The sequence below is a fragment of the Gymnodraco acuticeps genome, unplaced genomic scaffold, assembly GCF_902827175.1.
Source record: "Gymnodraco acuticeps unplaced genomic scaffold, fGymAcu1.1, whole genome shotgun sequence".
Taxonomy (NCBI): Eukaryota; Metazoa; Chordata; class Actinopteri; order Perciformes; family Bathydraconidae; genus Gymnodraco; species Gymnodraco acuticeps.
Genome location: NW_022989890.1, coordinates 748,311 through 892,489, shown reverse-complemented (window position 1 = coordinate 892,489; position 144,179 = coordinate 748,311). Strand labels below are relative to the sequence as shown.

At 40.3% G+C, this 144,179-nt stretch overlaps 8 protein-coding genes across 11 annotated transcripts; 5 read left to right on the top strand and 3 right to left on the bottom strand.

Annotated features, from left to right (window-relative positions):
- The first annotated feature begins 34,759 nt into the window (after window positions 1-34,759).
- Window positions 34,760-40,676, top strand: cdc23 (CDC23 (cell division cycle 23, yeast, homolog)). Its single transcript, XM_034201762.1, has 16 exons — window positions 34,760-34,873; window positions 35,323-35,395; window positions 35,926-36,063; window positions 36,185-36,227; window positions 36,312-36,417; window positions 36,516-36,648; window positions 37,754-37,931; window positions 38,028-38,125; window positions 38,329-38,410; window positions 38,614-38,767; window positions 38,868-38,987; window positions 39,084-39,159; window positions 39,254-39,315; window positions 39,468-39,546; window positions 39,811-39,930; window positions 40,020-40,676. Exons 1-16 carry the CDS (start codon window positions 34,761-34,763, stop codon window positions 40,170-40,172), a joined length of 1,728 nt encoding a protein of 575 aa, XP_034057653.1. The 5' UTR covers window position 34,760; the 3' UTR covers window positions 40,173-40,676.
- On the bottom strand, window positions 40,438-49,483 carry kif20a (kinesin family member 20A). The gene is given in 20 exon segments (XM_034201748.1): window positions 40,438-41,338; window positions 41,964-42,101; window positions 42,197-42,282; window positions 42,371-42,515; window positions 42,517-42,579; window positions 42,752-42,854; window positions 43,068-43,207; window positions 43,383-43,535; window positions 43,648-43,816; window positions 44,032-44,175; window positions 44,279-44,353; window positions 45,343-45,454; window positions 45,617-45,829; window positions 46,199-46,298; window positions 46,420-46,595; window positions 46,739-46,877; window positions 47,077-47,196; window positions 47,274-47,384; window positions 47,577-47,751; window positions 49,268-49,483. Coding segments are annotated over 19 exon segments (2,718 nt in total). The 5' UTR covers window positions 47,745-47,751; window positions 49,268-49,483; the 3' UTR covers window positions 40,438-40,975.
- A 1,607-nt stretch (window positions 49,484-51,090) lies between these two features.
- On the top strand, window positions 51,091-74,944 carry LOC117536831. The gene is made up of 5 exons (XM_034201892.1): window positions 51,091-51,126; window positions 72,631-72,949; window positions 73,072-73,279; window positions 73,397-73,462; window positions 73,618-74,944. Exons 1-5 carry the CDS (start codon window positions 51,095-51,097, stop codon window positions 73,752-73,754), a joined length of 762 nt encoding a protein of 253 aa, XP_034057783.1. The 5' UTR covers window positions 51,091-51,094; the 3' UTR covers window positions 73,755-74,944.
- Window positions 74,945-80,982: 6,038 nt separating this feature from the next.
- LOC117536673 lies at window positions 80,983-86,877 on the bottom strand. 3 transcript variants are annotated; one of them, XM_034201649.1, is made up of 4 exons: window positions 86,814-86,877; window positions 82,105-83,385; window positions 81,603-81,771; window positions 80,983-81,506 (listed from the first exon to the last, which is right to left on the bottom strand). In XM_034201649.1, the coding sequence occupies exons 2-4, from the start codon at window positions 83,381-83,383 to the stop codon at window positions 81,380-81,382; spliced, it is 1,575 nt and encodes a 524-aa protein (XP_034057540.1). In that variant the 5' UTR covers window positions 83,384-83,385; window positions 86,814-86,877; the 3' UTR covers window positions 80,983-81,379. The 3 variants fall into 3 exon arrangements, with proteins under 3 accessions (XP_034057540.1, XP_034057525.1, XP_034057534.1); XM_034201634.1 differs by lacking the exon at window positions 86,814-86,877 and adding an exon at window positions 86,403-86,492; XM_034201643.1 differs by lacking the exon at window positions 86,814-86,877 and adding an exon at window positions 84,548-84,870.
- A 4,904-nt stretch (window positions 86,878-91,781) lies between these two features.
- zgc:175280 (cationic amino acid transporter 2 family protein) lies at window positions 91,782-97,741 on the bottom strand. Its single transcript, XM_034201223.1, has 11 exons — window positions 97,372-97,741; window positions 96,982-97,137; window positions 96,623-96,785; window positions 95,895-96,028; window positions 95,214-95,436; window positions 94,491-94,627; window positions 94,277-94,379; window positions 93,434-93,558; window positions 93,179-93,345; window positions 92,271-92,379; window positions 91,782-92,169 (listed from the first exon to the last, which is right to left on the bottom strand). The coding sequence occupies exons 1-11, from the start codon at window positions 97,739-97,741 to the stop codon at window positions 92,027-92,029; spliced, it is 1,830 nt and encodes a 609-aa protein (XP_034057114.1). The 3' UTR covers window positions 91,782-92,026.
- Window positions 97,742-104,872: 7,131 nt separating this feature from the next.
- Window positions 104,873-110,702, top strand: casr (calcium-sensing receptor). The gene is made up of 7 exons (XM_034201828.1): window positions 104,873-104,961; window positions 106,415-106,733; window positions 106,819-107,125; window positions 107,280-108,119; window positions 108,213-108,443; window positions 109,290-109,413; window positions 109,503-110,702. The coding sequence occupies exons 2-7, from the start codon at window positions 106,549-106,551 to the stop codon at window positions 110,630-110,632; spliced, it is 2,817 nt and encodes a 938-aa protein (XP_034057719.1). The 5' UTR covers window positions 104,873-104,961; window positions 106,415-106,548; the 3' UTR covers window positions 110,633-110,702.
- Window positions 110,703-113,277: 2,575 nt separating this feature from the next.
- b4galt4 (UDP-Gal:betaGlcNAc beta 1,4- galactosyltransferase, polypeptide 4) lies at window positions 113,278-124,053 on the top strand. The gene is made up of 7 exons (XM_034202099.1): window positions 113,278-113,361; window positions 114,464-114,986; window positions 115,608-115,840; window positions 120,990-121,177; window positions 121,279-121,401; window positions 121,482-121,586; window positions 121,676-124,053. Exons 2-7 carry the CDS (start codon window positions 114,725-114,727, stop codon window positions 121,809-121,811), a joined length of 1,047 nt encoding a protein of 348 aa, XP_034057990.1. The 5' UTR covers window positions 113,278-113,361; window positions 114,464-114,724; the 3' UTR covers window positions 121,812-124,053.
- A 673-nt stretch (window positions 124,054-124,726) lies between these two features.
- Window positions 124,727-139,736, top strand: arhgap31 (Rho GTPase activating protein 31). Of its 2 annotated transcripts, XM_034201604.1 has the most exons (14): window positions 124,727-124,836; window positions 125,752-125,801; window positions 127,858-128,270; window positions 131,035-131,137; window positions 131,655-131,799; window positions 132,943-133,025; window positions 133,124-133,231; window positions 133,350-133,489; window positions 133,820-134,027; window positions 134,131-134,246; window positions 134,339-134,395; window positions 134,481-135,125; window positions 135,228-135,373; window positions 135,836-139,736. In XM_034201604.1, the coding sequence occupies exons 3-14, from the start codon at window positions 128,171-128,173 to the stop codon at window positions 137,795-137,797; spliced, it is 3,813 nt and encodes a 1,270-aa protein (XP_034057495.1). In that variant the 5' UTR covers window positions 124,727-124,836; window positions 125,752-125,801; window positions 127,858-128,170; the 3' UTR covers window positions 137,798-139,736. The 2 variants fall into 2 exon arrangements, with proteins under 2 accessions (XP_034057495.1, XP_034057504.1); XM_034201613.1 differs by lacking the exon at window positions 125,752-125,801 and having other exon boundaries at window positions 124,728-124,836.
- Window positions 139,737-144,179: the final 4,443 nt, after the last annotated feature.

The window sequence follows — 144,179 nt, the reverse complement described above, 5'->3', positions numbered from 1 at the left end:
GGAGTGAAAATTATATATTTTGGGCTTTTTTGCTTCTGCCATAATTGCGGTCTTGTGTGTGTGCGGACTGTCACTCCTGTTGACCATCCATGCTGTTGACACGGACAACGTCAGCGAACTAGTGCACTGCTCACCAGCCACGCCCCGACACATGGGGTGAGGCCGGCCAATCACAAAGCTTTGATGCGTTCAAGTGCATTATTCTGGCACGGGAACATTATGTTACAGGACATTAACGATAAAACAGAATATTGTTGTTCTATTTTTAGACACATCTCGCGATCGACTGGGAATCTCTCCGCGACCCTTCTTTTTAACTAGTTGCTGCTCTTGTTCTGACATCTTCGCTTGCGCTGAACACTCACAACACATGTCACTCCCACGTGGCCGAGTGGGCTTTTAGGGAGGGGCGAAAGCGCACCCAGCAAAATAATCGTATTTTGTCAATTATGCTGTTTTCCTAATCGTAGCAAGCCATAATCGTAATCGCGATTAAAATACGATTAATTGCACAGCCCTAATTTATACATCAATCTGTTTACAAGTCCTAGAGAGAACTACTGCATGTGTAAAAAGTAGTATAAAGTATCTTATTGCTCCACAGGGAGCTACCTGGAGTTTGATAAATTGCCTCAATCTAAATAATTTGACTCATCATAATTGGAGACTACAAGTTTAAGAGGAAAGATATCCACCTGTTTAAAATGTCATTAGCCCATTAAGTGGCTGTTATCGGTTGTTTCACTACCACTTTAATGCTTCACACAGGGAACCTATACCTGTATGCCAGAAAGTGCTTGAACAACTTCTGAAAGTGTTTGCATTTCCTTAGGTCTCACTCTCAGTTATGAAAGGTGTATGTACCACTAACTTCCAAAAAATACATTATTTAGCTTATAAAGGCTATGTCATATAAAAAGCCTGTGTGGAGTTAGACAGTTGCAGACCTTTTCCAGACTTCACCTCAGGTGCATTGTGGGTGGGAGTTGCTCAATCTGCAGGGACATGGACTTGGAACCTTGGTTGACTTGGTTATATTATACAGTCTATGCTTGGAACCAGAGGGTTCAAGTACTAAAGTCCAGAGCCCAAGTATGGAGAGTGACTGGTATCAGAATCAGAATATCTTTATTGTCATCGTACTTAGGTTTAACAAAATTCCGTAGGCTTCTCTCAATGCAGTAAAGAAAAAGGCAGATATAAATAAAAGCAGTGATAAAAGCAGTAGTAGCAGCAATGAGAAGGCAGAAGTTAGATACATTTAAATGAAAATGTACATATTTACTAGCACCATGAGAGGTGTCAGTTTACCTCCTGGGTGTAAAGCATACACCGAGCTTTCATTGAACAACGCATCAGACACCCACTGCTCCCCGGGCGGTTTACTCTGTACTCCAGCGACGTGCAGTCAGGGGAGGCAGGGGAGGCAGAGCCTCACCTGTCATACTCATAGACTGGCCATACTACAATGTAACGGAAAAACAACTAAAGAAAAACTAAATAGTAATAATAATAAAATGTCTCCACTGATCTGTGTTGTAAATGTGGTTTCTGTATGATTCCAATCGCTTTTTATAGTCAAAATCAGCAAATTTGCCGAGCTCTGCTACAACTACGGGTAGCGATGAGAAGTGAGGCAGGGACGAGCTCTGCCTCACGTAAGCCCACAGTAACTTGCTGGAGCGCGGGCACTAATTTAGCGCGGGCACTTATTTTGTGAGCGCGCTCAAGACAGTTTTTTGACGCCTGTAGTGTAGACGGGCCGGTGTAGACTGTGTGGTAAGGTGAGGCACAGATGAGCTCTGCCTCACCTCAAAATGCGTCACCTCACAGAAACTGGCTGGAAAGCGGGCCCTAAGCGCATGCCTGCACCATCTCACTGTATGTCACCAATGTAATGTTTGTAGATCCCTTTATTACATTTATCCTCGCCATCCATAGTCTCTAAATAACTTATTTCACGTATATATGATATTTAGGCTCGCCGTACAACGGCAATGAAAAAAGCACCAGGGGAGGCAGCCATAACCTCTGCCGCACTGAAGGGGGCGCACGTGAGCCCACATGTCCTTGTTGCTACTGTTACACAGACGCAAACAACAAACTAGACTTTTGAAACTAGAGGAAGATAAGGAGGACTTTTACAAAAAAGTAATAGAGATTGTTGTCCAGAAGGATAGCATGGACTTCATCTTCAAGTCAAGGTAAGACCACATTGGTAATGAAAATGGGATCTTACTAAGAAAGAACAATCCAATATTTAGACGTTGGGTATCCTTTTGTTGAACGGTCTGTTTAAAATGAATCGAAACATCAGACCAAAGCTTTTGAAAATAACAGAATATTTCGATTAAGGTCAGAATATAATATTTGTAAATCTGACTCTGAAAGAGTCAGTGCCTCATCAGCCATGAACCTCACCGCACGTCACTGCTGTACTCTGTAAACTGTTCACTGTACACAGCTCATATGATGGGTTGAATGCAAAGACTACATTTCACAGTGTGTGCAGTGCTGTGTACATTCACATGTGTGTGACGAATGACAATTAAAGAAGAATGCATTTAAATCCTCCATTTACATAATCCATGTGTAATGCAGGCTTTAACAAGGAACGGTACGTCCACACAGCAGCTTTTCAAAAATCTTGAAAATCTTGGAGGATTTCGCGACCAACAACCAATCACATGAATCTCCCGCCCCCGACATACAAAGCAAAAAACCCCGGTTCTTCTCCACTATTTCTTTTAACATTTTGAACATTTATGAGATTAATGTCTATGGTGCTATTTTATGCTACATGCCATGTTGGCTAATGATACTGTCTATGCTTGCTAGCAACGAAGTAAACTAGCAACGAAGTAAACTGGATATAAAATCCCCAAACAAGCGAAAACCTACCAGTTTCACCCACTGTCTCTGCCACCTCCCTCCATGCCTGGTTCCTCCGGTTTGTATCCCGGTAAGTAAATAGGGACTGGTCATAAATAACCGGGTGATTTGCTACCGCAATAACTAACTTCTCCTCCATTTTTGTTAGGAATATAGAATGAACTGCGGGTCTGGTTCTCCCAGCTTGCACGCGGTTTGATTGGCTAGCGCTTGAACTGTCAGATTGACATAAACGGATCTGATTGGCTGTCGCTTCCAGCTCAGCCTCAAAAGTTGAACATTGTTCAACTTTGGAATCCTGAACATCCTGGAAGTCCTGGGCTGCTTCTCAGGTCGATTAAATGGAATCCTTGCGTCCCTCACTTGCGTCGTTTCCCTGCGTTTAGTCCCTCCCACCAGGGAAGCATGGAGGGACGCAAGGAAACCACGAGAAGCAGGGAAATTAGTTTTAAGAGCAATTGGACGTCCTTTCCTCCGGAGCGTCACGTGAAGCGACGTCCGTTTGTGATGACGCTGCACAGCTGATCGTCTGACAGCAGCTCTGTCTCCGTTATTTCCACACACCCCCGCCTCTGTTAGTACACATTTACTGACACAAACATTTGTATCATCTGTTGTAGACCCAAATAAATAAAATAAAATAAGAACTCATTGTCAAAAAAGATAAACGCCATTCTTAAAATTTATAAACGAACAATAGTTTGATTAATATTGATTAGAGTGCACAATAGAAATAAAATAATTGAGAGAAGAAAAAGAGATATGTTATCTATCAAAACTCAGTTAGATTAACATTCATTGGATTGCACACTTTGTTTGTTTGTTTGGATATGTAGCACATTAACATTTTAATAGCACTTAATGACTGACTGAATGGAAATGACAATAAATGAAAATGTAAAACGAAAAAAGCGATCATGAAAATGTTTCCAAAAAATGAATTAAATGATTTTTGACCACTTTGTTGTTCAGATATATCACATATTTGTAACTAAATGATACATGAATTGAAACAAAACACGGTATAAACTGAGGAGTGACTCCCGTGAGGTTCATGTATTTTCTTCACTCTGCTCTCATGTCAAGAAGCATCAGATCAGTGCATGCACTGCCTCGTCCAATCAGTGAGCGATACACAGTAAGGGGGCGGGGTGAGTATCTGAGGATTTCATCGGAGGATGGTCTGGTGGTTCCTCGGTTATCGCTCCTCCATGATCGCTCCTCGCTCCTCGATCCTCGGTCCTCGGTCCTCCGGCAGAAATAAGAGCCATGGGACGGTACTCAAGATGGCGCAGGCAAATCAACTTCCGGTGAGACCGAGGAGCGAGGAAATTAAAATAGTCGACCTGAGAAGCAGCCCTGGAAATCTTCGCCTCGCCCCCCCACAATGCAGTTCGGCGACAAGCGAGGGAAAGTGACGTCATCCCCATTCAAAGTCAATGGGCGGAGACGCGCTGGAAGCGGTGGACAAATCGCCAAAAGCTGCTGTGTGGACGTACCGGAAGAAGAATGGATGGTATACAAAAAGACAATGGCTGCTTCTCAGGTCGACTATTTTCATTTCCTCGCTCCTCGGTCTCACCGGAAGTTGATTTGCCTGCGCCATCTTGAGTACCGTCCCATGGCTCTTATTTCTGCCGGAGGACCGAGGATCGAGGAGCGAGGAGCGATCATGGAGGAGCGATAACCGAGGAACCACCAGACCATCCTCCGATGAAATCCTCAGATACTCACCCCGCCCCCTTACTGTGTATCGCTCACTGATTGGACGAGGCAGTGCATGCACTGATCTGATGCTTCTTGACATGAGAGCAATACCCCAGCGGAGTGAAGAAAATACATGAACCTCACGGGACTCACTCCTCAGTTTATACCGTGTTTTGTTTCAATTAATGTATCATTTAGTTACAAATATGTGATATATCTGAACAACAAAGTGGTCAAAAATCATTTAATTCATTTTTTGGAAACATTTTCATGATCGCTTTTTTCGTTTTACATTTTCATTTATTGTCATTTCCATTCAGTCAGTCATTAAGTGCTATTGAAATGTTAATTTACTACATATCCAAACAAACAAACAAAGTGTGCAATCCAATGAATGTTAATCTAACTGGGTTTTGATAGATAACATATCTCTTTTTCTTCTCTCAATTATTTTATTTCTATTGTGCACTCTAATCAATATTAATCAAACTATTGTTCGTTTATACATTTTAAGAATGGCGTTTATCTTTTTTGACAATGAGTTCTTATTTTATTTTATTTATTTGGGTCTACAACAGATGATACAAATGTTTGTGTCAGTAAATGTGTACTAACAGAGGCGGGGGTGTGTGGAAATAACGGGGACAGAGCTGCTGTCAGACGATCAGCTGTGCAGCGTCATCACAAACGGACGTCGCTTCACGTGACGCTCCGGAGGAAAGGACGTCCCATTGCTCTTAAAACTCATTTCCCTGCTTCTCGTGGTTTCCTTGCGTCCCTCCATGCTTCCCTGGTGGGAGGGACTAAACGCAGGGAAACGACGCAAGTGAGGGAAACAAGGATTTCATTTAATCGACCTGAGAAGCAGCCAATACCTCTGGTTTCCTGCTTTTATTCTTGGTACCTTTTTTAAATCTGTCCGTAATGAGTGTAACAATATTAAAGAAATATAATTCTATATGCAATTGTTGGTGTGTAGGAAAGTCGGAATTGCCGTCTAGGTTAGCATAATCATTCAGGAAATGAATAAAAGAAAGTGTTATTTCCTGGCTGATATAAAATATTTAGTTGTCTACGATTAACAGTTTTCATTGATATTCTAAACTACTCCAATTTTCCAATTCCTTTCAGTAGCACAGTCCAATCATCATGTGCAATTCTGAATATTGCTTGGAGCCGTAATTTCATAAAACTGACGATGAAAAGGAGCTTCAGCCAGTTATGATGTAGGCCAACAGGATCGAAAACTAAAAGGAGTTTTATTCTGCGCCATGTCGACTTTTCTGCAAGTTATTCAAAACGTTCTCCTTTCACCTGATCTGAATACATAACCAAGCATTGTGAAGTTGGTATTTTAAAACTCTTATTTGTTTGAAGGTTTCACTGCCTTGTAAGCACCTGTTGTCTAAGGAACTCAACAAATTATTAAGTCATGTTTCTTCCAATATGTCTCATGTGTGATCACAGCGCTTTCAAATACATTTATAAAATACATCTCTGTCCAATGAGCATATTAAAGCGAACCAATTACATTCAAGATCAAGAATCCTTCTCACTTTGTCTCCTTTAAATGTTTTCCTTTTTTTTTAGCCAGAAAGATTCTGTCTTCCAAGAGGCAGTGGTAGCTGATGGGGTTAGTGCTCTGATCTGCAAATCCAAGGGTCAGCAGTTACATCCTACCTACTGACAACTGTGTCACTGGGCAAGACATGACGCATTAGATAAAAGCGTTGGTTTAATAATATGTGAAGTAATCTAAAAATCAGATTGTGCTCATTTTCAGGTTCATATTAGTATTGTGTGCCTCTGCTGTGACATGTCTCCATGCTTTAATGTTCAAAAAGGTATTTATTTTTCTCATACTGCCTGTGCTGCAGCACCTCTTTTCACCCTCTGTCTGAAACCAGAGCCCAGTCTGCTCTGATTGGTTAGCTGGCCGGCTCTGTTGTGATTTTTCAATCGCTTAGAGATGTCCCGCCCCTTAGCCCATCATGTACAATGTGTTGGAGCGCTAGCCAATAGAAGCGTGAGTGTTACATAGTGATGTTATTATGTTACATAAGTAAACAAAGGAGTCCAATGGAGGTGTTTCAGGCAGGAGGGGAGTGTGTGAGAGAGACTCCCTCTGGAGGGAACACAGTAAATGGTCTGCAAAGGCTAAAATGCTTTAGCCTTTGCAGACCATTTACATGCACACAAATCTATATAACACACTACAACACAGGAAAGGGAAAACAACCAAAAGAATAGTAGGGCCCTTTGGTTTGTCTGCCTCTTCAAAATGTCTCAACAACGATCATAGCATGAGTTCAGTCTAAAGCCTGTAGCAGCATCTTTATAAACAGACGTCTCTGTCTTTGTTGTATTTCACCTTGAGGTTAAAAATCACCTTGAATTTAAAGTGCTCATATTTAAACACCCCAAACACCCAGACACATAAATGGAAATACAAACAAGCTGCTACCTTGAGCCACCTATACACGCAAAGTAAGACTGTTATGAGTTATAAATGCCACGCAGAGTGTGTCTGTGATGATGTCATTGCACTTACTTAGAGCTGACATGACAACCCTGTGTTCTTCCAAATATATTGTCACACTTACATACAACAAATACACAATATCATAGACTGCTGCTGTAACCAAGAAACGTACGCTGCGATGAAGTTAGTTTTATGTTGGAAATTTAACCGACATTCCCTCAGTTCTTCTTAGTGTCAGACAGAAAACAAAAACACTCAAATCCAATAGAAAGAGGTGTGTCCTACTTGTCCGGTGTAGCAATACAATGCTGCATTGATTTTGAGTCACTGGGTCATGTATGCAATCAGTCATGAAGCTGCAAAAACTGCAAATGTATTCATAAAGAGACACATTTAAATACAATAACAACGAGGTGTGACTTTTTAGTCCAGTGTAGTAATAAAATCTGGCATTGATGGAGAGTAAAACATTTAATTGAATACAATCTAATAAAAAGTGGTGTCCCCTAAAGTTAAATGCAATATTTTATTTATTTGAGTCACTGGCTCGTATGACAAGGAAGCTGTTGCAAGAAATCCACTAAAAAGAGGTGTGTCATATTAATCCAGTATAGTTATACCATGTTATAAATGTAGGGTCACTGGTTCCTATGGCATTAAAGCTATTTTCTTAATCAATTCATTTCACGTTGGTAAAAAAAGGTGTGCCATAGGACATATTCATTATGATTTGTTTCAATAATATTGGCATGATAGCACAGAGGTATTGACATTTCATTGGTTTTGTGTCATTCAAACTGTAATGTTTTAATGGTCCCTGGGTTAAGAGCTAAATGGAGTGAATAATGTCTGTCAAATATCCAACCTGAAAATAACTTCACTGCGGTGACGCTTACCAACAAATCCTTAAGAAAATCTTACAAACCATTTGAAGCCAAACATACTATGTGTAGTTGTTTGTGATGTTGTCTCTGGAGTAAAAGTCGTCTCAGGGAAGATGTCAGCTGATTCCCAACCGGCATTTCAGCCCTTTGAGGTCCAGTGGTCAGACCTAAAAAGCCTACAGTCACAAAGCACTTCCTCTCCATTGAAACACGCACAATGGCAGAGGTTTTGCTTTGCGGGTAAATTATGCAACTTAATGGATGCATCTCTGCTGAAATAGATAGGCTGGAGTGAACACAGTGAAAGGTGTGGGAATGTGGAGAATTACTGAGGGATGAAGGGATATAAGAATGGGAGTGGAGGAGAAGGGAAGATGGGATATCTCAGAGGTAAAGATACTGCCAAGGGCTTTAAAGCTGTAAACCCTCCTTTCTTCAAGAAATGTGGGTTTTTCCTCCCTCTTACTCTAATTCCCTTCCACCCAGCCGGTCATAAATACAGACCTGATACAGACACATACTAACATAAATGCACAAATGTACTCTAACAGGACTTTCCATGAAGTCCAGCTATGGTGTAGCCTGAAGTATTAGAAGATACTTTGAAGAACACAGTGGGGAATTCACACTTTAAAGGCAGGTAAATATATTTTGAATTACCTGTGGACTAAAACCCATCACCACTTTATAGAGCTCCTACTGTATACATTTATAAGACAAAGCTAATTTTGATATGCTCACACTTTGACTGCTGAAACACCCCAGGCTGTCTCAGTGTGAGGCATTGGTATTTTCTAATATTCAATTTGAATATTCTCATTTACTTTTCTGTTGCCTGCGTATCAGCTTTCTCTGCCATATGCAAATATGTCAGTACTGAGTGTAGGAGCAAGTAGCCTGCACACACCTTTGGTGTTTTATACTTAAAAATAAGCAATAAGGAAGATGCTGTTGCTAAATCAGGAAACATACTTTATGAAAAGTGTGCCTTGTATTTGCATCTTGCATTAAGTTCAGTGATTTCCTGTTTCTTAAATTCTCACTTTTTCTGCACATATGGGATGATGTGTTTATATGGAAATCAGGACCAAACTGTGAACAAGTTGTCTCGTCAATCAAGATGACCAAACCAATCTTGGCAGAAATCTTATATAAAAATAGTTAGATTTTTGTTCATGCAAATGGTCGGCCAAGGCTAAAACCCCAGGGACCCTTTCAGAGGGACTTTCTCTCCCAAACATCCCCCCCTGCCTGAAACCCCTCCATTTGACTCCTTTGTTTACTTGAGTAACATAATGACATCACTATATTACCCTGGTGCTCCTATTGGCTAGTGCTCCAACACATTATTTGTGAAAGGGGGCTAAGGGGAGGGACATCTCTAAGTTGTTGACCAATCACAACAGAGCCTGCCAGCTAACCAATCAGAGCAGACTGGGCTATGGTTTCAGACAGAGGGTGAAAAGAGGTGCTGCAGCACGAGGCAAGGCAAGTTTATTTATATAGCACTTTTCAACACAAGGCAATTCAAAGTGCTTTACAAAAAATGAAAGAGATTCAGAAAATGGCATTTAAAATCAGTCATTAAAAAGAAAAGCTAATAAAATAAGCATTAAAAGAAAAAATACATGGATAAAAGTTACAGTGCAGTCTAAGATATGAATAGTTCAATTAAAAGCAGCGACAAAAAGAAAAGTCTTCAGCCTGGATTTAAAAGTAGTCAGAGTTGTAGCGGACCTGCAGGTTTCTGGGAGTTTGTTCCAGATATTTGGAGCATAATAACTGAACGCTGCTTTACCATGTTTAGTTCTGACTCTGGGGACAGAAAGCTGACCAGTCCCTGAAGACCTGAGAGATCTGGATGGTTCATAATTTAGCAGGAGGTCAGAAATGTATTTTGGGCCTAAACCATTCAGTGCTTTATAAACCAGCAGCAGTATTTTGAAATCTATTCTTTGACACACAGGAAGCCAGTGTAAAGACTTCAGAACAGGAGTGATGTGATCCACTTTCTTAGTGTTAGTGAGGACTCGAGCAGCGGCGTTCTGAATCAGCTGCAGCTTCCTAATAGATTTTTAGTGAGACCTGTGAAGACACCATTGCAGTAGTCGAGTCTACTGAAGATAAAAGCATGGACAAGTTTTTCCAAATCCTGCTGTGACATTAGTCTTTTAATCCTAGATATGTTCTTTAGGTGATAGTAGGCTGATTAGTAACTGTTTTAATGTGACTGTTGAAACTCAGGTCAGAGTCCATGACTACACCTAGATTTCTATTTTTTTTTTTTGAACATTGCAGACTGAAGCTCAGCACTAACTTTTAAACGTTCTGCCTTGGCTCCAAAAACCATTACCTCAGTTTTATCTTTGTTTAATTGGAGAAAGTTCTGACACATCCAGTCATTGATTTGTTCAATGCACTTACTCAGTGTTTGAATTGGAGCATAGTCTCCTGGTGAAATTGTTACGTAAATTTGTGTGTCATCTGCATAGCTATGGTAACTTATTTTGTTGTTCTTCATTATCTGAGCCAGTGGTAGCATGTAGATGTTAAAGAGAAGAGGCCCCAAGATGGAGCCTTGAGGTACCCCACATGTCATATTTGTCAACTCAGATGTGTATTTACTAGGGCTGTCAAGTTAACGCGTTAATAACAACAACAAAAATTAACGCCACTAATTATTTTAACGCGATTAACGCATGTGTATTTTTTTCATCGGCCGCCCCGTAGTTTCAGAGCGCATCGAGTTTAAAATACCATCTACAAGCTGATGCTGACAGCCCCGCTCCTGCTGCCCGCTTGCTGCAGACCACACTTTCACGCTCACCGGCAGGCACCGACTGGCCATCGGGAGGACCGGGAGGGTGTGTGTATGTGTGGCTCGAGCGAGAGACCTTACGTGTATTGTTGTTGTTAGCATCTGGTGCTAGCTAGCTGCGCTAACGGATATAAGGAGCTGTTTAAATGAAAACAGAGGACGCCGACAACTGCGCCGAGCACTTGACTTTATGCAGGTAGCCAGACAGTGGGACATTGTACGAAAAGTCAGCACACTCAGCACGGATAGTGCGCGCAACATGATTGCAGCGTCCAGGCAGCTCCCGTTCGAGCATATGCCTTGAGTTGCACATAGCTCCAACGAACACACACACACACACACACACACACACACACACACACACACACACACACACACACACACACACACACACACACACACACTTTGTATTGTATTATTGAATGAGAGAGGTTCATGGTTGAATTGAGGCGAATATTTTTAATGTTCAGAGGTTGTTGTGTTTAATATTCATGAGAATATTTGTCATTGTTCAAATGATAATAAACATTTGCATAAAGCATATTTATCGACTAATATCTTGATAAGAGTATTAAAAACTTGAAAAATATTCCTCTAAGGTACATTTAGAACAGATAAAAAATGTGCAATTAATTTGCGATAAATCGCAATTAACTATTTTAATCGACTGACAGCCCTAGTATTTACCTATAGAAATAAAGTTGTTTCTGTCCTTTAAGTAGGATTCAAACCAATTTCGAACTGTTTCCGAAAGTCCCACCCTGTTTTCCAGTAGGTCTAGTAATATGCTGTGGTCAACAGTGTCAAACGCAGCACTGAGATCTAATAATACTAACACTGAAGTTCTGCCACTGTCTGTGTTTAAGTGGATGTCATTGAAGACCTTTACAAGAGCAGTCTCAGTGCTGTGGTTTGGACGAAAGCCTGACTGGAACACATCAAAACAGTAAATACAAGAAATTACTCAACTGTTGAAAAACAACTTTTTCAATGATTTTACCTAGAAATGGGAGGTTTGATATGGGCCTGTAATTGTTCATTACTGAAGCATCTAGATTATTCTTTTTTAAGAGCGGTTTAATGACTGCAGTTTTCAGGGCCTGTGGAAAAATACCTGAGTGAAAATATTTGTTTACTATATGAAGTAGATCTGAGGCCATGCAAGGCAAAACATTTTTGAAAAATCCTGTTGGAATAATATCAAGGCAGCAGGAGGAGGATTTCAGAAGTTGTATAATGTCCTCTAGGTTTTTATCATTAATCTGATGGAATTGTGTCATGGTGTTTGAATTGATGTTAGGTGGACACAGAGACAAAACATTTGCTGTACCTCATGCAGAGGCACTGACTGCTTGTCTGATTTTCTGAATTTTGTCAGTGAAAAAGGAGGCAAAATCATTGCACGCCCTGGTTAGTTAGTCTGTCGACGGTAGCAAACAAGGCACGTGCGTTGTTTTTGTTTTTGGTAATGATGTCAGAGAAGAACGATTGTCGTGCATTTTTCAATTCCAAATTATTAAAGCCAAGTCTCTCTTTATAGATTTAAAAGTGAACCTGGAGATTTGTTTTTCGCCACCTGCGTTCAGCTTTTCGACATTCTCTTTTTTCTGTTTTCACGGTCATGGCCTTTCTCCATGGAGATCTTTTCTTGCCAGACACTTCCTTTACCTTAGTTGGAGCAATGGCATCTATAACATTTTTAATTTTTGAATTAAAATGATCTACTAGCTCATTTACTGAGATGTTGGCAGGGGCAAGTGTGGAAGAAAAATTCTGAGTAAACATTTCCCTAGTATTTTCAGTTAAATATCGCTTTGTGGTTACCTCTTTTTGAAAAAATGTGTGAACAGAAATAGAGCTCTCAAAGAACACAAAGGAATTATCAGAGAGTGCAACATCAGTCACAACAACCTTCACAACCTTCAGCACAGGCAGTATGATACAAATAAAGAGCTTTTTGAACATTAAAGCATGTAAACAAGTCACAGTAGAGGAAAAACATACAATTACGAACCTGAAAATTGGCATGATATGCCCAGATTCACTAATGCTATTAGACTGCTTAATGTGCAAGTAGTAAATGAAGTGACATAGTGACAGTGCAGTTTGGTTTATGTGAATATAAGAACATTTATTATGAAAAGGTTTAGACTAACAATAGTTTGAAAATGTATTGGCAGTGTTTGGGGCTATGATATTTAATATTGTTGTAGCGAAGGAACAACCTCCATCTTTCTTTGAAGGATCAACATAGCTAGCAAATTACAGCAAAAGTGTGATTTAAATAAAATAACTAAAAGGGACAGGGTCATGATTTCATTTGTGGTCAGATAACAACGTCTTCAGAATATGCTTGAGAAACTGAAGGACATATTCTGTAAACGTTATGGGAAATGTTGAAAACTAAAATTAAATTCAGGACAGCCAAACATCAGGGGTTAGCTGTGAAAATGAAACGCCAGCAGAGCAAAGGTGAAGGAAGTTGATGTCTGTGCACGTGTGATGAAAGAGATAAGATACAGAAAATAAGAGAAGTGACAGAAGAGTGAGTGCTCCATCTATTTTCTGTTTATTAAATTATACTGGCGTTAAATCAGGACACATAAAACGGTAGGTGAGAGCATACAGAGAGAGTTGGAGAGGAGTGTGTACAGATTAAGAGTCGTATTAATTCTGACCCGTAATCTCCCTGACTCTGTAATTGAGGTCGCTCACCAGGGGAGGCTGAGTTTGGAGAGAGACTGGCTTTCTGCTTTTTTAAGCCCTGAGGGGGGAGCAAACAGACACAGAAAGGAAGTGAGGCGATGCAATCCTCCCCAGACCTTCTGACTGTAGAGTTTGTGTTTAGAGACAGAGTGAAGGACAACCTGACTTAATTACCGCAGATGTAAATGTAAAACAAGACTAAGGAGAAATCGGGCGAGATAAAAGCCAGCAGTGTTTCCCAAATAATCTACAGAAAGATCAACAGAGAATGTGCTCTGCAGTGTTATAGGAGCTGAACACAACACTGTGTTGGAGCAGACAACAAATCAACAGATGTATATAACATTAAAATATGTTTAGCGGGAATCAGTTCACACGCTAGCTAGCTAGCTGAGCTGACACTTTCACTTCCCGGGTGAAATATATATTAAAAAACATCAAATGTTGTAAAGCATCTGATGTCTTGAATTAATTCAACTTTTTTAGAAAGTTGTGAAAGATATGCTTCAACGTTTGCAGGGCTCTACAGGTCTGACATGCATCACAAAAGTTAATGGCAAGCCTCCAAACAATTTACATGTCAGTTAAGCACTGCAATGAAAAAAACCAGACTGCTGGAGATTGAATGGTTTCAGTGTCATTACAGTGTTAAAGCCTAAAACGAAATGTTTGTAGAATTCCCCTAAGGCTGGCGTCACACTGTCCCGAAATTGACACCCGATGGACACACGAATATGGATTTGTGAATTTCGCACGAAGATGGCCCCGAACCACACACGAAGGCAACATTTACATTACATTTAAGCAGGGCCGCCCCTGGCCAACTTGGGGCCCCAAGCGACATTGTGAGATGAGGCCCCCCCCCCAACCGACAGGAGTGAACTTTTTTTTTTTGGAAACAAAGTAGGCTACTTTGCAAATATAATTCCTGTTTATTATTATTATCAACGGTTACTTTTTTATACAGTGAGGTAAATGGTAAATGTGCATGTATGTCGTTCAGTATGGGTTTACAGGTGAATTTTGCATTTCCTGCCAAATACTAGCCTCAAAAAGATAAAAACATAATTAATGCAAATAAACTACTTCTACTAATAATGATAATCATAATCAATTCAATAATAAAAATACTATATTGTTTTATTATAATATAGTTGTAATATAGTCAAGACAAAACATGCTTATATGCTCAAAAACTGATATTTCTTAAATCTGTATTCTAGTTCCCTCTGTCAGCAATGTATCAACAACTACACACATTTCTATCAGTATTTCTCTGTGTTGTGGTTGACATGATGATGACTGTTAGGAGTTAAGGGGAGAGGCTGAGCATCACCATGAAATGTGCAAATTGACATAAAAATGAATAAAAGGGGGAAAAATGCTCCATGTTTTTTAAGCTGTAAACTTGAACTGTTATGTAAGCCAAGTAGACAGACAGTGTATCACTCTTCCTCCTGTACATTAGCAGATAAAAGGCATAACATAATGAATGAATGGTAAATAAAGAATGCTGGAAATAACTGCATCTCCATTAGCCTATATGCTCTGCAGAGACTGCCTTCTTCATGTCGTGAATTGCAGCTGATGTTTTAAGATGGCAATTGGCAATTTGACTTATACAACATTCGTAAGTTGTACATTTGACTCATACAATAACCCACCTTCGAGTGATGCGCTAGTTTCTTCATGTTTTGTTTTTTGCGCCGGACTGAAACTGTCTTTTCACCGACATCTCTTCACCTGCACTAGTGGCCGTATCAAAGCCGTGATTGGTCAGATGTCGATTCATTGCAACGGTGTCGGGTTACAGACGTGCTCCTCTTGTCACCTCTCACTCTCACTCTCGCGGGGGGTGCGCGGAGAACTGAGCGGAGAACTGCGCACAGCAGCTGAGGCCCTCTGGGTGGGGCCCCCTGCGCAAGGCGGGGCCCCATGCAGCCTGCGTGATTGGCCTGTAGGGAGAGGCGGCCCTGCATTTAAGACATACAACTGCAACGAAAGTAACAAAAACAATTATGTTAAAGTACTATGATACTGTAATGATATTTTCAGACTTTGTTCTTTACTTTATGCGTTTTTATATGTAGAAGATATTAAGTTTTCTCCGTAATGTTGTTTCCATAGCAACAACAATTTCATGTCAAGTCGCCTTCAAAATAATATATTATATCCTTTTCAGTTTCACAGAACACAAATTGGGTTATTTACATAATATGTTTACATGATTTTGTTGTGCAATAAAACAACCCGATGGACACACGATAAAGGAAATGTTCAAATTTGGCTGTGATCGTAACAACATCGGGCCATTCGTGAGGGCATCTTAAGCCTTCGTATGACCGCCGGTGGAGTTTCTCAGGCTCCGGCAGCAACTTCGTGAGCGGTGGCAAAATCTTTGGCATGCCAAAAAATTGCAGAAGGACGTTGCGAAGGTTCATTTTCATGTTCAATTTGTGTGTCAATGTTGCCCTTCGTAAGGCCATCGTGAGGGCATCTTGTTATCATCGGTGCCATCGGGCATTCGCCCCGATCAGAGTGAGGGCGAATGCCCGATGGCACCGATGATAACACGAAGATGACACGATTTGACAAGATGCCCTCACGAGTGCCTTACGCTCACGAAGTTGCTGCCGGAGCCTGAGGAACTCTACCGGCGGTCATACGAAGGCTTAAGATGCCCTCACGAATGGCCCGATGTTGTTACGATCAGAGCAGAATTTCAACATTTCCTTTATCGTTTGTCCATCGGGTGTCAATTTCGGGACAGTGTGACAGGGGCTTAAACAATTTCTGGACTGGAAACGAGTTGGTGTGAGATCATGCAACAAACTTCTTTCTATTTACCTATTCATTTACCTAAGTCCTCAAAATCTCCAGACACATGAACTGTCTACCTTCTCCTACAGCAACACCAAACCCAGCTTAATGTGCTCATCTGTCCCAAAGCATCGATCCTTCTCACTGCGTCCGCTCTTAGTTTCTCAGCCTGAAACGTCACTCCTCTATTCGCTCCGTTCTTCTGCGCGTGTCTGAGATCAATATTGTAATAACTGGAGAGGAGAAAGCCTCATCATAATCAATAACAGCAACGCATAGCCAGGCAGAGGTAGACAGAGAGAAATCATTCTGCCCAACAGCGGAGCTGAATGAAGCCTCATTCATTACACTATTGAATAATCCATCGGCTCCGTCACAGAAGAGCAGAATAAGCTCCAGAGCGAGCTCATCTTCAGGCGATCGCAGCGGGAGAAGACCTACAGAGAGCTTCATATTTCCTTTGATTGTACAGAAGATTCTCAGACGTTTAAGAACAGCCATTAATGTATCCACAGGAGTCTGGAGCAAGTCAAGTCCCTGGACTGTCACTGCAAGTCCTTAAGGGGCCCTGTGATGCTTTTCAAGGTCTTCCCTTTCCTGTAGTCGGTTATATAGCTTTTGTTTTCATGGTCTGCAAAGACTAAAATCCCAAAGTTCCCTCCATTGGACCCCTTTAATTATTTCTATAACATGGTGACATCACTATCAATCAATCAACAATCTATGTAACAACTTGCGCTTCTATTGGCAACACATTGTATTTGATAGCTAAGGATCAGGACATCTCTAAGTGGTTGACCAATCAGAACAGAGCCGGCCAGCTAACCAATCAGAGCAGAGTGGGCTCTGGTTTCAGACAGAGGGTGAAAGAGGTGCTGGCAGCACATGCAATATGAGAAAAAGGAAGAGCTTTTTGAACATAAAAGCATGTAGACATGTCACAACAACAAGACATTTATATGAACCTGAAAAGGAGGCCATGCAACATTGGAAATTAAAAGCAGTCACATTTGGTAATGAACAATATCAAAAACATGTTACAATACATAACGAGTTCGGGTTTTAGCTTTCAAAAGAGCTTTACCAGTTTACCCATTGACATCAGTTTGCTAAACACTGCAGAAAATTCATGCACCTTAGTTTATTTTCACTCCAAAAACTGAAATCTTGTTCTAGTTTCTGGGGACAAGTAGGACAGTACTGATTATGGGATGTTATTAAAGTTACTCTGGGAACAATCTGTACTTAATCTTCTTCTCCCATCAAGTTTTATCTCTACTTGGGTCCAAATTATTCCAGCAGCTACTCACGCTGATAACTCCCTTAAATCACTGAAATCATTTCACTCTGAACACAAACGCCGAGGTGGGAGGAGAAGGCTTCCGACTTAAGATGCAAAGTCATCAGCCCAGATCCACATGTGTCTGACAGACAGAAAGAAACACTTCTTAAGAATTGCTCTTGCAGGGTCTGAAGGACTTGTCAGTTGACTTTGGTGCGCTTTAGACTCGGGGCTAATAAGGATGTGCTGCTGGGAATTTGTGTGCATGACAGCTAAGCAGAAGGAGGCTTTGATTAGCTATGGGGCCCCTGCCAAAGGAGTCGTAGCACAGAGAGGGAGACGTAAACCTGAACTGAAAAAGGTTCAAATGCTGCAACGACTTAAGGAAATCAAAGTATGCATACAGCGCCATCTTCTCTGACGTGACGCAGCATGTCTAATGGTCAAATAGGCAAACATTCTCAAGGTCATATAAAAACAACCAAACATTTTTAGGTTACTATAACATATTCTGAGATCATGCAGACATTACTCACGGCTAAAATGTCCATGACATCTGCAGCAAACGCAATCATGTCAAACAATGCATTAGACATTTGTGGACAATCACAACATGTGAAATTGATCATTACAAAAAACGAATTATTTTTGTGAGGCTAACAAAGGGTTAGCTTGTTCTTCTGTAAACAAGCTTTGACAGTACAAAGAACATCATTGCTTATAAACGGCATTAATATTACAAAGATTGTAACAGAAAATGATTAGAAAACATCAGGAGACTACGTACCATGAGGGCTCGAGTTTAGTCCCGGGGATATTGTTTTCAGTCTATTTAACACTAAGAGGAACTCATTAAGATGTTCAAACTCATTTTGATGGAGGGTTTGGAAAAATTATACCGTGACCACTTTAGGAAACAACAAACTACCAGCAATCCATTCAGACCTGCACACTACCAGACAGTACACTTATATGAACACAATATTCACTCATATGTTTATTGCACCCTTAAGCTTATTGGTTAATAATATTAATAATACAAGTACTGCATAACAACTGAAGAGGAAATACGTGTTAGTCATAATTTAATTCCATAGAAAATTGTGTTATTGTTTGTTGTAAGAGCAGTTTTTTTTATTAGCAGGGATTGATTATAAAGTTGGAAGTCAGTGAATATCTGTAGACACAATAAATAAAGTGATGTGAGCAGAACTAAATAGATGTTTAAAAACGAGGTTAAAACTCTTACAAGGACTTACTTATGTGTGTTTAATGTTGGAGAAACGCAGCAATCAAAGAGAGGTCATTCTGTCTCTTTGTCATCCAGCTGAACTTCTTCTTTAGCAGGATCAACAGGATTGACCTCTGAGGGGAACTGGAGCTCCAATCACAGCAGAGAAGGTGAGGCTGGTCTTCATCGTGTCACACTCACTAGCTGGAGTTTAGGGAACGAGGGGTTTGGGGGGGGGGCGTTGACACAGCCACTCCAGCTGTTTTTAGACCACACTAAAGGCAGCAGGACAACATGGTGATTTTAAACATCTTGAAAACACTCTTTTGAAAACGTTTCTGCTTAATATTTTTAACACACTTGTTGTACATCAGTCATTCATGTTATGGTGTATTTGACGTTTCAGAGACTTTAAACCTTATTAATTAATTATTCATTCATTCATTTAATTAATTAATAATGGGAGGGATGAAACCCTCTTTAACGGTCACACATGCAGAGCACACACAGTGCAATTTGTTCTCAGCTTTTAACCCATCCTAGTACCAGGAGTCTAGCACTAGGAGCAGTGGGCAGCTATTGCACAGCGGGGAGCAATGGGAGTGATGGGGGAAGGGCGAGGTCCGGTGCCTTGCTCAAGGGCACCACAGCAGGGCAGGAGGTGAACTGGGACCTCTCCAAGTAGCAGTCCACACTCCATATTTAGGTCTGGTCGGGGACATGAACAGGCGACCCTACGGCTCACAGTCCAATCCCCTACTGACTGAGCCACTGCCGGACCTTAAACCCCAAAGGAGGTTTACTGTTAACGTGACAACATTCAGCTTATAATGAAGCATAAAGAAAAGAAGAACATTAGATGTATGTATATTTATTTTTATATACACAGGTCTCTATTGTAAAGGAGTTCTGAATCTCAATGAGATTTATATTATACCTGTTTAATATATGATGAAATAAAAATATTAACGAAGGGCTGTAATTCATACAACAACAACTTTCCCTCTCACCCATTCATGTTTCTATTTACATATGATTACGTCAATGCTAACATAGCTGTCTGAAGCTCTACACAACTCAAAGAACCCTTCAATGTTTCTCCCACAATGATTTCCTTTAAATACTGCAGCAAAATAAGGTGAGGCTCCATTATGAAGATGCAGCTTTTAGATAGTGTTAGGGAGGGAATTGTGGGAGATAATTGGGGAGGATGTGTTAAAAAGGTCATGGTTTCAATAGTTTACACCTGGCTGATTTCTACCTTTTTTTTAAGCTTCTTCTTCCGCATATCTGTGTTGATTTAATGTTACTAAGGAAAAGGTAATTTATTTGTGTTTTTCATGCTTCCATGCTAGCGTGACTTAAGAGCTCCTGACAGAGTAAGTGACAAAATGACAGGCTGTGAAAGGAGTGGGAAGGCAGCGAGAGACTCTTGTGGACAGCTTCATATTACTTATTCCTCTAATGCATAATTATTCTGAAGCTGTTTACTCCCTGAACTTTAATTGGCACAGCTCATGTAGATGTGCAATGATTTACAATAAGCATCAAGAATGCAAATAAAGTAAAATGGGGACATGTTTGAAAAGCCGGTCTGTTCCCCTGGCTCCCCTTCAGAGCGCAGTGCTGAAATGTCATTACTTCAAAAAGCACAGCATGCCATTTTTGAGTTTTATAACTGCTTTTCTCACACAACTGTAATGCATAACTGCGTCTATATTGACATCGAAATTAAATATTTTCAAGCAGCAGTCAATCAAAAAAAATTTCAGGTATCAAGAGACACCCTGCTATTCCCCTTAAACATTTTTGAAAACCTCAGTGTGCCACAGAGACCAACAAAATCAGAGGAAAGAGAAAATTACAGAGAGAGCAGCTGTGATTTGGCCCAGCAATATTGTGAAAAAGATGTACAAATAATACAAGAGCAAGTGCAAGTGCAGACAGATGGCAACATCAAGGAAAAGCCAAATGAGGAGGAAATATGAGTTTACCAAGAAAAGATGATGCAATTAAGCTCTGGCAGTACAGAGAACGATGGGAGTAGAAGGTGGAGACAGATGAAATAAAATAGAAACCACTGGGAAAATGTTTTTAAAAATATGGCGAGCGGCCGTTTCACATTTACCAAAGATAGACAGCAATAGAAGGTTGGATCTGAGAAGTAGGCGGGTGGCCATCAGTGCACAGGCCTGAAGCGATGAAACATTACGGCGGGATAATGAAGGTTCTGCTCGGTCACACTGCACATTAGCCCAGAGTCAGGCCGACCCCAAAGTGTCAACAAGTTAATAGACTGGGTATCAGTGACTCTCTCACACTGCTGCTCTCCACCGCAAACAACAATTATTTACTGGGATTCTGTGGATAAATAAACACAGATACCTCTACATGGATATTAATAACTGGGCCACAGCCTGAGGTAGAGTCAAGGAGCATTAACGAGCAGCGTACTGAATTGTTTATTGCCATGAGGAGTGTGTGGCCACTGGTGTGATGACCATCTTGGTGGTTAAAGGGTTTTCTGTGTGGGCGAAAGATAGAGGAGATGTGAGAGCTGTGAATCTTTAAGGTCTTTGTCAGAGCTTTATTCTTTTCTATGGAGAGCAAATTTGTTCAGTAATTATGTTTTGAAAGTCACAGTATGAAGCACGAAATGAAAAAGCAACATGGTGATATCTCGTTCCCTATTTCTATGTATTTTCCTTTTAGTGATTGTTTAAGAATCAATATCAGTTTTGCAATATGCAATTTTATTTGTAGGAGATTCAGAAGCACTAAAATGGTCAGAAATGTGTCTGTAATTTTCTCAGGCGACTGCAGCGGGTGGTCCAATCTGAAAGACATTTTTTACACTGAAAACAATTAACTTTTTATATAAAAGATAAACTGAAAAACATCTGAATTCCTTTATTTTATGCTATAGTCCTTTACTTCACTGCATTTCCAGAGCCAATATTGTACTTTTTAATGTACTGCAATTATATGACGATTTTAGTTGAGATTATTAGCTAACACAGCACATAAATAAACTGATAAATGAACATGGACATTTTATTATTGGTCAACGAATCCAGTAGCAGTTATTACATGTATTTAAAGATTGTCTCTAGTTTTGTGAACAGACACATGTATTTATCACTAATCAGGATCCAGTCATTTAGTTAATTTGATTGTGGGCTACGGGCTTTTTCATGAAAATGTGTCTCAGGGCTTCTTAACATTTATAAACTATGAATGTGTCATACTCACATAACGGGAAGAAACTCAGCTAACTGACGATACAAACCATTTTTACCGAAACAAAACACAAGTCTCACCAGAAGCGTCTAAATGAGCCCTGAGTGAAAAAATGCTAACGCACTTAGCACAGAACTCTAGGTATAAATACTTTATTACTTATCGTATCTGCACAAACAAGATATTAGCTAGCAAACTGAGATTCCACAGATTCCAGACATATAAGTATCATCACTGGGCGATCAGAACTCGCGACATGGGAAGCAAACCCAGACAACACACAACGTAGCTTTAGGTAGCAAAAACTGAGATATTCTTACCTTTTGCTGTTGTTCTGATCAAAAGTTGTGTTCAATGGCATTAAAACGATAAAAACGCGGCTGAAGGTTAATCCATAGGTTAATCCAATGTGTCTGTGTCACTTTGAAAAAATGACTGATAATCCATCATTCAATTGTTATGTCAAAAACAGAGTTTTCATATTAGCTGCTATGATAGCTACCAGAGTGTTTCTTCCTGTTTTGGGTATTCTGGCTATGCATCACTCTCACTCCTTATTTGGTCATGTGTGTCTGTATGTGGAACTTCCCCTCGATTCCATTGGCTCTAACGGTTAAAAAGAGATGTCAATCATCAAAATCGACCAAGGGGGGCCAGAGATACGTCAAATCCACCCAAATGACCCCAGAAGTGTGTTTTTTTTCAAAGTCTCTCTAAAAAGGTGAAATGTCACTTGTTTTGCATCAATCTTGATACAGGGTACTTATTATATGTTATAGTTTGGATTCCTAAAGCTTTTAGTCTACTATCCCATCATTCAAGGGTGGTTTTCACCATAAGTAATTTTGTTTTTTGGACAGACACAATAATTTACATATTTTTACTGTGTTCAATCTGAATTTACTTTAAAATAAAAAAAAATCTATGTTGATTCTGACTTTTCTACATCCAACTCACAGGTTTATCATTGCTTTGAGAAAAAAGATTATTAATTTACCCCTTTTAGAAGGGAAGATATAGTCATTTGTTCTGGGAATGTCATTTTCAAACCTGAGAAACTGGAAAAGAGGCTCGGGGCTTAACAGGTTAAGTACTAAGTTTTGTACTTTTACCTAAGTAAGATTTTGAGTGCAGGACTTTTACTTGTAACAACATATGTCCACAATTTAGTATTTCTACTTTAACTAAAGCAAAATATCTGAGAACATCTTCCTCTCAGGTCTAATAGTTGCTGAGATATTTGAGTCTGGTGGACCGAAAAACAGACGAACATTGCCTTTTCAAGAGTCGTGCTACGTGTCTAAAAATATCTAAAAGGCCTCTGCATTTTGGGAAATATGTGACTTACTGTAAGAAAGGTTTTTTGTGATATTTTGGTAACCTGTTGAAGTTGTCACGTCATAGTATTCAAATCATGTTTCTCAAACTAGAACTGCCAGATTTATAAGGGACGTTTAATCTCTCCATTTGTTTTGATTATATTGCGGTAAACATTCAAAGGAGGCAGGAATAAACAAACCAAGCATATCGTACTTTTTTGTTTGAGCAATATCAAGCAGAAGAGGGAGCTCTTTTAGACAATTTGCAACCATCTATCTGAAGCAATTAGGTGAAGATGGGATTGACGGCAGCAGGGAGCAGATGCAAAGAAGTGACAGGCAGCCAGACGCTCTCCTGCGAGATACACCCGCTGCTCTCAGTGCTCCGGCTTGTAGAAAACCTTACAGATCAGCTATGATTATGTTGCTTATTAATTCAATCTGTCAGCTCCGGTTGGCTGCTTTATTATTAGAGCAGTCTTTTACTAATTCACTCCACAAAGGCAGATGTGACTGATGCAAGCAGGGAAAGCAGAAGGAGCACTATCGAGCATGGAAAGAGAAAGAGAGATGAGACCTTTGGCAAACTCTGCAGTAATTGCCTCGAGTCATTTAAAAAAACATTTTTTGTGGATGAAAGATTGATCCATAGATCTATTTAATCAAGAGCTGACTCGAGAGGTGTCCTTTAGAGTGTCCTTTAGAAGAGAAGATGGTCATAAAATATGGGATACTTTGTTTTAGATGTTACTTTTTGATATCCAGATTGGTGCCACATTAATTGACCATAGAGGGCTCTGACTTTCTCGACAGGTTTCTGAGGATTCAGTGTCGCTGTGTTATGAAAAGACAAACACATCCTCTGACAACCATGAGAGACGTCGATCAGTATTCCTTTTCTTTGGTATCAGGAGCAAGAATCTGCTTGAGTCATAAGCAACAGCAACGTCATCCTAAAGCTTAAAAACATAATTAAATAATAATTACATCACATGCAGTTTTATGAGGCTGTTGGTGAGTTTGGTTCAAGGCTTTTAAGAAGATTAAACTAAGGGGGGTTGTATATATTTTTTACACATCAGAAAGAGGCTGTAATCACATTCCAGTTTCATCATGCTTCAGTTGCAATATTTTTTAATTTAATTGTTTTTGACATTATAAAAAGTATACTTACTTTCCAGCGTTGACACATACAAATGTATAGTGTCCCTTTCTCTCAGCCTGGTTCTGTAATATCATATTTTTCACAAACATTTTATGGACATATTTAAGTTTTAGACATTTTAAACAGTGTTGGTGCTATGGATAAATTGATTGTGTTCTCGTTAGTGATGAGAGAATTTATCTGATCATATTTATTTTGAAGTAGAAATTGAGTTTGTTCACACATTATCTCTTTATTTGAAGTGTTTGGAGAAAAACAACTCCCTCTATCTCTCTTTGTGTGTGTGTGTGTGTGTGTGTGTGTGTGTGTGTGTGTGTGTGTGTGTGTGTGTGTGTGTGTGTGTGTGTGTGTGTGTGTGTGTGTGTGTGTGTGTGTGTGTGTGTGTGTGTGTGTGTGTGTGTGTGTGTTTGAAGCCTCAGATGTTATTCAAGAAAACATCACTTTAACTAAAGCTTAATGGCTCACGATGTTCTGATGCGAGAGTCAAGACACACAATGCACTCGCCGTTTAATAATAAATGTGTCTAAATGACTCATCCCTGCATTCACACATTTTCTCACACATTGAAGTTTGAATCATGACTTCAATCAAATGCTGAGGACGAAGTTGGGGAGAAACTCTTCTTATTTTTCTAGTAAATCAATTGTTAATGTCTTCTGGACATGTGATGGTGTGACAGCAGGACATTCTGACATGCTGCTTCATCCTTCTGGAATAATGTACAACGGAGGCAGAAGCTCTGCTGTCTGCAAATACTCACATACCTCATTCAGGGCATTATTTGTCTTAGTTGCATATATACCAATATATATGCTTGTTTTTGTATGAATTAATGGTAAAATGTTCCCAGTGTTGGGAGGATACCTTTAAACATTTAATGTGTAACTGTTAATAATTGTAACCTAATCAGAGTATCACAATATAACCAGATTACTTTCTGTTACTTTTGGATTACCTCGATATCGAATGCAATGCAAATACTGTAAATACAAAATAAATAAGACAACAGAACAGAAAGTGTCGTCTCAAGGAATTCAGAGTAGTATAGTTTATAAATGCGCTTTTAGTTAAACACATGAATTAAAAACAGGTGTCCATCTACTACATTTAAAAAAAGATATAATATATTCATCTTTATCTAAAAATGTATTATAACACTGTAATCCTGCTATCCCCATTTAAAGACTAATAACAGTAATCTGAATACATATTTTGTATGTAACTGTAATGGATCACAGTTAACTTTTTTTCTAATCCTAATTACGTAATCCTGTTACCTGTAATCCATTTCTTCCGAAGCCGGGATGTAGCACTGCATAAGACAATAACTGCGTTTTGTTGCGTTGCTTTTCTTGTTTCTTTTGTTGTCTCATCTTCTTTGGGGCACTCATTGGAATGACAGCTGCTATATAAATAATGTTCTAATTGAATGCGGCACTCCTCTGCACACCACCAGTAAGTCATTAATGTACAATAATTAAATCAGAGTTCAAAACAAAAGCTCAGTCCCGCTGTCGATTGTGCTTGATTAACAACCTCAGAAAAAGAGAAGAGAAGAGATGCGTTGTCAAAGGACAGTATCTAGGCTTATAACCTTTAAAATATGTCAAACCCCATAGTTATGAGGAATGTAGCTAGAGTCTAATATATGTAAAAAATGTCAATCAAAACTTAATTTTACCTGATATGCAGATCAAACTCTTTCTGAAAAAAACACAAATTAGCAAGTGTTTAGCAGCTGTCAATTCATCTGAATGATTCTTTTTCCTTTCTCACATCAATCTTTAATTATTCTGCACAGTTTTTAATTAATTTAGTTTGAAGTCCAATGCATGTATTTAAGAGCGAGAAACAAAGGGTTAGGACGAAAGACAGGGGGAGAGGAAGGATAGTCTTTTTTTGGTTTCCAAATTGATATAGCTTCCTTAACATTCAAAAGCTCAAAGTGTTTCGCCATGTACGAGCATGAATAACGCAGAAAGCAGTCTGAATCGGAGGGATAAAATAGTGGCATGATGGGAACTCAGTGAAGTTTCAACTCTCTTGGAGCCTTGATGAGATCTTCAACATGCAGCTTTCTTCTGGGCCTTGATCTCAAAAAGAGCAGTTCCCTGTCAGCTGATGCGGCGCCTCACTATCTTCACACAGAGTGATGTACTTGTGTGATGTCCTCATGTCATCAAACGTGTCCAAGCTGCAGTGAACATAACCCAGTTTGTAGACTTAAATCAGTCCCTGAGAGGAATAACATGACATGGTCAGTGAGTCCCAGCAGGCGGGAAGCATCAAACTCTGCTCCAGTGCTGGGTTTTGTCAGGTTTTTTCCACAGGGGCTTGTCTTCTGTTTGTCATCATCATGGTGCTCAAAAGGCAGATTGGTGTGGTTAATGTTACCAAACAGTGCTCAGCGTGGGAATCGTGCACTGAGGAGAGGAACTCACAAAAGAAGGCAGTGGTTTCAAGCAGGATGTAAACATCAGCACCAACAATGGAAACTCACAGAGGGAGAATGGACTGTGTGAGTTTCCATTGAGGTGAACACAACTGTTAATGTTCGCTGGAGTACTGGTTGTGGAAATGTGGCACCAGCAGTGCATAACCACGGTTCAAATAACCTCACCTTTCAAATTGTAAAGGGTATTTCTGTTTGTCTGTCATCATGAAAAATAGTGTGGCCCAGAAGGGTCATTTCAAGCTCTGGTACAGATTGGTGTTTTGGATTTAAATAGTTTGAAAGGGTTCATTTTATACTTGAATAGGTGACATTTAAAACCCCTTGATATTAACCCCCCCCTACCCCCACCCATTTGTAATTGTCTTAAGCATTAAAGCAAGTATAATTCATATTTTACCATATTTTTTATCAAATGACAACCTGAAAATCTATCTATCTATCTCTCTCTCTCTCTCTCGTCTCTCTCTCTCCTCTCTCTTCTCTCTCTCTCTCTCTCTCTCTCTCTCTCTCTCTCTCTCTCTCTCTCTCTCTCTATCTATCTATCTATCTATCTATCTATCTATCTATCTATCTATCTATCTATCTATCTATCTATCTAAATATCTATCTATCTATCTATCTATCTATCTATCTATCTATCCATCCATCTATCTATCTATCTATCTATCACCATCTAGCATGTTCCAGCTCTTCATTGATTCTCTTTGATTTGATGCTGAATAAGAAATGCAAACCCAAGACTCTACATTCTTTGTGACTCAGTTACATCAATGGAAATATTCAACATGTCTGCTGCATCATTTAGTATACACCTTTGGGATCTCCACCTGAATGTTAAGCAGAGTTGTGTAAGTCTGAAAAATGACTTGAAAAGAGTGAGTTTGTAATGACCGTCCTACTGGGAGGTCAGCGAGGTTTCGGAGGTCAGAGTGGCTGTGGGCGCCAGTTGTTGGAGCAATAAAAGGTCAAATCTTTAACCTCAGTGTTGATTTCTAGAGATCTCTGCATCCACTTAGGAGGAAAACAGTCTAAATATTGCATATGCACTTTGTTACAGTTGTTTAGGAGTTCCAAATAACCAGTTTTGACATGTTGGTTGGTAAATTATATTTACATTGATCTTGGATACCATCATCATTAGTCTCTGTTCCAGCAATGGCTACGAAACATTTTGTTTTCTAATATTAATAAAACATTTCTGTCCATTATTTTTTGGGAACATCCAATGAAGAATGACTTCACTTACAGAAGTAGACAAGCTGGAAAAGGTGTCATTGCAATATACATTTCTTAATTACCTGCGAGCATTGCACCATTTAGTGGAGAGAACATTAAGTCCTCGTATACATTTGTGATATCTCTTCGAGGTTTTATGGAGGAAAGAGAATAGATATCAGACTTCATGTATTAAGTCATGAATCATAAAATATTAAACACATAGACTTGGGTGCAGCAGCGCATCATGCCCATCCTCCCTCTACATGTGCTGCATTTCCTGAGCTAAATTACAGCTGCTGATAATTAAGTTTGACTGTCTTATCACATGTTAAAACCTATTTGTGGACTATAACTCGTGTACTGGACCAGCGACCCTGCGATATTAATTATTATTAGTTTCACGTTTTTCAGCTTCCAACATGATAATGTCTGATTTAAATCAAGGGCGTTTCAGACTGACTTGTTATCACCAGCTGGCTGCATGAGTGCGACCAGCCAAGAGTAAGAGTAAAAACAGCATCACATTACAGGAAATAATAATGGTGTAAAAGCATGCCGCTGACAGAGGTTTTCCATATGAATCAGGCAGTTACACTTTCCCAGTGTCCTGTGAAGTAGGATGGGGGGGGGGGGGGGATGTAACATTAGATTCATTGTGTCTGCTCCCGCTCCTCTCAGCACCTGTCCCAAAAGACAAATTAATCCTTCACCCAAAAGATATCCCTCCCCCCCATACCACATCTGTCTCAGCCATTGTCCACAGCCTGGCATGTTTCTGGGACACATCACATGCCACTTTGACATGAAGGATGTGGTTACTGCAGAGCTCAGTCTAACTAGAGAGCGCAACTGCCATGTGAAGTGTATTTTGTTTACACCTTTTGAAGAATCTGCCTCCCCTTCAATCAAAATATATTTGCCTGGGCTCTGGTTTCAGACAGAGGTTGAAAAGAGCTACTTCAGCACAGGCAGTATGAGAGAAAAAAAGTATGTAAACATGTCATAGTAGAGGCACAACATACGAATATTAACCTGAAAATGAGCAAAAATATTAGCATTTTTTAGGATCTAAATACTTCTTCCACCACTGATACTTTTACTATTGCAAGATGATACAAGAAATCCAACTAAAGCTCTGTATTAGATCCGGTGCAGACCAGTGAGTGTGTCCCTGTGAAGGCAGTGCAGGCAGAGTGCTCAGGTGGTGGCTGTCCTGATGACACATGACCGTTGGCTGTTCTCAATCCAACTCAACAACATCATCAGCCAATCACAGGGTCATGCGTTGGGCCCTGAAGATCAAAACCACAGGGACAGGGCTAGCCTGCGAGCCACTTTTTCACGCTTACTTACACAAATATGACAGATGTACAGAAATGTTTTGCTTAGATGGGGAGTTATTGCTGTTATTTTTTTTTCTCCAAAATATGTTTTCGTTTTCCTCAGACTTTTGCCTCATATTATTTGCAAGTATTTCCCTCTCCTAGCCATACCAGTGAAGACAGATATATTCTTCCAACTAAAGCTTTGGCATAAAGCAGAGAAACATGTGATAGGAAAAAAAACAACGTAAAAGTATCCAGGCTTCATTTTCTGAGGATGAGCTTGTATTTTTCTGCTAATAAAAACTCATCCATTTGAACTCATTTGAACCATCTCTGCTTTATGTTTAAAGTTAATTTGTAATTCAAATCTACTTATACTAAGTTAGATGAAAATGCATCGTATGGACTTTTACAAAGAGGTTTGAATCCCAAGGGGAAAGTGAATTAACACGCTAACACACACACAGATACTCACAAAATACCCCACAATCAAGCACTTTGTTGGTATATTTTCCCTTTCAATTACACTGCTGTCTCAAAATTCAGTCTCAGCAACTCCATCATGCACTCCACTGCCCCATACCTGCAGGATATGTGTGCGCGTGTGTGTGTGTGTGTGTGTGTGTGTGTGTGTGTGTGTGTGTGTGTGTGTGTGTGTGTGTGTGTGTGTGTGTGTGTGTGTGTGTGTGTGTGTGTGTGTGTGTGTGGTGTGTGTGTGTGTGTGTGTGTGTGTGTGTGTGTGTGTGTGTGTGTGTGTGCGTGTGCGTTGGTGTGTGTGTGTGTGTGTGTGTGGGGAAATACATTAGGAATTTGTGCATGGTGTGTGCGTGACTGTGTATATGTGTGGAGAATAAGAGAGAGAGAGATGAAAACAAGGAAGTGAGGAAGAGCTGAGTGAAGGAGATGGACTTTATATCTGCTCCTCTTTCAACCTGCTCACTGAGCCGCATGTGCTCCGCCGTGTAAACTGCAGAGCTACTTGATTACTTTGTCAGTCTTCTAAAGTGGCTTTTTGCTCAGTGGAGAAACTTGGGAGACAAGTCCGACAGAGGATGTCCAACAGTGGGAAAAGATTCAGGGTGCATGGTCAGAGGAGGAGCTGAATCCAAATGAAAGGAAATTATAATTTCCTGTTTTGTGAGTGAACCAGGACCTCAGTGTCATTTCTGTGGAGGTCATTCTCCCTCTTCTGTGTACAACAAAAACTACTCTGTAGGAGACACATTTCATTTCTCATTCCTAATTCCCATTTCACTTATTTGGATACAATTCAAGTAATTAAGAAGACATTTAAAACTCCTGAGGCACATTTCAAGGAGAGGGAAATCAGGGAATGAAGGATGCGGGTGGTCAGGTTTGAATGATTTATGAGGATACTGGCAGATCATTTTAACCAAGGAAAACACATTACCAAAATGAAGAACATTTTGCTCGGATGACTTGATCAAGCAATGTTTAAAAAATCTGTTATCCAGCAAGTCATTAGGGTTTTCATCCTATTTAGTTAGACAGTGCCACCCTTTGGCAAATGTAGGTACTCACGTCTGCTTGCTGCACATATTCTGCTCACTGAAATGGTAAAGTATATATTTAATGCACAAATAAGATTGAAAGTACAAAATAAATAATTTACTGGCAGCTGTTAAGGAGAAATGTATTGAATTGGCAACCTGTGTTACATTTGTAAAGAATAACAACAGCATTAGATAGAGCTGCACCAGATGGCTTTATAAAACACTTACAGTAAATTGCGAGGTCACGCTCAACATTCACTGAAGGAGTACGTTTTACAGTTATATACCCATTTTTTTCAATTCTGTATTCAAAGCTTTTTCCGTTTCGTTGGAGGACGTCTCGTTCTATAACATTCAGATCTTATACAGACATCTAGATAACTTTTTTAAATAACATTGTATATTCAGACAGTTTCCTCTCAAGCACGCCAAATGCTTTTTCTTCTCAACTTGTACCAAGCTCATGTCTCAAGGATTTCTGCTGTACATTGCTTTCACTGAATAGCCACTTGTACATATAAAGATCAAACTCAAAGTTTTCCTTTTCAGGCTTAATAAAACAGATGAACGATTATTGATCCTGCATTGCACACTTGAATTCCTCTTGCTTGTCTCTATTGATGAATAAAGACATCAACCTCTATAAAGCCTGTGATAAATAACCCTTTGTGCTTAGAAGAAATGGTGTGCTTTTCATTCAGCTTTGACAAGAGGAACATCTTGTTCAAAAATACCTAAAGTACAAGCTAACGATCTAAAGCAGCTGGCAGTTGTCATGTGGCCGTGGCAGCTCAGTGTCGGACACCTGTTGGTCGACTGTTTCAAGGGCGCATGCTAGGACCATGAGCCTTTGCATGGGTAGGATATACAATTTCTCTCACTTACAACTTTTAAGCTCTGTGCATCAGCTGAATATGTTAATGGTCTGTCAAAGACAAAGACAAAGACATTCTGACCAACCATGGTTGGTCAGAATGTCTTTGTTATTAAGTAAGTCATGGTTGAAAGCTTTGAAGTTAACCTAACTCCATTTTCACTTGATGAAGGTCAATGTTACTAAACCTAAAATTTGATTTAAGTAAAAAAGGGAGGATTTTAATATCATACATAAAAAAAATGTCTTCTGTGCAGTGTGGTGGAAATACCAGAGCCAGCTAGGCTGCAGATTTTGACGGACAAGAACATGATGAGCCATGTCAGCTCGGCACCAGCGAAGTGTGGCAAACCACAGAGGCTAGCGGGGGGGGGGGGGGGGTATAGATATTGATTTAATAAGTAACTGATGTTTCCATGAAAGCAAATGCAGATAATACTGAAATAATACAAGTTGGGGTAAGCAGAGCATAAAATAGCCTTTCTAAAGACTTAAATAAAGATTGACCTGGTTGATGTATCGTGCATTGCAAGCTAACATTATCAGCATGGGTTTTGGTCATTAATACACATTGACGTTACAACGTTATTGTATGATTGAACCAGGATGGTGCTTTCTGTTATACTATCTAACACATGTACTATTGTGAAAGGCACTGATGAAAAATTACGGCAATACTTTTGTGTTCTTTGTAACATTTAATGCCTCAAATATGGTAATTTGAAATGTCAGTAGTTCAAAGTCAGATCAGACCAACCCTGTCCTTTAAAGAGCCATGCAGGCAGGTCTGTGGTCTAACTATATAACAGCACAAGATCACAAAGAGGTCTGAAAATAGACTACAGGTTAGGATTTGTGTGCTGTAAATAGTAACAGAGACAGTATAGCGTTCATCTGCTTGCATTGGAAAGGGGCCAGTTGCCATGTTTGTTGTATGAGTTTTAAATAAATAAATAAAGCCTAGAGATAAGTAAGCCCCATGTGATCGAAAATCAGGGTCCAGGGTCCAAATCTCCAGAATACTTAACGCTCTCAAGTTGGTTCCACAGTATAATCATTTAATTGGATATGAACAACATCCTATTGCTTTGCTTTAACCTCAGTTCACATGAGTTATTTTAAGCCTGATCTTTTGGGTATAACCACAGAAAGTCAGGGATAAACCTGCTCTGAAGGAGGGTTAAGCCCTGGGCTCAGGGTGAGGTTATCCTACACAATTGAAGTTTTGAGTGTGAAATTACTTGAAACTCAAGGCTAACAGAACCTTCAGTCCTGAGCTAACAGAGGTCGAGGCCTAAGCTAAATATAGTGTGAAAAGTCCACGATGTCTTTATGTAGTATATGATTACTGATGAAGAAAACAAAGCAGTAATGGGAGACACCACAATTTCCCCCTCAGACAAAACTTGTAAACATAGTTGGTTATGGGATTAAGATTGGGTTATTTTATACCACAAAAAAACACATAGCATGCCATAAAAGCACAACAAAATGAATAGTAGTAATAATGAAAATGCATACTATGATATGCCATGAAAATAAATAAATAAAGAGAGGTCGTAATATAGTATGTCGTTAAAAAACCCATACAAAATTCAAACTATAGTTGGTCATAAAAGAGTCATGCAAAAAGTAATATTATAAATCAATATTATAATTTGCTATGACATAATTAAGAAGTAAAAGTATAATATGCCATAAAAATGTCATTAATAAAAGTCTTGGTGTTTTAAAAGTGTCATAAAAAGGTCATACTCCAGTCTGCCATACAATAATCAAGAAACAAGTCATAGTATAGTTTATCATAAACAATGTAATAAATAGATAATGGTGGTTATCAAAGCATACTGTGGGCCTGTCCTCAGACAAAGCGTGGAAAAATCCTCCCACCAGATGCATAAAAAAGGACCCACTTCCCACTTTGGCTCTTGAGCTAATGTTGGCAAGGTGACATTCGAGAACCTTGGCATTCATTTTATTGTTGAGGTGACTCCAAAGAGAGAAGACTGTACAGTGGTGCATGCCATTAATTAGCATTACATAATAAATACGATGTAAAACATATCTTTTGTTGTTTTTATATATCATTGCTTATGGATTTTTCAGTTGTATTATGTTAGGAATATGTCCTTTTCCTAGGCCTAAGTCAAATGAATAATGCCACAGTCTAAAAATACTTTATCACAAGAACATTTCCTGAAATCAAAATGTCACTTTATTGAAAAATACATTTTATCAGAAAAATGTAGTTACTGTGTTTAATTTAATTAAATATTTTTCATACTATCTTATTATTCTGCTTTAACGCTTATGAATACATGTTGGTTTGACAGTAGTTCTTTAATTTGCCATCAAATTGAGACTATACTCATTTATCTGTATTATAGGACTAGATCATGAGAACATGTGAAATAATTTCATTGTAAAAAAATAAATAATACATACATTTAGTGTAGCCTACTAAAAAGGGAAATATTGAGGTGTAGAAGACAAGAAGTATAACGTTGCATAAAATAAAAGAATGAATGGAAATAATTAAGTTAAATTGTACAGACTAGTTATTTTGTGGATGTACAGTACATACAGAACTACATTGCGATCCACTGAGGCTTTAAATGTGATTTAAAAAAATACATTGCAATATGTGTATGTTTGCATCTTGAGTCAAGCAGACACCGATGATTTTTAGGATAGGTGAATAACATGGTTTTAGTCACAAGTTATTATTTTATTCTGGAAACACGGAGGAAGCAGAACTGATGTCACGCTGTGTGGGCGGAACTGCCGCTTTGTAACTTCCACCAATAGCATAGTTGCTTTGTAAAATATGAAAATGGCGGCTCTCTGTAGTGAGTTTGGGGACCTGGTACAGATCAAGAAACAGCTAATATCGGTGATATCGCTTTCTAAAGAAAGAGGACTCTTACACAGCTCCAAGTGGTGAGACTGACTGCGACCAATGTCCCGTTAACTGCCTGTTTTTCTGCTGTGTTACCTTGGTAACAGAGCGTTAACGTCCGTTAGTCTGCTAGCACGTTAGCTCTCCTGTTGACATGTCTCAAGAAAAAATCAAGATAAAGTGTACAAATGCATTAAATATACCACTATATCATTGTTGCATTTCAGTGAAAAGAGTCGTAATAAATTCAAAACAGATGTTATTAAAGTTGTAACGATACATGGTGTTATTCCTTTACCATTACTGGGCTCCATTTGTATTTGTTGTTGATTGCTATCGATTAGCAAATAAAAAGTAACTGAACAAATATGTATTAAAACATGAATAACCTTTGTGGTATGTTTGCCTGCTGTACAAATAAATGTGGTGTTAAAAAGGACTGTATTGCATGGCACAGTTTTGTCACATGCTTCCTGTGTTTACATTTCAGGGCTTCTGAATTGGCCTTTGCTTTGGACCGTCTTCCCAAAGATGAATTACCTCCGTCCCATCCTTTCACTGAGGTTTGTACCCTGCCAGGACAGAGGAGTGCCTGGGTTTATTTATTGTTCACAATATAACATTTAACTACCTACAATCGAGGTTTCAGTTTATTCAAAAGTCCAATTGACTCCTTTTTTGGATAACAATTATGTTTTTGGCACAAAGGTAGAAGCTAGATCAGGATATTGCCAAAAATACAATTGTTAGTAGGATCCTCCATTGTTAGCTTTGGTATTTTGTTGTGATAAGTTGACAACAAAAACAATAAAGACATGTTTTTGAAGTTAAAGTAAAGTCACACATTGAAGAATTACACAATATGAGGTATAAAGCTGCAGCTCTTTTTTAGTTGTAATTAATTGTGTCCTGTTCTCTTGAATGGAAAAGTTATACTGCCACCTGGTGACAGTAGGCTATTCTTCTAAAAGGAAAACAATGAACACAATTACTTTATGAAGTGCTTTTGTGTTCTTCTTCATTTATCTTTTTTATTCAAAGAGTTAACTTGATAAAGATATTTTCGGATACATTTTCTTGTGATCGTCTACAGGAAGATGCACAGGACCTGGATGCACTTACGCTGGCCAAATCCTACTTTGACCTGAAAGAGTATGACCGAGCTGCTTACTTCCTGAAAGGCTGCTGCAGCCAGAAGGCTTATTTCCTCTATATGTATTCTCGCTATCTGGTAAGATTATCTAGATGTCTGGTACATCCTTCGAGCCTTGATTTTATTTCATGACGTGACTGCTTTCAAGTTGCTTGTAATGTTTGTTGACCATTTTAAAAGTTCCCCTTCATTTTTTCAGTCAGGCGAGAAAAAAAAGGACGATGAGACTGTGGACAGCCTGGGTAAGGATCTGTCTGTTTGGACATTCAAAGAGAACTTAAAGTACTTTAGTTACTCTTTAACACTAACTTTTTTGTGTGTTTTAGGTCCACTGGAGAAAGGTCAGGTGCGCAATGAAGCCCTGCGAGAGCTGAGGGTTGAGCTCAGTAAGAAACACAACGCAGGAGAGTTGGATGGGTTCACCCTGTACCTGTAAGAACCTTTCATGCATACTTTCCTCACAACATGCAGAAAAACACAGTGGATAGCTCATAAACTGCATATGTGTGATTGTGTTTGTGGGAACACAGGTACGGGGTGGTGCTGCGAAAGCTGGACCTGCTGAAGGAGGCGGTGGAGGTGTTTGTTGCGGCTATTCACGTGCTTCCTCTTCACTGGGGAGCCTGGCTGGAGCTCAGTAACCTTGTCACCAACATTGAAATGGTAACTACAACACGTATCGTAATTAGCATTGTGTCATTAACCTGATGGGCCCAGGTCCAGTTACCATATGAAACCAAAGTCAATGCTCACAACACAGCCTCATCACTATTAATTAGGGATGCACGATATTGGTTTTTTGAAACCGATACCGATAACTTCCTGCTTCTCAAGACCGATAATAAAAAAAAATGTACGCCACTAATTATTTTAACGCGATTAACGCATGTGTATTTTTTTTTCCTCGGCCGCCCCGTAGTTTCAGAGCGCATCGAGTTTAAAATACCATCTACAAGCTGATGCTGACAGCCCCGCTCCTGTCGCCCGCTTGTGGCAGACCACACTTCCACGCTCACCGGCAGGCACCGACTGTTATTAGTTATAATGTGTGGCCCGAGCGAGCGAGAGAGAGACCTTACGTGCATTGTTGTTGTTAGCATCTGGTGCTAGCTAGCTGCGCTAACGGATATACGGAGCTGTTTAAATGAAAACAGAGGAGCGACATTTCGCCACAACTGCGCCGAGCACTTGACTTTATGCAGGAAGCCAGACAGTGGGACATTGTACGAAATGTCAGCACGGATAGTGCGCAACATGATTGCAGCGTCCAGGCAGCTCCGGTTCGAGCATATGCCTTGAGTTGCAGTAGCTCCAACGCCCATACCACCGACGACATGTTTGTTTACTGTCCTGGCTTCACGAATTAGGGAGCGCTGGATTTGTGAAAAACTCCCCTCTTCCTAAACCACTAATACCACAGTACTGGCAAAACGGGAGGAGCCGAGTGAAAAACAAGCGTCCCTCATCCCAATCCACCCACACCGCAGTATCTTTTTTCTTTTTTTTTACCCAAAAAATATATTGTATATTATCGGGGCTATTAATACTGGTATCGGGTTTATCGGGATGACGTCATAATTCCTAATATCGGACCGATAATTATCGTGCATCCCTACTATTAATCTATAATTTCTGCCTTAAAAGAAATAGAAAATAACTTTTTGTCATATTGAATCAATGCTAATAAACTTATTAAAGGTTCAATCTGAAGTAAATATTTGGGCTGAATTGATTAAATCTGCATTTGTCTCTTATATCTTCTCCACAGCTGAAGTCTCTGTCCCTGCCAGACTGCTGGATTAAAGACTTCTTCATGGCACACATGTACACAGAGCTGCAGATGATCAAAGAGGCGCTGCAGAAATACCAGAATCTCATCGAGGCCGGCTTTTCTAAGAGCACCTACATCATCTCACAGATTGCCGTCGCCTACCACAACATCAGAGGTTTATTTCTGCTTCTTCATAGAAGAGTTTTGCCTGTCAGAAGAATGTGATGGGGACAGGTTTAGTCTGACAGCACTCTGTCTCTGTTTGTTTCAGATATTGACCAAGCTTTGGCTCTCTTCAACGAGCTAAGGGAGCAGGATCCTTATCGCATCGATAACATGGACACATTCTCCAACCTGCTCTATGTCAAAGTGAGTTGTGATGTCTTATTGATTAGCATAGAACATATGTTCACAGTTAGGTTAGAGGTCTAATATCAGCTAGTAGGGCATTGTACAAGAACAGTTAATGGCCATTCATTATATTCCCTTGATGTTTTTATATGACCTCTGCAAGTCATGTTTACAGAGTAGGATCAAAGAACCATTAAAACATCTAATTGTCGCTTCCACAGAGCATGAAGCCAGAGTTGAGCTACTTGGCTCACAACCTGGTGGAGATCGACAAGTACAGGGTGGAGACATGCTGCGTTATCGGTAAGTGCAGAGCCAATCTGATCACCATTAATACCCAATTTACAAATTGTTCACAATTAGTAATAAAACTATTAGTTGTTGAATATGTGAAAAGCATCTTGCATTGTCATTAATTAATGGCTTGTTACAGCTTCACAGGTGTATTAGCTTGTTTTTTTCTATGCTAACTCCTTGTTAATATATATTTTTAATCTGATCCACAGGAAACTATTATAGCTTACGCTCTCAGCATGAGAAGGCGGCTCTGTACTTCCAGCGGGCCCTCAAACTGAACCCTCGATGCCTCGGGGCCTGGACCCTCATGGGCCATGAGTACATGGAAATGAAAAACACTTCGGCGGCCATCCAGGCCTACAGGTCAGACTGAAGCTGTAGTAGAGCATGAAGACACTTATTTGTGAAGAGATTTCAGTATCTTTATGGATATTTTGTGTTTTAACTGTATTTTTTCTGTCAGGCATGCCATTGAAGTGAACAAGCGGGACTACCGTGCCTGGTACGGTCTGGGTCAGACGTACGAGATCCTCAAGATGCCTTTTTACTGTTTGTACTATTATCGAAAAGCTCACCAGCTCAGGTAAGGATTTGACATAATGCTTTATGTAGATTTAACAAAAAAGGCTAAAAGTGTAAGTAAATGCAATGCTCTTACACCAGTTGCTTGTCTTAATAGGCCAAATGACTCGCGTATGTTGGTCGCACTGGGGGAAAGCTACGAAAAACTGACACAGCAATTGGAAGCAAAGAAGGTACGCACGTTACAACTCTCACCAAATCCCGGTTTGTGTAATAACATCACTAAGCTTTCTGGCTTGTCTTTGACATTTTCTATTTGTTGTCTAGTGTTACTGGAGGGCATACTCTGTTGGCGATGTAGAGAAAATGGCTCTACTCAAGTTGGCAAAGTAAGTGTATCACTGTAGCCTGAGGATATAAAACTGAAGGATCATCTTGTAGACCCAAAACAGTAGTTTATCACATTAACATATGCACAAAAGAATGATTTGATCTACATGGCCTATAAACATGGGATCAATTCAGATTATTCTTTTCCCAGGCTCCATGAACAGCTGAATGAGTCTGATGACGCTGCCCAGTGTTACATGCTTTACATCCAAGACATTTTCTCCTGTGGGGTAAGCATTTTGAAGTATCTGACTACTCAAGTAGTTGTAGATGTTCAGAAACCTATGGGTATTATTGATTTGGGCTTGGCCCCTTTGCTTCAATAAAGGAAACTGTTAGAACAGCAGCATATCATTTTAGTAGTTTGCATAATGCCCTTTCTGTGTCAACAAGACAACTTTCCTCTCTGTGCACAAAGCAATGGTTTGAACTTTAACCTCATCCAAGCCCTTCAGGGATTTGTAACCATTTCTAATAAAATCCTGTCATCACAGGAACAACTGGAGCATGCTGAGGTGAGCACAGCCCTGCGGTACCTGGGTCAGTACTATTTCAAGAACAAGCTCTACGACGAGGCGTCCCTCTGCGCTCAGCGCTGCTGCGACTACAACGATGTGAGTGTGCCTGCACAAAGTGAGCACTGTGTTCCTGTGGTGGACTGTATGTAGTATAAACACACTAACTGTGGTCCCTCTGCTCGCAGGCTCGTGAAGAGGGAAAGGCTCTGCTGAGGCAGATTTCACAGGTCAGAGATCAGATCGAGACGCCATCAGCAGATCTGTTTGCTCCGCTCTCAAACAACAACACTCCCGTCAGGAGGGTGTCTCCGCTGAACCTTATCTCCTTCACACCTTGACACCCCCCATCCATTCACTGGCTTCAAAACGGACAATTTGTATTTCCAACAGCTTTGGGGTTTTACTTGATCAAAAGACATTGTTCGAAGGATTACTTGTCAACACGGACTTGTTAATGACATTAAAATATTGTTTGTACAATTTGCAATCCTGATCATTTTTGTTCAGGGTAAGACAAGTTCTATGCGACAAATGTAAACACAAAGCTCTTTAAAAGAAATGCAGTGTACTTTCAACTTGATGTACATACCTCAGACACAAGGGTTTTCTTTAAATAGATTTTTTTATTACACGATGCCTTTATATAACTCAAGGCTAGTTGAACTGTAAAAACACAAAAAAATTGTAGAGAAGGGTCACCTTGAACTATTTACATATATACACACACACACGTAGCGCAAATGCAGCACACAAACATGTCTTGTTTTGACTTGCAGTCATGCCCATCAACAATGCTGTATATATGTAAATAGTATAAATAAAGCATACCTGCTTGGACTGTTTTTTTGGTAATTTTGATTTCACGTTGTACAGTACATGAAAATAAAATGCCCTTTTCTCAAAAGTATAGAAAGAGCAGAGAAGCCATAGAGTAACCATTAGCCACTGAGCGGTTATACTGCTCACAATCACCTCAATAGTGTACGGCTACCCTATTTCTCATAGCGTAACTGTTAAACATCAGAACTATTTGGACTGCTGCAAAAAGTGAATATATACAAAGAAATATAAAAATACTATAAAGTTACAAGCAGATAAAACTTTGTTTGCATAATATCAAAGAAGACAGGCTGTAAGAAGCTCAGTACTTCCCCCTGAGGCTGCGAGGGGTGGGGGCCGGGCTGCGAGGGGGGGACTGCTGGCGGGACCGCAAGATTCTTGAGTAGGGGGTGGCGTTCGCTTCTTCTGCAAGACGAGCGTTGCATCTACGTGTTAGGGTTTGTGTGGGGAAAATAGACTGGAAAAAGGGACGTTTCTGTGGGGGCCGGTTCTCAGTGTCAATAGGTGCCGTGGTCCCGCAGCCCCTCTTGTTGCAGGAACCTGGTGTGGGGTGGGCAGCAGAGAGGGGGGTGGCCAGCTGCTTCTGGGCCAGGGTCTCTGCTTTCCGCCTCAGATCAGCCTTTACAAGCATCAGGCCGTTCTGGAGCTCCAAAAGGATCTGGTCCTAAGAAGAAGTGAGTGAACAGGGTTAGACAAGACCACAGAGGGGAAAGTGAGGGTGAGGGGAGGGGGAGGTGGAGGGAGAGAAAAGTGAGCCAAAACCAAACTCTGGAACATGCTTTTGCACAGTAATCACCTGGTGCAGAGGTTAGAAACCTAGATTTAGTTTAAAAGCCAGCTGTGCAGCAGGATTGTTAATGAAGAGAGCAGAGGGAGAGAAAAATAACGTTTTTGAAATTCAGAAATACAAATCCAGCTTTCAGATTCAAATCAAAGAGATATCATCAACATCAGACTCTGCGCTAACTAAAAATGTACGTACAGGGAAAACATTATGTTGGTTTACGGTTTGTCAGATAGGAGTAAAGCTCTTCTTTCACAAAAAAAAGAAAAAAGAACACAAGTGAAATAATTTGATTAATTCTTTACGGTTACTTAAAACTACTAAAAAACTAAAACTACTAAAATTACTAAAACTATCAACCAAATATTGTGAACTTTTTCTACATAATGACATTTATTGTTTTGTGCATAATTTACAGAAGGCCACTCAACACTTTTCAAATGATAAACATTAGAGTGAATACAATAAAATGTTTTAAATCACATCATACGATCCATGTCTGTACCTGTTTGGCCAGCGTCTCGTCTGCAGCGGCCAGCGCCTGCCGCAGCTTCTCCCCCCCCGTGTTTCGGCAGCAGGCTCGTTCTCCAGACTGCAGGTCGGCCCCGAGTCGCTGCAGATCCAGGCGCAGCTGCCGCAGGTTCTGTGAGAATAAAAGTCAGAATTTGAGTCTTTGAGGATAAATAGTCTCACATGCAGCAAAATCATAATGCATTTCATGTTAAAGAGTTAACTGACCCGCTGCCCGTCCTCCAGCTTGCGGTCAGCGGCGAGGGTCCCAGTTGAGCCAGGGGCTTCCAGCTGCGTCTTCAGCTTTGTGAGCTCTGCACAGGACAGCAGAACAAGAGTTACACACCATTATGAACAAGACCCTGACATCAGCACGTCGTCAGAGGGCAGTGTTTCAGTCACCTTGTGTCTTTGCGAGCAGCTCAGCGCGACACTGGTCCAGCTCCACTTGCAGCCGACCACTTTCTGTTTTATTGATGCGCTCAGAACGCCGAAGTAGGCCACCGCTGCATGCTATGGAGTCCTCACCAGGCAGCGACGGGGGGGGGCGCTTCGCCTGCCTGGGTTTTATCAAGAGCAGCAGACAAACATTCGATCACCTGATCACGCTCCTAAATGAAAAGAAAAAAATGAGGAATATTTTTGCAGAGGAACAGCAACATGACTTCCAATCTATTCACCCTAAGACAATTTCTTTACAGCTCATGTGTGTATTGAAACAATGCTACAGGGACAGACACTGTTGAAGTGATGCAAACTTGAGAAGGATGATTTAGCTCTCACATTCAGCTCCTTGCTGTAGAATATCTTCAAATGTTTTTGCAAGGTGGATATCTTGTCTTCGTATCTCTCTTCAGTTAGAGCTCTCTCTGCTTCCAAGTTCTCGCTGTAGGGCAAGAAATCCAAACTTATTGTCTACCGTGGTTAAACATGCATGCATTTCCTCAGCATTTTAATATTTCAGCCTTCTTTTGGAGGCAATGTCTTTGATAATATCTTGGAATGGAATTCATTTTTGATGTTCTTAAATTATCCCACAAAACAATTTCTAGCAATTTCAGTTACAATGTGTATTTCACACTTAAAGGCAGACACATACCTGTAGCCAGCTTCCATCTCAGAGATGACCTCCATCACCTCAGAGACCACCTGCTCTCTCACATTCGCCTCAAGAACCTCTTTCTCTTCCCGCTGGCGCTGCACCTCTCTCTTCAGGACATCGATGGCCTGCAGCATGGACTAAATAAAGCACAGTCAGCTGTTAGAAACACTGTTATTGAGACATTTTAAATGCTGGTTTGAAGGTTTTAGTTGATCTCAAAAGACCTCATCTTGGTGTTCATCTCAATATGCAAAACATGTTGGTTGTATAGTTTAATAATTAGATGTTGAAAATGAGGGCTAAGGATGTTACCTCAGTATTTAACATGGAGATATCTCCATCTTCGACATCACTCTCCTCCTCCTCGTCCTCCATCACCGAACTCTCGTTTCCACCTGCAGCCGGCTCACGCAGTAAGGACAGGATGTAGGCCACCCTGGTCTTTGTGGACGGCCCGTGCACCAGCTGAAATGATATGATGACGTACTGTTTATTTTTCTTTCGTGCTATTGTGACATGCAAAACTAAATCCGTCTCGAAAATTCACAGACGTTAAGATGTTAAGTAAAGTTTTTACTTGAGAGGCTAGAGCTGAGAATTTGAGGGCCTGGAGGGTCTCGTCATAGATGGAGGCACACGGGTTGATGTTGACCACCATGCTGGAGGTTCCTCGGCCACAGAAGAAACCCTGCAGTACCCGGGTCAGTTTACTGTCCCTGAAGGGCACCACTTGAGCGGGTCGCGATCTGTGGAAACGCAGGAACGTTTTTAAATTATGGCTCTTACTCAAAAAGCTCATTTCAATATCTCATGATTAGAAAACAACATCAATGCATGTGAAGCACGTCTATTTCAAGGGTCCACTTACTGGATGAGGATTTGTATGTATATTTTTTTTTATTTGCTACAGCACATCAACTGAGTGATTAACTTTCTTTCCAAGTTATGGTTAAACACGTACTTGTTGTTCTGGTTGTGCCTCAGAGCAGCGATGCAGCGTCCCAGTGTTAGAAGGGAGGCGTTGATGTTGTTGGCCTCCTTCATCCTCTCGCCGTTCCGCTGCTCTTTACAGCGCTCAGACCCAGCTAGATCACACACACTCAGTCTAAAAAAAAAAATGCAAGAAACAGCAGAGTGTTATTGCATTTCCAAAAACAATATAACAAAATCAACCAAAGCTGAAACTAAGAGGGAGTATCTCAACTTACTCGCTGATGTGCATGGACTTGGCTGAATCTGCTTCTGGGTTGACGTGCAGGACTCGGATGGAGAAAATGCTGTGGCTGCATGATGAATGGTGATCAATGTATTATTATCATCATCATCATCATCAAGAGAGTAAAAGTGTGTCAAACACATATGTGACCTGCTCTATCGAAATCAGTCGCATTGACCCGAAGACACATTTTGAGTTGTATACACTGTTGGAAAGAGGAGATTCCTAGCGTTCTAATGATATCAGGATTGTTGTTGTTCTCCAAATATTAAGCGAAACATGTCACATTATATAATGACTATCACCGAGTCATCACTTTGAGAAAAAGGCCTTCAAAGTTTCCTCCTCTCTGGAATCCATCGATCTGATTGATTATTAGCAAATCATCAAAATACTACGGAGGGAAGATAATTTCGTTTGGATTACTGGTTGGGGGAAGCTCGCGAGTGTGTGTGTGTGTGTGTGTGTATACGTGTTTGTGTATTTTTACGTTTGTGTGTATTGTGTTTGTTTCCCGGGGAAAACCCTCACGAGAAACACCGGCTGTTGTTATGCCTGCTGTGACGTCAAGTTACTCCGTTCTCCGCTTGTAATTATACCGAAGCTTCAAAGTTGTATTTATCATCTGAATTCGCCGAAACAAGTTTAATATTCTGAAAGCCAAGACTTTGTTTAATTTAAATCAGATGAAAACAAACTGTAACGGACCCTGTCGTGTTATCTATGATTACTATACGCCTTACATTCATAATGTCAGCCGGAGGGGCGGCGTGTGGAACAGCAGAGTGGCGAGTGAGAGCTGTCATCTTCCCTTTACAAGCTTCAAACATGTATTTATCGTGTGATTTTGGAAATAAAAGTTTCATATTATGAAAGCCAAGACTTTGTTTATTTAAAATCAAACAAAACACCCGAACCCCGAAAAACTATTTTTTTTACACAAATCCACGTTTATTTTTAAATGAGCCGTTGCGACTTCCGACTGATTTCGATATAGAGCGGGTCACAAATGTCAAATTAAATCAAAAATAATGCAAAAGTTTGATCTGCTCCTACCTACGGCTGGAGTTTGTGTTGAGGTGAGTGCTGGCGAAGCTCTGGTTGCGACGCCCAGCCTTCAGAATCCTCCAAGCTTCGTCAGCGCTGCGGATCTGGATCCAGACGAGGTCTGATACAACAAAAAGAGGCAAAAAACATGAGGCGACACCAGAAGCAGCAGCACCGTCAGCAACAAAACATGTTTTATGTGCTTGTGTAGACATTTTAGAGTATCCATGAAAAAGCACACATACAAAGTAGCAAAGACTTTCATGTTCTATTAACATTTTACCTTTCACATAGGGGTTGCCCTGCTTGTCGTCACCAAGCCGCAGAGTGACCCTTTTCCTGGGCTGCAGGGAGGGAGAGGCATCGAGCAAATCATACAGGAACTCATTGTAGATCTCGAAGAAGGACACCCAGATAGAAAACTGCACCCCTTCCTCCAGATCATCCCCTCCGCTGTGTGAAAGGCTGCCGGGCTCCAGACACACACCGTCTGTGTCTGCAGAGAGAGACATGGTTATCAATGGATGTGTTTTGAAAGGCTTTTTACAATTGCAGTTATGATTTAAATGAATCAGAGTCAGGATTTAAATGAGTAATCATAAAGTGAACTGGATGCATGCTACAATATCATCTGGTATGCAATTGCAAACTAGAAAGCTTGTGGGCTTTTCTTATAAACTCTGTAATTAGTCAACAATGTCATATGCAGACTTCTTTCACTATACTGTATAACATCAGCCAACATTTAAAAAATGTTTTCAGTAAAAGAAAATGGACTAGAATTAGCTCAGAAGCATATTTAAATGTGTGTGCCAATCTTTGAAAATGTGCCAAATATGTCTACAGTTGGCATTGCTGTCCTCACCTTCAAGCTGAGTGGCGATGTTACTTGTAGAGGAGAGTCCTCCAATGCCGCTGTCCCAGACTGTCGTGTTTCCACCTCGACGAAAAGGCAGATTGTCATCCTGTCGCAAACAAGAGGAGGACATCAGCTCAAATCTATGTGCAACAATGCAGAAATTGAAACTGGGGCACATAAGCCTTAAGGCACAGAATAACATTTTGAATTCCATATACTCCTTTTACCTCTTTGAGCAGAGAGTTTCTGCGGAGTTCCTCCATCCTGATCTCTCCGGAGCTCAGATGCCTCACATCCTGATACATGATAGGCTTCATGTCCATGGCGCCGTACAGGCGGCCCTGCAGCTTGCTGAACAGAGACGACAGGGCCCGTGGCAGGAGGCCCGCCTCTGGACCGCTGCCTGCGAGACAGAGGTAGAGACTTAAATGACCAGAGTTGAATTCTATACCAGCATCAACAATAATTGTACAGAGCTGCAAACATTAACACCACATCAAACCTTGGCTTTATAAAGATGTGTTTAAGAAAATAAAAAAATCTTACCTTGAATTGTGTATGTTTTTCCAGAATTGGTGACACCATAAGTGTAGAGGAGTCGGTTTTCTCCTTGAAGGACGTCTTTCACCATCTTCTTCATCGAGCACTCGTAAAACTGTTGCTGTGTGGTCTCCGGCCCCATAATCTATAAAAGATGGGTGATAGGAAAACGTCAGTATGTGTCCTTTTCTAAATATTTGTTTTTGTTCCAGATCCTTCTTTTGCTGGCATTGCTTGCTAATGATGTACACTCATTAGCCCAATGCGAATCACCAATAATGTATAAACAGGTGATAAGCAACATGTTTATTTGACACTGTGCACATGTATAACCCCCCTCCTACCTTTGAGAAGCTGAACTTGTGCATGCTCTGGGTGATGCCCCTCTCTGCAGCCCTCATGCTGTGAGATTCTTTTGGAGCTTTAAGCAGCACATTCTCTTCATCTTGGACAGCCACACAACCCTAAAAGAAGAGCAAACCATTAGCACAGGAGAAGTCAAATCAAAATAAATGTGGATTATCTACAAACACAATCCTACCTGTTCTTCTCCCCTTTCACTCTCCGCCTCAGTTAGTGGCCGGATACGCAGAAAAACCTCGACCCTCCCATCAGAGCTGCCTGGTCTCGCCGCAGCAGGTTTTACTGCTTTCTAGAGACAAAAATAAAAAACATCTTAAATGTTTTATTGAAGACGTAGGAGAACCAAATTCATTAAGGAAAGACAAGTCAATTAAAAATATATGTGATACAAAACATTTATGGATGGCTTTGAAAATGCTGTAGGTTAAATTCATTCGTTTACATTGCAACACTAAAATATTAAACTCCTAGCAACTCTCACCTGTTCTATAATGGATGGCCGGGGGTCCAGGCCGGGGGAAATGACTGACAACTCAGGCAGACCAGGTCTGGACGGTCCTCCATGCTCTGCTGCTGTAGACTCAAACACAGCCATTTCCTCGTCTTCATCAGAGCGGAATCCACATGGGGAGGACAAAGAGAACGCCATGCTTACCCTGTTACAAGAAGACAAATCTTAGTGAGTATGTGGTTATTGCAAATATAAAGTAATCTCACAATCAAATCTGGCTGTGTACCAGAATCTCAAGTAAAAGCCACTTTTTAGTGACACGTTGCATATATTATGGGGATATATCATGATACAATATAAAGAGTTAAGCGACAACCTGATTTTAGAGCTCAATAACACCCGTCCTAACTATTCTGACACAAAAAAACGAACCTACACTTATGGCGCATTTCCACTGCAACGGGGTAGCCCCGTTTAAGCGTCCTCGCTCTGGCCTCGGGCTGCCTCGCTGGCCGTCCGAGGCCGTGGCGCATTTCCATTACAGTTTAGGACCTGGGGTAGCAACGCAGTGTAGGCGGGGCGATCGGCTTTGTTTTTGTTCACATTTCGAGTTGTTCCGTCGAGCTCCCGCTGGATTTGATCATCCCCAATGAGATGAAGGAACGTCGTCACCTCCTCGGTCGACCACGGTGTGCTTTTCTTATTAGACGTAGCCATTTTTGTAGCTCATCCGTTTACAAAATGCTGTTTATAAACAGCTAGGGCTCGCGCGCGATCTTGTGACGATTCTCTCTGACCAATCAGCAGTCGAGAGTGTTGACGTCACTAGTTCAGCCCTGGCCCTGGTCTGATAGAACCACGATTTTATGGGGCCGGAAAAGTACCCGCTAGCCGGTACTAGGCTATATGGAAACGCCACCAAAGTCCATCACAGAAGACTAAGCAGAAACTCACTGTTATGAGAGAATGGGTGTGTCAGTCGAGGTGATTAAAACACATAGAAACTGCTTTAAGCCTACTTTGCCCTTCAAAACCAAATAGTCCGACTTAGACTAGTCAGACAGGAAAATGATCTCATGCTATCACCTGTCCAGACAAGTACTGGTGCAGAACAGACTGTATTTCTGCAAAAATAATGACATAATTAAAACATGTTTTAACGGTTTTGACTTCTCTGCATTTTAACTAGGACTTATTATGCCAAAAGCACATCACATTTTAAAATAACACAAGACGTTATGTTTAAAATAATGGCATTAATAGTTTTTACAAATGATGTCAGACATGTCAACTTTTAAGCATACAAATAAATATTCCAACTAGGAGTAACGCTTACTTTCCCCCCAGGAAAGAATATGCTAAATTGTTAGGACAGTTGGTTTAAGTAAGGATATTTCACGGGTTAGGATTACTTTATAAAGACAGTTAAAGCAGACTTGTAATCAAAAGTATAAGTGTGTGAGTAGTACATTATTTACTTAACGTAAGTTAACGTTTAAGCGTGCACGAGAAGCTGTGACCCTGTTGGGACATTTTGAAATCATGTCGTCACTCCCACCAAACTGACACAATAATGCAAATGTCGCTCTCGTCTTAACTAACTGTTATCTGGTTAAACACGTGTATATTAGCTCGGTTAACGTTTATTATCACAGCTGTATCGTGTAAACTAACAGATGTGTTGTTGTTGTTGTTAGCACCACGCGATTCGTTTCACTTACTTTGAATGTCGAAAGTGCGATGAGCGCCTGGATCCCTGTAACGTTAGCGAGATGTTCTCGACAAAACTCAAGTACTAAAAAAACAGCGGAGATACTGTATTTAATGTGTATCAAACTTCCCTGAAACTTAAACTATCCTATTGCTTCTTCCCTACCTCGCAGCACTCTGGCGTCTGAAGCTCAGCTGAGTTATAATAATAACCGATTGCGTTTGGTTTTTGAACAATGCGCTTCCCCCGCAGAACGTGTCACCGATTGGCCAAAACTAGTGACGTAAAACTCGAGATCTACCTTCTGATTGGCTAGCAAGCATTCACATGGTGGGCTTTTTAAACTGTACCTCCTCAAACAAACGACGCCTTGTATGGGTTCCTATCACGAGTTGAAAATAAATGTGGCAAGAGCTTTAAATCCACATGTAAAGCTTTAACCCTGTAAGGCACCCGGTTGTTCACTTTAAGCTATCCTAAAAAAGTCAGTAAATGTTAGTTTAATAACCCTCTAAAGCCCAAAAATAGAAACACATTAGAATTAATTTTTTTGACCATTCATATGTTGTTGTAGGGAGCCTCTGGAGCAGAAATGAAAGAGTTTTCACATGTTGTACGTGTTGGTACGTTTTTAGCGAAATGTTGTAATATTGCAACGTTGGGCTTAGGTGGGAGCAGAATTCCTGTATATCTACTCACATTGTCTGAATAAATATATTGAACAACTACGGGTTGATTTGCAGGATTGATTGCTCACTTAGCCCTATATCAGTATATAGCATGACTATTAATCACACATCAGTCATAATTTTTATGAATAGTCATTTATTAAATATGAATATGGTAGTCCAAAAAACAGTTTCTGTCATCAGAAAAGCACAGACGGACGTCACACTTGGTGCATTGGGCGTTTGTGTAGGGGAGAGTGGGGTAAGTTGAGCCATTTTTTAGTTATGCTGTCCTCTAAGCAAGGAGAAATGACACATAGTAAAAATGAAAACACACACCTATAATTCAGGATGTCTCCTATCAATGGCAATTATAAGAATTCATATTTGATCAAGGGCAGTGAAAATATTACTTCTAAAAAAAAAAGTGGTCTTGTGGCTCAACTTGCCCCGGGTTAGGGGTAAGTTGATCCAGGTCAGGGGGTAAATTGAACCACTGTTCAAACCTGGGCATACCTGTTCAAACCTGGGCATACCTACAACAAATCTTAAAGGTAACTACAAACAATAAATTACAAACCAAATACAAGTTTAGTTTTTCAAATATTTGTAGTATAAATTTCGATTGAATTGATTGATTTTTTTTTAACATGTTAAAAGGAAAAGTAATCATACAAATGGTGATACAATTTCATACATCTGATCTTACCAATCAAAAACAGGGTAAATTCAACTTTAAATGTAGCCTACAATGAGCTCTTATTATCAACTTGGTCTACTTTCATTCATTTATCCATTGAAAAACTGGCTCAACTTACCCCATGGTTCACTTTACCCCATAGCCACCATTTTAGAAGAAATAGCCTATAGCCATAGCCTGCATATTATTACCATAGTGTTTGTAAAAGTATTACACTCCTAGAATTAATGTGTCATTTTTTTTAACACACTGCTGTGTCAAAGGCAACTCAACACATTCAGTGTCATTTCTGAACTATTTTACACACACACGTGTGTCGATAGAAACAAAAAAATGCACATAGTCAAGACATTAGACATCCACTGTCCTGTCCAATCACGGTTGAGTTATTTCAAATGTATCGTTTTTCAACTGTTCAACTGTCCATCAAATGTCCCAACTGCCATTTCACATCTGGCTGCTGTGGAGGATGGATGTCAGAGGAGGAGAGTCTAACTCTAGGTAAGTTGTACAGAAACAAAACGTTTTTAACAAAGTGAGCAGATATATTGTCATAATGTGAGCAAGCTAGGGGTCTAAATACATATTTTTAAACTTAAATAAATATGTTTTGCCAATGTTGAACAGCTAACTATTGTTTGAGTTTAGCTGCCTGGATGACAATTATTTTTTTCTTTAGGCCGTTCTTCTTCTTCTTTTTTTATTATATTTATTTTATCTTAACTTAATGTAGCTTACACTCTTTTCTGTGACCATCGATTCTTCAATCGGCATTATATTGATAGCATTAGCAGCTATATGTTTAATGCTATCTAGCTACTTTGGCTAGGTTTCATTGTTCGGCCAGATGTGGCGAGAAAGTGCGAGTGAGAAGACCGACAGAGGCTGCGTTGATATACAGTCTCTAACAGTGCAAATACGTAACTTACTCGCACTAAAGTTATTTATTAGTAGTAAGTGTACACTACAGTTTACCTGTTTCTGACTAAAACATCATCCACTACTCTATACTTGCAAATATTATATTGTGTAGAAGGGAGATTTCATATCTGCCTCTCTTGTCGCTAACAGTGTTGCCAACTCCATAGTAAGGAAAGTAGCTATTGGCTGTCCGAAAAGTCGCCAGAAGTCGCTAAATGACGTCATCGCCTAATTTGCATATCATGTAATGGCGGCTGTAGGCAAACAACGTTCCCAACCCTTCAAGGATCAAAACTTGAAACCACCGGAGTTAAATCCAGACGACAGTAGATCAGAAATGTCTTTGCCTTTTGAGTATATTTTGGGGTTTTAACATGACAGTTTGGCATAGAAATCCCCCTTACAATAAAGGCAGTATGCCCGTGTGTCATCTCCAATAAATGGCTTCAACCATCCTTTATACTCAGGGTTTGATTCCCACTCCTTTCTGTATTTTTGAGAATACAATTTAGACTGTGCCATGATGTTTAACTTGTCACAGAGAGGCACACACACAGTGGACGAGGTGATTGAGTGACTGAGGCTGTGTGAGGCAAAGCAAAGGCAGTTATTTATTATAGTGTGAAAGTGAGTGAAGAAACATTTACATTCAACATTTAAATCCCGCTCAAAACCAGGACGGCTTGGCAGTTGGCGCATGCGCAATTCATTTGCAGTCTCGACTCGGGGGAGTGTGGTTGTCTCCTCTCTGCTCTGACTGCAGCAGCAGCTCTGCTGCGGCCAGGCAACTGACAGTCTGAGCGCCTGTGAGTACTATGGGAGGGCGGCGGGGCTCACGGCAGCACCCGCGGCTCGTTAACTGCAGAACAATGTGAGTCTCCAAACACCAGAAAAGTCGCTAATAACACCATTATAAATCGCTAGATTAGTCGTTAGTCGCTTTTGACACAAATAAGTCGCCGGAGGGTTTGGAAATCCGCCAAATTTAACGAGAAAATCGCCAAGTTGGCAACACTGGTCGCTAAGGCAACTTGTGTATGTGAGACGCAGCGTCACGCACGGTACGTCAGGCCCAGAGCCAGATACTAAGAGTTACGACACCATGGTTCAACAGAGCAACAGGTTTGTCAACAATAAAAATTAAAATGACGAGGCCACTTTGCCAGCGGGAGGTGATCCAGCGACGAGATAATAATTTAAAAAAAAGAGAAACTGAAAAAAGCAATTCATATTAGGCGCATTCACACCGCAGTACTTTTCCCACAAAGGTTCATGAGAACTTAGTACAGATCGCGTTCACACCGGAATAAGTCCCTGGGGGAGGATTAGGCAAATGAAGCCGCTGACGTCACTTCTTCTTCTTCTGCTTTGGGTTTACTGGCAGGCCGCAAACCACTTCACGGTGTATACTGAGTAGCATGAAGCTGCAGCGTCGGAGACAGCAGTTACAGGACTGCACTTGTAGAACCGCACATACAGGTCCGACGGAGTACGTCACGGCGGCACGTGACGGAGCACGTTCACATGAACGCCTGAAGCCCCTCAATGCAGTGCGCAATCTAACCCTTCCCTTCCCCCCATCCTAACCCTAACCACTCCCTACCTTTTTACCTAATCCTAATCTTCCTTCCTCCCTCCCAAACCTCAATGTTTCAATGTTGATATGACGTAATTTAAATGAAATACAGGGTTTTAATTTAAAGCAGTTTTATTCTGAAAAACCCGGAAGTTCACACTAACTATTAACTTAACACTTTTATTCTGAAGATTCTTAATTTCCGGTTAGCATTAGCATGTGGCTAACGTTTTGAAAACCGTGAATTGAAGGTGAAATGACATGTGATGTTGTACACTAAACACACTGGGATTAACACTCATTTATTGACGCTGGAATAACATTTGATCAGAATTATTTATATATATATTAATAATATAAGATATAATATGTTACTTTATATATACAGTCTATGGTAAGTACACAACACAATACGCAAAACAACTAGGGTCGTGGGAGTGCGGTCCTGAGAGTGCAGCCTCCGACGTTGCAGCTTCATACTATTGCGTATACTGCCGCCCAAAGTCCCCGGCCGGAAGTCCCCGGAGTTGGGGACTGGCTTAAGTAGAAGCTGCTGGGACTCCCAGCAGCTTCTACTGAAGCCTTCCGAGTAAATCGCCAGAACGCCGACACCTCCTCATCTCCACCGCTCCCATGTTTATTTTGTGTTGCCATAAATTAGTCTCTCTGCGTTTCTGCGCTGGGCTAATGCTAATAATGCTAATGCGAGGATAATAAAATGGCGGCTTCACAAAACTTTTTGGGAGTTTTACGGGGCGTGGTTTGCAATCCGCCCAGTCAATCAGAAATATAGCTCTTTTCTCACAAGAGAGGAGAAGCCCCAAACTGCAGTGCGCAGTACCTCAAGATGGGCGGGAGCTCAACATGGGCGGAGCCTCAACGCCCCTCCTTCTCAACCTTTGAGGCACGTGACGGGACGGCCCCTCCTTCTCAACCTTTGAGGCACGTGACGGGACGGCCCCTCCTTCTCAACCTTTGAGGCACGTGACGAGCTTCACAGATGACGCGTTGCATCCTGTTTCCCGGGTAGCAGTTCTCTTCCCTCCCTTCAATCTAACCCTTCCCCCCATCCTAACCCTAACCACTCCCTACCTTTTTACCTAATCCTAATCTTCCTTCCTCCCTCCCAAACCTAAACCCCAAAACCTCTCCTACTGTAAGAAATTAAAATCAATGTTGATATGACGTAATTTAAATTAAATACAGGGTTTTAATTTAAAGCAGTTTTATTCTGAAAAAACGGAAGTTCACACTAACTATTAATTTAACACTTTTATTCTGAAAATCCGTCATTTCCGGTTAGCATTAGCATGTGGCTAACGTTTTGAAAACCGTGAATTGAAGGTGAAATCAAATGACATGTGATGTTGCACACTAAACACACTGGGATTAACACTCATTTATTGACGCTGAAATAACGTTTATCAGGGAATGTTTAAATAACCACAGACTGGGTAAGTACACAACACGGGAGTCGGGACGTCACGTGCTTCAAAGGTTGAGAAGGAGGGGCGTTGAGGCTCCGCCCATGTTGAGCTCCCGCTAGGGCTGAACGATATACCGTGTCATGGCGATAACCGCGGTATGCGCATGCGCGGTATTCACACCGCAGGGACGTGCGGTTTTATTCATTTTTTTTTTTAAATGCTAACGCACTTTAGCACAGAATTCAAAAATAAAGATACCCTTATTACTTATCGAAACTGCACATACAATATATCCGATTAAAGCTGAGACTCCACAGATTATTTAAGTATAGTATCTAATAGGGGTGTAACGGTTCACAAACATTTCGGTTCGGTACGTACCTCGGTTTTTTGGTCTCGGTTCGGTACGTTTTCGGTACAGCAGAATTTTTTTTTCACAAAACAAAACATATATATATATTTTCTTTATTATTATTAAACTGTGAATAATGTATTCACTCAAATAAATACAAAATATAATAAAATAAACATTAAGGTGCAGCATTTCGAGGAACTGAAATAATCTGTATTTGAACTTTACTGTAGGCTACTAGTACTCACAAAACATAAACTATTAGTTTTGGGTTTTTAATTATTATTAAACTGTGAATATTCACTTAAATAAATACAAAATATAATAAAATAAAAATTAAGGTGCAGCTTTTCGATGAACTGAAATAATCTGTATTTGAACTGAACTGTACTAGTTCCTAAGCAGCCAGTTTGACATTAGGACTTGCTTGTCATTGTATTTTCATGTTTTTTTTAAAGAAAAATGAACTTGTCCACATTGCTTGCCGAAAGGGCAGATCTGCTGGCACTAACAATGTCTCCTGCTGTGGAGAACACCCTCTCTCTAGGGACAGAGGTAGCAGGTACAGCCAGGTAGCGCTTTGCTAACATGGCAACATAAGGATATTTGGCGTTTGTAATAGCTTTGGCTCGGTCTGAACTCTCTGCGAGTGGTGGAGGCTTAAATGCTAGTGGGAGTTGGGTTTGCACTTCAGTCTTTTTTCTTTTGGTACCGGTGATATTCACGTTCGGGTGATGCCTTTTCAAGAGTGTGCAAGTTTGATGTATTGCCAGCCGCGGAACCAATGTTAGTTGAACAATGCCGACAAACAGCTTTGGTTCGGTCCACCTGTCTTTGTCCTTCATCCTTGTACGTAACTGCGAAACCAAAATGTTCCCAAACCGGAGACTTCAATGATGCTGGAGGATTTTCGAGCTCAACTTTATCTGCGTTCGCCATTAATTTTCGACAGTTCCTCAAATTACTGACTACATTTGAACGCATCCCTCTGACCAGCTCTCATAGTATGCCTCTCATCCAATGAAATGACTTGCTCGCTCTATGACGCGTTGAACCCAATGTGAGAAAATTACTCTGAATGCTGCGACGCAGCACCTGAGATTACTTCCAAAAAATTGTTCACGTTCTCAATTTTTTACGTTTAACGTTATATTCGTTCGGTACACTTCGGTACACACCTGTACCGAACCGAAGGGCCCGTACCGAATAATTTCGGTACGGGTACGTGTACCGTTACACCCCTAGTATCTAAGCGATCCGATCTCGCAACAGGGGAAGCAAACACAGACATCACAACACGTACCTTTTACGGAGCTTTTACGGGAGATCGTCTCACCGTAGCTGTCAATCTGATCAAATGACGTGTTCAATGGCATTAAAACGAGAAAGAAAAAACGCGGCTGAATCGGTTGATCCATAGGTTGATAATGTATCTGTGGCTTTGAAGCAATTGTTTATAATCCATAATTCCATTTTTATGTAAAAATCGGATCACAAAAGTTAGCTGCTAATGGTAGCCACCTTGGTGGTATGCAGCTTCCGGTTTTGGCTACGCGTCGTCACTCTCACTCCTTATTTGTTCATGTGTTGGTGTGTGTAGAACTTCCCCTGATATTTGACCTTTTTAGACAGATTTAGCACCAAAAAAACCCTCTTTTGGGGCCATTTGGGTGGATTTTCCATATCTCTGGCCCACCTTGCTGGATTTTGACATGTGACATCTCTTTCTGACCGTCAGAGCCAATGGAATCGAGGGGAAATCACACAGTCATTATTTGGTCATGTGTGTGTGAGAGACTTCCGCATTGCCAAGACCGGAAGCAGCAGCCACTCTGGTGGCTACCATTAGCAGCTAACTTTTGCTCTGCGATATTTACATAAAAATGGAATTATGGATTATAAATTAAATCATTTTTTTATACAGAGACGTTAAAAACCTATGGATTAACCGATTCAGCCGCGTTTTTTCTTTCTCGTTTTAATGCCATTGAACACGTCTTTTGATCAGATTGACAGCTACGGTGAGACGTCTCCACTCGAAGCTACGTAAAGGTACGTGTTGTGATGTCTGTGTTTGCTTCCCCTGTCCGAGTTCAGATCACTCAGTGATGATACTATATACCTAAATAATCTGTGGAACCTCAGCTTTAATCGGATATCTTGTAAGTGCAGCTACGATAAGTAATAATAAGGGTACTTTTATCTTGAGTTCTGTGCCAAAGTGCGTTAGCATTTTTCGCTCAGGGGTCATTTAGATGCTTCTTATGAGACTTGTGTTTTGTTTTGGTATAAAATGGTTTGTATCGTCAGTTAGCTGAGATTATTTCCGTTAATCTGGTATAACACATTAATAGGTTCTTAAATATTACGATCCCCTGAGACACTGTCGTGAAAAAAAAAGAAGTAAAGTACCCGCCGGGACTTTGGGGTTTAACAGGTTAAAAAAACCGCAATATATACCGCAGGGGGGGGGGGAAATCGCGATGTCAGTTTATTTCAATACCGTGCAGCCCTAGCTCCCGCCCATCTTGAGGTACTGCGCACTGCAGTGAGGGGTACTACCAAGAGAGCCGCACGAAAGTCCCTGCTCTCTAGCAGGGACTTTCGTGGGGGTAAAAAGGTTCTCATGAACTAATTTTAGTACCGGCTCTTTTTGGTGTGAACGCGACAAAAGAGTTCTCATGAACTAAGTTCTCATGAACCTTTGTGGGAAAAGTACTGCGGTGTGAATGCACCTATTAGGTTCTGTTGAGGCACTACAGCAGGGGTGGCCAACCAGTCAGAGGTTAAGAGCCACATTTTTTCTCTGTTACTGCAAAGAGCCACATCAAACACACAGTCACTGATACCGCTTGTTTCAGTTTTTTGTTTTCTGGAGACAAGATTTCAACCACGTCACTGATGCATTTTTGTGGCATTGGGATATATATATTTTAAATCCTCTGGAGCAGAGAGAGGAGCTGTGGATTATTTTTATAAATAGTTGCTTTTTTGTAAATAGTTATTTGTAAATATTTGTAAAATGCCCCCCCCCCCCCCCCCCCACAATTGTTGTTCGCACAATTATGCAATACACTGATGCATTAATAATGCATCAGTGTATTGCATAATTGTGCGAACAACAATCTTAGTCAAAAACCCTAAACTCACAACTTCAAATGAAAGCGTTTAGTTTATTTAATAAAAGAGCACATGTTCAATGTGAAAAGTGACAGTAGTTACAGATTATTTGCAATTTGGTGCTATGGAGAGGCGAAGTCACGCCCATCTACTTCCGGACCATGGGACCCCGGAAGCGAAAAATTTACATTGAATTCAATGGAGAGAGAACACGTATCTTTTGATCCCGTTTGAATTGTGCCACGAACTACACATATGATGTTTGTCAATCTTAAACAATCATTTCCATGTCAAAAAAGTCACATTTTGTCGTAAAACTGCTGAAATATAAGACTATGAAAAATACGCTACTACAAAGACTACAAATCCCAAATCCCATTCTGGGTCGCGTAAGTGATGTCACAGACTCGTAATTAAAGCGAAGAAGAAGAAGATCTCATAACTGATTTATTCCCTCCAATAAATTATAGATCGCTAAAAATAAATTCACTTTTACAAGATGCCTGTGTGCTTTGTACCAGGTTGTAGTCATAAAAGTGATCATACCACTTGCTCCTTCTATCGATTCCCGTCTGATGAAAGGACCAGGAGTCGCTGGATCAGACATATCAGGTAATATCATAGGTAATATACATGTTGTGCATGGAACATAGTCAAGTTAGCTACTGTAGAGTTATATTTGTATTTCATGTTAGCAAACTATGGGTAAGCTTAAAATGGGAATAATTTGGGTAAAACTGTGAGCTGGATTTGGGGCCTGTTGACATGTGTTTTTGAGGACAAAGGAAGATGGGGGAAGGTGAGAGCATGTCCTGATTTGCATTCAACTTAGAACGAGCTACAGTGGTTTGTGATATTAAGAGAGGTCCCTTGGGTTTCTCTGGTGGTTATCAACAGTAGCAGTTAAGTGAATACTGTTCAAACAATACCTGTGTTTGTGTTTTATATTGATTTCTCTGTTTTATCCTTTCATAAATGTAAGGACTACAAATGGCTATAAACATTCTGGGCTGGTTGGAGTAAACAGGGTTTTATTGCTCTGTGGGGGAGGTGTAGGTATGCAGGCCTTGAGACCTTTTGTTGGAAAGTGAGCCTGTTTGGTTTCCTGCTGCGTTTCCTGCTGCGTTGCGTCTCCCAATGAGATGACCTGAAAAGATGACCAGCTGACCTAACACCAAACCCCTCCTTCTTACTCTGGTATATATCCGGTGGATCCCTGGCGTTCGGCCTCTTCTTCACATGCTGCCCTCGGGTGAAAGTAGCTCTGCGGTATGCGGACTAGAGCAGGAGTAAGCCGGCATTACTCCTTAAGCATTACAATATAACTGTAATATATCATGTTGTATTGTAATGATTGTATTGCATTGTCATATTGCCATTAAAGTAGATTATTGTTAACGGTTACTTTGTAGATATGGATTCCTTCCTGTATTATAACCAGCTTCATAGGAACGCGCAGAGATTTGAAAAGCGGACCAGTTATCCCTCCAAATCTCTAACAAAATGGTGACCCGACGTCTATAACGAAGCTGAGGAAGAATTCAGACGCTTTCAAACATCTCAGACAATCAGCAGGACTCTGCAACTTTGCAAATAAGGTAAGCAGACGATGAAAGTCGCCTGTCTGTAATTGGATACGCTAAAACTTTAGGATTGTCTGTAGGCGTTTCACAGTGTTTTTATAGTTTAAATGGAATATACAATGCATATTTTACTATGTTAGGAAAGTTATATACAAAACGTAAACGTTGATCGACAGGTAGACGAAAGTCCTGCGTGACGTAAAATAGAGCAGTTTGGCGCGGATCTGCAGGTGTTTATTCCTGAGTGGCGTAGAGATGGTGCAGTTTGTGTGAATGCGAGGTTTGAATCCTGCACGGCAAAACCTGGAAACTCGATAAATCAGATCGAGTCGCCGTTTAAAACTGGGGTTTAAATAACAGACCAATGCTAAAAGCTTAAAGCCAGAGGTCTGTTATATATTAAACCAAGGTAGAGCGTTTCCCTTTGTCTGGAAACTTCTGCTGCTGCCATCTAGTGGCTGAAAGGGGGTATCACACCCTTGAAACTTCTGCTGCTGCCATCTAGTGGCTGAAAGGGGGTATCACACCCTTGAAACTTATGCGAGCTTAGAGTTTAATCATTACATTGCTGGCCGGTATTGAAGACGGGAAGCACGTTCCCAGTATATTAATTATAACTGATTTTGGTAAACTGGTACAAAACAATAAGGGATTGAACATTTTTTACAACGACAGCACCAGGAGATGAGTAAACTCAAGAATCTGTAGAGTGTAAATACATTGTGCAAAACACATTTTACACTCGAACTGTTTGCAAATGTAGACAATATAAATAAATGTTCAGAAAGAAGACATAGGCCTACACTTGATTCAAATTTCATTACTGTGATCCGATTGGTGTGCTCTGCAGGTTTACTATTGTTCGAAGTAACAGTGGGATTTAAAATGAGAGAAGATATGGAGATGTTCTTTCATAGTGTGTGGAATATGTGATGCTGGAAACATGTAAGTATTTCAGAGTTGTGTTGGGTAAATAGGTAACAATGGATGAAACAATTTTTGGAGTGAGTTTTTGTAATATCATAAGTAGACATTAATTATGTTGTTTACATGGCATTTAACAACTAAGACAGATAGTATGATTAGAAAGAGACAGAGTGGAAAGGGTTGGATTTATTTAACATCAGTGGGCTAGACTTCTTATAGGTAATGTGTACCGGGACCTGGACTCCCCCTCTGAGTTAGAAAGGCTTTGATCCCGACCCTCCAAGCAGACAACGAGACCTAACCCAACAGGAGACTCCTCCTTCTCCATCGTACAGACAGAGAACCAGAGCTGAACCAACAACGACCTGAGGCATCCAGAACCAAACCAGCATGCTGACATACAGAGAGATACTCTCATCGGTCCCTCAAACAGGACATGAAGTTCCAAACTGCGCTGCGAGATTTGGCACAATAGACATGAGAGCAGAATCCGCCCTCCATAAAAAGAGCAGAGAGACTGTAAAGGAGGAGTGCAACAACAGTGGCATGATGGGGCTGCAGATGTGACTGGGCCAATGGCGGCCTACAAAAGTTACAGCGGATGGATTCAACAGCTGATGGACTGAAGAGAAGACAGAATCAGAGGAGTTGGCATGGTCGATTAGAAGTGAGGAGGCCGGGGTCACGGCTTGAGAAAACCAGGGGAGGAGGAAAGGAGAACGGGAATGAGTGAGTTACACATAAACACACTTATTCACGAAACGCACATTTAAATAACTTGAATTAACTTCATAAATACGTAAAGACAGAAAGATTTATTAATCATTTGGTAAATTAAAAATAGCAGTAAAGAGGAAAATATTAAAGTAAGATGATAATCATCCTAAAACACACTGACAGAGTAGAACCATATTCTTCAATATTTTCATCATGTTAACAATTCATTCTTTAAGACATTTTTATTCACGTGTGAATAAAGTAGTGATCTCATTGGTTACAATATTGATCACCATTAAAAGGATAGTTTTAGGAACCACTCTATAGGACAAATCTTTGTTTGTATTAATGGCTAGTGCCAAGCCACATATTAAATTCCAATCTAAAGTGTTGATTTCACCATTGTGGCATAGTTATTACCAGACTTCGGTTTTAAATCCTTGATAAAGGAGGGAGTAATTGTTGCATGTTCGGACACCCAAGGTTCCACACACTGCTAAAGAGTTTAACATCGTTTTTTAAGTAGACCAGAATTATAATGAGCTATGAAATGCAGAGCGACACAGATCCTAGTAATGTTTTGACTCAAGATAATAGTTATTGTACAAAAGTTTCTGAAATAGATCATTAGACATTTTAATTAGTAGTGGTACTCGAAGGAAGTGAGTTTTGTACCAAGTTTCAGGAAAAGTGGGAGGCGGAAGTCCCAATGACAAGTGAGAATCATCTTGAAAATTATAGTTGAAATCGTGACATATTTTTGTAGACAAAGGATACTGGCCTATGCTGAAATGTCAAAGTCTCTGCAGAGCACGACACATGGCCAAAAAAGACGGAGACCAACTGACCTTTGACCCTGACCGACAGTGTAACTTGACAAGGCACTGTGGATGACTGACTCTGGGGTGAACCTGACCAAACTTGACATGACAACCAGACAGTGTGAGTGTGAATGTATGCCGGCATGTGATCAGTGTAACTGCATGATTCTAAAACAATAACTAACCAAGCATGTTTTTGGACTAACATATTATTTTGGAGCTCCAAGGGAAACGAGAGGTTTCCTAAAAATTCCACAAAAAGGGGAAACCGCACATGTGATATTTTCCTCTCACATGAGTTGGCGGTTTGCAAATGTAAAACTACAATCTGAAGATTCTGTTTCTTTTAGGCCTGAAGGACGGAGAGGAACACTTCTTTTCACTGAAGTGTTCACTGTGGAAATAATGATAATAATGTTCGTTATGTCGCTAACCAATTACCTGACAGTTTTTGTTCCCCTCCCATTACAGGCTTTTGTTACACATTATTTCATGTGTAAAAGGGGGAGTGAGTATAATGTGTAAATGTCAACATGGCTGTAAAATTCACAATTTAAATTTTTCTTTTAAGGATTGACAGAAACCTTCCGCCCCAACCCAGATGTTCAAACTGAGCATTGAATGTAATTAACCTGCTCCATATCTGGGGATAAGATACTGTTTGATGAATGTTGAGATGTTTCTAAATATTGATTTGAATTATAACAGGTAACACAGAATCAGTGGCCAAGGGGCTACTGTGAAACCGAAGAAGTTGACCTGTGATAATGAAACAATTTTGTAATATTTTAACAGACATTAGTAACTGAGGTTTGAAATGTAGAAAGAACATATTACAGTTAAAGCTAAAACATAGTAGTGTATTGAGACAGAATTTAATTTAGACAACATCATGTAACTAGCCTGGTAAAGGAGTAAAAGCCATAGACTTTATTATTTAGGTCATTATAGGGATATACATTTAATCTAAATTTATAATAGAAAGACATTTGATGACAGTTTGTTGGAATTCTGTATTCATTGTTTCAGCGTGATAATATCTAAGCACTGACAGGTAGAAGCAGTATCACCAGGAAATCATTCACTTTGTTAACATCGTGATTTTGGTTGTTTTTGAATCCATAACATTAGTGTGTTTCTTTGCCAGAAACATTAGCAGTTCATATTATATTTGGATTTTAAATAGGATTTCATTTAAAAATAAACACGGATGCTTGTCAGAAATTCAGAGCTATTGAAATATGTTATTTAGTTTACCTAAAGATGTTGAGGTTCTTATTTAGTTGGCACAGTCCAAGTATTAAGATTCTGAAGCTGCACTGGCAGATAGGAGGGCTACAATTAATTTGGAAAACCTGTTCACAGACGGCTGTTGTTTCAAGACACCCCACCAACAGGCTCCAAGTGGGTCAAAACAGCTGAGCGTAGGCTTGAGGGAGTTGTATCAGATTTCTCCACACAGGTCACTGGCGCCAAAAGGGGGACCCGAGAAGCACGAGGACAAAGTGGCTCAACCCCAGGCTCTCCGACCCCGACCGAGTGACCCAGCGGACCTCTTATGCCGTCTGCCTGGGAGAAAAGGGGGACAGCTCGTACCACGGGAGCCAGTGTGCGGCGGGGAAACCACCTACTAGGACCAGGGGACGACATCAGGACGGACGTGGCCCTGGCAGACGTGGACTACTCGGAAGCAGCGGACTGGAGGAGCAGGACCCTGGAGACATCCTTACAGCAGACGACCCGGGAGGCATCATCAGCGGGCCGGAGAAGGAGGATCGGGAAGACATCTCTACAGCATCGACCCGGAAGCCGCCATCAGCGGGCCGGAGGACGAGGAGGAGGAAGACATCTCTCTAGCAGGCAGCCCAGAAGCTGCTGTCAGCAGATTGGGTGGACAAAGACACGGCAAGCCGGGACGGCGCAGCAGAGGAGTCTACTTCGGTTCTACTCAGTTCTACCCGTGAAGGGAAAGCTGCATCTCCCCCTCCCTATTAGCTGTCCTTGTGGGCTATTCCTCCGAGGGAGGGGGGGGGGGCTGATGATTCTAGCACTCAGCTACCCCCTCATGGTTCCTTCACTGCCATGGAAAGTGGTGTTCGGTCTCCATGAAGGTTTCAAGTACTCTAAATACCAGCTTCGGATGGATTTACGGACACAATAGAAAATAATGACAGTGGGTATATTTCAAAATGCCTTGTCTAAATTTATCTCTGGAGAAGGAGATAAAAAGGGGGATTTGTAGAGTTATATTTGTATTTCATGTTAGCAAACTATGGGTAAGCTTAAAATGGGAATAATTTGGGTAAAACTGTGAGCTGGATTTGGGGCCTGTTGACATGTGTTTTTGAGGACAAAGGAAGATGGGGGAAGGTGAGAGCATGTCCTGATTTGCATTCAACTTAGAACGAGCTACAGTGGTTTGTGATATTAAGAGAGGTCCCTTGGGTTTCTCTGGTGGTTATCAATAGTAGCAGTTAAGTGAATACTGTTCAAACAATACCTGTGTTTGTGTTTTATATTGATTTCTCTGTTTTATCCTTTCATAAATGTAAGGACTACAAATGGCTATAAACATTCTGGGCTGGTTGGAGTAAACAGGGTTTTATGGCTCTGTGGGGGAGGTGTGGGTATGCAGGCCTTGAGACCTTTTGTTGGAAAGTGAGCCTGTTTGGTTTCCTGCTGCGTTTCCTGCTGCGTTGCGTCTCCCAATGAGATGACCTGAAAAGATGACCAGCTGACCTAACACCAAACCCCTCCTTCTTACTCTGGTATATATCCGGTGGATCCCTGGCGTTCGGCCTCTTCTTCACATGCTGCCCTCGGGTGAAAGTAGCTCTGCAGTATGCGGACTAGGGCAGGAGTAAGCCGGCATTACTCCTTAAGCATTACAATATAACTGTAATATATCATGTTGTATTGTAATGATTGTATTGCATTGTCATATTGCCATTAAAGTAGATTATTGTTAACGGTTACTTTGTAGATATGGATTCCTTCCTGTATTATAACCAGCTTCATAGGAACGCGCGGAGATTTGAAAAGCGGATCAGATATCCCTTTAAATCTCCAACACTACCTAGCTAGTAGCGACGAGTAGCGAGCACGTTAGTTAGCATTACATTACTTAGCCTTGTCATTTTTAGTAGCCTTACCATGAAGTTATTATTTTATTACATGAAGTAAACCAAAATGTTAAACAGTAACCAAACATGATGGTAAGTATTTCGTGAAACTTTTGAAGAGTAGCCTACTGCGCCCTCCACCGGGTGCTAAGCAAGCAGTTCAGGGAGAGTCGAAGGCAGGCATGGAGCTTTGCATGACATTCTTCTGGACGTGTTTCATTGTGATGACAATCTGTTTGTTGGAAAGACAGTCGTTGTGTGCTTATTGAGAGAAAATTGTTAGAAGAGATAATTATTCAAAGTGTTGTTACTTTAAAGTGTTGTTACTGACCTTTTTCTCTTTTATTTTCTTTACCTCACCTGTAACTGCTGAGACGTCGAGGAACATGCACACTGACCTGCTCTGGCAACCTGATTTCCACTGTACGTAATAGTATTTGGTTATGGTATATTATTTATATACATCAAAGGCACAATGCACCCCCCAGAGACACACATGTATTGAGTGTGATATTTTGCATAGGTTATGTGAAATCATCTTTACATACTAGAAAACTAGGAGCGGCAACTTGTTTTGAAATAGAATTTTTAATATCCGATAATAAAGTTGATCTGTTTTCTTTATTCTTCTCTCTTCCCAGCTCCATCACCATTCTCTGTTCCTGCAGGTCCTGCTTGCTAATCAATGCTCATATTTTTTTACACAATTACAAATAAAGTCATTGTATTGTATGACATGAAGTTGTGCTTCATTCGGAGTCAATAATAAATTAATTCTGCCTTCAACTGCGCAATGATTGTGGACTGCACCGACATCCATGTAGCTGCCCCCCAGTAAGATGAACCAAGCAAAGAGGGTCCCCATCATGCCCAAGGACATCCAGCTGGCCCGCCACATCCGCGGAGAGAGGGCTTAGACTGACCTGAGACCAGCACACCCAAACACAACAGCTCTTTTAAGAGCCACATACATTTTCAAAGAGTTGCAATCCTACGTTATTATAATGATTAAACTGGTTCATGTATCACTTAGTTTACTGAACCGTGATGAATGAAAGAAATTAGTGAGGCAGTGGTTTACTGAAGTTACAAAGACATTAATATATGAGTAACAGGTCAGTGTAAACACAAGCTTCTGTCAATTATGGATCATTCAAACTATTAATATAAAAATATGTAATAAAGTTCTAAAACAAGTATTCGGTATATTCCTTGATAGCTTTTGGAGAAGGTTGTTTTTAAGTTTACTAAAATCTATCGTTTCAACTGTTTCACTTTATAAAAAGGGAACAGGTGAGTAGAGCATCATTGAGTTTCTTATTCTGTCAGTAAATTATCCAAATGAAATGTTTTTCATTATTTTAGTCAACCCTAAACAAATTGATTGTACCTTTTAATGATGACCTTACATGGTCGGCAAAGTTAAATTAACTTCAGAAAATTAAATCTGTTCTGAAAAAAAACTAATAAATGTTTAAAGATAGGAACTTGCCATCCCACTGAAAAACAGTCCGTAGAGATTTAAAGGCGTAGTTGTAGTTCAGTCCAACGTTTCATTTGGATTCATTTGACAACAGTCAACTATTTTCATAAAGAATATATATATTTTTCAAAGTCAACTTTATTGTCAATCTTACTCAGTTTGAGAGATCAAAAAGACGTTTAAATACAATTATACAATTTACAGATATGTATACAAATATATATATCCTATATACACCATCATGTATAATGATGGTGTATGATGTAGAAGGAAGTGTGGTAGATAACAAGTAAATATAGAGTTACATACAGATCCATGTTACAGCAAAAGATGGAATAACTAAGAAGCACACAGTATAATAATAATTACATGCAACAATTAAATAACTGCTCAGCATCTCCACCACAATCCCAATCTGCTGTGTCCTGTTTTCCTCCCCTCTGCATAACACCCCATCACACATACAAAACACAACGCAGAGTCCGAGGGTGTTAAGAATATGTTTATTGAAATGTCCTCCTCTCTACTGGCCAACACAGGGAGCATATGCTGGGTGTAGAATTGTTCCAGGAGGAGGAGATTTCCATGCCATGCAGGGTCTTTGGGGATGGGGATGATGATCGCCTCCTTCGTGGTCCACACAACAAAGTAGCAGAGACTCCGGTCTGTGATGTGCAGCTGCCCTTGGACCTGGTGCCAGTATGGGTGATTCTCCTTGAGAATATATGACCCACCCTCCTCACGGAGACAGAAGGATGGTAACTGGACTGCCTCCGTGATGGTCATGTTCCTCTGGCTGTGTGGACACTTCACCTCCAGCATGGCAGATGGCTGCACAAGTCCATCGGGTGATGCTCCCAGAACACCCGACTCACTCACAAAGAGACCAGACTCGATTCTAACACTGTCACTTGATAGGCCTCCACAAAAGCCTTCACCTCTTCGGCCTCGTTTACAACCCCCCAGTTGACAGTTGGCGATGTCTCTGGCCAGTGGGTTGTATGTCTCCTCTCGCTGTTGGTAAAGTTGAGACACCGGCTGGACTACTTTTTAAGTGCCAGGCTTCCTCCACTGGCACTCAACATCTGTGGAGCTGATCTGCCACATGGCAAATATTGCCAATGCTGCAGCGTGGCTGCATTTGTACATCTCCTGTGCACAATCACAGACAGCGCTCTGCATCGCGCCATCGTCTCCCATGCAGATCTGTAAAAATAAAGTAAATACCATTTGTTAACATGCTATAATAGATTGAATGAGCAATAATACAAGGATGGTCCGGATCTGGGGGTGGGAGGGTTTATTTTTCCATAGTTTTGTCCTCTTGTCTGTTGTTATTGTTTGTTTTTTCTGTATTTTTTTGTAATTTGTGTTGTATTGGTTGTGATTGTACATTGTATTTTTCTAACTGTGTATGAATACATTTTGAAAAACATTTGATCAACAATAAAAAAGGATTTGGTCAGGATCTAGACTCAGTGTGTAGTTTATTAATTAATCAATGCTCTCTACATTAGGAAAACACATACCGGTGTACCAGAGGGAGTCACACACAGCTGTGCCTAGATAACCAAAATCCTTGAATCTACACACAGCAAATAAACTCAAATGAAACAACGAGAAAAAGGAGATCACGCATACAGTATAGTCGATATAAAATTGGCCGCTTCAATCTGAAGAGCAACTAAAACAAAACACGGGAGTGTACCTTGTTCTTGTGAACACTAATGTTATCCACAGCATACACAGAGACCACGAAGTTCTTAAGGAGAAAACTAGTTGCTAAAACAAAACACGTTAGTGTACCTTGTTAGCTAATGTTAGCTAGCTGACATTAACGTTACACATTGCACTCATATTACTCACCGAAACCTTGTAAAGCCGGTCCCGCATGCTGGCTCTTACAGAACCGACTAACTCCCCTTTCATATAGGTACAGCTCTCAACATGCCCAGACTTGTAGTAATTTTCACCTCGTAAAATACTTTTATTCTCATTCTGAAAGAATGTGGTGAAATGTGCTAACGTGAGGGCCATCTTTATGTTGGTGACGCGTATTGTGCGAGACCAGAGACCTGTAGTTCACTGAGCGGTTTCACACGAAAAAATGTGTAACTTCACAGTTTTACGACACATTTTTATTTTTTTGACTTGCAAAATGTTCTTTTAAATTGACAAACATCATATGTGTCATTCGTGGCACAATTCAAACGGGATCAAAAGATAACCTTTCTCTCTCCATTGACTTCAATGTATAATTTTCCGCTTCCGGGGTCCCATAGAGGCTTTCGGAAGGGGAGGGACTTCGCCTCTCTATTCTGGCACAGGAAGATTTTTTTTAACGGTAAAACAGCATATTGTTGGTCTATTTTTAGACACAACTCGCGATCGACTGGGAACCCCTTCGCGATCGACCAGTCGATCGCGATCAACTGGTTGGGCACCCCTGCTCTACGGTGTTGTTTACCTTCTGTGATGCGCGAGCTGATGACGCATCATCATCGTCAAGACGAGTTAATTTTTATTTATTTTTTACTTTACTTTTTTACTTTTTTTTACTTTACTTTACAATATAGACAGTTGACAATTCAAAAGAGTTCGATATTTCAGCAACTTACCTCTGGAACTAATCGACGCGCCGTAATGTAAGTGAATGAGGTCCAACGCCCAAATGACAATATTTGGAACTATTTCGATGTCCATACCCCGGAAGTAGGCGCCGCCATTTTTTACAACGGAGGTCTATGGGAGTGTCGTAACTCTTACGGCCCGTCCACACAGCAGCTTTTGGCGATTTGTCCACCGCTTCCAGCGCGTCTCCGCCCATTGACTTTGAATGGGGATGACGTCACTTTCCCTCGCTTGTCGCCGAATTGCATTGTGGGGGGGCGAGGCGAAGATTTCCAGGATTTCCAGGATGTTCAGGATTCCAAAGTTGAACAATGTTCAACTTTTGAGGCTGAGCTGGAAGCGACAGCCAATCAGATCCGTTTATGCAAATCTGACAGTTCAAGCGCTAGCCAATCAAACCGCGTGCAAGCTGGGAGAACCAGACCCGCAGTTCATTTCTATATTCCACAAAAATGGAGGAGAACTTAGTTATTGCGGTAGCAAATCACCCGGTTCTTTATGACCAGTCCCTATTAACTTACCGGGATACAAACCGGAGGAACCAGGCATGGAGGGAGGTGGCAGAGGCAGTGGGTGAAACTGGTAGGTTTTCGCTTGTTTGGGGATTTTATATCCAGTTTACTTCGTTGCTAGTTTACTTCGTTGCTAGCAAGCATATACAGTATCATTAGCCAGCATGGAATGTAGCATAAAATAGCACCATAAACATTAATCTCATAAATGTTCAAAATGTTAAAAAAATAAATGTTCATCATAGCCCTTCCTATTTGACAATAGTGTAGAAGAACCGGGTTTTTTTGCTTTGTATGTCGGGGGCGGGATATTCATGTGATATTCATGTGATTGGTTGTTGGTCGCGAAATCCCCAAGCTGTCAGACACGCCCAGCTCCAGGATTTTCAAGATTTGGTCAAAGCTGCTGTGTGGACACACCGTTACGGCCCGTACACACAGCAGCTTTTGGCGATTTGTCCACCGCTTCCAGCGCGTCTCCGCCCATTGACTTTGAATGGGGATGACGTCACTTTCCCTCGCTTGTCGCCGAACTGCATTGTGGGGGGGCGAGGCGAAGATTTCCAGGATGTTCAGGATTCCAAAGTTGAACAATGTTCAACTTTTGAGGCTGAGCTGGAAGCGACAGCCAATCAGATCCGTTTATGCAAATCTGACAGTTCAAGCGCTAGCCAATCAAACCGCGTGCAAGCTGGGAGAACCAGACCCGCAGTTCATTTCTATATTCCACAAAAATGGAGGAGAACTTAGTTATTGCGGTAGCAAATCACCCGGTTCTTTATGACCAGTCCCTATTTACTTACCGGGATACAAACCGGAGGAACCAGGCATGGAGGGAGGTGGCAGAGGCAGTGGGTGAAACTGGTAGGTTTTCGCTTGTTTGGGGATTTTATATCCAGTTTACTTCGTTGCTAGTTTACTTCGTTGCTAGCCAGCATAGACAGTATCATTAGCCAGCATGGAATGTAGCATAAAATAGCACCATAAACATTAATCTCATAAATGTTCAAAATGTTAAAAAAATAAATGTTCATCATAGCCCTTCCTATTTGACAATAGTGTAGAAGAACCGGGTTTTTTTGCTTTGTATGTCGGGGGCGGGATATTCATGTGATTGGTTGTTGGTCGCGAAATCCCCAAGCTGTCAGACACGCCCAGCTCCAGGATTTTCAAGATTTGGTCAAAGCTGCTGTGTGGACACACCGTTAGTATCTCTCGGGCTCTGGTCAGGCCTTCCCTTCCGATTATTTGATTGGTCGGAAGGGAAGGGCCGGCGGGCTTTCATTGTGTTGCCATGGCAACGGCATTTGAAGAAATCTCAAAACTCCTGAAGATGTCTTCACGGCTGGACTGTTGAAATCTGCTGCTCTGAGCATGTCAGTTGGAGTGACGACATCATCGTGTTCCATGACACAGGTGTTTATATTTGAGCTAACGAGGTGTGCAGAGATCACAGGTTTCCATTGTTCTGAATGAGAGATAAACCTCTTACATGTGAACGTTTTGTGGAAGAATCGTAACAGATATCTGTGAAATTTCAAAACGTGAAGCATGTCAAGGAAGTTGAGTATCTGAAGTGTAATTTTTGTGTACTTTCAGGTTCATAATGTGGCCTTTTTGGCAGTTTAACTAAAGGTGTGCGGCTGCTACCGTGAGGAAATATGAAATTGGGCTTTAATGGAGGAATGTTGGATGTTTTTGTCACTTCATGTCCTCAAGAGGCATTTTGTTGAATTATTTTTGCTTAATTATTTGTCATTTTTCAAGCTACGAGATGTTTTCCTACGTTTGTCATGAACAATTATGTCTCAGGAATGTAGGGTTTGGGAATTATGGCAGTTTTTAAAAAATATATGAAGGCAAATCTCAAGATTTTCTACCCTCTATCACGCACTCTAGTTAATGTTAAAATCTGAAGAAAACGTCTTTAACAAGGTCTGAACAATGTTTAATATCTCTAAAAGTAAGAATCAGATTTAAAAGTTGTTTTATACGAATAATGTCAGAAAGATGTGTAACATTTTAAAGTTGGAATGACGTTTCTGAGTGAAAGTATGAATAAACAGTTAGCAGTTGAAGTCGCATGAAGATTTGTTGAAGTCTGAAGATTTTCTCCATTGACTTCAATGTTAAAAATGTGATGTATTATGGGATGTATCTCTGGAATTATGAAAGTTATGAATGAGAAAAGTAATAGCCATCGATTCCCGACCGAGCTGAACGTTTTGATGTTTGAACGGAGTTTCTGCGATGTGGAATGTGGGAGGAGAAGCCCGACAAAATACCGGCGGAATAATAATAAACTTTTCATGCGTAGCATGATAACATATAGTTGGAATGCTGTTAACAGCATTCCCACTAAACAAGTTGTTGGAGAGAAGGGCTTTGCTGGCAGGGGACACGAAGAGCCACGACTGGTCATCACAGATGACTAGGGCAGAGAGGGGAGCTCTGGGAAAAGCATTTCCTAAGGCCACACTTCTCCTGTGCTCCTTCCATCTGCTACAAGCAGTGTGGAGGTGGCTGTGGAGCTAGGAGAGTGGGGTCACTCACGGAGACGGACCGGCACTTTTTGCCATTGTAAAATAGATGCTTTACTGTCAGGAGATAGGCAGTGTGGATAGGCTTTACAGCGAGGCAAGAGGGCATCCAGTTGCAGCTAGGTTAGTGTTTAATGCAGACACGTTAGTGATGTTTTGTTTAGCCATGAGAGAAATTGACTTATTATTATCAAATAACATCCAACACACAATGTAATGAAGTGATTAAGCTTTACTGTTTGGATAATTTTTTCTTGTTTTAACCAATTGCAGGTATGAAAAGTTCCTCAGGTACTTGGACCAGCTGTACGCCAGAAGAGAGTGTTGGGCCCTCAGTTATAGAGGCAGTTTCCTCACCAGAGGAAACAATACCAACAATTTTGCAGAAGTGGCAATGCGTGTCCTCAAGGACAAAATACTGCAGAGGACAAAGGCCTTCAACCTTCCTCAGCTGTTTGATCTGCTGACCTCGAGGCTGGAGACCTATTATGAGGCACGCATCGTTGATGTTGCCCTTGGACGCTGGGAATCATTCCAGCGAGCAAAATTCCTCCCCCAAGATGGCAACATTGCAGCATCACATATTCAGCAGGTAATGGATATAACAGCTGAAAAAACACAACATGCTATAGGTTTATCACTACAGAATTAATACGCACATATGTCACTTGTGTAACAAATACATTTATCCTTGTTTGACTTGTGATTTTGCAGATTGAGGACAAGAAGTTTGTGGTGAAGGGATCTACACAAACTTATGATGTAGACATGGATTTGGAGCTGTGTTCTTGCCCTGCAGGACAAACAGGAGCACCTTGTAAACACCAGGCAGCAGTGATGAAACATTACAGCTGTTTGTCACACTCTTTTCTACCGATAAACCCAGAGATGAGAGCAGAGCTGATGAAACTGACATCAGCAGGTAAAGTCAATATTTTAACAATAACTGGTGTAATGAGACATTTCATGTTTTGATTACAAAATAAAGGATATACACTGTTTATTTTTTAATTTATGTTGATCCCTTAATGTTTTATAGAAACCATCTCTTTGGATTTCCTCCAACCACTCAGACTTGAAAGGCAATCATGTCAGTCGTTTAGAAGTAAGTAATAAACAAAACTTACATTAATAATGGTGTAATTATATAAAAATAATTGAAACTTTAAATCAAAATAACAAAGTAGTTCTATATTATCCATGTCCATCACTAATACCATGTGAGACACACATAATTGATGCATCTCTTTGTATCTGTAGGCACTCATGAACCAAGCAGTACGCATCAGGAGTGGAGTGCACCAGCTGGGCGTAAAAAAGTAGGGCTTAACTCTAACGTCGGGCTTAGCTACGTCCGACGTAGTGATTCGAATTTACACCGAGTGCACCAAGCCTGATAGTCTCGGGCGTAGCTGCGCCTGGTCTTAAGATGCGCGTCCACGTGAATACACGCAAAACAGTAATTGTTGCCAAGCAACGCCATTTTACAGACTCAGAGGACCGCAGAGAAGAGGGAATTCCCACACCCACAGCGTCAGCGATGACTCAAGGGGAATCCCAAATGGCCACACCCCGAAAGAGAAAGAGGGATTTGTCAGAGCTACAGCGGGAACTGACGGAGAAAGAAATAGTTCGTGTGGAGGTGGAGACCGTAAAATTGAGAGCGGAACACAAAACAATTCTGAATCTGAGCGCAATCAGCACCTGCAAGGTTGGGGAGAGCGCAGCGTTTCGATCTGATCCGTGCTGGAGTTGAGGGGAGATCTCCTCGATTAAATCAAAAAGGGCTTGTCTGCCGAAACCTCTCTATCAGTTCACTGTCTGAATAGATGTCTAGTGGGTTTGTTCGATCACGGACTACTCTTTCTCTTCTTAATGCCCTTTCATTGTTAAACATGTAAACAAGACGCCCTGCCATCGTTAATATCCTTCTTGCCTGTTTTACGTTACTATGGATACTAGTCTCTCTTTCCGATTTACGCCTGCTCCGTACTAGGCGTAAAAGTTACACCCGGGCGCAACGCATACAGGGCTTAAGTCTAAGTGGTGCACTAGTCATAACTTTAGTTTGGTCTTAACCTTCGGTTCTACGTCGGACGTAGAGTTACGCCCAGCTTATGCACTCCAGGAGTGGAGTGCACCAGCTGGGCGTAAAAAAGTAGGTCTTAACTTTAACGTCGGGCTTAGCTACGTCCGACTTAGTGATTTGAATTTACACCGAGTGCACCAAGCCTGACTAGTCTCGGTCGTAGCTGCGCCTGGTCTTAAGTGCGCGTCCACGTGAATACACGCGAAACAGTAATTGTTGCCAAGCAACACACGTCTACATAATAAAAAGCTAAGACTTGAATAACGAAGTCATGGATAACGGAAACCAAAAGAAGAGAAAAATGACGCCCACACCCCGAAAAAGAAAGAGGGATTTTACAGAGCTACAGCGTGAACTGGTGGAGAAAGAGATTGTTCATGTGGAGGTGGAGACCGCACAACTGAGAGCGGAACTTGACAAAATTGAGCTGGAGAAGGAGAAATTAAGACTCAAAATTATAATTCTTAAGAATCAGCAAAGAATCACTGAAGAAGACAATTTGTCATTCACCATTCTCTAATCATATTTGTTGTTATCTCAATTTCATGTTAACAGTTCTCCAAATGTTGTTATCTAATGTTCTTGTGTGTGTTTTTTGAATAAAATAATAGGCTATAAAACGGCCTAATGAAAATATGTGATCACAATGGGAGCTTATTGAAATGCAATTGCAAAAAAACAGCGTTCATATTACAAATATACAGGGCTATATGTTGTTTATTATGTGATTGCGGTTAAGTCGTCAACAAGACGCACTGCCATAGTTATTTTCCTTCTTGCCTGTTTTACGTTACTATGGATACTAGTCTGTCTTTACGATTTACGCCTGCTCCATACTAGGCGTAAAAGTTACACCCGGGCGCAACGCATACAGGGCTTAAGTCTAAGTGGTGCACTAGTCATAACTTTAGTTTGGTCTTAACCTTCGGTTCTACATCGGACGTAGAGTTACGCCCAGCTGGTGCACTCCACTCCAGGAGCGACAAGATGAAGGTTTGTTATGAACATTTCAACTGAACAACACAAGCACACACACACACACACACTATATATACCTAGACTTTTCTTTCCCCTTGGACCATAACATCAGAAAAGAGGCACTGAAATAGTTAATACCAATTAATTGAATACTATCATATGCTACTCTTCACAGGTGTATTGACAGAACTATAGGTTACTTACGTAACCCCAGTTCTCAGAGTAACATGAAGTGAGATGTCTCACTATGGGATGCGCCTCAACGCGTATGCAAACAGAAGCATCAATCTAATTACGCCAATCCTGATTGGCTGGTGATCTTGACGTTTACGTCAGGGAATGCACCCACCCTTTAAGTAGCTTGCGCTACGTCGCAGCGTCATTCAAAATAAGCACCTCTTCTCGCTTCGCCTTAGCAAGAAGGGCCGTCTGGTGAGACATCTCACTTCATGTTACTCTGAGAACTGGGGTTACGTAAGTAACCTATAGTTCTCATTCATAACACTCCGTTCAATGTCTCACTATGGGATATTGAAACTCCCGTATTGCTAGACATGCTTATCTCGAAAATCACCAAAACAACCAGAACTTAACAGGTAGAAACCTGTCTCAACACGGGGCCCAGCACTGCGCGGGCCACACTTGGAGCAGAGACATCTAGCCTGTAAAAGCGGACAAAAGTGAGCGGTGAGGACCAGCTCGCTGCTGCACAAATGTCTTGGATGGAAACACCCTTGAACAAAGCCCAGGATGTAGCCAGTCCACGAGTAGAATGAGCATGCAGGCCCGTTGGTGCCTGCAAACCCTGACTCGTATAAGCCAGAGCAATCGCTTCCACAATCCAGTGGGAGAGCCGTTGCCTGGTAACAGGCTTGCCCTTATGAGGGTTAGCCCAGGATACAAAGAGTTGGTCATTGCATCGTAACTCTTTTGACTTGTCCATATAGGTGCGTAAAGCACGGACTGGGCACAGCAAATTCGGCCGCTGTTCCTCAGAGGAACACAGTGGCGGAGGAAATGCCTCAATGTCAATGGGGGTACATGAGCCAACCACCTTAGGTACAAAGGCAGGGTTGGGCTTCAGCAACACTCTCATTTGCCCCGGGGCAAACTGAGTGCATGAAGGATGTACAGAGAGCACATGAATGTCACTGACTTTCTTGTCAGATGCCAGAGCCAGTAACAACACTGTCTTCAGTGACAGGTGTTTCATGTCAGCTTCTTCCAGGGGTTCAAATGGAGGTCGAGTGAGCCCATCTAAAACCACTGCCAAGTCCCATAAGGGCACCAGTGACCTGGAAACAGGGAGGAGCCTGCGAGCCCCTTTCATAAAACGGCAGACCAAGGGATGTTGGCTAGCCGTCTTTCCCTCAAAGCCCACATGGCATGCAGCAATAGCAGCCAGGTACACTTTGATCGTAGAGAAAGCTCTGTGTTTATCAATCAGGTCCTGTAGAAATGATAGAATCACCCCGACAGGACATTGAAAAGAGATGTGTCCTTTTTGAAGGCACCACTCCTCAAACACCCTCCACTTACAGTCATAGAGGGACCTGGTGGAGGAAGCTCTTGCACTCTGAATAGTGTTTATCACCTTCTGAGGGAGTCCCACTGTATTCAGGTTATACCACTCACGGGCCAGGCCCATAGTGCCAAGCGCTCTGGGTGTGGGTGAAAAATCGTCCCCCCCGCCTGAGACAGTATGTCCCTGCGTAGCGGGAGCTGCCACGGCTGCCCGCACAGCAGCTGATATATCTCCGCCAGCCAGTACATTGCAGGCCAGTGTGGAGCTATTAGGATCAGTGTGTGGCGTTGTTCTCTCACTCTGGCCAGAGTTGGGGGTATCAGAGCCAGGGGTGGGAACGCGTACAGAAGGACCGGAGGCCAAACGTGCGTGAGCGCGTCCACGCATAACTGTGCGTTTAAATTGCGCATTGAAAAGAACAGCTGACATTGAGCATTTTCTTTTGATGCGAACAGATCCACCGCGGCCCGGCCGTAACGCACCCACAGCTGACTCACAATTATTTGATGTAGAGTCCAGTCTGCATATAGTGGTGCACCTCTGGACAGCAGATCTGCCCCGAGGTTCATCACTCCTGGTACGTGCGTCGCTCTCAGAGAGAGGAGACGTCCGCAGCTCCATAAGATCAGTTTACGTGCCAGCATGTGTAACTGGAGAGAACGCAAACCCCCTTGGCGGTTTATATACGATATTGTGGTCGTGTTGTCTGTCCTCACGAGGACATGATGTCCTCTGAGAAAAGGTGGAAAGCGTTTCAGGGTGAGGAACACCGCTAAAAGCTCCAGATAATTTATGTGTGATCGTTGGAGGTCTCTGCTCCATGACCCCTCACAGGTCGACCTTCGTATATACCCCCCCACACTGTAAAAAAAAACCCGTTATTTTTACGGTAAAAAACTGGCAGCTGTGGTTGCCAGAACTTTACCGTAAAAAATACGGTAGAACTGTATGTACTATTACGGTAAAAGGATATCAGTACTGCTGACTTTACGGTTAATGTTTGAGTTTTATTCCATATTTTACCATATAAATACAGGTTTTTGCCATTCAATTAGACAGTGGTTCCCTGTACAATTAACAGTATGTAATAAAAAAATACTACTTTTCCCCATATAAATTACCGTAATATGCCGTACAAATAAAGGTTGTGCCATTAAAAATGACAGTGGTTCCCTGTACAATTAACAGTCTGTAATAAAAAATACTACTTTTCCCCATATAAATTACCGTAATATGCCGTACAATAAAGGTTGTGCCATGAAAAATGACAGTGGTTCCCTGTAAAATTAACAGTCTGTAATAAAAAAATACTACTTTTCCCCATATAAATTTCCTTACAAAAGCAGTACAAAAAAAGGTTTTGCCATGAAATATGGTTTTATTGTGAAATTAACAGTATAATGTAATGATTTCACTTCTAATACATACAATCCTCTCCATAGTGTCCATAGTCAGACAGAAGTCCAAAGTTTTTGATAGTCCATTAAAAAGATCAGCAAGCAGTCAAGGGGTTTCCAATGTGTTGCCCTCCTGTAGCTGTTGAGGCAAGGGAGCAGCATGTGGACATCGAGGGTCCCACCAGGGTGGGTGGAATGGATCGGGAACCCAGGACCAAACACCAGCATCAGGGAGAGAGCAGAGAGAAAAATCACAGGATCAAAAGTTGTTTCATTTACACTTAAAGTGGACCTATCATGCTATATTTGAATAATATAGTGTAGGACCATAACTATATAAGGCATATTTATAGGCCTGTCGCGATAATCGCTAAATGGACTTATCGTACGATAAATACAAATGGACTCGATAACTTTTCTGAGCTCGATAAATTGCCGTTTACATAAGGATGTGACCAGCATTTGAGCTCGGAGCGCTGTGGCTGCGAGGCGTGCTGTGAGGGGCGGGGCTGACACACAGCCAGGTCAGGACACTCCGCGTGCAGCAGCCTGAGCCCAGCAGCCAAATTAATAATATAGCGACAAGCGGGAGACAACGTGTTACTCGCGGGGAATTTAAAGTGAAATGGAATTGGTTACAAAACCTAACTACACATCTCAATTCTCCGGTGTGGCAGTATTTTGGATTCAAGCCAAATCAACGAGGCGAACCTATGGACTTGAATGAGCCGGGCGGTGTGTCGCATTTGTTTAAATAAGGTAGCGACAAAAGCAGGCAATACCACGCATTTTAAACTACACCTAAAACACAACCACGCCATTCCGTTTCCCCAGCTGGGAGCAAACACGGCAGCTGGAGAGCCCCCACCTCCCCGACAGTTTACAATCAGAGATGCATCTGCTCGAGAATGCAAACATGTTGGTGTTCCTTGCTCGAAAACTTTGAAAAACAGATTTGGACAGTGGACTGTACACTTGACTGTTGTTTTAAGGAGGGTTTTTTTTGCTTGTGAGCCAATGTGTGCTCATATTTATTTATATATATAAATATATAAATAAATATATAGATAGATAGATCTCTGTTTTCCAGCCTGAGTCTATTTAATTTATTATTTTGGTTGTGTGTGATTTAATTAATTTATTATAATTAAATTAATTTGTTTTATTTATTATATATCATTTATATATTTTAATATTATTTCACATTTCATTTGCAATGTTGCATGTTCAGTATAGTTATGTTTGAAAGGATGTACTTGAATTATTATTATTATATATTATCATTATGTCTAAAATGGTCTTATAACGATGCCGACAATATTATCGTTTATCGCAATAATTTCCAGGAAAATGTATCGTCCAACAAAATTATTTATCGTGACAGGCCTACATATTTATACTTTGTTTTTTTCAAAATACCAAACAGATCATGCATTTTAGCCATTCCTCATTTCGCTTTAAGTAGTGGTGGGATATATTATATTGCAAAACCTTTAGATGACAATATTTTTTATAATTTTGGACTGTAACAATATACAGCACATCTTAGTATACTGATTTTTCTGGTAATTCAATTTGAAAATGGTTTATAAATTAAGGGACTCTCAATAACCAATTTATATTTTCACTATAGTAAGTCCTGTCATGGGTTATATGATTACATGATGTATTGATATAGACTCTGCTAGCAGTTGGAGTAATGTCACTTTGCTGACGGTAACATCCCCCCTAACACTCAGTATTAGTTCATCTCTACTGGTAGACACATTTCTAAAGAGCACAGTATATACCACTATACTAAAGTCAATATTTACTGAAAGCGTGCATTATAGAAAACCTGTTTGTGTGGAATCACTCACCATAAATGTCCTGACTGAATGTAGAAACAGGTCCACATTGAAGGATCAGGGAGGAGAACTTCCAGCAGCAGGAGAACGCTGAGTGGAACTTGGTAGTTTGACTGGGACCAGCCCTAATGATGGTGCAGCCCTATCAATGCCCTAACAAGTGAGAAAAGAAAGTCAAAGATTAAATTGTAATATAAACAAAAACAATAATTGACTCTCTCTAGACTTGTATCTCTTACCTGGAAAGGTAATAATGTCAAGAAGAATCCAGTTGAGGATCACTGAACACGTTTGGCTTGGCCTATTGGAAGGGAAACAATACTTTAGACGCAGAATACAAATCTGATGTATATATTTTAAATATGCAGCTAACTTACCAGCTCAGTTCTTTAATGATGCCATCAGAGGAAACATAACTGGCCTGACTTGAGTATTTTCATAATCATTTATTCTAAAACAAATGATAGACTGAACCACCTACACTGTTCAATATTGTAATAGTACAAATAACCAACCCATACATATGTTATACTCTGCAAAGTTACCAAATGCACATATGCTGTTCATACTCTACAGACAACCCTACATTCACACTCTTTTGTATATTGTAACTCTCTACCGTCCTTCACTATACATATTGTATTGTATTATTACCTACACTCCTGCATTTATCTATATTTGCACTTCTGGTTACATGCTACTGCATTTCATCGGATTTGTACCTGTACTGTACTCTGCAATGACAATGAAAGTGAATCTAATATATTCTAAACTTAACAACTTTTCTGAGCGCAAATTTATGTTTTTAAAAATTGCTCATTGTACCTAGCAGCCACACAAAAAATGTCACATCTCACATTTTAAAATAAAGAAAAGCTTTATTTCATTGCTGTTAAGCAAAGGTTTTGGATATTTGCTTTTCACAAAAACGACTACCTCGATGAGTAAGAGTTCCAAATTCCTAGAACTATCAAGTTCGCCTGAACTTCTTTGCAGCACAAATCTATTGACATCACTCAGTAAAGCTGAACATGTACTCTGGCTTTACAAACTATACCAGACACTTTTCCAAGGAAAAGTTTACATTGGCTTTCAGAACTAGCAATTCCATACACATTTTGGAAAAAATTGGAACACATTGTTCCAAAGCACCCAACTCTAAAGGGTTAGGGTTAGTAGGATATGTCTATATCCACTCATGGTCTGCAAGGTCTGCAATCAGAGTGAGGACTCTGGGATTGACTGGGAGTACTTTCTTGTTTTTCTTCCACTCGACTTTGGTTCCTCTCTCAGGATTTATTGAGAAGAAACACCTTCATGAAAAATACATATATTAATTCACAAAAAACAATTGATGGCTGAAAAAGAAACTTGTATTGTTAAATACTATAACAACAAAGAAATTGTACCTTTGGAGGAACTCAAGTGTTGAACGTAGTTCCACTGGGTAGTGAATGTTGAAACAGTAGTAACACCCGAACATCAGGCAGAAGGCAGACGTGAAGGAAGTGATGTGGTCGTTGACAACCTCTTGGTCGATGCTCAACATAAACATCCCAGCAGCAAAGCAGGAGGACCCTGAAAAATGTAAGAATACAAAAAACAAAACAAACAAATAAACTTCCATAACAAAGGCATCAATGTCAGCCATTGACTAAACATACAATGGTGCTTATTACATTCAAGGGCCATCAAAAAAAAACAACTGATAACGGAGTTGGTTAAAACCATACTGCTGCCTTGAATTCTGCTATTGGCTGACCTTGGTATCAGTTAAAGTAATGGTCAGTATCGTTATATGGGCTGCAACATAACCTGGAACTAAGTAAGCCAGTAGTACAATTGCATTTCAGTACACTAGTAGATTCATTCTAGAGGGTTTGGTTGCACTTTCAGTGTTTGTTTACTTACCACACACAATGATGCAGGGTGTTGCCGGCAACTTCTCCATCTGAACCTCTTGGGCCAGGCATGTGTCCTCGACGAAATGGAACAGATTCTCCTTTTGCTCACCAAAAAGAGCCAGTAAGAGACATACCATCTGTATGATGTCTTCTGAACAACCATCCGACTGACCTCTCTCAGTCTGAAACTTGATCAGAGCATCCAGGACTTGCTTGTTTTTTGGTGCAGCAACACGTTTGAGGAAGTCTAAGAGGCGTCTACCCTTTTTGTCCACATTGGCAAGGAAGGACTCCATCAGACTCACACCAGTAAGTTCTTGGAAGTGTGCTGCCATACCAACTTCCCTGAACAAAAAGGGCCACTCTTGGCCAAGTGTCTTGATGCGTGTCCCCTTGTTGATGTACACACGCTGCGTGTAATAGGTGGACTGTACTAATGTTCTCACATCATCTGTATTGTAGTTTATCTCTTCAAACATATTCTTCATCTTTTCTTTTTTTTCTTGCTGACTCTCCACAGTCTCGGAGAGTGGCAAATGTTTTGGCTCCCAGTTGACGCAGCCATATGTGTCTTGAACACCGGCTCTTTTTTTTGCTGGAACTTCCTCTGTGTCATCATCATCTGATGTGGCCTTGCGTTTCATTATTTTTAGTGTGTTGGGTCGTTTAACATTTTCAATTCGCGCTTGGAGTTGCTTTACCAGTGAATGGTATCCAGGTCCAACAACATCACCCTCGATGACATCCTGTAAGGATTTTGGATACTTGGCCACCATTCTTTTGCCTATCTCTGTAGTGTCGCGTTTGGCTGGATTATTAGACACCTTCATAATCTCCTTGACCACAATCCTTACCATCTCTCGGCGTAGTCGCGAACTCGGTCTTCTCTGCCTTTCCAAACTCTGCAGTAACTCTTCAGGGAGCCTCTGCCATGGTATTTTAAAATTGTCTACCCAGTTTGGCACAAAAGCGGAACAGGCTCCCGGTGACGAGATGCTTGTGGATGATGCTGGTGAGTTAAAGGACGGAGTGGAACAGACGGACACCGGAGAGGAAACTGTATTCATTTCAATACACTTACTGTTCTGGGCCCAGGCAGCAACAAGTCTTCTGGCTTGGATTGGCTTCAACACCAGCAGCAGGTCTGCTTCTGTAACGTACTGCAGATCATCTGTGGTCCCTGCACCGAGTGCCTCCAAAGTATCTACTACTGAACTGAGAACTGCTATAGGAAGATCTGGAAAAACTGCAGTAATGGCACTGCTTATCTTCTGTGTCTCAGCCATATCTATCAGATACATAAAAACAAAAAATAAGAACATTCTGGAAAACATGTAACATCTGACATCTAAGCATCTACTCTGACATTACAGAGTGCTTCAATGGGACTATCTGGTATCCATTTTTCATGTAAGATGATAATGGCCACATGTCGATCAGTTCATTAATGTGTAGGCATTGCAATCTTCCACTTTCGTTTTTCACTGAGTACATGTGGTAGTGTGGAAGAAATTCTGCTGAATAAACTCATCAGAAAATGAAGTGCAGAACCATCTTTCACTACAATGAGGATGAGTTCACCAAACTCCACTAAGTCATCATTCCTAGTGACAAGAAATTGGCCCTTCTTGTAAGTTATTCCGTTATATTGCACATCTACAGGAATCTTTGCATTTATTTCAGTGAAGCAAAATTGTAAGACTGCATCTTGAACTTGTTCACTGTAAAGCTCGGAATAAAATGGCGAGCAGTCTTTTATTTGCAAGGCTGGAGAACTTACTGACCTAGCTGAAAGATAGGCCTGAAACATCTGATGTCTTTCTGAAAGAGTGAGACACAGATTTTTAAAGTTCTTCAAATGCCTTGCACACCTTTTAAAGTAACTATGTTTGCTCTCAAAGCGCATAGTCCATAATCGCATCAGTGGGCCAAATTTTAGAATCAATCCTGGATAGTGCCGTAAATAATGATGTTTTGGTTTCAAATTTGTATCTGGAAACAGTGCCTTCCTGGATTCTAAATATTCCTGAATGAGAGCATCCAGGTAAGTGACCTGAGGCCTGGACATTTTCTGAGCACAAATCAAGTCAACTATGTCTTTCAGTTGTAGAGTTAATTGCCAAACATCATCCTGTGGCTCTTGCACTCTGTCTCCAATTATTAGAGGCAACAGTCTTAAAAAATTCCAGTTCTGTACAGCATGACCAGAAAGTCTTAGTGTTTTAGGACTGACCTCACATGGCTTGGAGGAAGCATCTGTGGTTCTATATTTGAACTGCTTAATGCGCCTGTTCAAAATAGAGTATGTGAACCATCTCTTTTTCTTAACAAAATATCTCAGATAAAGTCCAACATCATAAGAGAGGACACCCTCAAAGATGTCATGGCCAAGACATGGGGGCAAACCAGGCAGACAAACATCAAAGTGGTTCAAAGAGTTAAACACTGACCGGAACTTTATTCCTTGAACATCTGTCACATCCTCAGTCTCCAAACGATCAACTGCAGCCCTGTAATTCTCAGTGGTGCGCTCTGGTCCACATGAATTTGGGTCATCACCGCGAAATTCAGTTCGAGAAATTAGACAGTATCTGCAGAAATATTGTGAGAAACTGAAATTTTCAGTAAATCCACCAATGCAATGCGAGCCCAGGTTGTCTCCAGCAATGCAGTAAAGAGTCCCTTTAACGACAGTTTCATCTGCCATTGTTATCCCATTCTCCTCCAGTATTTTCAAGTCAGCCAGCAACTCTTTAAAAACCTTGGCATGGCCAAATTCTTTAAAGTCCTTCTCTCTACACAGCAAAACCAGCTGCATGTGATCAACACTTGATCGAACATGAGGGGGGAAATTTAGTGGTGAGAAGTACACAGCCAATATTTTGTGCTTTTTTTTTGCAGAACCCAAAGGGTTCACCACCTCAAATGCATCCTGGTATAAGACCAGCTTAAGACAAGTTGGGTTTTCCTGAAAAAAGGTGTTGGATTTAAACACCTTACCATCACAGCTGTCACAGAGAACATCTGGTATGGAGACATCATTAGAATCTCCCGACATGAGTCCCTGCCAAAAATCTGACCCTAGCATATTCTTCAAAGTGTTTAACACAGGAACATAATATGCACATCTTTCTATTCTGTTCTCATCTCTGCCTAAAAACACCCTTTTGGGCTCAACATATTTAAACACTTCTCTAAAGCACTTGGCTCTAGAGTAGGCTGTTCTCATAGGCCCTGTGTGGCAAGCTGAGAACAAGTCAGATTCCTTCACTGTATCACAGATTTTTACAATGTCCACATCCGATACTGGCAAATCTTTCAGAAGCAAGTTTAATCTATTCAGAGTATATGTCTGTCCCAACTCATGTATATTCTGAATCTCTTCAACAATGTTCTGAATAGTAGATGCTGGAATAAGATGTTGTCCCTGCAATTTTATGTAAAACATACACACATTTCTGTGGTACAAGTCACTGAAATTACACATGTCCCCAACAGTGTCTCCATCATCTGACATACTGGCAGTTTCCTGTATGGCAGTGGCACTCTGCTCACTTGTAGAAGGACATGCATTTTCGAAAGAGCCGCAAATCATATTTACAGAACAATGTCTGTGTTTTCTGGACAAATGGGAAGTAAATGAAGATTTTACAGTAAACACACTTTTACATCCTCTCACAGGACACTTCACAAGACGCCCCTCTGCTATGTGCTCCTTCAGGTGTGCAACCAGCTCTTTGACTCCGTCACACTGGCGTTCACAAAGTGAAACTGCACATTTGAACGGCGTCAAAGCCATATCCTGAGCAACCGACGATGTGCCATTATGGTGGCGATAGAAGTGAGACTTTAATGATGCATATCCAGAAAACACCTGCTTACAATCAATTCCAACACACTTGAAAATACAACGAGGTTCATTGCGGTGGAATTTGCAATGTACAACATACGCCTTAAGAGACTGAACAGATTCTCCACAAATGCAACAGGAATACATGGTCAAACAGGCATATATCCACCATAATAAAGTTGCCATCTTAGCCTGAAATATGTCCAGGCATGCCTAGGATCGTGCACCACGTTTTTGTTTACAAGAGCCACAAAACACAGAAAATCTCGTTACCAAAATGCTATCAATTTACCATGTCTCAGAAAGAGGTCTGAACATTATTAGCCTAGCACTGCACTTAGCCTAGCCTAGCTGCGACACGGGAGCGGCACATCACGTTAATGTTTAAATTCAAGCGCCCTTTCTTTCCACAACCTACACTCAAATGTGACGGGCAAAAACTGACTTCACCTTACCGTGTTAACTGAAGACAAGCTGCAACGTTCAGACAAGTCCAGAATAATCAGACAAAGCTCCTGCTGTCTGCGACACACCAGAGAGGCAACCGTTAATGTTTGAATTCAAGCGCTGCGCCGGGCCCTGTCCACCCCACCACCTCAAATGTCACGGGCAATGGTATTTTAGCCTGATATGTGTCCAGGCATGCCTGGGAAGGTGCACCACTTTTTTCAAAGCACTTTTGCAAGAGTCACTACACTCGGACAATCTTGTTACAAAGAAAAAAATGCTAACCATTTACCCCTTCTCCCAAAGACCTCTGAACAGTATTAGCCTCGCTAAACATTAACTATACTTTGGTGTGCGACCAAAGCTGCGTAAACTCATTCATAATCGAAATAATCATACGAAAATTAATTTGTTTTTACCTTGCTAAGATTGATTTCACCGTGGTAACTGAAGACAGGCTGAGACGTTAAGACAAAGTCCAGAAAATTCAGATGGAGTGGACTGGAGTGGTTACAAAAAAAAAACTCCTGGGACATGTTATCCAAAATGCAATGCGCTGATTGGACGGCGCATCACAGAGTTCAGACGTTATGGTTTGAAATCAGGCGCCCTTTCTGTTCAAAACCTATATACAGTCTATGAGGCCTACTCAAATTTGAAATGCATTTAAAATCATTGTGCTATTTTCTTAAGAAGTTGGTCAACCTGATCTAACTGCACTGTAAACAATTACCAGCATTTCACAACATTTAACAGTATTATTGTACAGTGACATATTGTAATCAAGACCCCCTGTATTATCCCAACAAATACATGTAAAAATGACTGTATCCTTGAATTTCACAGCATTTAACTATTATTTCACAATAAAATACTGCAATCAAAATCCTCTAATATCACATCAAATGTTGTAATATCACAACAACATTGTAAAAATTGCAAGGATTTCACAGCATTTAAGATTCCTATCACATTACAGAGAAATATTGTAATGAAAAGCCCCTGTCACAACAAAATATCTATAAAACATTCAAATTGGATTTCACATTATTTAACTATTATTTCACAGTAAAGCACTGTACTCAAAATCATCTAGCACAACCATAGACTGTAGGCCTATATATAAAGAGCACAACGCATTACTGTAACATTTGAATTGTGCACCATTGCACATGTGCAGAATAGACTATTCTAACCGGCGTGTGTCCTGGCAACCCTGTCTCCTAAAAATTATGTTCCCACAGAACTAAACTGCATTCTCAATTACGTTTAGCTAGAAATGTATTTTTGAGACGATTCCAGGGATGCCTGACTTGAGTTTCTAGCACAAGGGAAAGTGGAAAAAGTGCCCCAAATCGGCATCTTAATTTACCCAGGGCCTAGTGCTTGGCTTCGGCATGAAAATTCAGGAAACTCCCCTGAGCATTTTAGTAAATATCTCAACTTTGGAGAGGAGTTGGGGGACAAACGACACATCAAATCACATCTCTACATCAAGCCGAAGCTAACTAGAATACTCTTGACTGCCTAGCATGCGGGGAAATGGGTGTGCTCTGTCACCACAAGAGTGAGAGTGAAAGCGGCTTAACGAAATGCTTTGTTCCGTTTTAAGCCGTAACGTTTGACATTCGGAGCAGCAGAGGGATGAATTTGCATGTACTCTTCGAGACGATTCCAACGACACCAAGCTCAAAGCTGTCGGACCTTCCTTTGTGCCGTCTAGAGTACTGAGAGCCATGAAAACATGACCTTTAACCTTAGTTTGCGACCTGGTTGAAGGTCACAGCGGCCCCAAATTTTGCAAGCGGGTTCCACACAAGTTAAGCAACACACTCGCAAAGTTTCCGAGCGCCAAGCATCTTTTTTCAATTTTTTTCAATTTTCTCTCCCTCCCTCACCAAAGGGTGTCCAATCCTTAACTCTAGACAGGATTTTGTGAGAGAGTTTGAAATTAGATTGAAAAAAAAAGTTCTGGGTGGGTTACGGTTCCCATATTTCAGATACCTGATCTGGGCCCTATTTTATTGGCCCCTGGTGAAAATTATTTCTCCAGCCCTTTCCAAAGTCAGGTTATTAAAGATTAAAGATTATTCAACAAAACATTTCAATAACGTGCTTTAACCACTAGGTGTCCCTTTTTATTTTACGGTATATTTTTGTTATCAACACAATGACTAGTATATTTAACAGTGACAACATGTTTTTTTTACATAACAAAATTGCAAAAATTACAGTGTTGGCTGTTATATATTGTACGGTATATGTTTGTTATAAACACAGTGCAAGAGTATTTAACAGTGGAGAAATGTATTTTTTTCAGAAAAAATAGGTAAAAATTATTGTTTTGGCTGATATATATATTTACGGTCTTCTACTGTTACATAAACTGTATTCAACCAATTTTGAGTTTACGGTCTTTTACTGTCGTGGTTTGACAGTTTTACACCGTAAAATCTACAGCCAATTTTTACAGTGCAGCCCGTCAGACATGCGTCTGTGGTGACCACCTTCCGCGATAGGACAGCACCCATAGGCACGCCCCGTACTAGACAAGTCGGCTGCAGCCAGTGGCGCAGTGCCATTATGCATTTCATAGTGACCATCACTCTCCGCGCGCCATGACGCACGGGGTCCAGTCTGAGGGCAGCTACCCAGCGCTGAAACTCCCTCATGTGTAAGCGTCCCAGTCGTACCACCAGGATGGCTGACGCCATGAGCCCCAGTAACCGCAGACATGATCTGAAAAGATCATATTTGCGTGGCTGGAAATGAGCGAGGAAAGCCCTGAAGGCTTTCACTCTCTCTGCTGACAGGCGGGCTGTAAAGGGCACCGAATTCAGGCGTAGGCCCAGGAAGAGTACAGTCTGGGCTGGGGACAACATGCTCTTTTCTGTGTTTATTACGAAACCCAGGTCGAGCAGGTGTTTTACGAGGACATTCGTCTGCGTAATAGCCTCTTCTCCGACTGCGAGAAGTAGCCAATGTCCAGATAAGTTGCCAGGCGAATACCCTGTTGTCTTAACGGGGCTATCGCGGCTTCCGTACACCGTACAAACACTCGTGGGCTGAGAGACAGACCGAAGGGAAGTACTCTGTACTCGTAACAGACACCCTGAAAGGCGAACCTCAGATATTTCCTGTGTGGATAATATACTGGGATGTGGAAATATGCGTCTTTCAGGTCGACTGACGTGAACCAATCCGGGTAACCCGGGAAAAATACAAAAGCATTGCACACAATTTAAACCAATCAATGTTGTGTAATTAACAAGGATAATCGGGTGTTTTTTAGTCGATGAGTAGTGCAGATATCACTGTAAAATCAATCGACAGTAAGGGGAATACTTACTTCCGGGTGTACAATTCTCCGTTATCCAATGGGAATGGACGCTCACATAAGGGCAGCCGACACAAACGAATGCCGTGCTTCCATGAGCGTCAAATCCCGCCGCAGATGGGAATACATTGCAATCAGTTGAAAGCTATTTGCGTCCCTTTATGACGCTGAAGGAGCCTAGGAGCGTCACAACTGCACGCCACGGATACTGACCAAACGTCGCTCCTGGACGATTATGGAGTGAGAGTGTGTTGATTATTGAGGTAGAATTGTCCGGGGCTACAGAAAAACATTCGGGGCAGGCCAAAATATTTTTTTACCGACAATGTGGAATTTATTGGCTACATATTACACAGATTAAGCACAGCGGGAGCAGCAATAACCGTCAAATAATCATTCAGACAGGGGAGCTCCGCACCGCCTGCCTGCCGCTAGGGGGTGTTGCAGCGCCCTGAGCACCCCCCTTCCCGCGCCCATGCACAATCCTGCCTATTATCATAATAACAGGAATACCTACACTGACACATGCAGGTAAACCAGTTCAACAAGTCACACAATGCTGTCTGGCTAATGCTAACAGGCTAATTATCATACTAAAAGGGATACATTCAAGTGTCCCAACACATTTCAGAAATAACTGTTTCTGCCAGAACCAGAGAAGAGTTCAATGAATTGTAACTAATTAACTGATAAGTTACAAGTAGAGTTTAAAATATTGCTAGAGATATAATTTCACATACTTTTATGAGAAATAATGTATTAATTTATTCAATTCTGGTCTTAATTCAAAATCTTAACAGAGGACACATTTAGAACATAGTTATAGTGAATTATCAAAGACATTATATTTCTATTTGTGTTTTATTTCCACATGCATGAACATATAAGAAGGGTACTCATGCTATTTTGACTACCACACTGTAGTTGTAATATTACAACAAAGACATCTTGACAGCTGCTCAAAATCAAATGTGATGAAAGTATTCCACAATAACTAAATATGTACATGTTCTAGACATTGTAATAATCAAAGAGATGTTGCTCGTTTGAAGATTCTGAGATTTTGTGAGTGTATGGCCAGAGGGCAGGACCAACACATTTACTACCCAATAGTATTGTGAGGCTGAACAAAAGGTCCTATTGACTATATAAATGTAGTCCTTAAAAAAACAAAAACATTTACTGACTTTTTTAGGATAGCTTAAAGTAATGTTGTAAAATTACAACAGTGGGCCTTACAGGGTTTAAAGATGTCAAAGCAGGAGATCCTGAGCAGGAGACAGTTTCAGGCAGATAGCATCCTCTCTCATCCTGGTAAGAATGCATTTCTGCTATTTGCCGTTTGTAATATTTTGTAATATTTCACTGTAATATTTTTGACTTGAATCCTAATGTATTTTTGACATGTATCTAAATTGACTGTTCTAATCAGGTGCACACAGCACCGACAGTGACATAAAGGAGCCCGTTGAATGCTCAGAAGAGACCATCCTCAGGTGATGGGAGTCCACCAAACGGGGCCGCAGCAGGAGTCACATTACATTTACATTACATGTCACTTGTTAGACGCTTTTATCCAAAGCGACTTACATACATTCAGTACTGTGGACAATCCCCACAGGACCTAATGGCACATTTTACAGTGAAGACAAAGAGGATGCTGTAGACCAGTGGTTCTCAAACTTTTTCTGTCAGGCCCCCCCTTTGGAGAAAAAAAAAAGTCGGGCCCCCCCCCCAACACAAATAGTCAGGATCAGTGGCGGCGCCAAGAATTTATTTTGGGGGTGCTGTGGGGTAGCTTGACGTTTCATAGAGGGTGCTCGAACATTTAGGGTTTCCCATGAATGTACCGGGCGCTACAGTGGAATTTTCTACTGCAACAACCCCCATGCTGAAGGCTCGATAATCAGCTCACGGCATTTAGGTGTAAGCAGGGGTAAAGTGCTATTTTTATAGGTGGTGTGTGGACCTCACATAGGGGGGTCTGGGGGCAAGCTCCCCCGGGAAGATTTTTAAATATTGAAGTTAAAAGCATCAATCTGGTGCACTTTGAGAGCAAAATGAAGAGATCTATGGATACATCTCTCAACACCCATTTGAAACAGAATTGTAAAAAGATTTACTATTTCAAAATGTGAGGTAATTGTGAGTTATGACCAAGTCACGAAATGCAGGAAACACTATAAGGACATGTATACACAGTGGCCACTTTTTTTATTCAAAGGAAAGTGTTTAGTTTGCTCGATGATGCTCCCAGTTGTGCTTATATCAGTGAATCAAAAGATGTTGTATTGTTTAATCATTAAAGTCGTGTCCCGGTTCAAAGTGTTGGTCCATAGTGGTGGTGATGCTGTGAATACTGACATGGTTCTGCGAGTTTTGGAGCCTTTGTTTCTGCACACTGTGCTGAACACCATAACAGAAGTAGATGATTAAACCTGTAGGAAAAAACGTTACATCTCAGATGGGTTACATTTTCGTTTTTTGCAGTTTTTCTTTCAATAAAATGTGTAATTTAAAGTTTATATTCTTCACATACCTATTGCCATCCACACTGCATAGCGGATCCACGTGTCTGAGCCCAGTTGAACCATAAGATAGACATTGACAAAGGTGCTGAAAATAGGAAGCAGCGGAACAAAAGGAACCTGTAAACATGAGAGGGAAAAAAAATTAGAAAATGATCTCATAACAATGAAAAGGTATTCAATTTTCCTGCTAAAAAGTATACAGATGGAAAGAATATAATATCTTGTTCTTTTTAATATTGTAAATCCGGCACGACATATTGCACATTTCCGCTCCACGCTACCTCTTTTTTAAATCCGCATAACTCTCCACTTATAATATAATATTGTTATATTTTATTATATTTAACTGCACTCCTTTCCTTTCCTACATAACTAGATTTTGTGTAAATATTGCCTTTATTTTTCATTTGTTGCAATAGTCTTAAATTAATTTGATTTAAATAGCTTTTATAAGTATACTATTTATTCCTCGTATGTGCAAACCTACTTGGTAATAAAATTGATTCTGATTAGTTATTAAAATGCATGTACCAAATTGGTCCAATAGGTGTCACTGTTGTACTTGGTGTAAATTGTTATATACTGTACATGTTTAACTCAGGTGACAGGTGTTGCTGGACGGAGGATCACAAACAGTTAAATGTTGTTGTAATGGTTATGGATTGATAGTATTTAACGGGCTATAATATGAGAAATGTTTATCAGATACCATATTATTATTTTAGAGATATGTCATCAATTTGAAAGGCTGCTATGTTCTAAATTAATTACATTTTTTCCATAAAGTTTTTTGATATACAATGTTTGGTTTAGGATACATACTATACTAGCCATTGATATTTTTATGTCAAGTATGACATATTATTCTACAACGTTTTATGGAAGGCTCTGTGCACTTAGGTTAGATGTAGTATACCATGAAAGCAGCTTTGCTGGCGTTCTGTGGTTGCCTCCAGATGATCAGTGTGATGAAGACGAATAGCAGTACGATGATAAAGACACAAAGTAAACTCCACCACTCCAGGGCCTGCAGGGAGTCCACAGCGCTATTTATGACGAGGCTTAGGATGATAGCTAAAAAGACTGAGGAGAACAAGGCAAGTCCAGTGATTACTAACAATGAAAATCATGTATATGCTGTATAGAGGATTGTGTTAGAAAGACCACTTACTCATAAAAACAGTTAAGACAGTCACATTTTTTGATGTCCGTGAAGTGGCTTGTGAAGGAGGATATAATATTCCAGTAACTGAAAAGGGTTCTGGTTTGCTTTCCTCGCTGAGGTGTTCTTGGTACCTGTTAAAGTAAAGATAATATAACTATGCAACCAAGCCTTGAGGAAACAATATTTTCTATATCGTGATATGTTTGACTTAAACAGGGAGGTTTGGTGGATCTTGTTGTCCTTTTTTCCTCTGGTCAACCAATGTATTCAAATCCCTGTCTATTATAAAGTTATGTACTATTAATGTTTCCAAGACACACATGTCATCTTATTTAATGATAGGGTTGTGCGTTGGTGTTCGGATCAGGGGGTCAGGTTCAAACCCCACTGCAGTCAGCATGTCGTTGTGTCCCTGGGACACTTCACCCCAAATTGCTCCTGTGGGGACTGTCCACAGTATTGAGTATGTAAGTCGCTTTGGATAAAAGCGTCTAACAAGTAACATGTAATGTAATTTAATATGTTGTCATTATCAGGAGGTTAAATGGAAGAAAGAAATGCAAAAACTTCACGGATTCTAGCTCATAGCAACATAAACATGAGCTCTTTTCACAAACAATCATAGTAGTAGTTAACAATTGAGTAATAATACCACACATATTTTCATTATTACTTTAAATGAAGTGCTTCTGTATGGCTCATATGGGTATGGGTGGTTAGAGCTGGTGGCTCATGTACTTTGGCTCAGTCCCCACTGTGTCATCCCCTCTATCTCCCACTTTCAACACTTTCACTGTCCAACAAAGGCTAATCTGAGCCCAAAAATATTCAAAAAAGAAATGATCAAACCTTAATATTAGGATGCATATGGCAACAAGAGTGTAGGCAAAGAGGGTTCCAATGGACATCATGTCGACCAGCGCCTTCAGGTCAAACAACAACGCCATGACCGCTGAAAGACATGAACAATAATAAGAAAAATACTTTCATTGAATAATATTTAAACTACAACTTTCAGAAAATTACTGAGAAAAAGCATTCAAATGAATCTGACAAACTTTACCTGCTACAGCACCTGAAACCAGTGTCGCTATAACAGGACTTTGTCTTTCACTCATTTTACTGAGAGGGCTAAAGAGAAGTCCATCTCTGGCCATGGCAAAGAGAACGCGGGGCATCGGGAACATTGATCCTAGTAGGCTGAGGGGAAAAGAACAAAGAAGTCATGTATATAAATGACTCTGTTCCTGTTGAATATGTACTGTAACTCTGATTCAAATGATCTTCGTCTACAGCAGGGGTGTCAAACTCAATTTCATTGCGGGCCACATTAGCATGGTTGCACTCAAAGGGTCGGTGGTAACTATATAAATATACTTATATAAATATATAATATATATAAAATAATGTATTATATGACATTATTGCCTCTGACTTGGATTATTATCGGATAGGATAATAACTTAGTAATTAACTACGTCTGAAAGAAGAAGTCAAGGGCAATTAATTGCAAGTTTCTTCAGTGCGCATGTCACAAAACGAGATGCATTGTGGGACATAGTTTATGGGCAACCTGCTTCTGTAAAATGGCATGTAACAGTATAATAAACGTATTATATTCTTTGCAAGCTCTTGCGGGCCACATCAAATTTAGTCGCGGGCCGGATTTGGCCCCCGGGCCTTGAGTTTGACACCCCTGATCTACAGGATGCACTGTATTAGCAAAGGATAACATGATGTAATTGATACATGTGGCAGTTTGTTAAAGGCACACTGTGTTTCATACCTTGTTGACAGTGCACAGAGGGATCCCACAGACACTACATACTTTGCAGGGCCCCAACCGATGTATGTGAAGGCCACCGGCAAGGGGCTGTTAACACTGAGCAAATAGTACGGCATCATGAGAGTCAGGGCCGCAGACACACCAAAGTAAGCTAGGAAGCAGATGAGGAGTGACGCCACAATGCCGAGTGGGATCGACTTCTGGGGGTTTTGAACCTCCTCCCCTGAAAAACCCCCCCACATTATTATCATAACAAAGTCAACTTTATTGTCAATCTTCCAGTTTGTATGTACAGACAGAGAGATCGAAATACTGTTTCCCACAATCCCGAATATAAAAACAAATGTATATAAAATATAAAAATATGTGTGCAAATATGTATATATACAGTCAAAGACACCATTTTTACATGTGCACACATTAAGACCTAAATAAAAACACAATAATCAATATATACAAAATAACAGTCACTTCAATATTTTAAGAATGTACATTAGTGCAGATTGTCCATCGAATGTGCAAAAATAAATATTAGTGCTAGATTGTCCATAAAATGTGCATTATTGTAATAACGTTGTTATTATTATAACGTATAGTAACTTATTATGTTCTATATCGTGCTATGGCATGCATCCCCTCTTCTTCTCTATGTGTGTACCGCACATGAGTGAAATAATTTACCTGTTGTGGCAATGCAGTCAAATCCAACAAATGCATAAAAGCATGTGGCTGCGCCTGCTAATGTCCCCTCAAAGCCAAAAGGGAAAAATCCTCCAGTGCCAAATATGGCGGTGTCGTTCATCGATGTAAAATTTCTGTAAAGAATAGACAGGTTGATGCTTGGTCATGCAACAATAATCTGCCAACCAAATAATAACTTAATATTTGTAACCAACATTTAAAAAGAAAAGCCAACATTAGCAGTCTTAAAAATACGGTTACTTAACAATAATTGTATTAAAGGGGCCCTATTATGATAATTTGTAGGTTCATATTTGTATTTTGTGCCTCTACTGTGAGATATTTCCATGCTTTAATGTTCAAAAAGCTCTTTATTTTTCTCATACTGCCCGTGCTGCAGCACCTCTTTTCACCCTCTGTCTGAAACCAGAGCCCAGTCTGCTTGATTGGTTAGCTTGCCGGCTCTGTTGTGATTGGTCAACCGCTTAAATGTGGTCCGCCACTTAGCCTATCAAATATAATGTGTTTGAGTGCTAGCCAATAGAAGTGCAAGTGTTACAAAGTGATGTCAATATGTTACAGAAATAAATAACACACTCCAGTAAAAGGAAAAACCCAAAAAGCATAATTGGGACCCTTTAAATACAGCAGATAACAACATCAGAAGTTGAGTTGGTGTTGTATGATGTGGAAACGTTTTACTAGGTTGAATTAAAAATAATAAGAACCCGTACTGATATGGATTTAGCAGAGATTCTTCACCAAGTTGCCAGTTGTTGATGTCCCCCTTAATGACTCCAGCGAGGATAACAAACAGCAACACCAGGACGTTCACTGCTGTAAAAACCTTATTTACAACAGCTGACTCTTTGGCGCCAAATGCAAGAATCCCTGAGGGAAACACATAAAATATAAAGTTGGTCATGAAACATGGAACCTTGTTTGTATAAAGATATGAAAATGTCATTAAAATATATCATAAAACTTGATTATCTACGGTTTTTTCCTTCACTTTCCACACATAATTCATAATAATAAATGCGTACACGTGCCAAAGGGTCACAGGGGTTTATATTATGAAACTTGCCTGCCAATAGCATTATGAGGGCAGCTGCAAAGAAGTCTGGGTAGGGAGCCAATCCAGGTAAATTCATGGCAGCCTGTTTGCCCAGAGAGTTGGAGATTACATTTCCAATGAGATCATCAAAGGTCCCACTCCATGCTCTGGCAACACTTGACGTCCCTTAAAAGCAGTAAATAAATAGATTTTTAAATGCAGGATATAAAGCATGGGTTGAATGACAAAATAAATGGCTAAATAGGGCAACCTGTGTTATAAAAACAAACATATTATCCAACCTATCTTTTTATTTTAGACTTGAGGCTTGTATGTCACTGTTAAGAGGATAGAAGTGACTTTTCCAAGATGACTATTAAACCTTTCTCACACAGTAAATATATATAGCAATATCCCTACCTATGACATAGGACAGCAACAAGTTCCAGCCGGTGATGAAAGCCCATATCTCGCCCACAGTCACGTAGCTGTAGAGGTAGGCAGAGCCAGTTTTGGGAACACGTGCTCCAAATTCAGCATAGCAAAGTCCTGCAAAGACGGAGGCCACGGCTGCTATCAGGAAGGCAATGATGATACTCGGGCCGGCCACAGCTCTGGCCACTTCTCCCGACAGCACGTACACACCGGCCCCCAGCGTGCTGCCGACCCCCAGGGCCACCAGGTCCAGAGTGGTCAGGCATCGGCGGAAGTTGGACACCTCTCCTTCAGGCTCCAGAGGTTTCCTACGGGACAGGCTCTTCAGAAACAGCAGGATCTTTGCACCTGACATCCTGCTAAAGAAAGACATTTCATTGTTTGCTGAAGGGTTAAAAAAAAGGAAAAACAAGACTTAAGCATACATGAGAGGCAGTGGTAGGAAAATACCAGTTGTGGATTACACATAAAGAAAACTATTCCAACAATAACACATACTCAATACATTTTCTCTAGAAAATAAAGTGAAAGGCATATTTCCAAAGCAAATGCTCCCTTTAAACATTTTTAGACACCAACTAACTCTCCTTTATTAATTTGAAATATTTGTCTCATTGCAGGAATCTTGAGTCTAATAAATAAATGCTGCAATAGTTTGAATGTGTAAAACGGGTGCGAGAGACACACAGGTTGAACACTGCATTTATTTATTATGTGTGTTTGCTGTAAGATTGCTTTTACACAGGAATACTTTCATCCACATGCAAAGTCAATTATGTGAAAGATATAAATATAATTTAAAACAAGTACCATGTTTTTTTTAACTAACATAGATAATATCCAGTATAGTATAGGTTGTATTCCCATAAGAAAGACATCCTTACCTTTCCTCTGAATGCTGCAGTGTGACTGTGTTTTGATCCGTACTCGTCCACACACTACCCGTGAGGATAAATCCACTCACTGTGAACTTGTTGCGGCTCAACATTTTTGACACATTATGTTACATTTCATACATACGTGTCATTTCTGAAAAGAGAGGATCAGTTTGATTTGTTTGATGGCTTTTCTGGCATGTCAAACAATAACAGGAATTCCATAAATGACTTTATGTGTGTGCAGATGGAGGCATTCACGCCAAAATGTGCTTACATTTTTATAAATAAATCAAACACAATCTCATTCAGGATTGAATTCAAATACGAGTTAATAATATATTTAACTTGAAATATTCTTAATTGGATATTACAATTGTTTTTAATACTAAGCGGTACACAAGATAACCAATCACTGCTATTTCATTTAAATATAAACCTTTGGAGGTCTGTATAAAGTAATGTTGTCACTTTTTTTTGTAACTGTAAGAGTATCATAAAAAACCTATTTATATCACAGAGTCTTACACCAGTCTTTTACCTTTTCTCTCATTGTTGTGGATTACAACAGCAAAACCAAAATCTAGTAAAACATTGTAGGGCTACTTAAAGATGAGTAAATGTACTTTGTTCAAATCCACCACTGCATTCAGTAATATGAAAACCAGGCTTTCGGATTCAGTTTGGGCTCAGTACATTACACATAACATTATTCTTTGGTGTATTTTAACTGTTGTGTCACTTTATAACATAATGAGTCACGTAGCCTCATGTGGGAGTCGTACGCCACTGCTAACCTAATGTATGGTGATACAACTCTACTTTTGGGCAGTTCTATCTGTATTCATTTAAAACTAAAATATAGTATTCCTGCAGCAAGTTAACTCCGACTGTGAGGTGTTGTCTTCTCTGTTGCAACATCCATCCTGTAATATTTAATTGAATCCAAATAGGCATTTTGTCTTAAAGGTCCCATGTCATGCTTTTCCGGTTATTACCCGTCCCCTTGTGTGTTATGAAGGTTTTTATGCATGTAAACGGTCTGCAGAGTCAAAACCCCTCAAAGTACACCCTGTAGCGAGTAAAACTCTAACACAGAAAATACCTGTCTATGCTGCCCCAGAACGCCTCGTTGGAGATTTTTCTTTTTCATTTTTCTCTTCCGGGAACCAACAACGACCCCATGGACGAATTGGTCCATATGGACCAATCCGCGGAGCCGTTACGTTACGTCCGCGGAGCCGTTGCTTCCTCACACACACACTTGGCGGGACGTCACTGCTGCGAGGAGCGGACAGTGTGAGCTGGCTTACTGGTGTGGAGTTAGCGAGACAGCAAGACACCGCGTAACTCTAAGCCTGAGCACACACACGCAGCCTCGCCGCGTCCCGCGGCCTCAGGCTGAGAAATCCACAGAGCTGCAGCTGAGAAAAGATTGAACACTGCACCCAGACCCCACGCAGCATTCTCATCTGTTGTCATTACTGGTGTAATTTTCTGGTTGCTAACAAACGCCGTTGTAACACATACACACACATCAGAGCACAGTGGGCTCACAGGGAGGGGAGGGGGCGGGGGGGCAGGAGCTCCAACAAGCCGTTTAGGACAGAGAGTGAATACACATACTACAGAGATGCTGTATGAGAAACCAAAGTGAGTTTGGAAAATTGCGCAATATAAATATATTCTAGTAGACCTCAACAATGGAATTATGATCAGTAGAAATGGCCATGACATGGGACCTTTAATAATTTTCTAGCACATTGAAAGAAATGAAACCACAAAACTAAAAAGAAAGAAAGAAATGACTTCAGAATTCAGATTTGTAGTTTTTGTAGGATGTCACATGTACCTCATGTCTCATGGACACAGAGTTGGGTATGCCACAGGTAAGTCAACATGTTGTAAAGTGAATTTTCTTTTCTCTGGCGACTTCTGCTAAGCAACAAATTGAAGACGCGTTCAGCAGAGCATAAGGAAGCAGCTAATTGTTTGAGGAACATCATGTTGCAATCCACTGCTTCTAGGGGCTCCTGGTATCGTGTCTCTACTGGCAATAAAAGATAAACATTTTCCTAGAGAACTGATTCACTGGATGCTTAAAACAAGGCAAGGCAAGTTGATTTATATCGCACATTTCAACACAAGGCAATTCAAAGTGCTTTACAAAAATGAAAGACATTAATAGCATTAAGAAACATATTATAAAATGATATCTAAAAACACTTGTTTAAAAGCAAAGATACATCAATAAAAGTAACAGTGCAGAGTGAGATACACACATCTGAAATGTTTAGGTCTGACTCTCAATCATTGCTAACTTCTATCACCTCCCTTTCTTTCCTCTTTCTTGTTTAACTTGTCCTTTAGTTATTTCAAGAAATTGGAAAATTATAATCTGACCCCATGGTACCTTATAGTTTTCGCCGAAACTATTCCTCTTTTTTATTTTTAAATGCACATGGTTAAGTTTACCTTGTATTTCTAGGACTTTTTTGGAATCCTCCGTGAACCAGGTTCTTGAAACCAAAATGGCACACGTAGGGGACTTTAACCCCAATAATGACTGATAATTTATTAAAATGATCTACTAGCATCGTACTGCGATGTTAGCAGCGGCAAGTGTGGAAAAATAATTCTGAGTAAACATTTCCCTAGTGTTTTCAGTTAAATATCGCTTTGTGGTTACCTCTTTTTGAACATTTTTGTGAACAGAAATAGAGCTCTCAAAGAAAACACAGGAATGATCAGAGAGTGCAACATCAGTCACCACAACCTTAGAGATATTCAGACCCTTTGAGATAATTAAGTCCAGAGTGTGCCCCTTATTGTGCGTGGGCTCCGTCACATGCTGAGTCAGTCCATAGCTATCAAGAACACAAAACAGTTCTTTAGCCCCTCTGTCCTGGGGGTTGTCAACATGGATGTTAAAATCACCAACAATGACTAGACGGTCAAAGTCAATACACACTATAGACAGCAGTTCAGTAAAGTCATCAAAAAAGCTTGCACAGTATTTGGGTGGTCTATAGATATTTAGGAACAGAGCTCGAGAGGAGCATTTCAGCTGAAGGGCCACATATTCAAAAGAAGCAAAGTTCCCATAAGATGTCTTCCTGCATTGAAGGGAATCATTTAACAGAATAGCAACTCCACCCCCTTTCTTATGCATTCTTTCCTGACTCATAAAACTACAGTTGGGAGGGGTTGATTCGATAAGAACAGCTGCACTGTTATTCTGTTCAATCCAAGTTTCCGTTAAAAACATAAAATTGAGATTGTGCTCATTGATATAATCATTGATTAAAAACTGTTTTCCTGCCAAAGACCTGACAATTAATAAAGCTAGTTTAAGTTTGTTAAACACACTATCAGTCATGTTTTTTGTGACAAGCTGTGGCTGAGATGGCATGTCAAGTGCCAAGCTGTCCTCCCTGCTGGACAATGTGTCCCTCCTGTATCCTTTGTTTCACAGTTGCAGTCAAAGTTCATTATTTGTAATACAGTATATATATTTTTTCTTGTTAGAATTAACGTTACATTTGATAAAAACTCATTAAAAATAAATATGAACAGCAACTGAGAATGCTCGGCATGTTCAGTTTTTGCAAACAAGCCTTTGTTATTCTTTCTCAACATTAAAATGTTCTCCTTTTAAGGATGATTCGGTGGAAAGAATAAAAGAGGTTGCTATCCGGTGCTTGGTGGTGTGTCTTCGTGAAAAGGAGGATCTCTTCAAGGAAAACTTAAGTAAGTAAAGAAGATGCTTAAATCATACTGTAACTTGTGTTAACCTGAAACACAATGCAATGTTTTCAAATCTGAGTGCACCAAAAACACTGAAATGTATTTTCTAATCTACTTATTCCAGGATGTTGAAGTGCAAGTTAGCAATGAGGTGCTGAAGATTGTCTTGACCAGGGGTGCGGATGCAAGAATAGTGATTGAAGGAACAGAAGTCCTTCAAATCTCGGATGCGACAAGAGCCTGTGCCTATGGGGCTAATATACAACTCAACCTGATGCCTAAAAGAGATGTTAAAAATGTTGAAGCAGGTTCATGCCTTTCATGTAATGTTTGTATTTACTTTTATTTCATATTTGAGAACATTTGTTATAAAAAGGTCATTGTGTAATGAACATTTTAAAATAAACTGTTAACAAATGGAACTTAAATGTGTATATTATTTTTGACTCAAAGAAATTAGTTTATAATTTTTGAGTAGTATGGACTTCGGTGATTGTGGTGGGCGTCGTTGAGGGGCGGGGATAAAGGACATGCTGCCAACCCTGTGTATCGCCTTATGTGCTGTTTACACGATAACACAAATGGTTGTATCCGCTACTTTTCTCTTTCGTTTAGCCCGTTCGGCCACACAAGGCCGTAACAGAAACGGGGAAACGGACCCGCAGGTCCCGAGGTGGATAGATCTACAACCGGAACGCTCTGGTGTGTACGCCCTATACGATCATTTCCTGATAATGATGAAGCCATAGCCCCGCCTCCCTCTCCCCACCTCTGCTGCTCACTGCTGTAGCATGGTCAGTAGCTACTGCTACTGACCATGCTACAGATGTTAGCATGTCTACAGCTCCTCTACCACAACTATCAGCAACAAGTGGACATGGAGAATTACATGAACCATGAGCAACCATGCTCGGGGGTCTTCTTTGTTGCTTTTGATGTATTTTGTGGCGGAAGTTACTACGCCACTTACAGGCCCGGCATATGTACTACAGCGTCTCCGGCGCTTTCGAGCGGTCTCGTGCAGAAGTACAGCGCCACTTACAGGCCCGGCATATGTACTACAGCGTTTCCAGTGGTCTCGTGTGAACGGACACGTTAAATGAGCCGAATGCGTGTGAACGGAAGACTTTTTTGAAAACGAATTTGGTGCGTAAACGCAAACGTTCCCGTGTAAATGGGGTCTTAATGCGGTTATTGAAATCCAGGAAGGAATCGATGCCAGCCCTCTGTATCTCCTTCATGTGTTCAGCGATCTCCAGGAGGGTGGGCGAGGGTGAAAGGGTGAACGGAGAGTAGAGAGAGCTGTGGGGTGAAGGAAGAGTATCCTCAAAGGTGATAGGGGGGGTGAAGGGCAGTGGAGACTCTTCCATTTGTGTCATAGGTCTCCCATAATCAACACATTCCTCAGGCGGGTGCAGTGATACATCTTCAAGGTTTTCTGAGTGATGTGTTGTGTCTTCCTCTTGTTTTGACTCCTCTTGTTGCTTGTGCTTGGCAGAGGGAACAGATTGATGACACAGGCAGTTGAATATGTTAGAGACAATTTCACTCCTGACTTGTTCAGGCAAACTCCATCTGCCTTAAAAAGATGTCTGCGGTCCCAGAAAAAGTCAATTTGTCAATAAAATGAACAGAATGGTCAGTACAGGCAGTTGAAAGTCACGTGTTCAGTGCAAACAATCTGCTGAATCTCTCCACTCCTCTTCTGACTCGCGGTAGAGGGCCACTGATGAACACCTCTGCATTTATGGCGCATTTCCACTACAGTGCGGAGCGCGGTTTAAGCGTGCCGTGCCTGGCCCGTTTTTGGTTGTGTTTCCACTAGGCGTAGTTCCGGCTAGCGGGTACTTTTTCACAGTTTCCTGACTCTCCAAAATCGAGGTTCTTTCCGGGCCAACAACCGGGCTGAGTATGCTAAATTAGTGAGAGAATCGCTGGCAACTACAACACAATGAAGATATTTTACCGTGATTTAATTGTAATACACGTTTTAAAATTATGCCGAAGTAACAACATACTGATACCAGTAAGTAAAAACCATGAATTAATGCTTTGACAAGTCGAAAAACCTTTTAAAATGCGTGTTGATCGGCTAAGCTAACGCAGTATATGCTCCAACCGTCCACACTCACAACAACGGCCTATCCAGACATAAATAAACCAGCGACTGTATTCGCCATGACACAGACACTCTGTGGTTTGTACTTGTTTAACTTTTGTCTAGTTTCTGAACAGATATGAGGAGCTGTGAGCTCTGAGGGCTAACAGCTAACGGCTGATGTTGGTTTTGTATTTCGCATTGAAGATGGCATCACGGCTCCGCCTACACTGCGTTACTATAGTTACAACCCGAGTTCCTAAACTGTAATGGAAATGCAGCATAAAGTGAGCCTGGCCTAACAAGGCCTAACGAGGCCTAGCCATACGTACTAAGCCGAGCGAGGCCCTGTAGTGGAAAAGCTCATTAGAGAGCCACTTTAGAAGATTTAATTCATAATTGGAGATGTCATACGAAGAAATTCATATGTGGTAGTACAGACACAAAAGTCGGGTTACACTACTTGAAAAACACGTAAATTAAGGTTGTAGACAATAACTTTTGCAACGTGTCTCCATCTCATATTCTAGCTGGTGTCACATGATGAAGCCAGTTTGTATTATTGCATTCTTGTAACGCTGTACTAAAAGTCGATTATGTTTTATCTTACCACTGTAGGTTGTGATGACTTTAGTTTAGGTGAAGTGAACTGTGAGTAGACTTCATTAGCTGAAGGAAATGGACTACCCCTCTCCCTGTTAATGATTAATCTACAAAGAGAGGTTCATAAGCTCACACCATTGTCCAGTGAATTCATTCAGCACTCGGGACATTTTGGAGAAAAGGCCGTAATATCTGTGCATACCTGCAGGTTAACTGTTTCAAGCCTATTTAAAACCCACAGGAGTTCAAGGGGTAAGTTTGATGTTATTTTCCACGTTTGGTGTTTTAATTACTTTTTAATTGGAGTTAAAAATCATTGAATAACTTTTCTATGTAGAAATAAACAAGGCTATTTAACAAATTAAAATATAAAGATCACACTGCAGACTTTGCTTTGCTAGTAAACATGGTTACATTACCGTTTTTTTTATCTTTATTGAAAAGGTAGGTAATTTTTTTAATTTTGTATTATTATGTTTTTTTTTAACAAGGATCATATATAATAAAAATATTGGTCTCAAAGAGAGAAAGGATGTGCGGAAGAGAATAAGAGCCTCGTGGTTCTTTTCAGTCCTGAGAAAAAAGTCAGAATTCTGAGAAAAAATACAGAATGAATTATCAAAATTCTGACTTTAATCAAATAACTCAAAATTCACTTTTGGTCAGATCTAAAAGATGTGGCCCTAATCCTTTCTGTGATGATGCAGTCCTTTGGCAGGTACACACATAGTGTACATAATGTCTATCACGCTAACAATTTTAAAACAAAGTAGAGAGAAGTACAGATTTATATATAATTCTCACGTTTTATGCTCAGCACCAAGCAAATTCCAACGCTTGAAAAAGCTGATTGTGCATGGAGGACATCACAAAGTTTGACGTTGGAAAATTGAATGATTATATTCTAAAATGTATTTTGTAGGTATTTCAGGATTTATTGCTGAATACACTTTCCACCAATAATAATGGCAAAAGGAAATTAAAAAACAATTTTATATAGCTATGTGTGGAACTTAGGCTGTGAAAGCGGCAAACAGAGGCTCTTACAGCCGTTAGCTCCTTCATTATCACAGCTCTGCCCCAGCATTTTTCCAGCAGTATTAGCCAGGCGCAGAAGGCTTCTCTCCATGGTGACTGGGTTCACTGGCCACTGCATGAGACCGAGCGCTCGCAGGAAGGAGGGTCATTAGAGTGTGACTTCACTAATGTAAATCCACAATCTATTTTGGTTCAGATGGATATTTCCAGCTTCAGGATTGCAGTGTTACTGAGGTGTGAAAAGTTAAAATGATTATTTTCTTAAAACATTACTAGAGCAGAAACGCTTAACTCCAAAACATATGTAACTGCGTAGTCCTGTTAGAATAGGTGGTAGTAGCCTCAGGTCATGTTGGCTATTAACACCATTTTTTACCTCTGTCACGCTTTATGTGGGAAAGTGAGCTCAGTGACTAACGTGTATCCACACTGCTATATCCCTATAAGAATGTATATATATATATATATATATATATATATATATATATATATATATATATATATATATATTGTTAAGGCTATCAAGAAATAAAAAGCATTTAATTGCCACTTTTATTTGCATTAATACAAAGTTTTGTTTTATTTTAAAAAGGATGTATTGCATACCTGATGTGAATTTAGCCCATTTGACTACAAAAGTACAATACATTTTTCCTTTTTTCTACAGTCAGACATCTCATCAGTGTAAACATGAAAAACGCAAAACAGCGCAGCAGGAAGATTGACAGGAGAAGATAAAACTGAGAGAGCCGTCACTCCAGGGAGTTATAGAAAAATAATCCAGTCCATTAGAAAGACAAGATGAGATTTGTTCTGTATTACCTGATCGTGATGGGGTCCAGTTATGTGATTTCAACCTATGGGCCCCATCAGAGAGCTCAGAAGACCGGGGATATTTTGCTCGGAGGTCTTTTCCCCATCCACTTTGGAGTCGCATCCAAAGACCAAGACCTCGCCGCTCGGCCTGAATCCACACAGTGTGTCAGGTAAAATTATGAAACAGGTTTTTATGATTTTACTGAATGAGTCTGCTCAAATTGTCTAAAATCCACCTGTTTTTGGCTTCCACAGGTTCAATTTCCGTGGTTTCCGTTGGGTTCAGGCCATGATTTTTGCGATTGACGAGATAAACAACAGCAGTGACCTCCTGCCTAACATCACCCTGGGCTACAGGATCTTTGACACATGCAACACAGTGTCAAAAGCCCTGGAAGCTACGCTTAGCTTTGTGGCCCAAAATAAGATAGACTCCCTGAATTTAGATGAATTTTGTAACTGCACTGATCACATCCCAGCCACCATAGCAGTAGTAGGAGCAGCCGGGTCTGCCGTCTCTACAGCTGTCGCAAACCTACTGGGTCTTTTCTATATTCCTCAGGTGAGTCCCACAAAACACTTCACCTGCATCCTGAAAATGTTGTCGACAATAAATGTGCACTCGATAAAACATTTAATCGGCCTCCTGGATGATGTTTTATCACCAACTTGGTAAACCCTTTACGTTGAATTACGTGAAATCTTTCCCGTTTCAGATCAGCTATGCCTCTTCTAGTCGCCTACTGAGCAACAAGAATCAGTACAAGTCCTTCATGAGAACCATTCCTACTGACGAGTACCAGGCCACAGCCATGGCAGACATCATTGAGTACTTTGAGTGGAACTGGGTCATTGCTGTGGCTTCAGATGATGACTACGGACGCCCAGGCATCGAGAAGTTTGAGAAGGAGATGGAAGAGCGAGACATCTGCATTCACCTTAATGAACTCATTTCTCAGTACTTTGAGGATCATGAAATCCAAGCACTGGCTGACAGGATTGAGAACTCCACCGCTAAAGTCATTGTTGTGTTTGCCAGCGGCCCAGATGTGGAGCCTTTAATCAAAGAGATGGTGAGGAGAAACATCACAGATCGCACCTGGTTAGCCAGTGAAGCGTGGGCTAGCTCCTCTCTCATTGCTAAACCAGAGTATCTTGATGTTGTAGCGGGGACTATTGGTGTTGCCCTAAAGGCAGGGCATATACCTGGCTTTAGAGGGTTCTTACAACAAGTCAAACCAAAGAGAGACAGTCATAATGAATTTGTCAGGGAGTTTTGGGAAGAAACCTTTAACTGCTATCTGGAGGACAGCCCGAGGCAGCATGAGAGTGAGAATGGCAGCACTAGTTTCAGGCCTTTGTGTACTGGTGAAGAAGACATCACGAATGTTGAGACCCCATACCTGGACTTCACACACCTTCGTATCTCCTATAATGTGTATGTTGCAGTTTATTCCATTGCGCAGGCCCTACAGGACATACTCATCTGCACACATGGACAAGGACTGTTTGCCAACCGTTCATGTGCAGATTTAAAGAAAATGGAAGCATGGCAGGTAAAATGTTGCACAAATACCCCAAAACAAAGCAATGACATTCCTAATCATTTACCATTTTGAAGCATTCAAATGTGTGGTTCTGTCTCTTAGGTCCTGAAGCAGCTCAGACACTTGAACTACACCAACAGTATGGGTGAAAAGATGCACTTTGATGAGAACGCAGACTTGGCAGCAAACTACACCATCATAAACTGGCACAGGTCTGCTGAGGACGGCTCTGTGTTGTTTCAGGAGGTTGGATACTACAACATGCACATCAAGAGGGGGGCCAAAACTGTTATCGATAAGACACAGATTTTGTGGAATGGATACAGCTCTGAGGTCAGTCTAACTGTTTTTAGAGGATCTCCCCATTACAGTAACATATTCGGTTTCCCACTGTCATTTGGTGTATTTTTCATTACCCTGAAATGATCTTCCTAATAATCAAAGCAAGGAAAGAAAAATTATTGAAACTGTTGCAAATGTACATTGTTACGACTGCTGCGCGGGCCATATTTTAACATTAAGGCTAAGATGATCTTAGCCCTTGGACCAACAATGGGACTTGGTATTTGGTATGTCCACTTGGAGGCAGTAGAACTAGCTGTAAATACAACATTGTATTATTACCTGATAATATTGTAAGCAAATACTAATTAAGTGCTAGCTGCTCAAATAGGGCAGGTTGCATACAGTGGTTTCACCAGAGCTGTAAACAAAATCACAAAGAGTGGTGGGAGTGAACTAATCAGTAAGTGTGAGGTGTAATAAAACAAAAACAATGGGATAAAATATACTAAAACACTTGTTTTAGCTGGGGGAAGGGCAGAATTCGCTGATAAATAACAATGTAACTGCTGTTGCATTGCACATTATGTGTAATTAGTTTAAGAGTGTGTCTGTAAGTTTGTATATTGGGGAATATTCACACACCAATTTACCCAGATCAGGAGAAATCCTGGTAGTCTAAGGTTTTTCATTTTCTTAGGTCCTTAATCTAAATATCATAACCCCTCGCCCCTTACTTCCTTCCGTTACATCACAGCTGACTTAGTAGTAAAACCATATAATGTCCCTTAAAAAAAGATAAGCCTTTTGCAAAGTCACACTTTGTTTATAAAACCCTACACCAATGATATTTGAACGTCCATTACAACTGTTTGTTCTCACCTTTACATCCTATAGGTGCCATTCTCTAATTGTAGTGAGGACTGTGAACCTGGTACCAGAAAGGGGATCATCGACAGTATGCCCACATGCTGCTTTGAATGCACTGAGTGCTCAGATGGAGAGTACAGTAATCATAAAGGTATCGAAATGACAAACATTCCCAATCTACTAATGTAAAACCTTTCTAATGTTGCCGTTCTGACACAAATTACTTTTGTTTTTATACAGATGTCAGTGTTTGCATCAAGTGTCCCTATAACTCTTGGTCCAATGGGAACCACACATTCTGCTTCCTGAAGGAAATCGAGTTTCTCTCCTGGACAGAGCCATTCGGGATAGCTTTGGCCATATGTGCAGTACTGGGTGTGTTCATGACAGCGTTTGTGATGGGAGTCTTTGTCAGATTTCGCAACACCCCAATAGTGAAGGCCACAAACCGAGAACTGTCCTACGTCCTCCTATTCTCACTGATCTGTTGCTTCTCCAGCTCCCTCGTCTTCATTGGAGAGCCACGGGATTGGACATGTCGTTTACGTCAACCTGCCTTTGGTATCAGCTTTGTTCTCTGTATCTCCTGCATCCTTGTGAAAACAAACAGAGTACTTTTGGTATTTGAAGCCAAGATCCCCACAAGTCTCCATCGTAAATGGTGGGGATTGAACCTGCAGTTCCTGCTGGTGTTTCTGTGCACATTTGTCCAAGTCATGATATGTGTGGTGTGGCTTTACAACGCCCCTCCTTCCAGCTACAGGAATCACGACATTGATGAAATCATTTTTATCACCTGCAATGAGGGATCTGTGATGGCTCTTGGGTTTCTTATTGGCTACACGTGCCTCCTGGCAGCTATATGTTTTTTCTTTGCATTCAAATCTCGGAAACTTCCAGAAAACTTTACAGAGGCAAAGTTCATCACCTTTAGCATGCTCATATTCTTTATTGTTTGGATCTCTTTTATACCTGCGTACTTTAGTACTTACGGCAAGTTTGTTTCAGCTGTGGAAGTCATTGCTATACTGGCATCCAGCTTTGGGATGCTGGCCTGTATCTTCTTCAACAAGGTCTACATCATCCTCTTCAAACCCTCCAGTAACACCACTGAGGAAGTTCGATGCAGCACCGCAGCCCACGCTTTCAAAGTAGCTGCCAAAGCTACACTGAAACATAATACGGCTGCAAGAAAGAAATCCGGTAGCATTGGTGGATCTTCTGCCTCGAGCCCGTCCTCATCCATCAGCCTCAAGACCAACGGCAATGACAGCGATGCAGGAAAGCACAAACCAAGGATGAGCTTCGGCAGTGGAACAGTAACTCTGTCCCTGAGCTTCGAGGAGTCGAGGAGGAGCTCTCTCATGTGATCGCATGATGTGGTTGTGTCAAACACCCCTAACCCTATAACCCTAACCTTTCATCAATACCAATAATTGGCTGTGCTTATTTGAAATTAATTTACACTTATACCTCCCCATCTTCTTTTTTTCCTGTCTTCTTTTTTTTTTTTAATTCAGAAAGATGTAGTACACGATCTGAATCCTGTGACTTTTATTATTTCCAGCATGACCCTGATGTACACTAAGCCTATTAATATTAAAACAAGATTTTGTACAAATAAAAACATTACATTAGATCGTTAATTTTGTTATCACATCTCTCTATGAACCTACCAACCAACCAACGGTAACAGCAAGAGTTAACAAAATCTGTTTGTTAGGACGGACAACACAAAGACAGGTAACATGGATCAATAATTGACTTGTGGACAACAATGGCATTTCCATTTGTAAGTGGATTAATGAGACCAGAAGATGTACAGTAAGAGTCACATTATAAATCAATACACTACAGGATGTGGAATTAAAGTTATGTACTACTTACGTTGCATTATGGTCAACCACAAGACAACAAAAGAAAAATAACTATAGTTCCTCGACATTACATTGTCAAATCGATGCCACCTTATTCAAGGTCTCTTTGGGTAGTACGAAGAGGGAAATAAATAATCTAAATATGTGTGTCTTAAAATTAAAAGTGTCACTCGTGTCATCACAATGTCAGAGACTAAAACACAACATCAGGAGTATCACCTTTTTTGTAATATAACATTTGGTATTTCCGAATGTATTTTTTTTATCCCCTCCAGGCAAAGACTCATTTCTAAACACCTGTTACTTACAATGGAAGTAATACACCCACAAAGAGTAAAACTGTGCAGCTTGTACAAATAATAATACTTTAACTATTTTGACACATGATTACATATTTACTGTGATAAACATGATCTAATACGCTGCTATAAATAGCCCAAATTATCTCGGAAGTATAGATCTGAATACTTCAAAACCCACAGATCGAAAAATAAATAGGAAACGTGCTGAAGGAGGTCTACTTTTTGGTGTAGAAAACCTTTCTTTGCTTGCAGTCTGCTTCTCACAAGTCACTGACAACTGCAAACAGAACTGGTCTATCTCACATGTTAAAGTCAATATCGCAATAGGCCTACACTGCACAGGTATGTCCTTACAGCATGGAGGAGGTGGAGGTACAGTATAGAGAGGAGGGAGGAGAAGGAACTGTTTTTACTGATCCACCCTGTCTCATTATCAAGAGTGAAGGATCTAAACTGTAACTATGTCCTAATTATAAAGACTCATGGCCAATTGAGTAATAATAAGACAATACAATAGTATACATATTTATTATAACAAAGAGAAAAGGGCCATTCTGTATGTGCTCACTATATTTTAATGATAATACTTATTCTATTTTAAACACAGGAGTTTATTTTGCTTTTGTTTTAATAAACAACTGAAGGTTCCTGTCATGGTAATTGAGAGGATAAATGCTGATAAATAGTGTTGGTCCAAGAAAACTATTCCTTAAGGCCTTCTTGGAACAGTTATGGTTAAATGTATGAATGTAACTAAGGCTGGCCATGGTTTAAAAAGGTATTTAAGCTTTCTAACGACACCTTGAGAAATGCACTCAAGTTCCAATTTCAATGGTATTATTGAGGGGCAAACAACATTAAATGCAAGTGAGGGAGAAAGTCCAACATTCAAAAGTAGGTAAAAAGGCCTTTAAGGAGTGCAAGACCTCCCACATATGGTAGGATCACATGCTGAGACATTGAGTATCCTGACTGACCTGGAGCTGACTGAGGAGCAGCTGCACAGCCTCCTCTGTCGGCAGGAGGACGCGACCTTTATCCTCAGAGCCGGAGTAGCCCAGCAGAGAGAGCAGCATGTTGTCTGTTTGATCAGCAGGGTGTGATGAGACAGATATTAGGCAAAATGACCACACTCGTACAACTGGACATGTAAAATATTACACAATTCAATTGAAACCCTTTAGTTATCAATGTTTTCTATTATATAAGGCGGTGCTGTCACAATCTATTTCTGTTACATTTGAAAGAGAACCACATATTTTAGTCCAACATATGGTAATAAATTAATATAATTTAGACTCAGATAAATGTGGCCCAATCAGTGTTGCAGAAAGTGTAATAAACATTCTAGTAACCATCAAGTAACTACACAAATATATAAAAATGTAAGATTCTAACACCAATAGAATGCAAAACTATTGTATACATAACATTGTTAAATGTAATATAATAACATTCATTTTCTGCAAATATTTGAAGAATATTACCTCAAAATGTTAATGAGGGCAACTATTGTTTTTAAACCACACAACGGAACTAATTACACCAAACATGATTCATGCTTTGTGCTTAATCAAGCCACCCAAAAAACAGCGAAGATTTCTTGTTTGTTTACGTGGCCTTCAAAATAAAAGCAATCCAAGGTCTGCTGTGATGCTGCTGTGTCTTTGCAAAAAATAGCAACCTTTATCACTGGGTTTCTTATTAAAATGTGCGTGTTAATGGTAATAAATAGCTTTTACAGGAATCGTTTTTTTCTTCTTATAAACTCTATGTGCTAATGTGTCTTTCTCTGTTCAGTGCTTAAGCTTTTATTATGAAAGACACCCAGCGGAAGTAGGGTTTATCTACGTTGCCATGACACACTGTCTGATGTCTCCCGGGACGATATAACCACAACGTCTACTTGAGTCTAAAAAGGTAAGATGCGCGAACCAAACTACTTACTTCTAATTTATAATGATCTATCAATACAAACAGCAGCTTTGTGTCTTGTGTTTCACTGAAATATTGCCATACTGTGTTCGGGCTCCTGTTAGCTTAATGCTAATGTTGAACTTTTACAGCACTTCCCAGTAACTACATCCATCTGCATTCGTCAGCTAGCTATGCTAACCCTGAACACAGCTCATCTGGGCACAGCTGCAGATCCTGTTCTCTAAACACATTTGAGCTTTGAATGTTATTAAAACATGGACCGTAATCAGGAGGAATGGGAGTTGTCATATAAAAGGCAACGCTAGTGTCATGCAGTTTTACATGATATATGAGCAGATATAGATAATGTGGTGTGTTTCTCAGAGCTAGCCGACGTTAGCTTGTTACTGTCCATCCCCCAAATCAGGGTAAAAAACACAATTTACTAAATATCTAAGCTTTACTCTTTAATACGTTTTTCTACAGGCCATAATTCAGAATGGACACTAAAATGATATACTTGTTTTTGTGTACATAATCACTGTTCTGTTTAATAACCTGGGGGGCGTTGCCTTGATATCATCTTGTATAACATTTGTATTAGTTTTAGAGTTGAATCAATGTCCAGCAATTTAAATGTGGTTGTCTAACGGTAGCTTTTATAATGCCACGTGAGATGATACAAATTGTGCAGGAAATGTTTTATTTGAATCAATGATTCCTCGAGCAGTCAACGAACAGATTATTAATAATTACAATAGTTATATTTGTGATAGATTCTTTGGGACAGATGAGGAGAAAGGTGTGGCTCTGTGATGTGGTACTGAACTTTATCAAGGAGAACACAGGTGTTAAGTCACAGGGTCTAAACTTACCATTCAGGAAGTGTGTAACATAATAAATAGCCCTGAAAGAGTAAGGAGAATAATAATAATCTGGTATATCAATTTATTTTCTAGGATTAACATCTACCCAGGTGTTTTGTTGTATTTTAAAAGTAGTAGATACTTCTTTTAAACTTGAACCCGCCCTGTCTGCATGTAGTTTTGTATACATGTATCAGAGTATTATTCTTAACACATTTCCTTTCTATATCATTCTACAGTTGTCAAGTTCTTGGCCTCACACCCTGAAAGTGGAGTTTGAGGGATCAGCGATGGATCTTCATCAATAAGTGTTGCTTACTCCACAGTGATCATAAAGTTGATTCACTGTATAGTTCTGAATGTTTCATTGCCATGGGATGACTGGATAGGGAAACTCTGTTTGGTGAAATGTCCTGCGCAGAGGAAATATCTTGAACTAAATCTAACAGCAGCTACAGTTGACTCTTTCACTGTCCTCACGTCAGATCAGTCACACAGCTATGGGCTTCTGTTCGCCTGTGTGCAAGGTTTTTAGGAGGGGGAAATATATTTTGCTCTTCCTCATCTCGCTGTCCGTGCTGGCATGGATTGCACATTTGTCCGGTGAAACCATAAAGGATGCTCCGGTTTCATTTGCCACGCCGCAAGCTCTTGTCAAAGGAGACAGTCTGAGGGAGAAACTGAATGCTTTGGCAGCAACCCCCGATCGCTTGATCACTCCAGCACCAAAAGAAGAATGCCCTCAGGAGTCTCCACTGCTACGTAAGTGCAGGTTAAATACGGCAGCTTACTTGGTATTATTTATTCAGTTTGGCTTCTCATTAGTAATCTTAATCTACCTGTCAGTGGTGTCCGCTTGATAAGTAGAAATGGTTTGTTCAGAATACCTTTATTAGTCCCACAGGGGAAAGGTCCATTGTTACAGTTGAAAAGAGCCAAAGACAGCTTCATGTTACCTAAGCATGCACACAAAAAAAGTACTAAAGATAAAACAAAAAATAAATTATAATTTTTTAAAAGGCTCACATTTTACAAAAATAATTTAAAAAAGTTACACATTTTACAAAAATACACACCCTCTAACAGTTCTTAGGATTTAGCAGCCAGGTATATATTGCACATTCTGTATGATATAACATTTTTAAGGTCTCCACCTTTACCAAACATGACATTAGGAAACTGTTGACGACAACTGAGTGTTTAATTCCCCTTTTTTTTTTAAATGTCTTTCTATAAACTTTTCCTCCCCCACTTCTTATCAACGGTATTCTACAGAAACACGTGTGAATTGCATTTGCTACATGTTGTCTGTCCTGTATTGGTTCGAAGAGGAAGCATTAAAATCAGTCACGTGTAACAGAATGAATCTGCTAACTTCCACAGAGGGAGCTTTGAAGCTGTCCTTTGAATCCTCTCTGAAACTGAAGGACGTGGAGAGCGATAACAAAGCAGTGATTGAAGGCGAGTACGAGCCCTCGGACTGTACAGCGAGGCAGAGCGTGGCGATCCTCATCCCTCATCGCGGCAGAGAGAAACACCTCCTCTACCTCCTGCACCACCTGCACCCCTTTCTGCAGAGGCAGCAGCTACACTACGCCATTTACATCATCCAGCAGGTATACGCCACATACCAACATGTGTCTTTATAAAACAACTATTTTTTAGGGTTCACTGTTGAAGTATTAATATATCAATACCTCCGTGAGTCTGAGTCCCTCACCCTGTTCCAGTCCCGCCTCAAAACCCACCTCTTCAACTCTGTATCCATAAGCCCCCCCCCCCTCTCAACCAACTTCCTCCCGACTGCTTTTCTGTTTTGTTTTGTTTCTTTGCTTCTTTTTGGCTTTGTTTTGGTTTTGTTTGTCTACCCTCCCTCCCAAATGTAAAGCGTCTTTGGGTTCAAGAAAAGCGCTATAGAAATAAAATGTATTATTATTAATATAATTATTTTGTTGAAGTAGTTGTAATTCAAGCGTCTGTCACCTTATTACTTTCGCTTGATTTCTTCTGAATTTCTCAACCAAAAAAGTTAGAATTGGCTTCATTTAAATCAGCTCATTCTTTGAACACTGTTTTTGTGACTCCCAATTATGTAGTGTAAGTCATAAGTGAATCAAATGTGATGCGACTGCACCAATAATAGATCTACTTCAGAGATAAATATTAGGTGTGACTTTGATGTTTGACTACATTTCATCATATTCATTAAAAAGACAAAATGCCACGAGGTGAACATAAAACAAAAGGCACGTTCAATGTTTTTCTCCAAATAATTGAAATCCATTTCCAGCAGTTTCTTTCCCAGTGTGTTGCTTTGGGAGACATACATCTTGCAACATTTGCAGACAAAAGCGCGGCTGTGGAAACAAAGAAACTAGTGAGGATAAACATTTCACCTGCCAACGGCAAATCCTCTGCAGCCAAATTATGTTCTAAGTACTTCAAGAAGGAAGTATCATTTTCAGTAACTAGAGGCAGGAGATTATACAAATGTGTTAGAGCAGGGGTGTCCAAACTACGGCCCCCATTTTGAATCGGCCCTCAGCAAATTAAAAAAGTATAGGCAAGGCAAGTTTATTTATATAGCACTTTTCAACACAAGAAAATTCAAAGTGCTTTACAAAAAATGAAAGACATTAAGAAAATGGCATTTAAAATCAGTCATTAAAAGAAAAGCTAATAAAATAAACATTAAAAGAAAAAAATACATGGATAAAAGTTACAGTGCAGTCTAAGATATGAATAGTTCAATTAAACATTAAAAGAAAAAGTACATGGATAAAAGTTACAGTGCAGTCTAAGATATTAATAGTTTAATTAAGAGCAGCGACAAAAAGAAAAGTCTTCAGTCTGGATTTAAAAGTAGTCAGAGTTGCAGCGGACCTGCAGGTTTCTGGGAGTTTGTTCCAGATATTTGGAGCATAATAACTGAACGCTGCTTTACCATGTTTAGTTCTGACTCTGGGGACAGAAAGCTGACCAGTCCCTGAAGACCTGAGAGATCTGGATGGTTCATAATTTAGCAGGAGGTCAGAAATGTATTTTGGGCCTAAACCATTCAGTGCTTTATAAACCAGCAGCAGTATTTTTAAATCTATTCTTTGACACACAGGAAGCCAGTGTAAAGACTTCAGAACAGGAGTGATGTGATCCACTTTCTTAGTGTTAGTGAGGACTCGAGCAGCGGCGTTCTGAATCAGCTGCAGCTTCCTAATAGATTTTTTAGTGAGACCTGTGAAGACACCATTGCAGTAGTCGAGTCTACTGAAGATAAAGGCATGGACAAGTTTTTCCAAATCCTGCTGTGAAATTAGTCTTTTAATCCTAGATATATTCTTTAGGTGATAGTAGGCTGATTTAGTAACTGTTTTAATGTTGAAACTCAGGTCAGAGTCCATGACTACACCTAGATTTCTGGCTTTATCTGTTGTTTTGAACATTGTAGACTGAAGCTCAGCGCTCACTTTTATACGTTCTGCCTTGGCTCCAAAAACCATTACCTCAGTTTTATCTTTGTTTAATTGGAGAAAGTTCTGACACATCCAGTCATTGATTTGTTCAATGCACTTACTCAGTGTTTGAATTGGAGCATAGTCTCCTGGTGAAATTGTTACGTAAATTTGTGTGTCATCTGCATAGCTATGGTAACTTATTTTGTTGTTTTTCATTATCTGAGCCAGGGGTAGCATGTAGATGTTAAAGAGAAGAGGCCCCAAGATGGAGCCTTGAGGAACCCCACATGTCATATTTGTCAACTCAGATGTGTATTTACCTATAGAAACAAAGTTGTTTCTGTCCTTTAAGTAGGATTCAAACCAATTTAGAACTGTTTCCGAAAGTCCCACCCAGTTTTCTAATCGGTCTAGTAATATGCTGTGGTCAACAGTGTCAAACGCAGCACTGAGATCTAATAATACTAACACTGAAGTTCTGCCACTGTCTGTGTTTAAGTGGATGTCATTAAAGACCTTTACAAGAGCAGTCTCAGTGCTGTGGTTTGGACGAAAGCCTGACTGGAACACATCAAAACAGTTATTTAAATGCAAGAAATTACTCAACTGTTGAAAAACAACTTTTTCAATGATTTTACCTAGAAATGGGAGGTTTGATATGGGCCTGTAATTGTTCATTACTGAAGCATCTAGATTATTCTTTTTTAAGAGCGGTTTAATGACTGCAGTTTTCAGGGCCTGTGGAAAAATACCTGAGTGAAGAGATTTGTTTACTATATGAAGTAGATCTGAGGCCATGCAAGGCAAAACATCTTTGAAAAATCCTGTTGGAATAATATCAAGGCAGCAGGAGGAGGATTTCAGAAGTTGAATAATGTCCTCTAGGTTTTTATCATTAATCTGATGGAATTGTGTCATGGTGTTTGAATTGATATTAGGTGGACACAGAGACAAAACATTTGCTGTACCTGATGCAGAGGCACTGACTGCTTGTCTGATTTTCTGAATTTTGTCAGTGAAAAAGGCAAAATCATTGCACGCCCTGGTGGATAGAAATTCAGAGGCTACTGACACTGGGGGGTTAGTTAGTCTGTCGACGGTAGCAAACAAGGCACGTGCGTTGTTTTTGTTTTTGGTAATGATGTCAGAGAAGAACGATTGTCGTGCGTTTTTCAATTCCAAATTATAAAGGCCAAGTCTCTCTTTATAGATTTAAAAGTGAACCTGGAGATTTGTTTTTCGCCACCTGCGTTCAGCTTTTCGACATTCTCTTTTTTCTGTTTTCACGCTCATGGTCTTTCTCCATGGAGATCTTTTCTTGCCAGACACTTCCTTTACCTTAGTTGGAGCAATGGCATCTATAACATTTTTAATTTTTGAATTAAAATGATCTACTAGCTCATTTACTGAGATGTTAGCAGGGGCAAGTGTGGTAGAAAAATTCTGAGTAAACATTTCCCTAGTGTTTTCAGTTAAATATCGCTTTGTGGTTACCTCTTTTTGAACATTTTTGTGAGCAGAAATAGAGCTCTCAAAGAAAACACAGGAATGATCAGAGAGTGCAACATCAGTCACCACAACCTTAGAGATATTCAGACCCTTTGAGATAATTAAGTCCAGAGTGTGCCCCTTATTGTGCGTGGGCTCCGTCACATGCTGAGTCAGTCCATAGCTATCAAGAACACAAAACAGTTCTTTAGCCCCTCTGTCCTGGGGGTTGTCAACATGGATGTTAAAATCACCAACAATGACTAGACGGTCAAAGTCAATACACACTATAGACAGCAGTTCAGTAAAGTCATCAAAAAAGCTTGCACAGTATTTGGGTGGTCTATAGATATTTAGGAACAGAGCTCGAGAGGAGCATTTCAGCTGAAGGGCCACATATTCAAAAGAATCAAAGTTTCCATACGATGTCTTCCTGCATTGAAGGGAATCATTGAACAGAATAGCAACTCCACCCCCTTTCTTATGCATTCTTTCCTGACTCATAAAACTAAAGTTGATTCGATAAGAACAGCTGCACTGTTATTTTGTTCAATCCAAGTTTCTGTTAAAAACATAAAATCGAGATTGTGCTCAGTGATAAAATCATTGATTAAAAATGTTTTTCCTGCCAAAGACCTGACATTTAATAAAGCTAGTTTAAGTTTGTTAAACACACTATCAGTCATGTTTTTTGTAACAAGCTGTGGCTGACATGGAATCACTGCTAAATTAGAATAATGGAATATGCACAAATGAAACTTGTGCTTGTCTTATATTGTACTTCTTAACTATAAATGTATTGCACAGTAGTATTCATGTGTTAATAAGACCACTTTTCAATTAAAGTTGGAAACATTTTCTAACATATCTAAGTTGATAAGAAAAAAGCCCAATGACTTATTTACATAACAAGCTTGAAATACACCCTTTCTATTTCTGAGGCTTCTGTTTTAAGGGATGAGCTGCTCACAAGCATCATTTACCTGCATTTGATTGATTTTGCTAACGTATAACTTAACTTATGAGGCAGTATACCTCACCTCTAGTGAGTGGCCCAGCCCTTCGTATATTTTTCTGTATGTGGTGAAAAAGGTTTGGACACCCCTGTGTTAGACACATGCAAATCAAAAGTGTGTCAACACTGCTTAAATTATTAACTATGGACTGTACTTATATAGCGCTTTATCCAGTCTTTAAGACCCCTCAAAGCACTTTACATACTACATGTCATTCACCCATTCACACCCATTCATACAGAGCAGTGTACCTTACTCTAGGACCTAACATTCACACACATTCACACACCGTTGGTCATGCCATCAGGAGCAACTCAGGGTTAAGTATCTTGCCCAAGGACACATCGACATGTTGACTGCATGGGCTGGGATCGAACCCATAACCCTCTGGTTTAAAGACGACCGCACTCCCTCGCAGCCACAGTCGCCCACAGCTATCTAGTTTAGGCACTATTACATTTTAATTGACAGCCCCATATGTATTCATTACAGACAATTTTCATAATTAAATGAATGAACGTCTATATGTTTTGGTTATATGGTCATCTGGTGCACTACTTAGGCATTTTATGGTGTTCAAATTCACCAGCCAGGCCGCCTATTTCTTTCAATAACAGCCTGAATGTAATGACGCCACTACAACTATACAAGTTATCCATTAACTGGCCTTCAACTAGTATTAAATATTTTCTAAGCTGTGGCTGTTATGTAGAAATTAGATATTATAAAACGTTTCAATTTGAACTATACATGGCTTCTAAAAGGACAGCAGCAGATTGTGATTGATATACTTCTGTCTTCTTTTAAAGGCTGGAGATGTAACTTTTAATCGTGCCAAGTTACTCAATGTCGGGTATTTGGAGGCGCTGAAGGACTACAGTTGGGACTGCTTCATCTTCCATGACGTGGACCTGGTTCCTGAAAACGATCACAATGTATACGTCTGTGACAAGCAGCCCAAACACTTGGTGGTGGGCCGGAACGCCACAGGATACAAGTAAGTGCACCATTAGGAGCAACCTGACCTAATCATAAAAGCTCTGATATAATCTTAAAACAAAGAACTTTAATTTGTCCTGCTTATTCTTCCTCTCCTAGGCTGCGTTACAAAGGCTACTTTGGAGGAGTCACAGCTATGAACAAAGAGCAGTTTTTCCAAGTGAATGGATTCTCAAACAATTACTGGGGCTGGGGCGGAGAAGATGATGACCTCCGCGTCAGGTGAGACAGAAACAAGTGAAACAGTATTTCTTTTAGTTGTCCAACATTAAATAATCGACACTGATCTGACTCTGGTGCAGGGTGGAGCTGCAGAAAATGAAGATTGTGCGCCCCCCCGCTGATATAGCTCGCTACACCATGGTGTTTCACAAACGGGACAGTGGCAACAAAATAAACAAAGACCGGTAAGTTAAGGCAGATCATGTGTTTGACTTGTTGAAATGTTTGTATCTGATGCTGCATCTGTAATATTTATTTTCATTCATCTCCCTAGAATGAGATTGTTAGGACGTACGCCGCTGGTTTGGAGAAAGGACGGACTTAACAGCTGCACATATAAGACAATGTCCTTGGAGAGGCTCCCTCTATATGTGAATGTTACCGTGGACATTGGTAAGCCTCTGAGTTGAGATTTCAAACAGGAAGCCGCGCTGTGACCAAAAAAAGATATTCAAGTATATATTTGATGTAGTATGTTTAGGCCGCTCAGTGCAGAAAGTCTATATGTGAGTACAAGACTCCACATGTAGCACACAAAATACACATTGTTTTGATAAGTTTACATCATACAATTAAAGATCCCCTATCATACAGTTCCTCATCAATATATTATAGGTCTCAAATATATACAAAACATGTCTCTGAAGTGTTTGGCTCCAAACACCAAACAGATCATTGCAGCATCCCATAATCCCCTCTGTTTCAGCCCTGTTTCCAAAGTGCTGATTCTCTGTCTGTTACTTTAGATGAAAATAAGGAGCCCCTCCCCACGCCCCTGAGATATTTGGTTAAAAAGAACACAATGGTGCTCGAGGAGGAGATAGGGGGGGGGTTACCTTGGTTGGTGTCTCTTTACACAGAGGGGACACATGTTTATGTATGAGAGACATGAAAAAGTGGATTTTGCACAATAGGTTACCTTTACATTTAACAGGTTTTTTTGCACATTTTTACATTTCATGCTGCATTATGTGTTTGAATATTGTTACCAGCATGCTTAAAAAAAGTGGCCAAGATTTGGCTTCCCTCTTGCTGCCAAACTGCCATTCAATTATGCATTATGCGGTTGCCTACATGACAAAAAGTACGGCATAAAACATGCAGATTGTTGGTAACTGAAAACAAATGAACTGTGTGTATTTGGTGTGCTTCATTCTGTTTGGCCTTTTTCTGAAGCCCCTACAGATACAGGTGGAGTCACTCATGTTGCCCAATGATGCCCTGTCTCAGGACTATGGGAGGAACAGACTGATTCATTTTGGAGCTCTATATAGTTGCTTTTTTTACACCCTGATCAACAAAAATGATTGTCTAATTTAAATAAGGAATTTATCTAAATATATATATACTCAAATCATTGATTATAAAACACTACTTACCAAGTGTTAGATCATTGTTTTTGTGAACGCATCTGCGGGGTCCAACCGATGGGACGATGTGAACATATTAAAACAAATATCTGAGGTTTTCATTATCTAATGTTTGCTGTTAATATTACGGCTCTATTTCATAACGCGAGTGATTACATTACTTAGGGTATATAAGGAAAAGGGAAAACTCAAGTACCGCTGAATAGCAATAACAACAGAGGGCTGATAATACCAAGTCATATTCAATTATAATACATTATTTTGGAAATGACTCATTCATATTGATATTGCTCAGCTATGAGAAGCTTATAATGAGTGAATTGAATTTTGAAGGCGTTCTAAACGTCAACAATAAAATGACATTCTTGTTCATATTTTAGGCCGTACACTAAGGCTTGGGATGCCGTGTGCCAACTGGCTTTATTTCCAGAACCTAATAACTCCAACCCCTCTTTTGATGATCGAAATGTTATCTTGAAAAGCATTGTTTTGAGTCCTAACGTTCAGATTTATTTGAATGCACATTATTCAAAGATATATGTTCAGTAAGCCTTTACATGCTTGACTTTTATGCAGAAATATAATGGTGGTTGATTCTTATTTATGACCTTGACATGTGAAAATGGTTATTGTAGTATTTTTTGTCCAATCAATATGTGAAAAAAATCCAGTCTAGCTTACTTATGATCTCATATCAAATACATTAAATTCAATTATTTAGTTAAATGATATTCTGACGGTAGTGTAGCTTCTGGTACGTCCATCAAAACCTACGTCCTGTAAGACTGAGCAATATGACTAACTATAGGGACGAATGGTTAGTGCACTCGAGCCACTCCTATTTATTTTTTCAGAACTGTTTCAACTTCATAATAACTTTGATTCCTAAGTTCACATTTCTGATCAACTCTTTTCATGAGTCTACAGTATGTTGTAGCCATTTTGAAGCTCATGAATTAGAGTCATGTTGTTATTAGACGACTGTCTGCTCAAATATTGTTAAACTCAATAGGATTTTGTAAATTGATCACAACCGAGAACATTGTGGTGGTATTGTAGCATCAAACATTTTACTGACTTTATTTACATGTTATATGTATTTTATGAAATTCAAAGAGATGCCATATTAACTCTTTAAGAATGTCATTTGGACGATTCATTTCAAATGTTTGTATGTTGGTTTGAGATGTCTGTGTTGGGAGAGAGAAAGGGATTATGCATTTGACTTTTTTTAATAGGATTATTTTCTTTTCTCTTTAATAAATAGTATTTTACTTATCAATTGTCTTTTTGTTTTGTTTTTAAAAGGTAAGAAAATATAATTGTGGTTTAAATCAGTGTATATATTCCCTCCTATCTACTCGATTATAGGATAAAACCAATTCCCTATGAAACCCCTTTTCATGCTCCCATAGAACACCAAATGTAGTACACTGTATATTACTGATGGTAGTGTATTCCAGTGCTTCTCAAACTTTTTTCAGTCATGTACCCCCTTTGAAACATTTTCTCAGCCAAGTACCCCCTGACCGACCCCGAAAATGTTTGATCGAAAAAGCCTATACAAATAATTCCAATATAGTGATGTTCCCTCAGTGTGTGATTTATTAACTCCTTTACAACAAACTAAGGATATTTTCATTTTATGCATGAAAAAAGAAAACAAATTGAAACTGATTTTTCAAAGGACTTTTTCAACTGAAGTAATATCTGTTTAACAAACCAATGAACAAAATGATATATTATGCAAAACTATAAAATACAATACACCAATTTGACATGTTTATATGAGGACCCCCTTGGTGGTTCTAGGAATATTTGTATATACAATTGTGTTTTCTATTTAACTTATTGTACTAAGATTATTTTTGTAATCATGCATGGTATTTTTTTAATTAACTTTTTTTTTTTTTTTTTTTTAAATCTCACGTACCCCCTGCAGTACCCCAACTTACACCTAGGGGTCCGCGTACTCCCATTTGAGAATCACTGGTGCATGTAACAGCCTGCAGTACATGGACCTGACCAGTGGAGGTCCTCAAGAGCAAAATTGGAAAAACATTGAGTGAGTTCTCTTGCCTTGTTACTACATACAGAAAGATTGCTTTACTATGGGGCAATGTGCGCTGTTGTTAGTGCCTAACACAATCATGGATACAAAATAACAAACTGGGAAATAACACATGGGAAACATGGAAAATATAAAGTAAAAACAAATGTCAGCTCAATTAACTTTATTTCACTCCAGATGAAACTGTTTTTACCTCAATAAGAAACCAACAAGACTACTTTACATAGGTTGAATTGGATATAATGTAAATGCATGTCTATATGTAACCAGTTTAAGAAGATTAGGTTGAACGCTACAATGTTGGCTGCCAACACTCCCTTTAAATCCACTTATTCCCTCCATGAATTAGACAAAGGCGTCCATTACAATCATGTGCCAGCGCCATACACGAACTGCACAGCTGAGGGAAGGTAGAATCCCTTTTACTATTGAGTTTTCTCCATATTTCCTCACATACTAGTTCAGTTGTATTCAGGCTGGCCAGTGGAGGCTTGAACATGAGTTTCCTTCCTTCAAATTAAAAGACATTTACAAGTTTTTTTCGTTTAGTTTTTTTTACTAAAAAGGAGAAAGGGAAGTCAGGAAAAGCCATGAACATAACACCAAAACAGCAGTGTTGTAAACTTAGTTTATGAGTATACAATTAACATTTTACAGGTTTTTGTGCAACCAAGTTCAGATGAAACAAAAGCGTAATGAAATTGTTTTGCACCTGAAGTTATAACTGTGATGGAACAGCATAATGTGCATTATATACATCAATTAATACTGATTTATTTTTCTTTAAACCATAGAATGTTGCTCATGTTAACGTATATTTATTAGACAGCCCTACTCACTCACAAAATGTTTAACATGTTTGAAAACATTTTATGTAAGGAATATTGGCCCTCATTGCATAATTTCCAGCTACCGATCGAAGACATTGGATCCCTCTGAGAGTATGAAGGACACTAAAAGTAAGGACAAGAATAACCCCTTTACTTCAGATACAATGACATGTCTTCTCAGCATAGACCTCTTTCTCTTTTTTTTTTGACCAGTGCAAAGAAAGAGCGGGATGTCTGGGGCTTTGTATGGACAGGATGATGTCATCTCCTCTTCCTATGGTGCAGAAAGAAAGCTTTGTCTTGTGGAAGGCCTAGCCTGGTCATTTAGTTCACATGTGACTTTCACAAAACACTTTTAGCACAAACATATCTACTCTGCAAGCGAGAACACTGGGATCTACGCTACAAACTAGCCCATTCAGACATGTTAAAATGCCAGTGGATTCTATAATGAGTACTGTATTGTTCCTGATTGGACAAATAGTACGAGCGTAGAGCATAACAACTCACCAGTGGGATGTGCATTTGCAACACCGAGGAAAGCTAGAATATGTAGAAAAGTAATGCCTTAGTTCTTTGAGTAAATGTACAATCCAAACTCTGCCTGTATGTCGTTGGTTGAGTTCACATTTTTGCATATTGCATGGGAAATAGGGTAAATCAATAGTGGCGCATTTAGCAGCTAAAAGGCTAAATAATACCCTCAGGTGTTGGTGGAGACCAAACATATAGTTAAAGAACTGCAGTATCAGTTAACACAGTAAAAGTTGCTCTAAAAATGTCAGAAAAAAGGTAAAAATGTTCATCCCCTTTTTCTCAAAGTCCAAGGTGTGTCTTTACATAATTAGTTTGCTAGTTCAGAACAGAGAAAGTATGACATCTCTATATTTGAGAGGCGGAAAACATTATCAAATTAGTGAGAAATTAGTCATCTAATCGTTGCAGCTCTAAAGTAGAGGAGAGCATTGTTACGAGGCTAATAACAGTTTTCGTAACTACCGTATATCAATAAGTGTATGTCAGCAGCTGAGTAGCCAAGTGCGTTAAGTGTTACAACATCTTAGTGAGTCAGTGGAGGTTTCTGGTGTCTGTATATCAAAACAAAAGTCATGGTTACGTCATCACCAAACACAGTTTTTCAGCAGACATGTATTGCTGGTTTGATGTTGATGTTTGACGCTTGCATAGTGGTGGTTTGACAGTGGTCCAACACGGGTCAACTTGGAATATAAATGTACTGCAATAAAAAATTTAAATAAATCTCCCCAGGGAAAGTTCAGGATTTTACAGCTGGAATATTTCAGACCTCCATTTTTGTAATTTGGGTTTCAGGAGCTGTAATTTCCCATGTGAAAGTCAACAAATATGAACATTATATCACCACCACCAGGGGATTTCTCATAATCTAGGGAGTGTAATTGGATTACATTTAATCAAGACAGGAAGTAACAAAGGCGCTTGTAGTACTACACACAAACAGACTTTGTTTTACACCGGTGTATACATTTAATTCATACATTGATTACGTCTCTGAGATTAGGTTGCATTCCAGTTTGAAAAACATGAAACGCATAGCAGCAAGTAACGAGAACCATGTGTGTCATCCATCTCCTCACCCCCCCACTCGCAGTCTCCCCCCCACATTTCCCATCTGTGCCCTTCAGGCCCTCACTGCAGTCACCTCCCACTTCCCTCTTCCTTCAGAACGCGTCTGTTTTTGTTTTCGAGCCCGGGCTCTTTGCACAGGAAATTGTATACATTGGGAGCATTCAGGAAGGCCGAGCGCCGCTTCCCCGTTAGCACCAAGTTTGGCTATGTGACAAAAAAAATGGATAAAAGAGGTCTGTAATTCCTAAACCAGGAGAGAAACAGAAGTCAGCTGTTCTCCTCCCCTCACCTCACTTCCCTCAACATTTATTTAAAAATCCCTCCACTGCCACGAGTCCATCTCTAAACATCTCATATTTAAAAATGTCAGGTCGAAAATCTGAAATGAAAAGTAATGTTCCTGAGGGGATTTGCCTCTCTTCATATGCTTCCTCAGAGAAGCCAGTGAAAAGGGGAGCCTGTGTGGAATGAAGGAAAAGAGGAGGAGATAAAAAACGAGCAGAGAGAGACTGGCTGGGGGTGAAAGAACAACAGGAAACCAACCGATTCTAATGCTGTTTCTGCAAATCCTTCACAGATAAAGCAGCGGACTGCCACGTCCCAGCCAAGCTACTCTCACACCATGCCTTTTCTTTGATCATCACTCCAAGTTATGCCAAACTAAAAAGGACTTAAAGTTCAAAATGTGACGTCACTTCTGCTCTCAGCCTCCAACAGTGTGGTTAGTCAGAATGTGAGCGGATGCAGCGTTTTGGGAGCCGATTGCTGAGATTTGTGGCTGCTTTTTTGACCTAAGAACTCAACCTCTCTCTTATGGGGTCATATGGATCGATCGCCGTTCCTCCAAGGATCTGTTTGTTTTAAACTTCGGGACTACTAACTGGAGCCACATGAAGAATAAAGGGACTAAGCAGAAGTCCAAAAAGAAAGGAAGTGAAAATGTGTTCGGCTGTGACCTGATAGAACATCTCCAGAACTCCGGGCAGGATGGTAAACTTTTTTTTATGTTTTCTTTGACATCCAACACTCAATTTTTAGTGACTACCATCAAATAAACATATATTTCATGTATCACTTTACTTGTACGTACAGCATCACACTTATACTAAATAAGGAGGTTTATTAGTCATTTCTTAGATAAGTATACCTATTATAACCTTATCCATATATATCTTTAAGACGGAACAGTGTCTTTATATAACAAATACTGGCTTTGTTCAAAGACTACATCAATGAAAATCAGGTATACATGTGTTTTACATTTACTGTAGTAAGGCCATTCATCAACACATTGGCTGTATTAAAGGGTCATTTGTGAATTTGGGTGTGGCTCTGACATTTTTTGGCATCAGTTTCCTACGGTGACTTTAGCTCCTATGGATAGTTTTGGGTTTGATACGAGACTTGGCGGTGCTGCTGCCAATGGATGGGAGAAAATTACGAGTCGAGACAAAAACAGACGAGAAAATAAATGTACTCAAATGTGGCCACGTTTGTTTGACAGGATGATTTTCTATAATTCCTGTTATTTATTCTGATCATATGTTGATAAAACTGTCTTCTGTGATTTTATTATTGGCCACACATTGATTTGTTGGAAAGGTGAAGTTTCCCACGTGCAGGTATGTGAACTTTAAGGAAGACCTGTTACAGTGGACGCTCTGTGAGGCGGAGCATCATGCAGGAAGTGAGGGAGGAGGTTTGGGTCATGGATGTGGAGCAGACATATTGTGTTTTTAGATTGTTAGTGCCTCACTTTGTCACTGATATGAACTACTGGGAGCTCCAGACAAAGTAACAGAGACGCAATGTAGACATTTTAAATGGACTCCTTTGTAGTCATGACACTTTTAACTCCACATGTCAACATTTATATTCAATTATACACAGACACTTTAAATCAGGATACAGTGACGATCAAGCCTCTTTTTATTTCCTTATTAACATTACATGTGAGAAGGTAAATTGTACATGATGCCCACATGTGTTAAGTGTTAGAATCCAATTTCCAGCTGCGCAGAAAGTCCCCCTTAATCTTAAACCCCACTTCACAACTAAATATGAGCTGATATACTCACAACATATAGTTATTTGTGAGAGAAATCTTTTAAAGAGAAAATATCTTCAACCTTTACTTTCAAGAGATTTAATATTGTTATTTGATATAATAACAAGCGATGGAGTCCTGCGTGGATGTGATAAAGGGTATAAGACGCTCACTTCCTGTCTCACACAGACACACAATCGTTCTCATGGATATCTGAGGTTGTTTCATAACATTCATTTCATGCTAACATTGTAAAACTGCTTTTTCAGAAAACTCAAAATCAGCAGTTATATAAAGATACATGAGTAATCTAGAGGAAATATACAAGCTTAATCTTTTCACGACAATCTTTTTGACAGGGTTTGATAATCTGGCCCTGAACTTTTAAAGGTGTTTCAGTCAACAACCAATGTTTGCATATAACATTTTTATAAACCCTGACCAAAACAAACACTGCAGCGCTGCTCAGAGTTTTTGTAAAGTCAACCACTGAGCAGCAGCTGCAGTTTCTTCGTTTAAAATAACATTTAACATTACTGTAGGAACAAACACTCTGAATCAAATGGTACCATGACATTTTCCTTGTCACACATTTCGTTTCATGTGTTCATAAAGTCTCAAAAAAGTTGTTTTTAGCTTACTAAAAGCAGAGACGGAGAGGCGCTAAATTACGGCTCCACAGTTATATTTGACCACAGGCATGTCACTGGAAGTCCAATTAAGTCAGATGGATGAGAATGTAAATGGCAGATTCCTGGTGTCTGCCATGTGAGATCAACCATTGCCAACAATTCTTATTTAATTTGATGTAGGATGAATTTGTTATGGAGCCAGATCTGTTAATACTCAAAGCCAAAAGACGTGGAAGTCAGAAGTATTAAAATGTAAGAGGTTTAGAAATGCAAGGCAGCAAATGAAACTTTTTTATGTCTGTAAAAGACAGACATGTCATTAACATTGATTTTTCACATGTGAATATCAAGCAGTTTTTGTATTAAAAGCAATTGGACATAGTTATTCTTTATTTAAAATAAAGAGTTTTACTTAAATAACATACATTTTAACGGAGGATAAATCAATATGTGATTTCCTGTCGTACCAATCCGTTATCTCACTCAACATAACTATCTTAAAAACATGTTTTTGTGTCAAAGCATGTATCAAAGCTATATCAAAAGTACACCACATTAAGTTTCGTCATCAACTTTTTTGCAACCATTTGCTATTTTCAGTATTCGCTTAAGGGAAGTTATGGTCAGACTGAAACAGAGCATGTGATTTAGCTGTAAAACCACAGTTAGCTCAGTTCCCATTTTATTTTTTAAAAAGGCAGGTAAAAACACTTGTGTACAGAAAGTGATGTACTGTTGTTTGGAAAGCTGTGTAGGTCAGTGATAACATTTCATAAGCCGTTTTCTATTAGAGGAAATGTCGTAAGTAATACCAGCTACAAGGACTGGGTGTGTCAGCCTTCCTCTGAAACAAACAAACCATTTTTAACTTCCTGTCAAAGTCCACCTACAATCAGCGGCTCTAAGGAATAGAAAACAGACATAGTGGAACAAACGCTATACCATGAAGTCAGCCCTGTGTGCATTGTTCCCGCTGACACATTACATTCACAGTTCCCTCTCCTGCTTTTATGCTTTAATGGGACCATCAAGCCCAGTATAAAAGTATATGACTAACACGGTTTCTCAACTTTAGTTCCTCAGGTTCTGAAGAAATGTGCAGAGTTTATCGAGGAACATGGGATTGTGGACGGGATCTACAGACTGTCGGGGGTCACCTCAAATATCCAGCACCTCAGGTACAGCGATGCTTTTGAGGGAACCTCACCTTATAGAACATATCATTTTTTTAAGCATTTCATTCCTTATAATTACCGATAAATACATTCAGTTTGCTCCTTCTAAGACAAATTAAATATGACCCTAAACAAGTCCATAAAACAAGTGTTAGTCCAGCTCTTTCTTTTTATCCATGCAGTCTGAATGAACAGTCATAAAATCATTCATTTATTTATTATTGATTTCTCAAAGCTTGTTTTCTTTTAAAGTCGACCGGATACACTTCAATCTAACAAGACACGTACTGCAACAAAAGTTAGCATGGTGTTAACAATCAAAGCATTCAGCTAACTCTGAGTGTGTGTGTGTGTGTGTGTGTGTGTGTGTGTGTGTGTGTGTGTGTGTGTGTGTGTGTGTGTGTGTGTGTGTGTGTGTGTGTGTGTGTGTGTGTGTGTGTGTGTGTGTGTGTGTGTGTGTGTGTGTGTGTGTGTGTGTGTGTGTGTGTGTGTGTGTGTGTGTGTGTGTGTGTGTGTACAGGCAGGAATTCTGCTGTGAGGCGTGCCCTGACCTCACAGAGGAAGTGTACCTCCAGGACATCCACTGTGTGGGTTCCTTATGTAAGCTGTTCTTCAGGGAGCTACCCAATCCTCTGCTCACATACGAGTTATACAGCAAATTCACTGTAAGTACATTCAGTTCACACACACATCCCCAAAGAATCTTGTGTGTGTGTTGTATGTTTTACAAACAGTAATTAGTAGCAGATCGAAAGCCAACCCCAATATCCTACGCCATTTTCTTCCACAAAGTCCTTCAGTATAATAATAATACATTTAATTTATATAGCGCTTCTCATCTGCCAAGACAAATCTCGAAGTGCTTAGTGCTTTTAGTTAGCGCTATGCAGATCTTATTTATTATAATTTTCAATGATTGTGAGCTCATCTCTCGGTCTTGTTTTCATCTCTTCCCTGGAAAAAACAGTACTATTAGCAGATGTCTTCTGAACTGCAAGCAAATAACATATTGTATTACTTAATTAAACACCATTTATTATCTTTGTAATGAAATCCTCCTAGCTATTAAAAGGAGCAGTTATGCTGCCCATAATCATGAAAAGATGTTCCTGCACAAACTGATCACAAATAACACAATTATTATCAGTTTCATCAAAGGGGGATTTAAGCTTTGCATTCAAGAAAGACCTTAACATCAAGAGTATAAGGAGACCAGGTCAGAATGTAGATATCAAACTGTATGGCCACATTTGCAGGGAAACTATTTCTACATTTAGAACTAAAGCAAAGCATTTTCCGGATGAGCTGCAGATGTGAAAAATACTTTAGAGGGGAGCAGGAGAGAAGGAAAACCAAACTGTGAGGCCTGGTTCATGCTCTCTGTGTAGCTTTCTGTGTACCTTGACGGGCTATTAGCATACCTTGGCATTCATACATCTTGTGCTGCGCTGGCCTGAAGACTCCAAGAGGCGTTTCAGGAAAAGTCAAATAAAAACATACCAAAACCCAATTTTCCTTGGAAAGGAAGGACTTCTTAACAACATGAGCATTGAGCAGAATCTGTTCAATTCAATTATGTGATTGATGTTGTGCATATTATGGATACAAAAACATTATGGTGGAATGAATCTTTATGCAGCCATGAGACGTTTTAACAACTTCAAATGTTGACGTCCTCATGTTTACTTTACTGTTCAAACACCTCAACCACACATTGGTTTGCTTGCATTTGTGCTGGTTGGGATGCATGATAGCTTTAACTCACAGTTCATCAGTATGTGGTTTCTTTCTGTCTGTTCTACATGCAGAAAACAGTCCTGGTTCAGGGGGACAATGAGAGACTTTTACACATTCAGGGGGTCATCAAAGAACTGCCGACACCTCACTTCAGGTGAACTTCTTTAAACTCTCATCCATAAAGAATATTTTACAACTGGCTTGTAAATATTATTATAATGCTGTAATAAATGTGTTTGTGATCCCCATCAGGACTCTGGAGTACCTTACTAAACACCTGGCCCACCTTGCCACCTTAAGTACGACAACAAACATGCATACCCGTAACCTGGCCCTGGTGTGGGCTCCAAACCTATTAAGGTGGGTTTAGCGTGCCTGCTGAACTTTATCTATAAATCTTGAAAATAATTGTTTTGCTCCTTTAGGTTAAGGTATTCATACTTTAATTCATTCTTGTTTTTATCTCTTATTTTGTCAGATCTAAAGACATTGAGGCGTCAGGTACTAATGGAGACATGGCCTTCCAAGAGGTGCGGATACAACAGTCAGTGGTTGAGTTTATTCTAAACCACAGAGAGGAGATCTTCAGCGGTTCGGCCCAAATAAAACCCAAAGAAGGTATCACATTCAACCAAATCAAACAAAATACAAATGCATTTATGCGATATTTCTAGGGCTTAGGAATGTCCTGACTCCTGATCATCCATGAAAAGACTGATTTATTGTACTTATTTTACCGTTAATAACTGTGCAATATGCCTGGCTGCTATATCCTCAGAACTGTTACAGGATGTGTATTTTGTAAATTGTGTAACTTTTATTATAATTTTTTTTTTTTTATGCATGCTTCTAAGTTAACATAAAGCTGTCTTTGGCTCTTTTCTGCTGTAACAATGCACATTTCCCCTCTGTGGGACTAATAAAGGTCTTCTGATTCTGATTCTCCAGGACCCAGTTTGAAGTGTGAGGAGAACTACGCCACGCTCCCAATCAGCCGCCAGTGTGGGCCGATGAAGCTGATGAGCCTGGAAGAAGCCCAGGCCCGCTCCTTGAGTCCAAACCACCCGGTGCACAGAGAACGTCAGCGAGAGAACAGCCTGCCTAACACCAGCACTGCCACGCTCTACCACACCGTCATAGACATATCAGACAGCAAGTATGACAGATTTATGTTCAGTCCATTGAGAGATGATGTAAGTACTTTCTATGTGTTACGGTCAGAACAATCTGTGGAATGTCTTAATCTCTTTGTCTTAAAGGAGAAAGTTTTCTGGGAAATCCAAGAAATGGAAGTCCATCTTTAACTTGGGAAGGTCTGTGGAAAGGGGAAAACTGAGCCGGAATGGAAGCGTGTTCATAAGAGCACAAGGGACAGGTAAGGTCTCCCAGAGGAGGGTTTTAAACAGATGTACAGCCTCCATAACCTTATGTCGAGTCAGACTGTGTTCATATTATTTTCTCCTACAGAAAAGGCAGCTCTTCGTCCATCCAGGAGCATGGAGTCCTTATGCTCCATACCAACAGGTGGGGCTAAAACCCTATGCTTTATAGAAACACAGAGCAACATTCATGTTGTATTGTAACATGTAATGTTATTTTTACCATGCAGATGATGACAGAACAGGAAACAACAGCCCAGCTGGTGGATCTGGCAGCCTCTTTGGTCAGGATGTGAAATCCAGAACGCTGGGATCTGACTTGCTCTATGACCTGAGCGAACATGACCAGAGCTGGGAGTATAAGGAGACAAAATCTGATGGGGCAACAGGCGGCTGGAGCTCAAGAATTTACCAAAAAGGGTCAACAGGTTCCTCTGCACCCCCCCAAAAAACACTTCCAGAGCAACTGAAAGTTTACAAAGGTGATGAAGTCAGTGGATACAAGCCCACCTCGCCGAAAAGCAGGCGGATGTTGTACTCGGGCTCCTCCCAAAACAGCTCCTCTCGGCCCTCCTTCCCAGGAAGCTTCTTCCCACTGGAGTCTTCTCCCAGGCATCAGCGCAGGGCCGTCAACATATCTGAGCCTTTTGCCGTGTCTGTACCTCTGCGTGTGTCGGCTGTTATCAGCTCCAACAGCACGCCGTGCAGGGGCCACGCCAAGGACAAAGCAGCTACTCTGAAACCCTTCAAGGAGAGCTCAGAGCAGAGCAGCAACAGTGGAAAGAGCAACACGTTCCCTCTGCTGGAACCAAGGAAGCAGGAAGGAATGGAGCGGAAAAAGAAAGCGGAACCGATATCCAGCGTCCCTCCAAAGGGTGAGGACATCTTCCATTATCACATTTCATAAAGGCTTGTTATGTGACGTTGAAATCAAATGCTACATGTGTAAATAATGTTGTGTTCTTTGAAAAACTCAGATGCAAGCAAAGAAGTGGTTAAAGAAGGTCAAAGAGGGATGAATACTTCTGAACTTGAACCAGCATCCCCGGCAAATGCAAGGGACGGCAAAGACGCAGCGCCCTCTCCTGGGAAAGAGGACAACCAGCAGACAACCATCCAACTGGTAAGTCCTGGAGGTAGTTGTGCTTAACTTAAGCAGAATTGCAGACACCTTTTTGCATTAGGGCTAAAGTCTTCAGTGGATTTGATCAACAAATTACAGTTAGGTTTAACAGGGATACCAGAGTCTTTGGCTCAAACTAGCATATTATATTTATTTGGTTTAGATTTGGTTTCAGAGTTGCAAAGATTAACTAAATTAGTTGTAAACTGTATATTAATTAGCAACTATTTTGAATATCTTTAAGTCGGTTTTCTTAAGAAAAGAAAATCCAAATACTCTTATTCAAGCTTCTTTCGTTGGAATGTTCTTCACGTTTAAAGTTTGTGAAAACACTGCATTTTTTACAATTTTCTGACATTTTATAAAACAAACAGCTAACTGATAAAAGCATGAATGAAAACAATAGTTAGTGCCAGCCCTAGAATCACTGTTTTAATCCTTTCTGTCTGGTTTCTATCTCAGGATAAGGGATCTTCTACTGGGAAACAGCCGTGGACTGACCTCAAACAGGAACTGAAGATAACTGAACCTGAGATCGACCTGCTGGACGAGACTTTTAACCCCATTTTCGGCTCCAAGGGCACGTTTGAGGGCACGAGGTTAACAATGGATGTTAAGTCAAAGCGAAGCCGCAGCTCTCCGTCTCTGTCTTTGTTATTCAGGGAGCAGTCTTCAAATACCTCTTTGAGTGACCGTGTAATCGCCACTGGAGACTCTGCACAGAAACAGCCCTCAGGGTCAGACATTTCACTTCACAAAAACACCGAAATCACCCCTCCTGCTGACCTCTTGGATGAGAAAAAGAAGAAGCTGCATCTGAAAATCACACCCTTACACAAAGATGACACCAAACAGGGTCAACTTATTTTAAAGGAAACAGATAAAGTTGTAAATCCTTTGACGATAGAGGATACTCCAGCGGTTGTAGGCTTCTTAGGAGCAGATGATGCCAACAAGAAATCAGAAGAAAGCAAAGTTCCTCAAGGAGACAAAAAAATCTCCTGTGATGGAGCAAAGAAAGATTTGATTCCAGAAGTTATTCAAAGGCTGTCGGTGTGTTTGGAGGAAAAACGTAAAACTTTGGATCTGCCAAACCTTGGTGAAAGAAGTGGGAGAAACTCCGAGGAGCTGGACTTGGTTGAGTCTTGGGAGGACTTTAGCTCCACTAAGTTATGGGTTACCAGTCCTCTCCACTCACCGGACGTGGAGGAGTTCTTTAACCGACTATCGCCCTTCTGCTCTGTGGGGGAAACTCACATTTCATCTGCTTCAGTTGATAATATCAAACAGTCGCTTGTTAAAAGCACTGAGCACCCCTCAGGCAGCTTTCCTCTGACTACCAGTAGCAAACCAGAGACTAAATGGACGTGTTTGCCACCGGGGGTCAGTGTGAACGGCAGTAACACAGCACAACCTCACACAGGAAAAGCAAAACAGAAGAACACAGTGTCATCTCAGAGATTGTACAGACAGATGTCTTATGAGGCGGAGAAAAGAGAAGAAAACAGCTATTCTAAACACCGACCATATTCACTCAATTTGGACCTTGGGAATCGATGCATCAGAGACATTTCTAATCAGCAAAACCGTCATTCACCAGAGTTCTCCTCAAGTCAGAGAGGACTACTGACCTCCTCTGAATCTGTAGCCAGCAGGCTGCCCTCAGAGCTGGAGTTGTTTCTAAGTGATCGGCAGGCTCCTCTACGCAGAAATTCTGCCCCGGTGAGCGTGTCATCGGTGCGAACAGCCTTCATGATCAAAACCTGCCAGGCCAAAGCCGTGCCCGTCGTCCCTCCAAAGGTGCAGTACAGTCAGATACCTCCCTCCAGACATGAGAAGGACTTTGACGAAGCCAAGGAACAACAAAAGGAAGATCCTAAGACGACTGTAGAGAAAAGCAACGCGGCACTTGCTCCGGTGATGTCCGATCTCAAGGAGGAGCTGGAGAATAAAGCGCCTGAACCCAAACACCAAAAACTCCCCCTTGTTGCCGAGTCTCCGAAGACCACATCTACTCCAGAGCTGCCAGTCATCAGGAGGAGACACCCGCCCAGTTTGGAAGTGTTCGTGGACTGTCCCAGACCTAACAGAGGGAACATCCATCAGAGACCGTCCTTTAGGAACAGGCAGAGACCTCAGAGCCTCATCCTTCTCAGCCCTCCCTTTCCCATCATGGACTATCCTCCCTCAGGAGACGACAGCAGGCTCCTCTCGTCCATCAAGAGCCTGGATGAAACGTCGGCAGTGAATGTCTTTTCTAAAGAGATGGCGGAGAATTTCAGGACACCGGAGGGGGTCGCCCTTCAAAACAAAATGACTATTCCAAAAAGTGGACAGAGACTGGAAACGTCAACCAGCTGCTTCTACCAGCCACAGAGGAGGTCCATGATATTCGACAGCAGGAGCCACAGACAGATTGAGTGACTGGAGGGGAAAGCACTGACTGTGAGACTGGCTGTGTGTAAATACATAAAGTATACGAGGACACTTTCAGGAGGATGATATGGTAACCTAAGGTTAATACAGGCATTTTGTTTGCTATGATTCAGGCGTTTCTTGAGGGCTTTGTGAAAAGAGATTCTGAAGTATTTGAGTGAATGAAGCCATAATGTATGTGAAAGCTTGATTGAGATCTAGGAATGCCATTTTTTTTAAATCATCTATTACGATGCAGACAAGTCAATTAATTGTCGAGTCTAGAAAATATCAGACAATGCCATACAAAGGGAAAAGGGAAGTTTCCTAGTGTCCAATATATTCAGTTATATAGATAAACTCATAAGACTTAAGGTCGCTAGCTAGCTTTTCAGAAAGTTTCAGCCATATATCATAGTCTCTCAGCTCTCATCAAGAAAACTCCATCCACTTAAGAAGACTATGAGATGTGGTTTAAATATGTGCAAGAAGCTAGTAAGTTGACTTAAAGGTGGGGTAGGTCATTTTGGAGAAACCAGCTCGAGTGCGCTAGAATTTGAAAATACACAACCGGAACAAATCTGCCACTTCCTTACAGAGCCCCTCCTCCAACACACAGGAAGGCTGACAGGCAGGTCGGCCATCCAGTTATTTTAGCCGGGCCGGCTAAAATGATTGGTCGTGCTTTTTACAGTACTACGGCTTCCACAGATGACATTTTTTATGGATTTTTTGTCAAAGCACTTGATATTCATTGCTATCGGGATGTTAAGAGCATTCCATGGAATATAACAAAAAGTGTATCTCGAGCCGGTTTCTCAAACTTACCCCACCTTTAAGTTATTATGTCTTGATGTCATTTTATATTTTACTTTTTATACTATTTTCCCCAAAAAAGGTTTGTTAAACTGGAAGGGCACTTGGGGTGCAGAACTTTACCAAAGCCACATTTATCACATTTGAATCCGCTCAAAAATGCTGACCCATGCTACTCCTTTTCACAGAGTTTCATGAAAATCGGGAGAATAGTTTTTACTTAACCCTGCTGACAAAACATATGTCCTAACTGAATTTACCCTCAAACATTAAGGGCTAAAGGTTAACAGCCATGAATTTAAACATGTAGATGAAAATGTGTTTATTTATTCCTTTATTAACATACACACGATATAAAGTAAACTTCATATCGTTATACTGTATATTGGCTCCGCAGTAAGCTGAATGTGATTTAAGAAATATATATATTTAAAAGGACTTCTCTAAATACAGTATATATCGCAAACTCAATTTAGATAGTATTTACCCATGGAAGAGCTTTAATTCATGTGTATCTTTATTTTCAGAAATTGCTTTGTATGTTATGGCCATTTTTATTTGTTGTTTGTTTTTTGACAACAACGACAAACAGCATTGTAGTAAGGATTTTTGTGCTGATGCTGCTGTGCTGACATTAAACTGGATTTGACTTTGTGCACGCTGACTGTATTTCATGTGTTTGAGTCAAAGTCAGATGACGGTATCTCGAGGTTTGTGCCTCTTTTCTTTGATTTAAAAAAACACGGGATTTGTTGGTTTTAGCTTTGGGGCCCATGACCATAACAGTCTGAATGTTAAAGGAGGCTACAGAGTATTTTCTAAAGATGTGGATGTATATGAAGACAAAGTGTTTAGTTTGGATGGACTGGATGAATGATTAAGGTGTTTTATAAGGAAAAGGTTTAAGACATTAGATACAAGTTGTTGTTATTTTTGCTTTGTAACTTGTGTATACTTGTTGATACTGAAAATGATGGATTGAAGCGTCTGTATTCATAGGAAAAAGAACTGAAGTGAGAATTTTGAGAGTTTGCCGTAATTATCTGTTGTCGGCCTTTGAAGTGATGTACATAGGACACTTGATGCATTTTGTTACAACCAAAAGTAAAGAGAATAAAATGTTCTGAAATCACATGAGTCTGAGGTTCTGCTAAAACATGGCTTACATTACAAAACATACAAGGAGTTACAATTCTATCAAAACCCTTAAATCCAAGAAATAACATTTTGTGTGGTTTGATTTCACTTTTACAGGCAGATGTTTAACTTGTTTTCTTTGGACTACTCGGGGGTTCATTTGAAAACTTATATTACACAAACTTCTTCTCTGAAGGACCTGGTAATCCAAAGACGACAGTACTGAGAGATAAGAAACAAGAGAACTATGAAGATTCTTGAACAATCACATTAAATATGAGCTTGACGATTTTGTGAAACCAGCTTTACTGTACAATAGAAAAAACTCATGTTACTAACTTTCCTCTAAACAGTTGTCATTTCTTCCTCCTATATCTCCCTCAATATAAATATTAGCTTATGTACGGATTCTAGATATTGGGCTACGCTTTTTTCCACTTTCTCTTTGATGAATTTCACCAATCACGTATGGAAAGATTGTCCCAAAATGCATAAATATTCAAGGTTTTGCCAAAAGTGTTTGGTTTGTTAGTCCAATGGTTAATAACTAAAAGGTTCTGTCACTATGTTGTCATTGCATCATGATTTTGGATGGAAATGCCTTCTGTTTCCTGAGAAATAAGACAGTCTTTCAGAAAGAAACTTTAAATACAGTCTTTCAGAAAGCCTCTCACTCAGAGGACATATATATAAAAGAGGTTGTGACGCCGTTGTGTGGATAATAAGTATTCAAAGGGGGCCCCGAGAGTGATGGGTCCCTTTGGAAATCAGATTATGTACTACCCCAACATGGTGGGACCAAGAGCAATGTTTTGTTTGTTCTTATGAGCAATAGCTTACAATTCACACTGTATTTTTAAGTGAAATTGTTATTTGAACTAATGCAACTTTTTGTTGTAAATATTTTCAAACTATTGTTGTTGTTTATCACCCCGTTGCCACCAGAGGGCGCCCCTGCTCCACACTGCACATCAGAGCGAGCCACTAAACTGCAGATAAACAGGCAGAAAGTGAGAGTGCTTTGGGTACATTAGGTGCTCCAAGTACTGCAAAGATACTGTGATCAATAAGAGAGAGTGTATCGGTCTTTATCTACAGATGGAAACACTGTCGCTTTGTGAGCCATGCCCAATACGTTCCGCGTCTACGTGCGTGTGCGCGTGAGCTTAGCGCGCGTATTAGTGTGTGTAGCTTCTCTTCCCCAACGAACTTGCACTTGCGTCTCTCGTGCTTTTTCAAAATGACTTCCACTTAAAGTTGCCTGATTTTGGTAGTGCCAAACTACAATAAAGTCCATCACTGCCACAGAGTGTTAAACTGCACAAATCACATGTCTGCTGTTTGCCAAATCCATAAACAAAATAAAATACAATTAAACAACGCAGTAGATCACATGCATTAAGGACTAACGAGTCACGATGCACTACAAGTGTTTGTTTTTAGGGGGGCCTTAAAAATTGATTACTAATGTAAAGCCATGGTGCAATAAAGAACTAGACCTAAACGTATATTAAATGAGATAGTCCTATTTGGAAATTACTGCCTTCATTTATATGAGTCATGAGTGTATGTTAAATGCATTTAATTGTTTGTTTTGGTTACCTTAGTGACGCAGTGGGCCTCTTGTTCCCAGTTGTCTCGGCTGAGCCTGATATGCACGTGCACATGTGGCCTGAATGAGGGGAACAGTAGTTAAACGATGAGTGTAAAAAGAGTCCACTGTAATTGTATCCAAATGTCACATCAAATATTTGGACCAAAGTCCCATTCAGCAGCCTTCACTTTGGAGCAGTGGTTGCGCTTGCAGAGGTCACTTCCATGTCTGCGCAGTTCATTATTTGTCGACCTTTGACACTGCTTGTGTATGGACCGAGAATTAAAAAGGCGTTTTCTCAAGCACGCTGAAAAAAAGCCAAGCAGAGCGCGCGTTGAATATTCAATGAGAGGGGGGGAAAGTGAGGAGAAGTGAAGCTGCGTGCCAGTCCTTCATCTTACATTACTGATTAGCTGTTAAACAGATTATACACAGCTGAACGGGTTCAAATGTTGCAGTAGAAAACAGTCGGAGTTCAAGGCAGTGCCGAGCGGTTTCCTTCCCCTCCACTTCAGCAGCCTGTAGGCTACGTTGTCCCCACTAACAGCTCCATAATGAAACATGTTGCTGTTCCATTTTGCCCACTTAAACCGCAATCCTTTAAAAAAAAAACACACACACACATCGAGAAAATTACATCTATCGATGTTGGTCGAGTAGTTTGGATGAACCAAATGTATGTACCAAAATATTGTAAAAAATACCTGTTTGTACAACACACTATAAGCAGAATTCATATTAAGCTACATTCACGAGGTTATTGCAAAAGTAAAACAGTTGTAAAATGTAAATTCATTCACAAAAAAACTCCCATTTCTATATTCATATCCTTCCAATTCACTGGCGAAAACAGCTGTACGCAAAATACAAAACATCTCCAAACCCCTTAAAGTAGTAAAATATCTACATAAAAGTGCATTAAACGTACAAATGCTTGTTTAAAAGACATCCCCTTGAGAAAAAGCCTCCCCTCTTCCAACAATAACTCACTACTCTGCATTTACAAGCGAGGTTTGAAGCCTGGAGCAGCAGGTGTTTGTCCTTTAAAAGTGGGTAAACAAGCTCTTTAAAAGTGTACAAAAGTGTTAAAAAGTTTATAAACTGTTTCGTTAAAGTTGGTATGTTAACATGTTGGGTTTACTAAACACATTTACTAAGCTAGATAAGTTTAAAGTAGTTGAATGTGCAGTGCCATAGCAAGCCACGCGGGTCCAAAAGAGCTCTCATTGAGAAGCCACGTGTCCGTTTCCAAAGCCTCTCCAACTTAACCACCTCCTTTGTACGACTAACCCACATCGGCAGCGTCCCTCCACATAAAGGGATTTGCAATTTCAAGATATTTCAGCTTAAATGTTTTTGACAGTTCCCTCGCTTTTACCTCGGCTTGGTTATTTTAACTGTGCCAAATGGGTCACCTTGGGTTGCTGTCTGCGCGCAAAGGGGCTTTTGCGCGCATTCAGTCTGAATTTTTTCCAACTTTCCTTGACGGGGAAACCAGCTGCTGGTCGTGAAAAGACGGCTTATTAATTGTCCTTTGTCATGCAGAATTGCTTGATTTCTAAAGAAACGTACAAAGGCTCTTTTTCAGGATTCAAGTATTTTGTTTCGTGCGTATTTTCAAACCATCGAATCAGCTGCAGCGCCGCGCCGTCTACCAGACTCTCAGGTACTGACTGCCTGCTCCCTTTGTCCCCTTTTAATGCTGTTGTAAATCGTGGAGACTGATTTGTTACAAGCTGTTCTTTTAATCTGATAGATAAGAGACATGTCAAAGAAAGCCGTAAATAAAAAATTAGCCAGAATAAAGACAAGGGCGAGTCTGCTAGATGGGCGCCTGTTGACTCAAGCGGCTCTCCAGCGTCAGGGGAGCCCTCTCCTCAGCTCCGTCAAGGTTACGTCCACAATTCCCTTTTCTTCTTTTTAAAAAGACACCGTAGTCCTTTTTGCTTCAATGAATTGATCGGCACAAAATTAAGAATAAATAAATTGAGCATTTGGAGCACCGAGCGTATAAGCTCCCCCAGGGCGCATACCCTCGGGCTATTGAAGGGATAAAGGGCGCTTTGCAGAGAACGTTGTGAGCAAAATGGGGCTCTATGGTGCAATTAACAAAATAGTCTAATCCCATATCTTAACAAATGCAAATATTGGAGTTTTGTTAAAATGGTTAAGTGAACAATTAAATGAAAGTTTACATGTGAAACTTCAGATCCAAAAAAAAGGCACACTGATGCCGATAATGTGCTGTACGCAATTTAAGAGTTTTTACTCCCTTTAGAAAAGTATATTCCAAGGAAGCAAATATAATTTAAACCCTATTCAAAATAATAAATGTAATTTTGAGAACCCAAGCTTCAGTCAGAGAGCAGCTGTGGCGGTGCGTAAAATGGGCGAACAAAACTGGAACTGTACGCTCAACTCCTGCTTTGGTCTTTTTTGGAGAGGTTTCATGGATCAGAAGACATATTTTGTAACTTGAGTAAAAAATGTAAACATAAACTCTTGATATATTAATTTAAAACCAGAATAGCCACAAAGGCTTTTTGCCTAAAAGACTGGATTTATTTTTAAGGATGCTGCGTATTATTCGACTTGGCACATTTTTGTTTTCATTTTGTGGATTTAATGTTATGCCATAAAAAACACATGTTATGCTTAATAATAAAGATGTTTTATTCAAAGAAAATATTGGCTGAGTTGAAGAGTTTTTTTATCTCGTTTCCATCACACCTGCAGCTCATAAAACCAACAGTAAACATGAGCACACTGGTGCGTTAACAACACGAACAATATGGGTCATGGACACCAAACTGTGTCTTTTCCTCATTCATTTTCATGTTAGAT

Excerpts from the sequence above, each read along its gene's own strand:
- LOC117536673 (XM_034201649.1), bottom strand. The coding sequence starts at position 83,383 with ATGGCTGAGACACAGAAGATAAGCAGTGCCATTACTGCAGTTTTTCCA. Across the intron at positions 81,772-82,104 it reads ACCCTGCATCATTGTGTGTG|GGTCCTCCTGCTTTGCTGCT; the intron begins GTAAGTAAACAA and ends TACATTTTTCAG. Across the intron at positions 81,507-81,602 it reads ACACTTGAGTTCCTCCAAAG|GTGTTTCTTCTCAATAAATC; the intron begins GTACAATTTCTT and ends TTTTTCATGAAG.
- LOC117536831 (XM_034201892.1), top strand. The coding sequence starts at position 51,095 with ATGGATGTCAGAGGAGGAGAGTCTAACTCTAG. Across the intron at positions 51,127-72,630 it reads GGAGGAGAGTCTAACTCTAG|GTATGAAAAGTTCCTCAGGT; the intron begins GTAAGTTGTACA and ends AACCAATTGCAG. Across the intron at positions 73,463-73,617 it reads ATCATGTCAGTCGTTTAGAA|GCACTCATGAACCAAGCAGT; the intron begins GTAAGTAATAAA and ends TTGTATCTGTAG.
- cdc23 (XM_034201762.1), top strand. The coding sequence starts at position 34,761 with ATGAAAATGGCGGCTCTCTGTAGTGAGTTTGGGGACCTGGTACAGATC. Across the intron at positions 36,649-37,753 it reads TTGTCACCAACATTGAAATG|CTGAAGTCTCTGTCCCTGCC; the intron begins GTAACTACAACA and ends TCTTCTCCACAG. Across the intron at positions 37,932-38,027 it reads CGCCTACCACAACATCAGAG|ATATTGACCAAGCTTTGGCT; the intron begins GTTTATTTCTGC and ends TGTTTGTTTCAG.
- zgc:175280 (XM_034201223.1), bottom strand. The coding sequence starts at position 97,741 with ATGTCAGGTGCAAAGATCCTGCTGTTTCTGAAGAGCCTGTCCCGTAGG. Across the intron at positions 97,138-97,371 it reads GTTGCTGTCCTATGTCATAG|GGACGTCAAGTGTTGCCAGA; the intron begins GTAGGGATATTG and ends ACTGCTTTTAAG. Across the intron at positions 94,380-94,490 it reads GGTTTCAGGTGCTGTAGCAG|CGGTCATGGCGTTGTTGTTT; the intron begins GTAAAGTTTGTC and ends CATGTCTTTCAG.
- b4galt4 (XM_034202099.1), top strand. The coding sequence starts at position 114,725 with ATGGGCTTCTGTTCGCCTGTGTGCAAGGTTTTTAGGAGGGGGAAATAT. Across the intron at positions 114,987-115,607 it reads TCAGGAGTCTCCACTGCTAC|AGGGAGCTTTGAAGCTGTCC; the intron begins GTAAGTGCAGGT and ends TAACTTCCACAG. Across the intron at positions 121,587-121,675 it reads AACAAAATAAACAAAGACCG|AATGAGATTGTTAGGACGTA; the intron begins GTAAGTTAAGGC and ends TCATCTCCCTAG.
- arhgap31 (XM_034201604.1), top strand. The coding sequence starts at position 128,171 with ATGAAGAATAAAGGGACTAAGCAGAAGTCCAAAAAGAAAGGAAGTGAA. Across the intron at positions 131,800-132,942 it reads AGTTATACAGCAAATTCACT|AAAACAGTCCTGGTTCAGGG; the intron begins GTAAGTACATTC and ends TTCTACATGCAG. Across the intron at positions 133,232-133,349 it reads TGGGCTCCAAACCTATTAAG|ATCTAAAGACATTGAGGCGT; the intron begins GTGGGTTTAGCG and ends TTATTTTGTCAG.
- casr (XM_034201828.1), top strand. The coding sequence starts at position 106,549 with ATGAGATTTGTTCTGTATTACCTGATCGTGATGGGGTCCAGTTATGTG. Across the intron at positions 106,734-106,818 it reads GAATCCACACAGTGTGTCAG|GTTCAATTTCCGTGGTTTCC; the intron begins GTAAAATTATGA and ends TGGCTTCCACAG. Across the intron at positions 109,414-109,502 it reads AGAGTACAGTAATCATAAAG|ATGTCAGTGTTTGCATCAAG; the intron begins GTATCGAAATGA and ends GTTTTTATACAG.